General features: G+C 49.4%; 2 protein-coding genes and 1 pseudogene across 16 annotated transcripts in view; 1 reads left to right on the forward strand and 2 right to left on the reverse strand.

The window, feature by feature from the left end:
• The window catches only part of DLL1 (delta like canonical Notch ligand 1), a 9346-nt gene extending 3542 nt beyond the window's left edge, over positions 1 to 5804 (reverse strand). The window contains exons 1-8 of the mRNA XM_060617137.3: positions 4818 to 5804; positions 4308 to 4604; positions 3565 to 3625; positions 3067 to 3324; positions 1171 to 1231; positions 517 to 647; positions 224 to 393; positions 1 to 110 (exon numbers count right to left, since the gene is read on the reverse strand). The exon at positions 1 to 110 is cut by the window's left edge and continues 107 nt beyond it. Of these exons, the coding sequence (XP_060473120.1) occupies positions 1 to 110; positions 224 to 393; positions 517 to 647; positions 1171 to 1231; positions 3067 to 3324; positions 3565 to 3625; positions 4308 to 4604; positions 4818 to 4871 (1142 nt within the window). The 5' untranslated portion in view covers positions 4872 to 5804. The remainder of the gene's footprint in view (positions 111 to 223; positions 394 to 516; positions 648 to 1170; positions 1232 to 3066; positions 3325 to 3564; positions 3626 to 4307; positions 4605 to 4817) is intronic.
• A 12058-nt stretch (positions 5805 to 17862) lies between these two features.
• LOC132667877 (prefoldin subunit 1 pseudogene) lies at positions 17863 to 21997 on the reverse strand (annotated as a pseudogene).
• A 44-nt stretch (positions 21998 to 22041) lies between these two features.
• FAM120B (family with sequence similarity 120 member B) lies at positions 22042 to 117473 on the forward strand. Of its 15 annotated transcripts, none has more exons than XM_078447602.2 (12): positions 22042 to 22150; positions 33398 to 35155; positions 38143 to 38323; positions 50858 to 50959; positions 59281 to 59453; positions 63757 to 63849; positions 91689 to 91895; positions 93224 to 93332; positions 95428 to 95520; positions 100342 to 100390; positions 113669 to 113949; positions 116219 to 117473. In XM_078447602.2, the coding sequence occupies exons 2-11, from the start codon at positions 33419 to 33421 to the stop codon at positions 113940 to 113942; spliced, it is 3018 nt and encodes a 1005-aa protein (XP_078303728.2). In that variant the 5' UTR covers positions 22042 to 22150; positions 33398 to 33418; the 3' UTR covers positions 113943 to 113949; positions 116219 to 117473. The 15 variants fall into 15 exon arrangements, 9 of the variants coding, with proteins under 9 accessions (XP_078303728.2, XP_078303726.2, XP_078303730.2 ...); XM_078447598.2 differs by lacking the exon at positions 22042 to 22150 and adding an exon at positions 22505 to 23083; XR_013555860.2 differs by lacking the exons at positions 22042 to 22150; positions 113669 to 113949 and adding exons at positions 22509 to 23083; positions 100923 to 101111.
• Positions 117474 to 141915: the final 24442 nt, after the last annotated feature.

Raw genomic sequence — 141915 nt, forward strand, 5'->3', positions numbered from 1 at the left:
CACCGTCCCCCGTTGAAGCAGGGGCCGTCGGCACACGCCATGGCACTCAGCTCACAGATTCTGCCGTAGAAGCCGGGTGGGCACGTGCAAGAGTAGCCATTCTCAAGATCCTGCGTCGCAGAGAAGACAGAGCGCTGTCACAGGGTCGCTCCAAGAGACCCGCGTGATGCGTATCAAACCAGCGCCCCCGTTCAACAGGAAATCCTGCTGGGGCTGGACTCACCGTGCAGCTGCCTCCATTCCTGCAGGGGCTGGCGCCACACTCGTCGATCTCCGTCTCACAGTTGGCCCCTGAGTACCCCGGCCGGCAAGAGCAGGTGTAACTTCCCTGGCCCGTGTTAGTGCAGGTGGCCCCGTTCCTGCAGGGCTTGTGGTGTGTGCAGTAGTTCAGGTCTGCGAGGGGCAGAGGCGGGAGAAGGAGGAGAGAGAAGCCCAGGGTCAGACTCAGGGAGACCACACCTTCCCCGTGACGAAGCCAGGGAAGCCCAGGGCTGCTGGATGGGGCTGGGGGCTCACCCTGGTTGCAGAAGAGGCCACCCCAGCCCTCCTGGCAGTTGCACTGCCAGGGCTGCTGGCAGGTGCCGTGGAGGCAGCCTGGGTACCGGATGCACTGGTCACAGTACCGGCTCTGCCAGCCCACTCTGCACCTAGGAAGAGAGCACGTGTCAGGCGGGCGCCGGCACCACCGGGCTCATGGTCACACACACGCCCGACCCACGAGAAACCACCTTCCAGCGACACCAACACGTCTGGCTCTCAAACGAGGCAGAACACCAGAGTCTCCTCGGGAGGCTGCACACACGCCAGTGCCTCAGAGGGTCTGATGTCTGGGAGTGAGGCTCGCTGGGACAGCATTTTTAGGGGCTCCCTAGGTGGTCCTAGGATGCCAAAAAGTTTGGGAATCCCTGAACTAAACCCATCTTCGATGTCAATTCCTTGCAGACAGCTATCCATACGTTCCCATAACCACTGAGGGGCTTCCATGACTGACAACCCGTGACTCTACGTGTTTCTGTATGTTTACTAAGTAGAAACACGAGAATAACGGCTCCAACCCCGACAGCCAGCTACTCTTACCTGAAGTTTTCAAACGATCACCCAGAGCTACTTTACAAATACACCAGGTACAAGGAGAAGCAGAGAAGGGAAAAACCCCTTTTGCAAACTTACTTGCACTCCCCTGGCTTGTCACAAAACCCATGCAGCTCGTCGCATCCTGGCAAGCAGATTGCTACAAGCAAAGAGAAGACACGGGGTCAAGCCCCACCCCAAGATCCTCCCCAACACAACCGGGGGCTGCTGCCACAATGCGGTTGGGACAAAACTTGCTCAGCTCAGTTGGCAGACCCAGCGGAGTTAATCTCCATCTGTGGAGTATCCACGGTCCTGCCTGGTAACTGTGGACTTCACTCCGCCCTGGGATGAGCATTCTTCTTAACACAGCGGCTCCAGGACAAAAGAGCGCGGAAACCCCCACCCCCACCCCATCCCCTTTTCTTCTGAGAGGGTCAGAAGTCCTTCCCCCTCCTCCTCCCCCACTTCCCAATTCTATGCACAAAGCTCCACCTCTTAATACCCAGAAAGTGTGTGTGTCGATAAGGGTGGACAGCTGGTATGCAGAGTACCAGGGCAAGACAGCTGCTCTATTGTCTCTGCTCTCCCAGCAGCTGCCCCAGTGCGACAATACCGCCTCCCCCGCCCCCCGCCCCCACCCGCACACACACCCCCGGCGTGTGTGTACACACACATACACACACACACACACACACACACACAGACACGCGTGTGCGCGCGAGCCCTTTCCGCCAATGGGAGCTGGCGTGCGCTCCCGCCGCCTTTGCCCAGAGAGATCTAATCGATGGCACGCGCTAGCTGGGGGCGGGGAGAGGCTCCAGTGTTTGAATAAGAAGAAAAAAGTTTAAGTTTACGGCGGCTCCCCCGCAGCGAAGAAGAGGAGGGAGGGGAGCGGACGGAAGGCAGCAGGCAGGCCAGAGGTCCCCGCGGGGGTGGGGGCCGATGTGGAGCTGGCTTCCTTCACAGGGTTATGAAACTCATCGACGAGCTGCTCCAAGTTTGTAAGACAACAGAGCCTGCTCAGGCCCGGGCACAGCTCAAAACAATGACCTACCCTCACCCCCAGGCACGAATCAGAACGGAGAGACCTCCCTGGCAAGAGGTTCCGGGCCTAAGGACAAGGAGGGAGGTTCGCCTGCTCCAGGGCAGGAGAAGGAAAAGTCACCAGGGTTTCTGGGGAGTTCCGGGGCCCACCCAACTCCTAACTAGAGGGAAACCCAATCCCAGGGTGTGCAGACTGGCAGTGAGGCCTCCGCAAGCTGAAGAGAGGCCTGCCAACCTGAAGCAGGCCCAGGAGCCAGCGGAAGCCTCGCAGGCCTCCCGCTCTCCACCAGAATCGTGGGGCAGGCAGGGCCCGTCGCCTTTTGGTGAAGGTATTTCTTCCCCAGGCAAGGTGTTTTGTGAGCGCAGTGTGCGCTCTGGCAGGCGGGCCCCTTCCCCTGTGGCTCTTGCCTACCCAGGCCTCAGCTGACACACACGGTCTCCTGTCCACAGACCCCACGAGGGACTATGTCATTAACAACACACGTGCGTCACACAGAGGATTTGCAAATACGCTCAGTCTGCGAAAAGGCCAAGCACACCAACTCTAGAAAGAAAGCGAAGCACTTTTCCAACGAGACGCTGTCCTGGCCAAGAGAACTGGTTTGGAGCATGCGCCTCCACATACAAACTCTCCTCTCTGTTCCTCCCTTCCTTCCTCCTCTCCCTCCGGCTCACTTCCTGACCCCTGGCCCTGTCTCCAAAATCCTCCCTGATTAAGAAAGGCAGCTTCCCATAGCGGAAGTTAAAACTTCTGAGTTGACCCCAACCCCGCTGCTGGCTAGCTGTGAGGTCTCGGCGAGTTTCTCCAGCTCTCTGGCCTCAGTTTCCCCACCAGGGCATCACTCCAGTGCTGACATGTGAGGACCCCACTGGCTCACAGAATACTACCCCCCCACTCCCTGGGAGCTCCGGCCTGGAAGTGGACCAAGGAGGGAAGCAGGAACTCACGTTCAGTGCAGTACTGGCCTTTCCAGCCAGGATCGCAGACTTTTTCCCCCCTCTCCCCGCAGGTGAAGTGGCCGAAGGCGTCGTCTCGGGGGCGACAGAAGACGGAGCAGCCGTCCCCGTAGTAGTGCTCATCACACACAAAGCGGTAGGAATACTTGAGGTCTGTTCGGCCGCTGCTGTGCAGGTCCTGAGACCACTCCTCGCCCACAGTCAGGTGCCTCTGCGTGGCCAGGCGGCTGATGAGTCTTTCTGGGTTTTCTGTGGGAAGACGGTGCTCCCGTTGGTTCTGACCAAGAACCCAGAGGCTTGGGGCACTGGGGGAGGTAGAACTGACGTGTGATGCAGGGGAGGAGGCCACAGGCCCTCCACCCAGAGCCTCCTGCAGGAGTTTGCAGAATGTAAGCACAGAAGCTGATTTCTGGTGGAGACAAGAGGTCAAGTGCGTACTGACTGGGCAAGCTGTTGACTTGGTTTTGGAGTTTTTTTATTTGTTTTTACCTGTTGTGAGGTCATCAGGAGAATCTGTGTGAAGGGCTTCAATGATCAGCGAAAAGGTGCCCTGGGAGAAAGGGGGAGGAGACAGAAGATAAACTAGAAATGTTAAAAACCAAAACCCAAAGGGACGCTCTAGGGTCACCCAAGTCCGGAACGGCCTGGGGTGCGGTGCAGATCTGTGTGCCCAGAGCAGGGTCTCCGGACATCTCTTGCCTGTTTTCACTTTCCTCAAGGAAATGGAAGAACTTTTTAAAGACTGGTTTCCTGACGTGTTTTTTCAGCCTGTTAGTACAGGATATCACGTTAAAAAAAAAAAAAAAAAAAAAAAAAGGCTGCGAGCAGGCGGGGCTGCAGGGATTGTCATCAGTCACCGGGTGGGGCCAGGGGCTGTCATGCTGCGAAGGCACTTCAACCTGCCCAGGGACAGGGCAACGAGAGAACTGTCCCCCAGAAGGCGCTCGCTGGACCGGGGAGCTACCGGCAGAGGCCGGTTCCGAAACCTCCCAGACCCTCCGCCTCTCGGCCCCGCGGTAGCCCGGCTGTCACTCTGCCGCCTGAAGGGTCACTCGGGGCGTGGAGGCGATGCTCCGGGCCTGGCCCCTTCCACCGCCACCCTGAGGACCGCGCCTTCGCCCGCCTCCCCTCCCCGGCACCCCGCCGGTGCGCGCCCCCAGCGTGCCTGGCGCGGGGCTGACCCGTCGAGGCCCCCTCCCCGCCCCGCCCCGCCCCGCAGGTGCAGCGCTCACCGGCCAGGTAAAGCCGAAGGGGAAGCGGATGGGGTTGCTAAAGGCGGGGTCGGCGCCCGCGCCGTCGGGCAGGCTGAAGGAGTCCACGCCCAGCACCGGAGTGACGGCGCTGCCGTAGGTACAGGGTGGCTCAGGAGACACGCTGGCCTGATAGTGCTTGAGGCACACGCGGAAGAAGGTCCTGCAGGCGCACGGCGGCGGCCCCGCGCCCCCGCGGCAGCAGTTGCGGTTTCCCAGCAGCCCCTTCTTGTTGACGAACTCCTGAAGCTTCAGCTCGAACACCCCGGAGGTCCAGACCTGGGGGAGGGAGGGGGGGGGGGCGGGGGGCGGGGCTGAGGGCGCGGGGCCCTGCGCTCCGAGGCTAGCTTTCGGGTTCACCGCGGGCTCCGCCGGCCCGGCTCGCCACCCCCCTGCGCCCCCGGTGCCCTGCCTGACGCCTCGCGGCTCCCGGGTGCCCCATCGACACCCGCCCTGACAGCGGGGCCCTGGAGACCCCAGCCGACAACTTACCTGGCACAGCAGGGCCGACACCACGGCGAGGGCCAGGGCGCACCGGCGGCCCATGGTGCACCGCTGGACGCGCTGGAGCTCCCCTGCGCCCCCGCCTTCGGGCCCTAGAACTGCGGGGGGTGCCCGGGGGTGGCCGTGGCCCCCAGGAGCGTGGACAGAGAAGCGCCGCCGCTCCGCCGCGGGCCGGGGTGATCAGGGCTCCTTTCTTCCGGAGCCCGTGTCTCCTCTTTCGGGGGCTGCGGTCGTCCAGATCCGCCCTGCGCGGGTGACGGCGCTCTGGGGGTGCACGAGCAAAGGGCTGGCTCCGAGACTGCTGATGGAGCCGCAACTTTCGGTTTTCCTCCTTTCTTCCAGTCCACCAGTAGGTAGGGGTCGTTGGCTTCCTGGTTTTGTCTCAAGCTTCTTCCCAGGAAAAAAAAAGGGGGGGGGGGAGGGGAGGAAGCGTCCAGATTTTCAGCTTAATTCCCAAAGAGCTTCCTCCGAGTCCGATTAGAGAGCCGAGGTCTGGAAATCCCACCGGCGAGGCGATAATCCCGGGCCCCGCGGAGCGCGCGCAGGGACCCCGGCGGCGGCGAGTGTGCGCGGCGCGCCCTGCGGCTCGGGCCCGTGTCACTCGGCGGCGGCGTGCGTGCCGGGAGCGTCCCGGACTCGTGTGTCCCGCGCCCCCGCGCAGACACGCGTCTCCCCGAAGGACCCAGCCGGTGCCATCCACATAAACAGCACGGGGTCCCGGCACAGGGCGGCGGGTGGCGAGCGGAGACGCCGCGCCACGGCTGCGCGTCCGGTGCGCGCTCGGCCCGGCCGCTCTCCGCGGGTGCGCGCCGAGGTCTGCGCTCGCCGGCGCCGGCCGCCCTTATATCCCGCCGGCCGCCCGCATGGCTAATGAGATGCAAATGAGCAGCCCCCCAATCTGGCGAGAGCTGTCACAAAGGAGCCACTTTTCCAAACCCTCCTCTCAATGGATCGCCAAATGGTCAGTGAGCTGTAAAATGTGCAACCTCCTCCCCGCCCCCACACCTCCCCGCCCCCGGCCCTCCCCTGCCCCCGCCCCCGCCCCCCGCCTTCCTCCGCACCACACAAAACGCGCTCATTTACATTCCTGCAAAATGTTCGCCGCGAGAATCCCCTGCGCTCGCGAGGCGGGGGCCCTGGCCGCGGCCCCTCGGCTCTGCCGCCGGCCGCAGGCTCGCGGAGCCCCGCGGGGACACGCGGGGACGCGCGGGGGCGGTGCCGAGCCTCCGGCCCCGCCGAGGGCCGCCCGCCTGGGGCCGCCGGACGCGGCCTGGGACACTCGCCCGGCCGACGCGGCGTCTGCGTGCCGTCTCCCCGCGCGGGCCGGGCCTCGGGGTCTGGGGGCGCGGGGGCCGCGAGCGTGGTCGGAAAGGGGCGGGCGCGCGCAGCGGGCGGGCGGCCGTGAGTTTCGGGAAGTTTGGGAAGGTCTGACATCGACGAGCCACCCGGCCGAGGACGGCGACGCTGCGTCTGGGAGTCCTCCGAAAGCAGGGCTGAGGCGAGCGCGGCGCCCCCGGGGACCCCGGAGTCCCCGCGCCAGCGGGAGGCCGCTGGCGGGGGCGGGGTCTGGGTAGCGCTATGCGCCTCCCCCCTCCCCCCCCAAGCTGGGAGATCCTGACGCCTCAAACTAGTGCCCGCACCCCCGCCCCGCACACGCGCGCGCGCACATACACACGCGCGCGCGCACACGTCCTTCCCGGAGCGATTCTCGGCCACCGCCACCTTTCCTGGGTGTCCAGCCCCTCTCTCCTGGGTATTCCCCCCTCGGCCTCCCTCCGCTTGGTAAAAAGTGAGTTTGGTGTGTGTCGTTCGCGTGGCTGTCATTAAGGCAGTCTGTTATTGTGCGAGGCTGAATCAGTGGCTCTTTGTGCGCTCAGCTGTATGGTAATGCGGACCGCACCTGCTCCCCGCACAATGCCGAGAGAAAGAGCTCCCCTCCGCGCGCGCCGCGGCCTCTGCAACAATGTCCGGCACATGTTCTAAAGACCTTCCAGCCCGCCCCCCCCACCCGAAATCTTTACACAACCATCACCTTATTAGGTTTTTACACGTCCATCAGACACTAGAACTTTTGTTTTCATTTTTTTTAAGGGAAATGAGTTTATTGGGAGGGCTGAGAACACACGTATCACACAATGAATTATCTAAATTGCTCTCATGCTTGTGTGCTCAATGCAGAATTAAGGTGGCGCATGGATCCCTACTCTGGCATCCAGCTTCATTAAGCACACTTCGGGGTCTTTTTCCCAACCCTGTCTGCTCCCCCTCCCCCGGCACCTACGGCGCTGTCATCAGGGTGGAAGGTGTGAGTGTGGGAGTAAATGTCACTCGGTGTGTGACACAGCCCCAGGGTGCCTGGCCACAAGGGCCTCGCCGCAGGTGTGCTGTAGCCACCTTATTGGTGGGACCCGGCGCTGTCCTGGCAAAATGTGACCTTCCTTGCAGCGGGTGTGGAGATCACAGAGTACTGTTTAATGAGCGGGAAGAGGGGAAATACCAAGAAAAACCACTGTAAACAACAATCTAAAATCACTTGGGGACTCAACCATGGCCATCCTTCTGGACGTTAGGCAACCAGAACCTTGTTTCTTTGGCTCCCAAATACCCGTAAAGTTCCTGAATTGACAGATCTGTACACGTTAGGTTTTCCACTGCTGCCTGGTCAAAAAGCAAAGAATGAGTCGAAAGTAATGTGCATGTAAGGGTGAAGTGAGAAAGGCGGGCTTGGACCCCACCAGAACCCCCTACTGTTTGGTTCAGAACAAATGGAGACTTCAAAGATGCTACACCCCCAGGATGGTGGCAATCCCAGTGCGGCCACCCTTTGCAGACTTTGTAAGGACGTGCTACATCCCCACAGGGCCGGGTCAGCATGAATCCTAATTTAATCTTGCCACCTAGTGTCAGCATCCTTTTCTCACTACATCCGTGTTTCCTCTGAAAGCTAGTTTCTGAAAACTTTGCTCTCTCTACAGCATAGAAGTTGGTGTGTGTGTGTGTGTGTGTGTGTGTGTGTGTGTGTGTGTGGTGGGGGGGAGCTGGGTGGGTGGGAGGGAGGTGAGAGGGTTCCAGGAGCAAGGGAGACACAAAGGAAGAAAGGAATGTGAGCTCTAAATCCTCTGTGCCTCTGAGTCTGAGAGTAGATTTCAGTAAGAAATGAAATTTCAGGAACCTTTTAATTAGAAAATGGAAGTGGGAAACAGTCTCGTCTGAATGCCTGTTTAGAAAACTGGAAATAAAAAGTTCCACGCGCAAGGGCTTAAACCTTGGGGGGAAAAGACTTGCCCCAAATCTTTAACAAACCCCCCTCAGTATCAAGTATTTGTTAAATTGACGTGGCACAGATTTCTCGATTACAGCGGCAAAGCGGAACTGAAAGGCATCGTAAAATCCATCAGAATCCTGCCCAAAGCGTTCATTCTTTTCCAACTTAATTTATGCCACGCGATTCTGTATTGGGGAAATCAAGCAGAAAGCCCTTTTCTTCTCCTTCCTCCTCCTCCTGTTCTTTCCTCTTCTTTCTTCTTCCTCTCCTCTCCTCTCTCCTTCTTCCTCCTCCTCCCCTCCTTCTCCTCCTCCTCCCCCTTCTTCTTCTCCCCCTCTCCTCCTTCTCCTTCTCCTCCTCCTCCTCCTCCTCCTCCTCCTCCTCCTCCTCTTTCCCTCTCCCCCCACCTCACGCTGGTCCCTCTCCCCCTCTCCCTTTCAAAGCTGAGCTAACGGGAGACTGTTTAACTTCTGTGTTTCTGTAGGGGCCTGTTGTAGTTTAACTCCTGCACACCAGTAGCTGAGATGAACAAAGGAGAGACTCGAGGTCCAACTATTCATCCTTTCTTTGCACTTTAATTTTCATTGATTGGGAAGACAAGGGGAGCCCTTAGGGATTCAGGCTGAAGGGGGGGACACGCCTTTAGACGCCATCAGCCCCCTAGCCAGCCATCTGCTCCGAACCAAATGGCGTTTTTCCACTCCTGACTGCGTGTCTCTATACTCCCGCAACGCACTCTGAACCCCCTAAATGCAGGAGGAGGCTCCAGCTAGAGTATGTTAAATAGACTTGCCTCCACGCCTGCCCTAGTGGCCAGATCCCCTCCTCCCCGCACACCATAAATCCTCACCTTGCTTATTAGGAAAAAGCAGGAAACTTTCTTTTAAATACTTTTTGATTTCTCAGCAAATTTACTGTACAAAGTGAGACTCATTAGGGCTTAGAAGGCACCCAATCCATCAGACACAGGAGAGGACACAGAGATTTGCTGCCTGGTGGTGGGGTTTTAGTTTTGCCAGGCATGCATAGCTCATAGCCTGAATAACCTAGTGGCTAGGGTAGGCTCGGGTTGTATGACCAGAACCATGGCTACAACAACTACAGCTAAGTTCCCTGTTTACTGGAGACCCTGGTTATTTTCCCCATCATTTTATTAGGCCACTTGGGGGAAAAGGCTCCCAGTCATCATTTTATCAAATTAAATGTGGCCACCTCAGTACTGGTGTGACCAAATACTGTGGACACCCAAATCTGTTTCAGTCCCCTTTTGCCCAAAGAAAGGTTCTATTCTCAGGGTGTGTGTGTGTGTGTGTGTGTGTGTGTGTGTGTGTGTGTGGTGGTTGTGGGAAGAGGAAGGAGGGTCTGGGCAGATTGCAAAAAACAATGCCCAGAATAGGCTCCAGAGTCTAAGCCAGCCACAGGTTCAGTTTTCTGTATAAACAAGTCTGGAGACTGGAGTGATGTTTGTGTTTTCTTACACCAACTGAATACTGTATACCCAACAGAGAGGTTCTCTTATTCCTGAGAAGAATTAGAGTCCTTGTTCAGAACAACAAAATAAAAAAACTTCCAAGCAGCAAATCTGGTGTTGATCAAACATGCCAGGTTACTAGGAGAAGGAGGAGGAGGAGGGGACCTAAAGCATGTTTATTAATTAGTATCACATCCCCCAGCAATACATCCTACTGCCCCTTCTCATCAGTCACAGTTTGGGTATCTTTTTTTTTTTTTTTTTTTTTTTTTAACCACACAACGCTATTACAATCCCATTGACTATGTTCCCTATGCTGCACCTTCATCCCCATGACTTATTTATTCCACAAACAGAAGCCTATACCTCCCACAGCAGTTTTGGAATCACAAAGTGGTTAAAATAGCAAACAAATTGACCAACTTGCTGTGAAGGTGCAGATCTCTTCCGTAAGCCCTGGGTCTGTGTAGTGTAGTCACTACGGACACTTACTTCTTACTTCTTAAGGCTATCTTAAGGCTATCTCGAGTCTCCCAGAGACTCACACACACTGACCCCTATGGATATACGGATTTGTTTAGACTTGACTGAGCCCTGTGTGGATCTGTCGTTGAAGGTACATTCTGACCTAAGCCATCCATTCATACCCAGCAGGGAAAAAGAAGGGGAGGCGGGCAGAGCTAGCTTACATTTAGACACTGGAGGCCTCCCTGTTGCTGGAGAATAAACAGGTCACAGCAAACCCAGTGAGGCCCCATCCATAGCCTCTTCTGACCTCCTGGGGCAGCCCCCTCATAGCAGAGATGGCCCCACAGACAGCCAGGACAGTTACTTTGGGCCGGCAGGTTCATGTGGAGCGTGGGGGGGGGGGGGGGGGGGGGCTAGTGGTAGGAGGACAGACCCCAGCAGGAGAAGCAGAGGTCCTGACAGTTTCTCCTAAAGCTTTCCCTTCTCAGCGCAGGCTGGGCCGCTGGAGACTGTAAGTGGCACGGTGGCCCGGCCTTCCCGGTGGGGCAGGGTCATGGTGTGTCATCTAACCTTTCCTTTTCAGTGGGAGCGGCGGCCGTGGCGCGGAAGGGAAGGCAGGTCCCAGTCCCACGTGGTTTCGCGTGGCGGTCGCGGTGCCGCGCACGAGGGACACCCCACCTCCGCGGATGCAGGGGCGGCGGGTGGAGGCCGCAGGTCCGCAGCGAGTTGCAAAGGCATGTGCTGATTTGCATGAGAAAGGGCGAGTCGCGTGCTCAGCTGGCGGCCCCGGCGCAGATGACGGGTCCCCACCCCCCGCGCCGCTCCCCTCCCCCCCGTCCCGGGCCGCGGCCGCGGCTCCCCGAACCCGCGGATCATCTGCTCGGGCTGTCCCGCGCTCATCTCCATGACAAAGCGCGTGTTTACCTGGCCCGGCACCGGCGGGCACGCCTTTGTCCCGGATCGGATGACCGCACAGCTGCTCCCGCCGCCGCGCGCCCGCCCCGAGTGGCCCCTCAGAACTTTCCTGCGACTGAGCGCGCGGGGGCCCCGAGGGGGGCATGGGGCGGAGGCTGCTACGGCCCGGGAGGGGCTGTGCCGGACTGCGGCGCAGTGCCGGAGGGCTCCCCAGAGGTGGTGGCTCGGAGAGGTGCCCGCGATGGGTTGCAAGGGCCAGGGGGGCATGGGCGTGAGGCCGGTCACCCCCGCGAGCCACTGGCAGGTGCGGCGCTAGGGTGACGCAGGGCCACCCCGAGGGCCCAAGTCGACTTCGGGACGGGCCCATGCCAGCCGCGTGCGGCGACCCGGAGGGGTGGCAGGGTCGTGGCGCGCCCTTCGTGAGCCCCTGGAGGGGTGCGGCCTCTGGGAGGCCAGACCTGAACGCGGGGCAGTCCCCTGTCCGCGTCCGCGGCGGGAATCCTCGGTCCCGGACCCAAGCGGCGCACCTGGAAACCGCAGCCTCGGACTTGGCACACAATGAGGAAGGGAAGAAAGGGCGTCGAGGGGCGCCGTCCGGCCGGCCCTGTCCCCAGGCCCTACTCCCCCAGGGCGCGCCCCCGCCCGGGGGGGGGGGGGGTTGGGGTGGGGCGGCGGGTCTCGGGCACCTGTCGCCGGGGCCCTGGGGCGGCCCGTCAATCACCCGGCCGGCGCGGGCGGGGGGCGCCTGGGGGCTGCGACCCTGTGCCCCGAGGCTCTAAAACGGAGTCGCCCGGAAACGTGGCTTGGCCCGGGGCCCTCCCCACGGAGGGTCCCCGCCGAACCCGCGCAGCCCGGGGCCGCGGCCGAGGAGCCCTGGGCGAGGCGAAGCTTTCGAGCGCGCTGTCCTTCCCACCTCCCCACCTCCCCTTTTCTGTGAGCATCTGCCCGGGGGAGAACAGATGTGGGCACCTGCGGTGACAGGCCGCATATGTTCCATCCTATTCACAGGCATTCAGACGTGGCCACAATGAGCAGCCTTTGTGCGCACAGTCACTAAATATATTAATCTGCACTCCCCAGAGCACCGGGCTGTTTAATTTTTCACTAGCAATAACATCTGATCTAATCCTTAAATCGGCTCCCGAAAGCCTGCCCTCCCGCCCTCCTTTTTTCTCTCTCTCTTTCCCCACCCCCTCTCCCGAAAAACGTGTGAAGCTATTCAACCTTCCACCTGTTGCCCGCTGAACTGGGCGTGGTTCTTGCAACATCTGATGTCGGTTCGGGCAGCGGGTGGGGGTGCGGGCGGGCGCGACCGTGTGGGGGCCGCTGTTGGGCCACATGGGCGTAGCTCGGGCACGTTTATCAGAAGGAAAATAAACACAAAGTGCAGAGTGCGGCTCCCCAAATGTTGTGCAAACAAAGAACGACAATTATTAAACAGCTTCCGAAGCAGCCCAGCACACCCATCCTCCCTGTGTACCGCCCTTAAAAACGTACGTGCAGTTGGCATTTATCTTTTTTTGATTAAACTCCAGTGGTTACTATAAACACCGGGCAATAGGCCGCGCAGCCAGAAGGTAACATAAATCTCAGACGTAAGACTTAGGTTTTTTAAAGCAATTTTGTTGCACGGCTCTTTTTCTTAGCATCCCTTATTCTGTTTTGATTTGTTTTCGGCCACAATGGGTCCTTTAGTGCCATTGTGGGTGTCACAATGCAGACGGACATCAGGCTGTGAATGAAGACAGAGGCAGTTTAAACAAACCAGGCTCTTTCTTTCCTTCCCGTCCATTGTGATACGAATGGGCCTTCTGCACTGGCTGCTAGGAGACCGGCTTTGCAAGGCCCTACTCCAGTAAATGGGCTGGAGAGAAAGGGACCCCAATAAACAGCCTAAGTATTGGAGAAAAAAGAGGGGACAAATTTCGGCAAATGTCTTTCACCTTCAAATCAGCACATTTCTTAATCTCAAAAAGTAAGGCATGCTTTCTTGAGCTGCACTCCTTGCTTTTCGAGTTTCCTCCCTGCCCACTGTGAAATTCTTAGTCTCTCCCCTATGATACGTCCCTGTCCCCGGAAGCAGAATGGGGACAGCACTGGCACTCCATCAAGGTTTGCTTTTAAAAAGCTATGGGAACAGGGTGGTGGCTGTTTATCAATCATTATCACTAATAACTAATGATCGTAAACTGCTTTCAAACTGTAAGCTGCTCACTGCTGGTAGGTATGTAGGGGCATGGTTGTGAGTCTGGATTTTTTTAGGAACAGTCACAAACCTATGCTTTCTTTTATTTTTTTTTTAATTTTTTTATGTTTATTTATTTTTGAGAGAGAGAGAGACAGAGCATGAGCAGGGGAGGGGCAGAGAGAGGGAGGGAGACACAGAATCCGAAGTAGGCTCCAGGCTCCAGGCTCCGAGCTGTCAGCACAGAGCCCGATGCGGGGCTCGAACCCACAGACCTCGAGATCATGACCTGAGCCGAGGTCGGATGCTCAACCGACTGAGCCACCCAGGTGCCCCTGCTTTCTTTTAATGGTAGTTGGAACTGTTACTATTTACATTAGTAGGTTCATTAAGGCAAGAAATACAGTTGTTTTTAGGTTGTTAGGGGCCCAGTAGGAGTGAGTTAGGAATGAGCCACCACCACCACCTTCACTTCTCAGTGGTTGGAACTAAGTCACAGGACACCACTGAACTGACCATAGTCAAGGCAAATGGGAAAACCATGATGGGCTTATGGAAGTCACTATTCACAGCTGGGGCTACAGGCAGATTTACTTGCCCAAAGCACATGGCAGTGAGAAGGCCACTTCAGTCACTCACTCATGTGTTCATCCACTCACCTGTCTTGGAGGCTGGAGGTGCAAAGGAAAGTTAGGTCTTCTCTCTGCCACTACATGCATTATACAGTGAGTAGAGAAGGCTTTTATTTTCAGAAAGAGTTTGTATAGGATTACTTTGCCTTCCTTAAATGTTTGATGGAATTCACCAGTGAGGTTACGTGGGTCTGGAGTTTTCTTTGTTGGAAGGTTTTTACTTAGAAATTCAACTTAACAAATAAATGTATGGTTTAATGAATATAGGGTTACTCAGATTTTCTATTTCTTCTCAGGCTTGGTAGTTTTTATGGCTCAAGGAATTAAAAAACAATTTTTTTTAATGTTTATTTTTGAGACAGAGACAGAGCACGAGTGGGGAAGGAGCAGCGAGAGAGGGAGACATGGAATCTGAAGCAGGCTCCAGGCCCTGAGCTGTCAGCACAGAGCCCAACGCGGGGCTCGGACTCATAAACCGTGAAAGCATGACCTGAGCCGGAGCTGACTCTTAACCGCTTAACCGACAGAGCCACCTAGGCGCCCCAGGCTCAAGGGATTTTTTCCTCTTATCCGAAGCTGTTCAAATAGTCTTCTTTTAACCTTTCGGTGTAAGTAAACTCTGTGGTTCCATCTTCCATCATTAATATGGGTGATCTCTGTCTTCTTTTTTTTGTTGTGATCAATATAGCTACAGGTTTATCAGTTTCATTGCTCTCATCAAAGAACCAGTCTTGTTCCACTGAGCACCTTTGCTGATCAAGGCTAGATCTAGCCCAAGCCACTGGGCTTGCCTTCCTTCGGGAATCTCCACCCTCCACTTCCTGTTGTCTACTCCCTGAAAATAATCATTTCATATATTTTGTCTAGATTTCTAGTTGTTTAAAGTGGAAGGACAAGTTCTGTAGGAATTATTCCTTCATGGGCAGAAGCTGAAACAGGATACTTTCGGGGGCAAGTAACAGAAAATCCTAATTGAACACACTTAACTATAAGGAAGGGACACCATCAAATAGAATTAGGAGGTGGTCTTTGTGTGAGTTAATCTTTGGCTTAACCGCATCGTCCAGGCACAAGGCACTCTCCATGTTTCTGCTCCACTGGCTTTGGATTGACTTCAAATGTTGCTTAACTCCCTCCCACGACTGCATGATGGCTGCAGGGGCCCAGAAGTCACAAGCAGACATAACAATGACCAGAGGAAGAGGCTCATTTTCTTTCTGTATGACACTTTGTAACAGCCATAAAACACTTCAGTAATATTCAAGGTGGACTAACCATGTAGAAGTCAGTGTATTGTTATGATTATGGCTTTTTTTCTTTCCCAGTTTTTGGATGGTGAACTATTGCTCAAATGAAACCACATCAACCCATGTGGTTGTGTTCAAAGAAATTCAGTTCAGCATTCAAATAAAATTAAAACTAACTCCAAATAAATTTCAAAGGCTGTTTGTTACCAAGAGAAACCCGCCCTGATCCCACCCTTCCCAAGCTCATTTCATGCTCCATGTTTCTTCTGTTTCTCAGTGGATGTGAAGGCTTTCCCTTCACCCTTATACTCTCCCTTAACTCCCTTCTCCCTACTTTCAACCTAGTTTCTTTCTTTCTTCTTTTCTTTCCTTCCCTATTTTTCTCTTTTATGTAAATCTGCCATCCTGTTTTTAGGTTCTCCTTACAATTCATGTCTGATGTGCACAATAGGGCATAGGAAACACCTATGTGTGGTGCCAAGCAGGAGGCGGGGAAAGGACCTGAATAATCACATGTAACTTTTTTGCTTCTGTTATGCTGATTTCCATGTACAACTTTCTGCTAGTGTCCTGGGAAAGGGGCCTGCAAAAGAATCTTTGGCTTCTCCCTTCCTTCACTATTGTGCGCTGGAGTTGTAAAACAAAGTTTAAAGCCTATAGAATTTAGACAGATTTGAGTCTGAACAACAATTGTGCCACTTACTACCACTTGCACTGGTTATTTAACAACTCTTTAAAACTTAAAGTTTTTTCTTTTACCAAAGTAATACGGTTACAGATTTTAAAATTCAAGTAGGATTTCCAGATTCATAACAAAAAATAGCAATCACCTGCATCAAGCATTCCCACTTTCAATTCCTTCCTCTAACTTAACTCTTCGCTATTGTTTTTTAAAATTTACTCTATTTCTTTTTTAATGTTTCTTTTTGAGAGAGAGAAAGAGAGAGAGAGAAAGAGAGAACGAGCAGGGGAGGGGCAGAGAGAGAGAGAGAGGGAGATACAGAATCCGAAGCAGGCTCCAGGCTCTGAGTTGTCAGCACAGAACCCAACGCGGGGCACGAAGTGTGAGACCACGACCTGAGCTGAAGCCAGAGGCTTAATGGACTGAGCCAAGCAGGCGACCCCTCCCCCCGCCCCCGGGGCCTTTTTTTAATGTTTACTCTCCTATTTCTTATAAAAGAGTCTCTAATGCTATGTCTGTCTTATTCCCTTGCACGTATTGTCTATGGACTTACCAGCTCTAGCAGATGAAGATTTAACTCTTCCACCGGATTTCCCAGACACACGCATTTATGAACACGTATAAGATTGCCTCCCATTTTTTAAAAAAATTATAGCATCCTTTTGTATTAAATTACCATTCTGTATTTACTTTATTATTTTTTTTAATGTTTATTTTTGAAAGAGGGGGAGAGAGACAGAGTGTGAGTGGGGGAGGGGCAGAGAGAGAGACACACACAGAATCGGAAGCAGGCTCCAGGCTCCAAGCTGTCAGCACAGAGCCCGATGCAGGCATCGAACTCACAGACTAGATCATGACCTGAGCTGAAATCAAGAGTTGGATGCTTAACTGACTGAGCCACTCAGGCGCCCCTCAATTTTTTTTTTAACAGATGTCATTTAAGGAATGTTTTCCATTCAAATAGAATTTTCTTAAAAAAATTCTTTTTTAAGATTTGTTATTTTTGAGAGACAGAGACAGAGTGTGAGCAGGGGAAGGGCAAAGAGAGAGAGAGAGAGAGAGAGAGAGAGAGAGAGAGAATCTAAAATAGGCTCCAGGTTCTGAGCTGTCAGCACAGAGCCCGACATGGGGCTCGAACCCACAAACCATGAGAACGTGACCTGAGCTGAAGTCAGACACTTAACCAACTGAGCCACATAGATGCCCCATGTATTTGCCTTACTAAAGCTAGGTAATTATTCACAGCTGAGGCACATGCGGTGATTACATTTTATTTTTTGTGCACTTTTTTGTCTTTACTGGATTCAACAATTGCCTAATATATTTGCTTGACGTTTCTGTGTACCTCTTACTTATCATCACCAAACTCCAAAGATCTTCCTTTAAAGTATTCAGACACATCAGGTGTTCATGGGTGTCACTGTCCTGGATGAGGAAGGTATCTCTGGGAGGCACCTGCTCTAGTTTAAATGGTCTCTATCTAGGACTTACTTTCCTCCTCTGTCTTCACTTGGATTCCCTGCTACCCAGGTCCTAAATATCCCTCTTTCCTGACTACTTAATTTTGGAGAGTATCCCTCTGCAGGTTTCTGAATGGATTTGGTAGATCATATTTTTGAGCTGCATATCTCAATATATCTTTATTCTACCCTCACACTTAACTAATATTTTGAGTGAGAGTAGAATTTAGTGTTAGAATTATTTTCTTCAGAATTTTAAAGTTAAGTCTCCACGGAATTTCAGCTTCCTGGGATTCAATTGAGAATTTCCATGCCCTTCTGATTTCCAAACCTTTAAATGTGACCTTTTTCTTTTTTCCTATGGAAACTTTTTTTTTTTTTTTTTTTTTTTTTTTTTTTAGGAAGGGGCAAGTCTGAATATTTATTACCCTTCTTAAAAATATGATTATTTAGGGGCACCTGGGTGGCTCAGTCGGTTGGGCGGCCGACTTCGGCTCGGGTCATGATCTCGCGGTCCGTGAGTTCGAGTCCTGCGTCGGGCTCTGTGCTGACAGCTCAGAGCCCGGAGCCTGCTTCAGATTGTGTCTCCCTCTCTCTGACCCTCCCCCGTTCATGCTCTGTTTCTCTCTGTCTCAAAAATAAATAAATGTTAAAAAAAAATAAAATAAAAAAATAAAAATAAAAAAATATGATTATTTACATAACTTGGTTTTTAATAATTGGCTCTCCTGAGTCAGTACAAGCCAGCTTCAGCACACCACTGCCCCTAAGCCTCTAGGACGCCTTAGGATTGTACTGTCCACCAGGAGACAGCCTGACTGCATTTTCTTATGGAACATGTGGGAGTAAGCAGGGAAGGAATCTTTAGGCAGAATGCCACCAAGGTTCACTTAAATTCAGTTATCTCCTGGTCTCTCTTCTTCCTGATCTGCATGGAGGCTCAGAAGTAGAAGGATTTGCTCAAAGGAACAGAAAGGAACAAAAAGAACCAGGAAAGACTTCAATGCGAAAGGAACAGAGCCAAAGCTCTGGAGGGGGACAGGTCAGGGAAGAGCTGAGGTTGAAAGCCTCTGGCCCCCGGTTCTCAGGAAAGGCAGACTTGGGGGGGGGGGGGGGGCAGATGCCTTTTATTGGTCTAACCAGCGTAACTAGTAGTAGGTTTGGGCAGAGCTCCCCTATCTGTCCTGGCCCCCATCTTTCCTGGGTGTTCCTGACTCACCCCAGGGGAGGAGAGTGTTGGGCAGGGGTGGCAGGCAGAGCCAGGATCGAAAAGGGGATCAGGGTGAAGTAGAAAGCACGGGGTTACCAGATCACTCAAATAAAAAGCCCATCAGGGCAGAAGAGAGGATATTTCCCCAAACAGGCCCCTCTGCCCTTGCCAGGAGTGGAAGGGGGCAGGAAGCTTTCACTAGAGGTTTCCTACTGTGCCCTTTGTGCTACCAGCATCTCCCAGATGTGTTCCTCAGCTTCCTTCACACTCTGCTCCAGGTAGGATTTTTTCTGTTCCAATTCTTTAATTTTTTCTTCTGCTATTTCCTGTTTCTCTGAGTTGATTGTGAATTACCTCCTTGGACTGAAGAATAAACATTCTTCCTACACCTTCATACAGGTTAGTCTCATCTATCAAAGTCATAATCTCTGTAAGATGTGCATGCTTTTTTGTCTGTTTCGCTGTTCAATCTGTATGTCTGCAACTTCACCTTCTGTTGAATGTCAATAACTTTGGCTTGAAGCTCTGTGGAGGCCCTCTTCAATTCCAGATCCACGGGAGCGGCCATCTTGGTTCACTCAGGGTGCCTCTCCCTATGGAAACTTTTAAGGATCTTTTCTTTATCGCTGGTGTCCTGAAATTTCATGATGTACTTTAGTGTGGATCATTTTAGATTTGTCGTGCTGGGCATTTGGCAATCCTTTTCAATATAAGAACGTGTCTTTTACATCTGGGAAGTTTTCTTGAATTATTTCTTGAGTATTTCCTCCTCTTCATTTTCTCTTTCTTGTAATTCCTATTTTTCACATGTCAAACTTTAATCTTCTAATTTTCTTATGTTTTGTCTTTCTCCATATTTTTCTCTTTGTTCCAATATCTGTGAGATATCATCAGATTTATCTTCTAACTTTAAACACTTTTTAAATTTAGGGCGCCTGAGTGGCTCAGTCGGTTGAACGTCCGACTTCCGCTCAGGTCATGATCTCACGGCTCCTAGTTCGAACCCTGTGTCAGGCTCTGTGCTGACAGCTCAGAGCCTGGAGCCTGCTTCTGATTCTGTGTCTCCCTCTCTCTCTGCCCCTAACCCACTCGCATTGTCTCTGTCTCTCTCAAAAATAAATAAACATTAAAAAAATTTTTAAACACTTTTTAAATTTATCATGGCTTTTATAATTTTCAAGAGCTCTTATTTTTGGAATGTTCTTTTACATATTCCCTCTCTGTTTCTCTCATGGATAATCTTCAGAGATTGCAAAGAATTTTTTTTTTTTAATTTTTTTTTTTTTAACATTTATTTATTTTTGAGACCGAGAGAGACAGAGTATGAATGGGGGAGGGGCAGAAGAATAATGGGTTTTTTTACAATATTTTTCTTCTTTCTTCTAGTTTTTTGTTTTTTCCTTTTCTTCTGTCTTCCTCACATGTCTGTCAATCCTCGGTCACAGGTGTCTATTTCGGAGGGAGGCAGACATGCTTATCGGAAGCTCTGTGGGATAGATGAAGACCACCAAGTGGTGGGACTCACCTAAGGCAGTTTGAGGAGCTTTGGCTGGCCTGTCACCCTCCGCCTCCACTGTCTGGGTCCCCACAGGCTGCAGCTGGTGTCTCTGCTTGCCCCTCGCTCCTTCCGAACTCCTTTTGTTTCCTAGGTTTTCTCCTTCTGACCTTCCTCTTCTGAGATTCCACTTCCTTCCAGGCTCAAGTCACACTTTATCTTCTTGTTGCCTTCTTCATCCGCATGTTATAAACTTTACACTATGTTTCACTTGTTTCCCAATATTTAATGTATGTTCATTTGTCTTCCCAACTGCAACGTGTGTCCCTTAAGATGAGAGACCACTTCGCATCCTTCTTGGTGTGGCACCCAACCAGTAGTAGCTGCTAAGCACTGTTGATTTTACCGAAAGAAATTTTTAAAGTCAGCCAGAAAGGAAAGCCTTGTATGCCGGGTGGAGAGATTCCTTCTCAGATGTAATACATACATGTGGTGTCGCTGCAGTTTGGTAATGCTTTCTGAGTGCTTGATCTGTCAAGTGCTTTGCAAGAGACTCTGAAGAGAGCAGCATTTGATCATTTTACTTCAGCGGAAGCCTCTCGTTCCCTGGGGTTCACAGCAGCACTACCAGATATGTTGTGTGTACAGACAGGTTTTGAGATGCGGCCTAAATAATTAGGTATTACTAATAATTTAACTTCCTCCGTAATTTACCTAAAAATAAATTAGATTGGTTTAAAGGCTAATCTGCTATCACACTTGGCCAGTGAAACATTCTCTTGGTTGTAGAGAAAAGGGTGGCATTGCAGCTAGAGGAACGGACATTGGGTATAGTCTGGACTGCCTGATATCTGAGCCTTAAGGGAGCATGTCCTGACTGTGAACTTGACTGATCTTAAAGCGGTTTTCCAAATAAGGTGGATATGGTGGCTTACAAGCAGAGTCCAAACTCCTTAACATGAGATGGAGACGCTGCATGACCAGGTGATCCTGTTCACCAACCAGTTTTATGTGCCACCACTCTCTCATGTATAGGTTACAGTCCGTGAAATTCCTCTAACACGTCCTGCTTCTGCACCTGTCCTTGCTTCTCCCCAGAAATCTCACTCCATTCAGACCAGAAAACCTGCCCAGTAAATAAATTCGGCTTCAAGGGTAATTATGATCATCATCATCACAGACAGCAATGCCAACAAATGGCTAAAATGCACGTGCTTACCAAGGGCTGAGTGCTCTGACATATTCTTTGTTTTTTGGTTTGTTTTTGCTTTTTAAAGTTTATTTGTTTTGAGAGAGCGAGAGCAGCAGAGAGTCAGAGAGAGAGGGAGAGAGAATCTCAAGAACTGTGACACCAAGACCTGAGCAGAAACCAAGGTTTGGATGCTTAACCTCCTGAGCCGCCAGGCGCCCCTCTGCTATATTCCTCGTAAGCACTGCCTGGGAAGTACCATTACCGTCCCAACTAAAGAGTCGAGGAAGCTGTGCGTACAGAGGTTAAAAAACAACTTGCCCAGGATCACGCACCCGATTCCGTATGCCCCACTCCCACTCCCCATACCTCACGCGTAAATGGGCACATTCAGAGTTGGTTAACACAGGTTTGCCCCGGTTTCCCAAAGTTTGTCACCCCACTTCGTCAGCGCGTTTCCGCTAACTCAAAGAAATCCGAAGAGGACTTCCGCTTGCATGAAAAAAGCCACCGGGCCACCAGTGCAGGTCTTTCCTAAAAGCGAAGTGGTGTACTCTTCGCTTTGCACCGTTTGGACTTAGAAAAGGTTTCAGAGAGCGCTCTGCTTTCCGACGGAGCGGCAACCTCCCAAGAGCCTTTCGGGACAGCCGGGCTTCAGGCAAGCCTGACCTTCTCCCGAGCCGGCCGCGGCGGTCACCTGGGTCCCCGAAAAACTGGCGCCAGGGGCTCCGGGTAGCGTCGGCCCCCACAGGCCAGCAGGGCGAACGAGCCCAGGCGGCCAGCCTCAATCCACCCGCGGCCCGCAGCGCAGCACCGGCAGAAAGGAGAGGAAAGAGGCGGCGCCCCGCCGACGCCCACGGGAGGCGCAGGAACCGTGTGACCCCGACCTAGGAAGCAACGCGCGGTTTCCAAGGACACGGGCGTGGCGCCTGCGCAGCTCGCTTCCCCGGAGCCGGGGGAACGGGCCGGGCAGGCCCCGCCCCCCGTGCAGGGAGGTTCCCGCGAGCGGAAGCGCTTGGGGCGGAAGCGGAAGTGCGCAGACGGCTGCGGCTGGGCCGAGGGCGGTGCGGGCGCGTCTCTGGCTGTGCTGGCGTATCTCTAGGTAGGGCCGGGTCTGCGGGGCCAGCGCCGTCCCGACCGCTCCCCGCCTGCCGGGCTCGGCTCGCTGCGCTCGCGTTTCTGCGCCGTCGCGGCCGCCCCGGCCGTGAACCCCGTCGCGGGTCCCTTGGCCCGGGTCCGAGCCCTCCGCGGCCTTGCCCGCCCTCAGCCCCGCCGCCCCGCTCCGGGTACCTGGGAATCGCCGCCCACCGCCTTTCCCCTCCTGGGCCTCTCCGTCCCGGTCACCTCATTCCCTGACCTCCCGACCCCCCCCCCCACCCCCCCCTCCCCCGGCTGCGACCTTCGCTTCCTCCTCTTTGGTGTCGTCCTGACCCGACCCTCAAGAGACGTGTGCCAATTCCGGGTCCTGACCTGACGGTCCCCTCAAGAGATGTGTGCCAATGCCGGCTCCGCTCTTCTCGGCTACCCGGGCGCACAACTGTGTGATCGCCCCCAGAGAGGCGTCCTCTGATGTCTGCACTCGCGTCTCAAAACTTGTGTGCCTTTCCCCCCAGGCATGTCTGGGCTGTCCTCAGCCGGGGCTCCAGCCCCTAGCAAGTGCTAAGTCCTTGCAGAAAGGAAGATGAAAAGACGGCAGACCAGTGTACGGATAGCCGAGAGGACGACTTGTCTACGGTGGCCAAGCAGGGGCAGGAAAGTGTCTTTGCAGGAGCGGGGATTTGAGCTGAGGGTTAAAGAAGTAGGGTTAGGTAATAGAAGTAGAAGATAATAGCCTAGCGATGGGGAATGGCAGGAAGTTACAGAGAATTTGGGGCAAGGAAGTGAAGTGATCAGATGTCATTATTAAGAGTTAGCCTGGCAGGTGTAGGATGATGGCGTGGGGTGATGGTACATCATGACAAGAGGGCTTTTGCGGTTGTGCAGGAGAGAAGCTTTAAAACCTAAACCCGGAAATGGTAGTGGAGAGAACTTGGAGGTGAGTTGAATGTGAAAGGCATGAGGTGTTGGTATTTCTAATGACTTGTAGGTTTTTGGCTTGACGTTTGAGATGATTCAGAGAGTGAGAAATGGCTTGGGGAGCAAGTCTGGAGCATCAGGCTGCTGACTGCTCACCTCCCAAGCGTATTAAGTTGTTTGGCCTGGAGCTGTATTTCACGGTTCCTCTAGTCACCTCGCCCTTTATTTTTGTCCTTGGTCTCTGTCATTTGTGAGTCATGGCCTCACGTCTGCATGTGCTCAGTGACTACCTGCCCCTGTTTGGGCCTTGCTCGTAGGAGCTAGCCTCTCTGCACCGGCACAGCCTTCACACATTGTCTGTGTTTAGATTTCCTCGTCACCCTGTCTCCTGCCATCCCTAAGCTCTGCGAAGTGGTTCTCGCCCACCGTGTGGTAACGCTGGTCTCAGAGCTGCACTTGTCCTTCCTCACCAGCTGTGCTCAGGAACAGCGCTGACAGCATCCCAGCTGTGCCAAACCCCTCACTGCCCATGTCTGTACGCACACTGTCTCTGAACCACCTTCCCTCTTACCTACCTTGTATAATTTCTAAACCCCTAATCTCTCCGACACGTGGCGCCCTCTCCTCTGGTCACTTCTGGCCCGCTGTTTTCTCGCCTGCAAACTGAGAAGACAAGGAGGTGGCATCTGAGGTCCTACCCCATCCCTGAGCCTTAACCTGGGTGTCGTTTATGGGGTAGATTTACCGTGAAGCTAATGAAGACCAGGTTTCAGGGTCCCTCACTTTCATGAGCCCCTTCCAAGACCCTGGGAAAGACCTCAGTGGTCTTGTGTTTATAATTTTGTAGTTTTTAAAAAGAAGGACCCCAACCGTGTAGGCTTCAGGCCCTGCACAACTTGGATCCCTGTGAAACTGGCCATTTGTCACATCCTGCTGTCTTGCTGTTTGCATTCTTGTCCTTCAGACTTTCCCCTTCATGTGTGTGCTAATCATCGGGGCTTGGAGACAGAACAGGAGTGAATGGAGCCCAGTTCCTGCTGGAACCCTCAGCCGGGGAGGGGCATGCATTTGGCAGAACCTTTGCGGCGATGCCTGTATTGATTTCACTGCTGCGTTGCCACCTTTTTCAAGAAAAGGTTAATGGTGAGAAGGAAAGTCTGTTTGATTGAGGTCATAAAAGCAGTTCTTATCTCTGGAAGAAGCTACAGCAATACATGGAAAATCCTTCAGGGGCATTAATTGCATCCTTTCGGTAGTTTGAAAGTGAGGTAACCCCTATGCTGTAAGTTAGTTTCATAAGGCTTCGTAATAAGTATGAATAACTTTTTATTTTGATTTGCTTTTACATATGTTTCTTTGTAAAGTGCTGTTGGGAAGATCTTCACAGACTAAAAACGTGTTGTTTAAGCCTTAAATTACTTACATAAAATAACATATTTTTAAAGCATTTTGTAGCAGTAGTTTAAAACCTACCAAATTGAGAGGTAAATCATTATTTAATTTGTACAAAAAAGGGAATCGATGATCTACAGAGATTAAATGTTTTGTCTCCGGTCAGACATTGCCAACCAAAAACCCAGCTCCTGAGCATCCTTACAAGAAGGAACCCACTGCTTTTGCTGTAGAACGTTTGCTATAACGTGGACCAAACCAGTAGGTCCTTCAGTATGCCTGTCTAGCTGCAGAGTCCTGCCGGGACGCGTGAGGTTCCACGAGGCTGTGCAGCTGAACTGCTGTTCCCATTAGTGCTGTAGCCCAGAGTTGCGTTATTGTAAAGTCAGTTATATCCAAACCATCGCCACCCAGGACAAGAGGAAGGTAATTCTGTTTGAAACAGTGGAGTTTTCTGGATAGTTCAATTCTGGGTTTTTGCCCAGTAAACACTAAAATCTCCCATTTCAGGGTGGCAGTCTTTGTAAAATATAACATTTCCCTGCTTTGTTAATAGAATGCATTGGATGTAGTATAAACTTGCTTTAATGATCTCAAACACTTTAAACATAATTTGTTAGTTGTGATGTAAACACTGTTAGAACTTGTTGAGGCGCGGGAAGCTATTCCGCTGTTATTTGTAAGGAGTTTTTGTGTCTCTCGGGTTTTTTTAGAGTTCCTGTTCTTCTGCTTTCTCCTTGTCAGCCCTCAGCAGTTCCTGCTGCCATTGGTGTACATATGCCTGCTTCAGATGCCCTTTCCATATTTTTCTCTTCTGTGGACATAGAAGCTTCTTGTTAGAACTGAATAAAGAAATAGTCTGTAGATATAAATAAGAGCTTGAAGAAGTCTCTTACGAATAAATTGTTTTAGCCTTAACTCATGAGTTTATATTGATTCTTACCCTGAATTCTGAATAAATGAAGCATAAATTTGTGCATGCATACGTGTGTCTTCACCTGTGTTCAGTGACAGTGATTTTCACATTATGTGTCATTGTCCTTTAAGGGGTTTTGTAGAGCTGCAGTGGGTTAGGGAAAGGCCCAGTGCTCTGGTTGCTCCTTCAGTCCTGATTATTCTGTTAATGCCCTTATGACTGGGAGAACCTTCAGGAAGGAGAGCTCTCTGGCTGAGGACACCCACAGGGTAATTCCCAGCACTGGAGCCGGCAGCAACCAGACCACTCCGATGTGACGGTTAGGTGGGGGTGTGGCTTAGTAAAAGGTGCATAGGCTTTGGAGGCCGATGGGTTCAAATCTCGCCTCTCCTGTTGTCTGTGGCCTCCGGCAGGTGCCCTGACGTGGCACACACACTGCTGCCCAGCACCAGCTCTTTTTCCTTCTTGGCTGGTACAGCATGCCTGTCGCAAGTCTGAAAAACGGATCATGGGCCCGTGGGACTAGAGATGTCTGCTGCGGGACTTTTAGAGTAAGTGTGCAGTATGGTGCATTTTGACACACGTGTGCACACTGCCAGGCTTTCTTCTCTGATGGACCCTGTGCCTTTCACTCCCTCTCTCAGGGCTCATATCTTAGTGACTTTGCCTTGCCTGCTGCTGTGTCCACAGCCGCTAGCACAGGGCCTGGAGTACAGTAAACACTAGATGGACATTTATGGAGCAAATATGGGAACTTAGAACTCTTGCCTTTGGTACGTGTGTGGGGGCCAAAAGAGGGTCTCTTCCTCTGTTGTCTTGCAATGGGAGTTAGGACTCTGCACCCCACCAGTGTCAGGGTTCTTCCAGAGTAGGTGTCTGGATGTTGGGCAGCTAGAGCAACCAGTGCCTCCCAGAGCCCCGTCATTTATCTCCAGTCTTGCCTGTCTCCAGCCTTTCTCCACCACGTCAGGTGAGTGTTTCTAAAATGTTCTTGTTTAGGAGCCTTGATGACCAGTACCTGGTCTCCCTTGGGAAGAAGTGCAGGTGCCTATGTGTCCTTTGGGAGCCCTGTGCTATCTGGCCCTGTCTGCAGCATCATCGCCTCACTCTTCCTCCTTTAAATCAGAGTTCTGGCCACACAGAGGTTGTTTTTTGTTTTGTTTTTTTCCATTTTCCATGTTCGAGGAACACATAAGTAGTATTGCAGGTAAAACTGCTGAATAGAACACGTATCTTAAGCACCTTAGAAACACCCATTTACTGATTAAAAAAAAAGATATCTTACAAACTTTAAAACATTTTCACTCCTTATTTCTCCTGTGCCTCCCGCCTGCCTGCTGTCTCATCTCCGTCTGGCGCATCCGTCTTTCCTGCCTTTCGTCAAGGCTCACTTCTAGTGCCCTGGCTCAGGACAGCCATTGTGGATCCTTGATCTCGGATGGGTCCTCCTGCTGAGTAGCTCTGTGCCATTTCTCTGGCCTGTAGCTATGCTCAAGTGACTGTTGTTGGTTGAATGTTTTCCTGATGAAGCATAACCCTCTGGAGGGCAGGGCCCCTGTGTCTTGTTGGTAGAGAGGGTCTGCCGTAGTCAGTGACCTAAGGTGCTTGCTGAAGGAGTAAACCAGATGTATGTTCAGACAAGATCCCTTGGTATTGTTGAGGAGAACTGAGTGCTAATGAGTGGCAGCTACAAATGATATCTTGTCGAAAAAAGGACCAATATGTGCTTTTACTTGACTCAGCAGTTTCATATCCAAGATTTGTCCCAAGGAAGTGCTCAGAGATGGGCTCAAAGATTTACATACACAGATGGGATTCACTTTCTTCTCTCTGGCATTGTGCATCCATTAAAAGTGACACTGCAGGAGAAGTTTAACAGAATGATTTGGAAATCTATTCATGATCAATTAAGACAAAAAAGTAGATTACAGAAAAGTATCCCTATTTTTAAAAACAATGAGTAATAATAAAAAAAGGCTAGAAATATGTACTCTAAAATTGTTGTAGTCATTGTCTTTGGAAGATGAGATTATGAGTAGTCTTTTTTTTCCTCCCCCTTTGTGCTATCTCTGACTTTTCTGCAAAGGACATGACTACTTGTTAAATTAGGAACATTTTTGTGAATATATTTCCGATAGTGAAAAGTAAACCAACTTGTAAAAATCATAAATACAGTAAAACCTCAGTAAAACTTATAAAGCTTTGTTCTAAATTTTGAGATAACTTAAGAATTTTGACTGGTGCTGTGATGATTTTACTAACCCTAGGCGATGATGGTATGCTTTATGAATAAATTTGTAATACAAGTGAAATTGCGTCACAGTATATGAGGCAGGTCTTATACCCCTCATTTTGCAGATAAGAAAAATGAAGCTTACAGAATAAAGTAACTTGCTCAGTATTTTACTGCTGTTGAGTGGAAGTTAGAATCTGAATTCACTAGAGCCTTCCCTTTTATTGACAGTATTATACTGCCTAGTGGTCTGTCACTTCTCCCTAGGGCACTGCTTGGGGGGGGGGGGGGGAACTGACCTGTTGACCTAGCAGCTGCTGAGTGCCTACATCAGCCATGCGCCAGTTTTCTGGATCTTGGCACCAGTGGTCATGGCCCGACTGTGTCCTGGAGGGCCCTCTAGGACACCCTGCATGTATGATGTACGTACGGTGTACATCAGAATAGCTATAGGCTTTCCGTTTCTCATGTGAAGAGCTTCATAGAGATGTGGTGTGGGAGAAAAAATGTTCTGACGCTTGCTGAAACAGTACGGAAGGTTTTACTCAAGATTATTGCAATAGGGGTGTTCCACTAAGGGAGAGAGATGGGGCTCAGCTTTGAACACAGCAAAGATGCCTGGGGATTTGTAGCCTGCCAGCAGTAAGAACCAAGGGGATGACGCATTTGATCGGATCTTGAGGGTGATCATCTATTGAGGGCAGGGATCTTCTCCAGACAGACTCAGCAGGACTCTTGCTGAGACTGGACTCAGCCAGGATGCACGCAGATGCCCAAGGTTGAGGCCTTATTGAGAGGAGGGCCCGGAGGAGTCTGATGGAAATCTGCCTCGGTAGGGCATCTTTTCGGTAGTTAATGAGTCCTGGGCGGAGGGGCTCCAAAGCATGGCCACCAGCGCAGTGGCGGCCGCCTGCAGCTTGCTTGTTCACCTGGTTTGTGCATTCATGAATATTCAGTAAACACTGAGCTAACCCTGTCCCATGTGCTGCTGTGGCATAGGTATTCATGTCACGGAGTTTTCAGTCCTCTTTCTTGCCTTGCTGTGCTGAAGGGGGTCCCTGTCGGTTTCCCTCTGTAGGTGAGGTTGGTGGGGAGCCAGGGAAAGAAGCCCCACGTCCAGCGACAAGGTGACCTTCCTGAGGCGCGGGCCCAGCCAGCATGTGACCGGGGAAGGAAACACCTGACTTGGAAATGAAGCAAAGAAAAAGGAGGACCGTGTGTTTTGTCACCATCGTGCGGGCCGTTATTTAACAGATTCACCCAAGATTGTTTAGTTTTCTAACCCAACGTGCCTCTCCGACTTTGCCACTTACTCTTGATTGGAGCCCAGATGCTGATGCTCCATGTGTCAGTTTATAGGTTTTTGTCTTGTACAGATACAAATTATTTCTGTCTGATAAACGTAAACCCCAAAGTTTTGATTTCATTGCTTTGTAGGTCTTCAGCTGAATTTGTCTCCGGCTGAAAATAGCTCATTTCAGTGAACTCCAGCTCTTCGGTGCCCTCTGAACCTGCGTCCCCTGTACAGACTTCCTCGTTAACTTGCATGCCCATTGCAAAAGTATGCTCTGACATTGTTGCATGCTGGTGCTTTAGGGTGGCCAGAGCTGCTGCTACCGATTGTCCTTCTGCAAACACTGATCTCTGGGTAGGAGGTGTCCCTCCCGCCCCCCTGTCTGTGGGTTGTCCATGAGTCCATTTGTCCCTGTGTCCAGAGGGACTCGGCCCCTTCTGCCAGTGGCGGTGTAGAGATGTGTCTGTGCTGAGGCACTCACTGCACCTTTCATTCCTCTAAGTGTTCATCGTCGAAGGTTGTGAATAAAGAGACTTCGGGATTTCTCTTTCATCTTCTGCGTCCTCATTTCCCGGTAACCAGTATGTTGGGACTGGTCCAGCTGTATAGAGGGATGCCGTTCCTAGGAGGAGGCCCCTTCCCGTGTAACACGCTCTGTACTTGTGCGCCTGCTTCTCCTTCATCAACTTCCTGCCTTGAGGCTTTGTTTCCCAAATCAGTGTCAGCTCCTCGAGGGCAGGGTCTCTGCTTCCTACTCTTTATTTGCCTGCAGACGGAGTCCATAAACTTCAATGCCTTCTTTTCATTCATTTATTCGCAAGTACTTACTGGGCCCCTGGCATGTCGGACACAGTGCTGGGTGTTGGGGATGTGACACAGTGACATCATCTGCCCTGAGGAGGCCTGCATTAATGGAAGTGATTCCCAGATTGTACTTTGGGCAAGAAACTCCTCTAATGAGACATCTGTTTTCTTTCTGAACAATATCTAGATAATGAAAATTGTATATATGTAGGTATATGTACGTGTATATTTATAGTCACCTTTAAAACCACCTTTAAAGAATGAAAACCTCAGTACAGTTGGCCCCTTCGCACAGTCAAAAATCTGCAAATAAACTTCCGACCCCCACCCAAGAACTTACCTCCTAATAGCGTGTTGACGGAGCTGTACTGGTAACACTCAACTAATACAGTTTGTGTGCCATTGGTATTGTCTACCGCATTCTTAAAGTAAGCTAGAGAAAAGAAAACGTTATTAAGAAAATCCTAAGGAAAAGATAATACTGTACTATATATATGTATGTATGTATATATAAAATCATACTGTACTATATATATATATATATATATATATATGTATGTATGTATATATAAAATCCACGTCCAAGTGGACCCATGCACTTCAAACTTGTGTTCCAGGGTCAGCCGTACATGCTCTTAGCAGCAAAAGGCTTCACCAAAAAAAGGAAACCTACAATTATTTAAAACGGTAGTGTCCACAGAATTTATTTTCTTAGCCGTTTCATTTCATGTGAACTTAGGCGTCTCATTGAGGGGCGGGTGGCGTGAGCCTCAGAGCCGAAGGACCGGAAGATGTCGTCCAGAGTCACCAGTCCCAGGTCTTCGCCTGCCCGGGGTTTTCTTTGTAAATACTGTAGAAGAGCACGTCGTAGCGGAACGTTCCTGAGGTAATTTGCGATTCAGAATGTGAGAAATTGGCAGTGCGAAAGAGGAAAAACCCGTACGTGTTTAATTACAATGGTGAGCTTTTCACTGCTGGGTGGGAAAGGACGCAAACATTTGAATAAAATCAAAGCAGAGGCTGAGCCCGACTTCTCCCAAAATAAAGAGGAGAGTGTTTGGAGCAGCTCAGTGTTGTCACTCGCGGTTTTAGCAGAAAAATGCTTGAAACAAAAATCCCTTTTTCTCGGTGAGGGAAGGCAGCCAACCCGAATGTGGCGGAGCCGCCGCACAAACGGGAGCCCGCGTCTGTGTGGGAGCGGGCGCTGATCTCTTTCGCTCCAGCTTGACCTCCACGTGCGTCTCGCGCGAGCCAGTGGCCGACCGGGAGGTCCCACCGGTGCCGGTGGGCTGGATGGGGGGGGGGGGATCCTCCTGCGCCGGCGGTGGGCTCTGTCGGATGCTGGGCACCCCCCGGGAACCTGGTGGAAGCGGGGGAGTCTCAGGTCATCGTGCAGGCAGAGTCGGAATCCGGAAGAGCGCCTTCGGTACACCGCCCAAGTCTGCTGTTTGCAGAGCTGGGCACCGAATAATGGCCCGCAGTGTATGCGCTCTAAGCACCGTTTCTTTAATCCATCCTGACCACCCTTATGTGTGTTCTTTGGTTCTCTTTCCGAACCTGGGCCAGACTGCTGTGTTGGGACACCGGGAGGAAAACCGTCTGGCCTCAGAAACACAGCGGAACCTTCGTCACCAGAGGGTCCGCACGCAGAGGCCCAAACCGTAGAACTTCCTTGTAGCTGAAATAACCGTGAAGTCCAGCTTGGGCTTCAGACACTCGTACCTTGGTCATGTTCCCGAGGTAAATGCTGTGAGGGTTCTTTCCGCAGTGGATTGGGGGGTATATTCAATAACTTAATGGGCAAGACTTTCTAAGTTTCGACATAAATGTGTGAGATTTATATCCACTCCATGTTTATATATTTTCAATATTCGTGGCCATTAAACAGATACGCAACTTCGGATTCTACTAGGGGCCGGTGTCCATTAACAGGCAATAAATTCTTAAAAGACGGTCCTGTGTGAGGGTACCTTTTCTCAACATAGTGGTTTATTTGCAGTTTCTTCACTTGTAAAGTAGAGCTTATAGTGTTTTGCCTGTCAGAGATGTTCTAAAGACTGGAGATTTTGTGTGTTGAGTGCCCAGTGCCGTCTGGTAGGAGGCGAGCGCGCCGCGAGGCTGGACGTCACCGATGCGCATTGGCAGCTGATGGCTGCCGCCCTCGGTCCCGAGCCTGGAGAGGCGTTGTTTGTCCTCCCATAGCTATTTGTGTAATAAGGACTTTTTGTTTGTTCTGTCAGTGGACATGAAGCCATGATGAGTCTTAAAAGAAAACCAAAGTGAAAATTATACGCCGTTAAGATCAAAGGTGTCATCATGGAATTTTTTCTGACCAGTGACAGATGTTATTACCTACTTGAAGAATGTCATGGGTCGCCTGGGTGGCTTCAGCGTCCGACTTCAGCTCAGGTCACGATCTCACGGTTCATGAGTTCGAGCCCCACGTCAGACTCTGTGCTGATAGCTCCGAGCCTGGAGCCGGCTTTGGATTCTGTGTCTCCCTCTTTCTGGCCCACCCCTGCTTGCGCTCTGTCTCCATAAATGAATAAAGTTAAAAAAAAAAAAAAAAGAATGTCATATGTTACATCCTTTATTATACATAGGACACCTTACTTTTTATACAAAGTACTCTGCTTAGGATTTTGCCAGATTTTCAGTTTGAAGTCTTTTTACTACTTTGTCAGTGTTTGCATTTTTTTTTTAAGTTTATATATTTATTTTGAAAGAGAGCGAGTGAGTGACCGTGGGGGTGGGGCAGAGAGAGAGGGAAAGAGTGAATCCCAAGTAGGCTCCATGCTGTCGGTGCAGTGCCCAATGTGGGGCTCAATCCCACAAACTGTGAGATCATGACCTAAGCCAAAATCAAGAGTCACATGCTTAACTGACTTGAGGCACCCAGGTGCCCCTGTTTTTGCATTTTAGAGTAGGCAGTTTTCCACTGAAAGCCAGTCACCAACTCAGATATTACATTTGACAGGGTCAAGTTTTATGTGTTTTTCTTTTTGATGCCTTTATTCAGGTATACTTGATAAATAGTAAGCCACTTACAGTTTACAGTTTGACGAGGGTTAGCCCGTGTTTACCCGTGAAACTTTCACCACAATTAAGGTGGTGAGCATACCCATCACTCCAAGAGTTTCCATTATGTAAATCCCTCCCTCCCACCTGCCCTACCCCAGACCACCACCGCCTGCTCTCTGGTGCCACAGATCAGCCCCACTCTTGGTGAAGTAGAATTTCATACAAATGGGTCACATGGAGTGTATTCCCGTTTGGCCTACGTTCTTTCACTCAGCAAGATGGTTTTGAGAAGCATCCGTGTTACGTGCATCTGTCTGTGTTTGGGGCTTTCAAAATTAACTTCTGCTTGAGTTCCTAGATGGGAAATAATGACTTTTTGAGAACTGTTACCCTTCATTAATAGTTTTAATACAAATCTTAGAGGACTGCTGCGTTGTGTTGTCCTTACGAAGGCCAACTCTGGTGATTCATGCTTAGGTTAAGGTTCCTCTTTGTCTTCAGTGAAAACTCGTTAGGCTTCTAACCGGTATGCCATGTTACATACCTTGTTAGTGCCTAGAGTGTTTTGAAAATAGAGTGCGAATATTAAGTATTGTCTTCTGTTTATTTACTTTAAAAGGTATCCTATGTCTAGTGATAATGTCATAACAACTCATTTAATTTTCCTTTCCAGATCCTTTCCAGGAGGCCAGTTATGGGTGTGAGAGGTTTGCAGGGATTCGTGGGCAGTACCTGCCCACATATATGTACAGTAGTGAATTTCAAAGAACTGGCAGAACACCACCGAAGCAAGCATCCTGGATGTACTCCTACCATTGTGGTTGATGCCATGTGTTGTCTCAGATACTGGTACACTCCTGAATCTTGGATCTGCGGTGGCCAGTGGCGGGAATACTTCTCTGCTTTGCGGGATTTTGTTAAGAGTTTTACAGCTGTTGGCATCAGGTTGATATTCTTCTTTGATGGCACGGTGGAGCAGGATAAGAGAGATGAGTGGGTGAAACGAAGACTAAAGAACAATAGGGAGATCTCCAGGATTTTCCATTATATCAAGTCACATAAGGAGCAGCCTGGCAGAAACATGTTCTTCATCCCCTCAGGGCTGGCCATATTTACACGATTTGCTCTGAAGAGCCTGGGTCAGGAAACTCTTTGTTCGTTGCAAGAGGCCGACTATGAGGTGGCATCTTATGGCCTCCAGAATAACTGTCTTGGTATTCTTGGAGAAGACACCGACTACTTAATCTATGATACCTGTCCCTACTTTTCAATTAGTGAGCTCTGTCTGGACAGTCTCGATACTGTCATGCTCTGTAGAGAGAAGCTCTGTGAGAGTCTAGATATCAGCCTGGCAGACCTTCCTCTTCTGGCCTGCCTGCTTGGCAACGATATTATTCCAGAAGGCATGTTTGAAAGCTTTCGGTACAAGTGCTTGTCTTCCTATACCTCTGTAAAGGAGAACTTTGACAAAAAAGGGAACATCATCTTAGCTGTAGCAGACCATATATCTAAAGTTCTTCGCTTGCATCAAGGTGAAAAAAAGCTAGAAGAGATGTTACCTTTGGGACCAAACAAAGCTCTTTTTTATAAGGGTGTGGCATCATATCTTTTGCCAGGACAGAAATCTCCATGGTTTTTCCAAAAACCTAAGGGTTTAATAACTTTGGACAAGGAGGTGGGATCCATGAGTTCAGACCCTGAATCCAAGCAAGAAGTTCCCATGTGTACAGACCCCGAATCCAAGCATGGAGTTCCCATGTGTACTGACCCCGAATCCAAGCAAGGAGTTCCCCTGTGTACAGACCCTGATTCCAAGCAAGGAATTCCCATGTGTACCGACCCTGAATCCAAACAAGGAGTTCCCATGTGTACAGATCCTGAATCCAAGCAAGGAGTTCCCATGTGGACAAATCCTGAATCCAAGCAAGGAGTTCCTGTGTGTACAGATCCTGAGTCCAAACAAGGAGTTCCTGTGTCTACAGACCCTGATTCCAAGCAAGCTGTTCCCATGTGTATAGATCCTGGCTCCAAGGAAGGATTCCTCCTGTGTACACATCCTGAATCCAAGCAAGGAGTTCCCGTGTGTACACATCCTGAATTCAAGCAAGGAGATCCTGTGTGTACACACCCTGAATCCATGCAAGGAGATCCTGTGTGTACACACCCTGAATCCAAGCAAGGAGTTCCCATGTATGCATACTCTGAATCCAGGCAAGGAGTTCCCATGCGTACATACTCTGAATCCAAGCAAGGAGTTCCCATGTGTACACACACTGAATTCAAGCAAAAATCACCTCTGGGTGCAGACTCTGAATTTAAGCTAGAAACACCTATATGTACAAACCCTGGAATTAAACAAGAAGACCTTGTGAATATGGAGCCTGAAATCAAACAACAAGTAACCATGGTTTCAGACCCTGAAATCTTAAAGGTATGTAGATGTGCCCACCCAAATCTGACACGTCATGATTGAAAGTATATCCATTAATGGATTTGTCATGGATCTTTATTGACTACTTGCAGCGGTTAGGGCACTGTGGGGGACACAGAACAGGGCAATGTAGTTAGGAAGTATGACATAATGCATATGGAAACTCACATTATAAAGTATGCTGGATGTTGTTACATGCCTGTTCTAGAAGAGAGCTCTAGAAATTTGAAGGAGAGGTCACTGTGGGTTAAGTACAGAGAGAAGTTACTGAAGAGGTGGAGTGGAACCAGACCTTCATGAGAGCCGATATTTGTTCTGAATAAGCAGATCTTTGTTGCTTTGGGGCACGTGGTAGAACAGTAGGCTGGAGGACAGGGTCTGAGGGGAGCCATGGGGAGAGAGGTTGGAAAGGGTAGAATGTAACCAGATTGGGAAGATTATTACCTGCCCCACTAGGAGTTTGGACTTAATCCTGAAAGTGACAGAGCCCTTGGGAGGTTTTACGGAGGACTGCTATTGATGAGCCACGTGTTGTGTGAGGCTAGGGGGGTTACACGTGTTGTCTCTTACCCACAAACCATCCGTTGTTCGTAACAAAGTGTCACCATCTTCCATTCCCGGTGCACAAGTTACAAACCTAGCAATTACCACTCCTGGTAACTGTTCTCTCCCTGTCTTGTTACTTGTACCTAGTCAGTTAGTCTCACCACCCTAGCATATGTGGTCTCTGGTCTGAATTACTCAGGAATGGCTGACAACTCTTCCGTGTAGACTTTTGCCCCTTCTAGTCCGCTGGCCATGCTGCATGCAGAAATGAAGCCTTATTCTGTAACTCTTAGGGTAGAAACAGTAGCCTTAAGCAGGCCACGGCCTGCCATCACCTCACCACGGCCACTTCTCTAGCCTGGTCAGTCCCTTGTCTGTCATGGCCCGGCACGTGCTCCTCTGCCTCTTGGGAACCTCCCCCGCCCCTTTGCTGCTTCATGGCTACTAGTCTTCTGTCCCATCTGGGCGGTCACTCACTCGGAGAAGCCCTGACCAGCCACCCACCTGCTGTAGCGCATGCCTCACTGGAACGTCATGCTCGGGACGGTGCCGTGAGGGCAGGGTCTCGTTTGTTTCTCCCACTGCTGAGCCCCTTGTGCCCGTCACACTGTGTCTCACTGAACCTTGAAGGCAGTATTCCTTTTCTCTCGTACCTTTAGGGCCTTTCCCTTGGTGGCTCCTTCCCTCCGTCCTGTACAACTACATGGGTTCTCCTGTCTTGAGAAGTCCTTCACCTCTTCCTCCATTACATACATTGTAGCAGATAAGTTCCTTTAGTAACATAAAAAATTACGGTACAAAGTAGAATGCAATATGTACTTTAAGAGAATTACAGGTGAAAAAGTATTAAGGAGTTAAAATTATCCTACCTGGAAGCATCCTTAAAAGGTGCTTCGTGGAAGGAAAAGAATGTGGGTTAGAAATTGGAGGGAGGGCAGAATCTGAACCCCAGGTGGAAGCGTGCTTGGACAGTAGAGAAGGAGAGGTACGCATGGGGAAAGGCCTGCTCTCAACACAGACTTGGACACCATCCGAGCAGACTCCACTCGAAGTGAGGGAAGTGGACAGAGAAGACCTAAATCTAATTCTGCTCGTTTATTTGGTTTGGTTTTATCATGAGGCTGGATGTGAGAATGCTAGTTTAATACGGACCATGCAGAGATGATTCTCCACTGATGTATCTTTGTACGGCTGTTTGTAGTTACCGGAGGCTGTTCCTCACATCGCTGGCCTTACTTGTCACGCGGCTCTCGGGAGACACGCTTGCCTCCCTCCTCACATGAGAACGTGTTGTGAAAGGGCTAAATGACATTGCCGGCAGTCACACAGCCAGTACTTGGCAGACCCTAGCTTTGAACTCAAGCCTCTACCTGCAAGTTTGACCCTTTACAAGATCACATCTGTGCTCCCTCTCGCGTGGGGAGAGGCGGGCTGGTCGTGGTCAGTAGCCTAGAAGTGCGAGCTCAGAAGAATTGGTCAGCTCCTGCTCGGGCCTGGCTTCAGAGAGAGAACTTGGAGCCACCGGAACAGTTTGCCTGAAGGACAGGACAGGGAAAGGCACGCGGGCAAAGGACGGCAGTGCAGAAGTGGAGCCTGCAGGGTACCTCAGTGCCTAGAGGAGGGCAAGGTCTGCCTTTCAGCCAGCCCAGGACTCGTGTCGAGTACGAGGCGGCATCACCCTGGGCTCTCTGCCTTTCCCGTCTTGACCCGGCCCCTGCTGGTTCCCGACCCACGCTCCTTTCCCAGCTGTGTGTGGCCCGAAGCACCATGAGGCAAGGGAAGGTGGGTTCTAGTTGGGAGCAGAAGACAGGGTGCCACTTGAGGTGAACCGTCACGGGAGAGGGGCTTGTGAGGTGGGGGGTGGGGAGGCCCAGAAGGGGCGCATTTCCGGGAGCCCAAGTGAGGCTGTGGAAGGCTTGACTGTGCCTGAGGAACAATGGAGCTGTTCCACTGTGACCGCATGGCAGTGGTCTCTAGCGGGTGTGTTGGTGGACTGGAAAGAGGACGCCGGGGCCTTGAATGTTAGGGTGAAGGTTTGTGGTAGCCATTCCGACGCTCTGGGGAGGGCAGTGGCTGGACCTTCTTCTAAGAACACAGGCTGTGGGTGCTGTGGAGGGTGGACCGGAGAGGGGAGGAATGGGCCGAAGTCAGCCGGACGTTTTCAAAGTAATGCCTGTCAGCGGGCAGACAACACGCTGTGCGCTAAGTCTGCTGGTGATTGGGAGGCTGGAGGTGGAGGAGGAATAAGACAATTTCGAGCCCAGATGCCCCGAGGCAGGAAAACAGAGACGCCAGCTTGATGTCATGAGCTTGAGGGACAGTTGCTCCATTTCCGAGAGCCTAAAAACACTGGCATGTGACACAGGGGTGTTGATTTTTCCTCTTTAGAGGTTACTGTTTCGTTTTCAAGGAGAAACCAGTCCTATCTGAATTTTGAACAGATTGCTAGAGCACATCACGTCCAGGCAGAGAGCTACCTGGTGTACAACATCATGAGCAGCGGGGAGATCGAATGCAGCAACACCTTGGAGGACGCGCTGGACCAGGCTCTGCCCAGCCAGGCTTTCGTCTACCGCCCGGTGCGCCAGCGCGTTTACTCCCTCCTGCTGGGGGGCGGCGAAGGTGAGTGGGGCGGGCCGCTTAGCAGCGGTGCTCTCTGGAGTTGGAGTCTGAGAAACGGGCCAGATGAGGTGGAATGCATTCTTTCGGGACGCGGACACGATTGGAAAGGGGTTTGTCTGTCTTTAAAATCTGTCATTGAGAATCCCAGTCACATCTGTACGGCATTAAGGGAAAACGCCAGGGGGCATCTCTCTCTAATTAGTAAGCGGTTGATCAGTACTCATTAAAAGAAGAGCGCATTGTTGTTATAAAATCTTATGTTTTATCTATTTATATTTAATTTATTATAAATTCGTAATTTATAATAATAATTCATATAATAATAATTTATATTTAGTTTTATATTTTTCTTCCTTAGAAGGTTTGGTGGTTTTTAAAAATGTGAAAACCCTTTTCTCCTGCAGGAGTGTGGGGTGTGTTTATTATTAGAAGACAGTGCCTACTTACTCCCCCCTCAAAATGTGATTTTCATAAAATAATTTCATAAAATCTAGTACATCATATTTTAAAGTATAAACAAAATTTCCCTTTAGAGTAGTTGTTGTTTCCTGTCAATATTTTCATCGTGCAGTGGCAACAGTTGTGTAGGGGGAGGACTGTCAGTGACCAGAACAGAAAATCTGGGGGCCTTCAACGCCAGGTATAAAATTATTAGACCCTATCGCTGTCTTTTCGGAGCAGTTTGGGGGGGGCATCATGAGTGGAGAAGAGCACTTCATAGTAGAGACTAGGGACACTTGACATATGGGTTACCTCCTGCGTAAGGTCCTGCTCCCCCGAGACGGGCCTCCTGGGACGCTGCTGTCTGACTCGAGAGTGCTTTGATGAGAAACGGGGCCTCTCACACTGTGACCAGGACTGGAGAAAGAAGCAGCGGGGTCCCAATAAAAACATGTCTTTGGTCCTTCTGCCTAAACTCCATTATTTCCAAACATACCAATACAGTATTGGTGTTAGTATTATTCTGTTATTCCGGAAAGTAAACATTTACCTGACCTAAAGGTGGTGACAGAATTGTCAGATTAAAATGCTGTAATCATTCTTTTCTTTGGTGGGAGACGGAGTGGCAGAGTTCTTTGAATCCAGTTTTATTAGATTCCCGGCACTGCCCAGGACATACTGCCTTTTCCCATGTGTGCTGTCAGGCTTCAGAGGCTTATGGGTCCTGAGAAAGACACAAGAAAGATGCTTATGCTAATTCAAAAACAGAAACAAAAGAACCTACGGGATAAACTTAGGGACCAGGTATTGTTTAAGTAATTTTTTCTATTTCTTTTCTTATGTGATTCTCTCTCCATATTCGCTCTTCACATGAGTGATTTCACATTGATTCCCATGATAAAAAAAAAATCTTAACCATGAAAGAATTTTTACATTACAGAACATTTCAGTTCCAGTATATAAAGTTTACTAAAATTTCAGACTTTGTTAGTGTGATTTATTTGCAGCCATATTGATGACTTTATTACATAACCAGAATAACAGGAAAAATTTCTGTGAAGACAGGAACTCGTCCTCACAATTGATCTTTACTTTTTTCCTTTTCAACTTTGTGGCTTTCTACATGAAGTTAAGATCATTAGGACGTTATGTGGATGGAACTAAGAGGGTATTATGCTAAGCGAAATTAGAGAAAGACAAATATCCTGTGACTTCACTCATATGAGGACTTTAAGACACAGAACAGATGAACACAAGGGAAGGGAAGCAAAAATAATATAGAAACAGGGAGGGGACAAAACAGAAGAGACTGTTAAATATGGAGAACAAACTGAGGGTTGCTGGACGGGTGGTGGGGGGGATGGCCTAAATGGGTAAGGGTTTAAGGAATCTACTCCTGGAATCATTGTTGCACCATATGCGAACTAACCTGGATGTAAATTTTTAAAATAAATAAATTACTAAAAAAAAGACTATTAGGACGTGAACATACAGTGTTGCTACCGCCAGTTTACTTCCGGTGATGAGAATGGAGCGTGTTCTGTGTCGTTTGCTTAGCTGTTATCCCACGTGTGTTGGAAACCACGTATGTTCTGCAGCTGCTGCTCCAGGAGTATCAGTGGTGTTAACAGGGCTGTTCTCCCAGTTTTCTTTTGACTTGTGCTTAGTTCTTGAGAGAAGAGTGTGGGAATCTGCAGATGTTACTGTGGATGTTTTTATTTATTCCCTCAGTTCTGTTAGTTTTTGCTTCAGATATCTTTTTTAACTTTTTAAAAGTTTTATTTTTTATTTACTATTTGAGGGAGAGAGTGCACGTGTGCACACGAGCGGGGCACGGTGGGGGCAGAAAGAGAGAGAGAGAGAGAGAGAGAGAGAGAGAGAGAGGGAGAGAATCCCAAGCAGGCTCTGTGCTGTCAGTGTGGAGCCCAACCCGGGGCTCTGTCTCATGGCTGTGAGATCATGACCTGAGCCAAAATCAAGAGGCAGGTGTTTGACCAACTGGGCCACCCAGGCGCCCCTGCTCCAGATATTTTTGAACTTCTATTGTTAGGTGCGTATATGTCGAGGATTGTTATGTTTAGTGGTGAATTGACCCTTTTAACATTATGGGATTTCCCTTAAAAAAAATCTGGTAATACTCCTTGTCTTAAAGTTGGCTTTGCCTGATACTGCTGTATACACCTTTAAGTTACCACAGTTTGCCTTCAGATAGTACGATACTGCATTGTGTGTGATGTGGAAACCTCATAGCAGTGAACTTTAATTTTCCCCGTCATTTTTGCTGTTATTATTTTATGTCTTCTGTACATTTTTAAACTTTTTATAGTGCATAGACTTTCATGTACCCTTGCCCCAATTCCCCCCGCAAAGATGACTGTAGTAAAGTATATGTTAATTCATTAGTATGTTGTTTTTTGTTTTTTTTTTAGAGAGCATGAGTAGAGGAGGGGCAGAGGGGGAGAGAGAGCAAGAGCGAGCGCGAGAGCGAGCGAGAGAGGGTCTAAAGCAAACTCCACACTCAGCACAGAGCCTGCCGCAGGGCTCAATCCCATGACCCTGGCATCATGACCTGAGCTGAAACCAAGAGTTGGACGCTCAACCAACTGAGCCACCCAGGTGCCCCACATTAAAACAATTTTTATCACTTTTACCATTTTTTTACATTCACTCATTTGTTTGTATGTGTGTATAGTTTTATGCAGTTCTGTTCTGTCAAGATACAGAATTGGTCCATCACCACAGAGGAACTCTCTCATGCCATCACTTTGTACCCTGCCCTCTGGCTCTGTCCCCTGTTGGCCGCTTGTCTGTCCTCCATCTCTGCATTTTGGTTTTTTTGAGAGTGTCACAGAAATGGTTGGTCATGTCAAGAATATTACCTATAATGTATAATCTTTTGAGATTATGCATAGGTTTTAAATCTCATAATATGTGATTCTTATTTTTACTTTAAACCAGGGGTTGGCAAAGTTTTTTTGCGAAGGGCCTGATGACGGTAAATACTTTGGGCTTTGAGGGCCCTTGTAGTCTCTGTAACACAGCCCTGCTGCTGTCACGCACACGTGACAGGGTGGAGCTCCGAGAGTTAGCTGTGTTTCAATAACGTTTAATCTCCTTGTCTCATGCCACAGAATTTGAATTTTATATTATCTTCCTGTGCCACAGAATATACTTTGATAATTTTCTGGTCATTTGAAGTAATGCGAAAAGATTTTAAGCTTTCAAACTGTATAAAAACAAGCAAGCCAGATTTGGCCCATCAGCTGTAATTTTCCAACCATTATCTTCAATAGTAAGTTGCTTTTGAGAGGAGTTTTCAAATGAGAAGTCTTCTGTCTGCCATTTCTGGTGTAGATCCAAATTTCCTTTAGTGTCATCTTTCTTCCTTTAGAGAACTTGGCTTTTACATTTCTTATCATGCTCATTTCAATTTCCTGGTTTTTTTCCCTGAAAATATCTATATTTCAGGAGTGTAATTTTGCTGTACATAGAATTTTAGGTATTTTTGTTGTTCAGCACTGTAAAGACGTCATGTTGTCTCTGGCTTGTGTTGGCTGTCATGTGGTGACAGTGGCCCTTCTTACTGTGGTTCCCCATCTGTAATGAGTGTTTTTCTCTCTGGCTGTTTGTAAGATTTTCTCTTGAGCACTGGTTTCAGCAGTTTGTTTAACTGAGCTTTGGAGTGGTACCCTCAGTGTTTATTCTGCTTGGGGTTCTCATGCTTCTTGGATCAGTGAGTTTATATTTCCTATCAAATTTGAAACAAAATGAGCATTACATCAACATTGTTCTCTGTCTCCGTTGCTTTCATCTCTCACACTGGGCCTCCAGCTTATGTGCGTGATTTATGGCGCATGTGCTCCTTGCATACCAAGGAGCACTTGCTTTTTAAGCCTCTTATCTCTGCTTTGATTTGGGTATCTCCTGTTGGCTTGGTTTTCAAGTTCTGTGAGCCTTTCTTCTGCAACATCTAATCTGCTGTAACCCATCCAGTGAAATCTTTGTTTCAGATATTGTGTTTTTCAGCTGCTTTTAAAAAATCTTCCATTTCTTTTTTTTTTTCCCCTGTCTTCACGTTTGCCTTTAAAACCTTAAATTTATTCATAGGAGCTGTTTCCAAGTCCTTGTCCACTAACTCCCATCAGCCCCATCATTTCTGGGCCTGGGTCTGTTTACTGAGTTTCCTCCTTATAAGAGGGCCACAGGGTTCTGCTTATTCTCACGTATTTCTGCTTTTCTCATGTCCATTGTATTTAGATTGTAAGCTAGAAGATTTTGGATCACTGAAGGGTATTGTCTTGTGGTCCGTCAGGCAGTTAATTTACCTGATCCTTTAAATTTTACGCTTTATTAGGATGGGTCTGTGGGAACTTCACTCTAGAGCTGGAGTGGCCCGGCTCCTGACTGTTGGCCTTTCTGGGCTGTCACCTGAGTGCTAGGTGCCTGATGAAGTAAGTCTCTGCACATTGGCTGGTAGGACTCTGATGTCACGGAGCTCTGTGCGGGCTCTGGTGGTTGCTCAGTGGGGCTGGTCAGTAGTTGTCTTGTCCAGCCTCCCTGAGTTTTGCTCTAAACACAGAGCTCAGTTCTCAACGAGGACCTCCGTGCAGAGTTTAGGAGCCCCTTTCTGCATAGGGCCAAGTCTTTGCTGTTCTGTGTGGCGTTCCCAGCTGTCCTAGCAGTCTTGATCTACAGGCTCTGTCTCCTCATCTCAGAGACTTTCTTGCTCTGCTCGGGCTCTCCCTCCCGAGGCCACAGTCTGCACAGGCCTCTGTCCAACTCGAGAATGCAGTGGCTTCAGAAATTTGTCCAGGGGCGCCTGGGTGGTGCGGTCAGTTAAGCGTCCGACTCTTGATTTCGGCTCAGGTCATGATCTCGCAGCTTGTGGGTTCGAGCCCCACATGGGGCTGTACTCTGATGGTGCGGAGCCTACTTGGGACTCTCTCTCCCCTTCTCTCTGCCCCTCCCCTGCTTTCGTGAGCACACAAAATAAATGAATATTTTTCTCTCTCAAAATAAATAAATAAACTAAAAAAAAAAGAAATTTGTCCAGATATAGAGGTGTCGGTGGGAACACTGGCCAAGCAGCTCTGCCCCCACCTTGGCCACCTCCCTCCCTGCTGTAGTATCAGGGGCGCTGATGAAGTCAGCGCCAGTGTGATGCCAGTGTGATTCTAGTTCCTTTTTTGGTGCCTCTCTTTTCTCTGCAAAGTTTTAATGATAGCTTCTTTACCCTTTATGTTTACAAATTTTTCTCCTCTCTGTTATCTCTGTTTCTGTTATTAGAACTGCTAAGAAATGGATGTTTTACTTCCTAGGATGATACTCTGTGTTTCTTAATCTTCTAATTCCTGGTTTGTTTTTCCTACACTGTGGGAACATTTCACCACTTCATTGTCAACATATGGAAAAGTTTCCATCTCTACTTCCTTTCTCCATCAAGGCCTGGTGCCCCAGTGAGTCCTCCACCTGTCTGCTCTCTGCAGACACTGTCTGTCCGCCAGCTCCTCCCTGGCGGTCAGCTTTCTGCTTGGGACCCCATGTCGATGGCCCACGTCCCTCCCGGCCTTCCTCCCCCAGCCCCTGCTCTCTGCCGACCCCCATATGTGGGAGGTCCTCACACTGCATTTGACCCCTTTACACCCAAGTGGTCCCATCTACTTGCAATGCTCTAGAAACTATATCCATGTTGACAGATACAACTTTTACTTTTTTCTAGCTCAGGCCATTCTGATCAATTCTGTTTGTTCCTTATGCCCTTAAAAACTACCTCCCCCAAATTCCTCCCTTACTCCTTTATCAAAAAAGGACCGTGTATGTTTGTTCTGATCTCGTCACAGTTTGTTTATGGGCTTGTTTGTCTGATGTCCCTTGTCCCCGTTTGCTGTCAGCTGAGCTAGCAGAGACTGTTCAGGTGGCATTTTACTGTGCCCTGCAGATTCTTAGTATAAATTAGGTGATTCGCGATCTGATTTTTGAGTATATGTTTAAAATATGACCATTTCAGGAGTATTTCCACTTAGCAAAGCTTTCCTTAGAAGAGGACTGTAACAGTGGAATTTCAGACACAGGAGAAAGAGTGATGGGCTTTCAGGTCCCACAGGCAAGCAGCCTTCTCTGAGCCCAGTCTGACCGGCAGGTGGGAGCCACTTGACTAAAGTGAGATTTAGAACCAAAGGCGCCTCTCACCCCACAGGTGTAGACCCTGAGTCTTAAACTCGCGCAGCCGCCAACACCGGAGGCCTGAGCCAAAAAGCACGGGCACTGGATTGATAGGCAGGCGCTTCAGAGTCCCCAGTTTTGGGTATAGCTCGGATGGCTGGTCTGTTGGGTACTCCACCTCCTCTGATTATATTGAGGTGCTTGGCTGGCAGCTCTCCTCCGTGTATTCTGTCTGGCCAACTGTGTGCTGTTTAGACGGCCAGGTGGTGTCATGGCCCCAGACCGGCTGCCGTCATTCCCGCCTCCTCCCATCCTGCCTTCATGCCTGTTCTCACTTTACTTCAGGTTCTGACTGTCTCCTAATGAAAAGCTTAGCTTACATCACTGTGAAGCCTTATACATTTTAGGAAATGGAAAAAACTCAGGAAGGTGCCGAAGCAAAGGCAAAGTGTGTCCTCCTTTACCGCTCTGCCGACGGAGAGGCCGGCCAGAGCCGTGCACGCAGGCAGCCGTCTGCGGTTGGGGGGGGGGGGGTCACACTCTTCCCTTGCCATTCTGCCCTCCTTCTCCCCCAGCGCCCTTCTAGGGACCCCCACACAGCTGGAGGAGGCTGGTGCTCTCCTGATGGGGCGGCCAGCCCCGTGGGTAAATGGTCACTGTCCAGGCCACTGGCTCATTAAAATCCTAGATACGTGTACACAAGAGAGTATGTTTGGGGAACTTTTTTAACTTTTTCAGGACTAAGGCCACATATAAGCATAGATTAAACTAGGAGTATAAAAATATTACAGAACCCTAAGGACAGATCTCTTTCTTTAAAAGCCTGAGGGATGTTATCAAACTTGGAAGTCCCAGTAATTGAGAGGTTGTGATCAACATTGCTTCTCCTCACTGTCTCGCCCCTTGCCCGCCGCTGCCCCAGCACACGCCTGGGGAGGAGCGGTGGGCATAAGCGAGGCAGAGTTTTCCTGGGGAGGGACTGCCAGTGTGGACACTTCCACAACTTTGCTCCGAGAAGAGGTGTCTTCGTTACATACAGAAGATCGTACGCAGTGGAGCCGTGTGTCCGTCCTTTGGGAGTAGCAGAAGACCAAGTTTGATTATGTCTTTTTTTTCCTTTTTCCGTATAAAATGTTACAGCTTGAAGGGAGGTAAACTAGCAGAGAACTTTTCTCAAGTTCTTCACTCCTTTGCACGCGCAGCCTGGCAAGTCGAAAGTCTGAGAAATCAGCCTTTTCTTTTAGGAATTACCAAACTTCATTTCCTCTTCTCTTTTTCTTGATTTTTAGGCATTTAAGAAGATTATTTCATTTCAATTCAGACACACCGAATTGTTGCCCATGTTTCTGCTGTAGTTTCAAAGTGCATGCCAGATTAAAACCTCTGAAATTTTGTTTTTCCTGTTAAACAGAGTTTTATTTTTTTAATTTTTAACATTTTTAATTGAAGTGTAGTTGACATACGATATTCATTTTAGGTGTACAACACAGTGATTCGACATTTATATAAATTAAAAAAAGCTCAGCACGATAAGTATGGTTACCATCTGTCACCATACAAGCTTATTCCCAAATTATTGACTGCATTACCTACTCTCTACTTTCGTCTTCGTGCCTTATTTATCTTGTAACTGGAAGTCGTCTTCTTAATCCCTTCCGCTATTTCATCCACCCTTCCCACCCCCCACCTCGTCTCTGGCAACCTCCGCTTTCTCGGTATTTATGAGTCTCTTTCTGTTTGTACATCTGTTTTGGTTTTTTTTAGATTCCACGTACCAGTGGAAATTATATGGTACTTGTCTTTCTCCATCTGGCTTGTTTCACTTAGCATAAGACCCTCTACATCCATCTTTGTTGTTGCAGCATTTCATTCCTTTTTATGGCTGGCTGATAATTCCTCTGTGTTTGTGTGTGTACCTTTATCCATTCGTCTGTCGGTGGACAGCTTGGGCTGCTTCCATATCTTGGCTATTGTAAATAACGCTGCCACAAACATAGAGTTGCACATATCTTTTCAAATTAGTGTTTTCATTTTATCAGGGTAAATACCCAGAAATGAAATTACCGTATCACGTGGTATTTCTATTTTAGGTTTGTGACGAGCCTCCATACTGTTTTCCGTAGCGGTGGCAGCAGTTTCCACTTCCACCAACAGTGAATAAGGGTTCCCTTTTCTCCACGTCCTCCCCCACACTCGTTGTTTTTGTCTTTTTGATTCTAGCCATTCTGACAAGTGTGAGGTGGCATCTCATTGTGGTCTTGATTTGTGTTTCCCTGATGATGAGTGACACTGAGCATCTTTTCGTGTGTCTGTTGGCCATCTTTGGAAAGATGTCTGTTGGATGTCTTTGGAAAATGTCTGTTCTGGACCTCTCTCCCATTTCTTAATCAGATTGTTTGATTCTTTAGTGTTGAGTTGTAGGAGTTCTTTATATATTCTGTATACTAACCGCATATTGGATATGCTGTTCGTAAATATCTTCTTCCATTCAGTAGGTTGCCTTTTGGTTTTGTTGATGGTTTCCTTCACTGTGCAGAAGTTTTTTTAATTTGATGAAGTCCCAATAGTTTATTTTTGCCTTTGTTGCCCTTGCCTCAAGAGACAGATCCAAAAAAGTATCGCTCGCACCAATGTCCAAGAGTTTATTGCCTCTGTTTTCTTTAAGGAGTTTTATAGAAAAATCTCTGAAATTATGTGGCACCCCAGATAACAGGCTGAACTCTAGGATTTTTCAGCAGTATCTGTTTCTTTTAAGAGGATCTCAGGTAACACTTTACATCTAGCTCTGGGTTTTGGAAGGATTGCGGAGTTTAACCGCGTCTGTGAGAGGGATAATTTGAATAAAAGTGAAAATGCTGCCATCTGAATATTTAGGTTTGGAAAAGTCATTAACCAGACTATAAAACTTAATTCTTGTAAATGTTGACATTTTCTAGCTACCGTGCACTGCCCTTGTGGCCTCTCATGATAGAGGAAGGAAGTGAGGACGCACCTTGGGTGTCCCTGTTGCCCAGCAGCTCACACGGGGAGGGGCAGAACCCACAAAGTGATTTAATGCTCCTTTACTTGCCCTGCACCTCAGAAAAATACTCATGTATTAATATCTCTGTCACTTCCTGTATCCTGGCCCACAGCTTCAGATAAAAGTTCATTTAGGGAGTGAAAGTTCAGATCAGCAGGGCGGCTTTAACTTTAATCCTCTGGCTAGCTAATTTGTTATGTGATAGAAATTGCGGGTTTTCATATTCAAGCCTCTGTGTGGTCAGTAGCTGACAGGTACTGCGTTTTCAGCAGCGTGGTTCACTCTTGTTCCGTGACTGTATTGTGTGGTCAATGAAACTCATTGGGTTTAAGTCAGTCACCTTAAAAGCAAAAGCTTTTGTTCTTTTGTTAATTAAGAGAAACTTTGTTAAGGGTTAATGTGGACTTAACCCTACTGGCCTAAATCGTGGAGAAAAGAAGGAATTTGCTGTCTGTGCTGATGAGAATTCTGGAGAAGAGGGGGAAGCCGGGGTCTCTGCTGGTCTTCGGCCCAGTGCGTGCCTTGCACAGCAGCAGGGTGTATGGATCCTGTTGAGCTGGTCTCACTGGGCTGGGCAGCTCTTCCTGGATGGTAGCCGAGTAAGTGACTGCTGTGTGGCATTTCTCTTGGAATATGTGTCCAAAAACTGACTTCTCTAGGTCTTAACAGGGGAGGAAATAAAAGACAATGTACCTGGTGTTGTTTAATAAAGGATACCAGTGCCTATCATGAAACTGCTTTCTTCTCATGTTATTTGGAATTAAAACTCTGAGAAGTCAACCCCAAACCCTTATATTTAGAGATTTGGAGCAGTTGTAGATGAAAGATGACATAAAATGTGGTTTTGTAAATGTTTCAGTCTTGCTAAGGAGACAGTCGGCAGACTAGGCGCGTGCCGGTGGTTGAGTGTCCTCATCCAGCGAGACGCCGAAAGCCGGTGACGTTTGTCTTGGGTGTGAGAGAATGCTCTCCTTTTGGAAATAGTGGCTTAGAACACCATTCGCTCAGCTGACTATTTTTTAGGGTGGTGAACACCTTGGCCAAGAGAATTACGTAGAAAGTGGGTTGGGTGTTTTTGTTTGGTTTTTTAGCAGCCGTAAGAATACTATTCAGATTTTCTTTTTTTCTTTTTCTTTTTGTATGTGTGGGATTTAGGCTAAGTTGAATGTGTTCATTAAAGTTAGTAAGCATCTGCCCTGGGACCATGACGATGACTCTCTCCTGGTCCCAGGAGCTCGGTCGGGTGGGCAGTGATGAGGGGAGTAAGCAGGCACGTGCAGTGTCGGCCAGAGAACCGTGGTGGGGAAGCACGCAGGTCTTGAGTGGAGGAAGGGGAGAGGGGAGGGGTGTGGACCACATCCACATGTGGAGATGAGAAAGGGCATGGTGGGGTGGAGGATGGGAGGTGCTCTAGCCGGGGAGCAGGATGTGAGCCAGAGCTGGGGTCCTCGGGGGCCCAGCCGAGCAGCACACAACCCCAGGCACTGGTGAGCCAGAGACCTAGGGGTGCTGCAGGCCCGCCGTGTGCAGATCTAGGTGAGGACGCCAGGGCACACGGCGTGCGGTGGGGTGGGGGCTGCGGGGCTCTACGTGCTCCCAGGTCTACACTCTTATGCTGGCACCTTGGGCTTTATTGTGCGATTTCCATTTAGGGTGTCAGCCTGGTCTAACTTTCATCGTAAAAAAGCAAAAACCAAAAAGCCTGCATTTACATGGACAATGGCTTGGGTGGGGTGAGTCTGAAGACAGTCTAAGCAGGGCTGGGCCGTGTGGGGAAGGAAACCAGACCTCAAAGGGTCAGGGGGTGGTCAAGAGGGCCCTGGGGAAGGGGAGGCAGGCGTGGAGGCAGGAGGTTTGGGTGCTGAAGAGACAGCAGCCCGGAGACCCCAAGCTAGGCGAGTGTGTGCAGTAGGAGAGCCACCTTCCACCTTTGCTTACGGAGTAAGGTAGAACAGAAGACAAACTGAATTTTTTTCTAATTTCTTTTTCAAACGTTTATTTATTTTTGAGAGAGGTAGATGTGAGCAGGGGAAGGGGCAGAGAGAGAGGGAGACACAGAATCTGAAGCAGGCTCCAGGCTCCGAGCTGTCAGCACAGAGTCTGAGTGTGGTTCGAACTTGCGAAGGACGAGATCATGACCTGAGCCAAAATCGGACGCTTAACTGACTGAGCCCCCCACGTGCCCCATAAACTGAATTTTTAATAGCAGTTAATGATCCAGCATACAGAAATGCCTGTTTTATTTTTTACTTTATTTATTTATTGACAGAGAGAGAGTGAGCAAGCGAGCACACACATGAACAGGGGAGGGGGGAGAGATAGAGAGAATCTTAAGCAGGCTCCACTGTCAGCGCAGAGCCCCACAGGGGTCTGGATCCCATGACCCTGGGATCGTGACCTGAGCCGAAATCAAGAGTCGAATTCTAAACCAACTGAGCCACCCAGGCGTCCCAGAAATGCCTTCATTCTATATTATTCCTACCAGCTTTTTGAATTGTCTAATGTCATAGTAGTCTTGATAGTTGCATTAAATAGTAGATTGAAGACCAGAAAGGACTGTCCTCCCAGTTTTCACTAAATGCTATGTGGAGCAGTGTGAGGGCCCAAAAGGAAGGACATTATAGGAACCATCTAGGTGGTTACCTCTGCCCTCCATCATTGCTTACTTACCCAAGTTATCCTGCCGGCTCTCCCACCCCAGAGGTTCTTGTTCTTGTTGAAATGGGATCGGAGGGTACGGAACTAATTGTTGGATGCCTGAGGTCCCTCTCAGTGACCTTGGATGTAAGGACTCCCTGTACTCACCAGCTTGAAATTGGTGCCCGGGGGAGCTGGGTCTGTCTCACTGTTAGCCTGGTGACGAGTGTCGGTACTCATGCGTATCTATTGATCCGGCTGTCTCTACTCAGATGGCGCCAGCACCTGCCCCACTGTCAAGGAGTGGTTTGTGTACTCTGGGAACCCACTGAGGCACCCGGACCTCGTCAGGCCTCTGCGGATGAACGTTCCAGGTACAGACAGCTTTGGTTTCAATAAATCAAATCTGTTCACCATTTGATACAAATCCAGTAATGGATCCATTGTGGAAACATATTTTTCTAGAACTGCGCTTAAGCCAATTTTCATTTTAACCCTGGGCCCAAGAGGAGTGTATCTGTCTAACAACATTCAAACATAGCAGAGGAAAGGGCGTTCGACAGCTGGGAACAGTCTGGGCCAGTCTGCTGCCTGACTGCCTCACCCCACCTGTGCTCTGTTCAAGGGCCGCACTAGGGGAGAGCGAGCCACTCCGAGAGGAGCATGGCTGCGGGTCTGAGCCCATTGCTGCCAGATCCCCAGGCCTCGTGCCTGGTCATCACTCAGTAAATGTCCACCAAATTCACAGGGTTGGGTTCTTGATATTCTGATTAAATTAACTCTTGTCTCCTCCCTACCCCTGGAAGTGTGTTTTGATGAACTGAAAAGGGAAGAGAAAGGGAAGTTATTTCAGCTGGAAAAGTAGATTTTCCTTCCACGAGTGTTATCTTAAAACCCTTAATGGGAGGGAAGGAAAAACAAAGTCCCCTAGAAATTAGCTGAAGTCCTTTCTTCCTGTGAGTTCTTGGTACCTACACAAGAGCACGGATTTATGACTCAGGTGGTGTTCTACACAGAGGCAGGTCCAAGGGGCGGGGGGGGGGGGGGGGGTGAGGGCTTATTTTTAGTGTCCCTTGTCATTGTTTCAGAGAACAGATATTTTCTAAAATTTTGATAATCCGTTTTTGTATGCATTAAATTCTCTCATGCCACTATTATTTTTAATCACATGGGCCTGTAGTTTACCAAATAAGGATGTGAGCACTGCAAAGTATTTTTCTCCTAAATAGAATTGTACTGGGGGAGAAGGTGAGGAAAGTTATTATAGAGAATATTTCCTTATTCTCTCAGTCAGTGATAGACGCACACCTAAAAAGGTACTTATCAAAAAAACAAATGAAGATGAATTGACATTTGTGTTTACAGCAAGAAATATTTTGAAAGGATAACCAAAATGATTTTTCAAAAATGTTTTATTATTTCCATCTTATTGTGTCTTTCCAAAAATAATATGAAAAGGGATTATTATAGTTTTCTAAATGGTTTGAATTAAAGAGAATATTTGGCTATTCGTCATTATATTATGAGTTAGTTTTAAAGGCCACTCCCTAAAATGTTTTAATAAACTCTGGAAGTCATAAAATTATCACAGAGACTCCTTCTGGGGCTTATGCAAAAAGTCTCCTTGGCACGACTGGCCCCACAAGGTTCTGCCTGTGATGCAGACCCACGCGGGGCAGCGTGCCGGGCTCTGCTCTAGGAAGAACTCGTGCAGAGGGCCGGGTCTGAAAGGCTCCTTTGTCCCCCATTGCCAGTGACCTGGATGTGGTCCTGAGCTTCCATTGCTGATAATGTACATGAGTCGCTCTGCTTGTCTATGCTTGTGTTAATGATACAAAAATGACAAAACTTTAAATTTATTTTTTGAGTGAGAGAGCATGTGCAAGTGGGGGGGGGGGGGGGAGAGAGAGAGAGAGAGAACAAACGGGGGAGGGGCAGAGGAGGGGAGAGGGGGGAGAGGATCCCAAGCAGGCTCCACTGTCGGCCCAGAACCCGCTGCTGGGCTCCATCCCATGACCCTGGGATCGTGATCTGAGCTGAAATCGAGTTGGACACTTAACCGACTGAGCCACCCAGGCGTTCCCCCCTCCCCCCCCCGCCACTTTTTTAACAAGATTTTTTTTTTAATATTAAATACTTTTCTGTATCCATGAGGAAACATGCCAAATGGTTTTTAAACTAAAATGGAGGAACAGACTGTCCATGCTTCTGTGACAGGCGTTTTCCGAGGCTGAGACTACATGTGGTTAAAAACCATGGAATCCTCTGACCGGGGCTTTCCTTACACCTACATCAGAAGACTTGACACCTGTAGGTGCCTCTCATGTGGGTGTGAAATGCCCCTGAGGTCTGATCAGAGTCCTTGTTCCCAAGTGAGGCCAGTAGTGCTGTCGGTGGAAGGAGTGTCACCTCAGGACACACGTCTGATTTTTCTTGTTCTCCTGAGAGAGCTTCAATCAGGTTGATTCCATAAATGTTATATTTTCAGTGAATCTCCTGGTAGAGAGACCAGAGTGTTTTTCTCTTAAAGGCTTTCTTCTAACAGCACATTTGATACAGCTTGCTTTCTTAAATAGTGGAAATAAAACAGAAATCATAAGATATTTTTCAACAAAATGGAAAGGAAACAGGGGAGCAGAAAAATTGCAGAGGTTACCTAAAAAGGAGAAAGAATTAAAACTGACCAGTCAGGGAGCAGAAAAGTAAATGTCATCACTGGCATATTTTATTCAGGTTGCTCACTGATCTTCCTGTGTTCCCCTGTGTGTGCAGGTTGTAGACAGTCAAATGTCCCCTGTGTGTGTGTGTGTACAGGTTGTAGACAGATGTCCCGTGTGTGTATGTAGGTTTTAGACAGTCAGATGTCCCGTGTGTGTGTGTGTGTGTGTGTGTGTGTGTGTGTGTGTATTTGTGTGTGTGTGCAGGTTGTAGACAGTCAGATGTATGTGCGAATGCCTAATCTGTGTTACAGGGATCACGTGTTGCTACGTGTTACAGCTCTCATTTATCTCACCACATATCGTGAGACATGCTGTTTCCAATGATGCAAGAAGGGTGTACCTTGAAATCTAGCTTCCTTTCCCCAGACATAGCTCTTGAAGAGTCTGTGGACATGCAACCCGCTTTCTTTCTTCTTCCTCACTTACCAGTGTTCTGCATTTCGTGGAATGAGTCTTGGAGCAAACAACGGGCAGGCATTAGAAATAGCATTTTTATCTCCAGAATTGGAGATTTTTTTCCCTTGGACAAAGTAGTAGTGATTTTCTCCCCCCCCCCCCATTGTCATTTTTCAGTCCCCATAAGCATACCCTTATTTTAGAAACCTGGGACAGCTGATTATAGACTTCTAATTGGCAACTTGTCTACCTGCAGTTTTTGTCAAGTGTTGTTCAAGAATCAGTAAATAAACTTAGTATTTCTGGCTATATAAGGACATTTTACTCACCAAAATCTTTCAGGTCCTCTTAGGAGACTTTTACAGAGTGAAATGACATGAAATGGTACATTTCCTGAAAGAAGGGCTGTGTTTAACTCATGTCTCATTTGCTGGGAAGTGGTAGTGAAGCTTTCTGATTTCAGCCTCTCTTCTGTATACTGTTGACACTTTTCATCTTGACACCTGATGGGTGCAGATCAAGAAAGTTGTCAAATGTTGTCAGCTTCTATGGGTGGTGAGTAGAAATCCCCAGCTGCCATCGGATGCACACCAGGTGAGGAGGTGATGACAGGATGGCCCACTTCTGGAACTGCCTACCTGAGATCTTGGATCAAGAGAAATGGGTTTGGGGGGCCGTGGTGGTTCAAGTCAGTGAGGTGTCTTGATACAAGCGTGGGTCATGATCTCGCCTTTGTGGGATGGAGCCTCGTGCTGGGCTCCTTGGGATTCTCTCTCTCCCTCGCTCTGCTCCTCCCCCGCTGTGTGCACATGCTTTTCTCTCCCTAAGTAAGTAAGTAAGTAAATAAATAAATAAATAAATAAACATTTTTAAAAAAGAGAGAAATGGGTTTAAAACCTCAGTTGTGGTTTTCTTTCCATTTGTAAAAATAGTTTGAAGATTTGTCGGATAATGTGTTACAAATACACATTTGAGTCATAAGCCAACAGTTGAATTTCACACTGCTTTTTATAGCCACATTCACTGTATTTTGAGTGCATTAGGTAGATGTGGTATAACAGTGTCGTTTCGCAAGCGTGAAATTAGACATTTCATCCGTGTACGTTTAGAGCTGAATATGTTATTAATGCATTCTACTCTGTTTATAGCTGAATGATTTTTTTTTTCCTCATTATAAATAGGCTGTTGAAGTTTACCCAGCCATAGTGAAGATTCAGTTCACATATAAGTCCTCAGGGATTTTAATTTTGTTTTATTTTGGCCAGGAATGCTCTATTAAACAAATATTCATGTAAATCAAACTCATGAACTAATAAAGTCTTCCCAGGTAAACATGAGACATAAGATGTATTTAACTTTGAGAACCCTCATCAGTCACATCCTGACAGTGGGCACAAACCAGACAGGTGTGTGGTTTTTATCACCCTAGTGATGTGCAAGGGAGATAGCCATAAGATAAGTCTTAAGACACAGCTATTGAAATACATATTTCCATATAAAAAGTGTACACAATGGCCATGGCTTAGAGTCTCAAGAGTGTCTTTACTCAGTCGTGTTCACTGCTGTAAAAACACAAACAGAACCATTGCTCTATTGCTTTGTTACTCAAGAGGTGCAGCCAGCAGCCCTTTGCCAGCAGTGGGTCGTCCAGGTATCTCTCGAGAAGGTCTTCACCCTTGCCATTCACAGAAGTGACTTCCTTCCCTAGCCCTCTGCCCCACCTCTGTGGGCTCGGGTCCCCCGGAGGGCTCCTAGGCTTTCCTGACCATCTGTTCACACAAAATCTTTTACCAAGTCACATAAGCAGGTTTTTGAAGCTGATGTGTTTTAGATGCGATGCTAGTTGATGACCTAAAGGTGAGATTGATTTTTTAGGTCTGTGGCTCTTTGAAACATCTCAGCTGCCCATGGAGCTCTGGGGGAAGTCTAGGGGCCACCCTTGATCTTTTCTGGCCCAGTCTTGTCTGTCCCCAGGAGTGAGGGGTGTGTGTGGGTGTGGGTGTGGGTGTGGGTGGGTGTGGTGGAAAGAGAGGAGCTCTGAGCTGATCTGCCTTTCAATTCTGATCAAAATAGGTTTCGTGGGTTTTTTTTTTTAATAATTTTTTTAAGTTTATTTACTTTGAGAGAGAGCATGTGTACATGAGTGGGGGGAAGGGCAAAGAAAGAGGGAGAGAGAGAATCCCAACCAGGCTCTAAGCCATCAGCATGGTACCTGACATGAGGCTCGATCCCATGAACCAGGAGATCATGACCTGAGCTGAAAGCAAGAATTGGACACTTAACCAACTGAGCCACCCAAGTGCCCCCAGATTAGGTTTCTTTTAATTTTGGTTTTCATTTTATTTATTTCAGAGAGGGAGCACACAAGTTGGGGGGAGGGAGAGAGAGAATCCCAAACATGCCCCATGCTCCGCACAGAGCCCAATGCAGGGCTCGATCCTACAACCCTGGGATCATGACCTGAGCCGAAATCAAGAGTCAGATGCTCAACCAGCTGAGCCACTTGGGCGCACCTTAAATTGAAATTACTAACAGTATCTTTTGTGTTAGGTAGGCCCAACCTCTTGGGTTATCATACCAAGGTTAAACACCACTTTGACTAGAGTCAGTTTACGAGTAGAAGAGAACTAATGTAAATGATCCTTCAAAGAAATTCACCCTTTGTGGCTTAAGATGATGAAATGTATCAACTGAGGAGTATATCTGTGGATAGTACTTAGGAAGAGAACCAACCTTATAATTACAGCTGTTACATGGGGTCATCAGAGGGTCCCCTTTACAGCCCAGCGAGTACTGCTTGTGGCATGAAATGATGACAGCTCCAGAATATGTGGTCTTGTATTAAAGACAAAGACCCTCACGTTCTGGAGAAGGCTGTGGTGGTGTCTTACCTCCTACATTAACATGCAAATGAGTGTTCAGTGCCTATTTCTGACTGAATAATTGATTGAATTTAGGATTAAAATTCTCTAATTTCTGAGGACATGATTTTTCAAACTGGTGGTTTTCTATAATCTATTTTATCATTAGACCTCAAGAACCAATTTAATTATTGGTAAGTTATTCTTGTTTATGTAATTGATTTTTTAGCTTTTTTTTTTTTAAGTTATTTTTGTCTGCGTAAATTATTTCTTAGCTGTTTCGTGGTATTCAAACTTTGCCTGCACCAGAATCACGTGGAGAGCATGTTACAACAGATTGCTGCCCCCTGCCCCCTGGAATTAGATTTAGGAGGCCTGGGGCAGGGCCCCAAGAATTGGTAATTTAAAAAATATACATATTTATTTATTTTTTGAGAGAGAGAGAGAGAGAGAGAGAGAGGCAGGCAGGCGGGAGGGGCAGAGAGAGGAGGAGACCCAGAATCCGAAGCAGGCTCCAGGCTCCGAGCTGCCAGCACAGAGCCCAGCGTGGGGCTCGAGCTCACGAACCGTGAGATCATGACCTGAGCCGAAGTCGGACATTTAACCAACTGAGCCCCCCAGGCACCCCAAGAATTGGCAGTTTTAACAGATTCCCAGATGACGCTAAGGGTGGGAGTAACTGCCATCAGCATGTCACACTGTTTGTTCAGAACATCTCATGTTCATTACTGCCACAATACTTGGCTCTAAATATATCTCATGAAGCTCATTCTTCCTGTATTAAACTCTTATGTGTAAGCAAATGAAACACAAGTAAAATCTTTCATTGTCCATCCCCTTGCATTGTAATGGGGACTTGGCCTCTTAGCTGGGTGGGTAAATGCTTTACATGCACTGAAAAAAGGACCAGAAGCTATGTTTTAAAATATGGCTATATCTGAGTGACAGGGTTGTCGATGATTTTTATTTTTATTTTATTTATGCTATTTTTTTCCTAAGTTTTTTACAATGCATGACTTGGGGAGGGTAGAGTCAGAAAAAATGTTTTTCAACTACTTTAGTATATTTGAAATAACTGTGATAATGGGATATTCATCCCTTACCTTAGATCAGGGCTTGGCAAACTTTTTCTGCAAAGAGTTAGATGTAAATATTTTAGACCTTGGGGGCAATGTGGTCTCTGTGCTGCTACCCAGCTCTGCATTCAGACTGCGCAGGGAGCCACAGGCAGCACAAGAATGAATGAGTGTGGTGCTGTTTCGATAAAATTTTATTTAGGGACATTGAAATTGGCACTTCATGTAATTTTCTCACATTGAGAAATATTTTTCTTTTGATTTTTTTCGGTCATTTAAACCTCCAAGAACCATTCTTAGTTTATGGGCCTACAGAAACAGGATGAAGTGCATTTGGCCCATGGGCTACGGTTTGCTGTCGCTGCAAGATGATTATTTCCCTGAAAAGCGTGTTTCTGGGAAGTCATGACTGACCATTGTGATCACCTTGGAGTAGTATCTCTGTCTTATTAACTAGCGCGGGAGATTGGGTCTGGGTTTTTTTTTTTGCCAGTTATCTTTAGTATTTTCAGTCTTTAAAGAGAAAAATGATTTTTTTTTTCTCCCCAGAATAATGATAAATGTTTTTTGATAGAGGAAACACTTCAGCCATTTCAGAAATGCAGGTGACTTTGCTCGGTTGTTTCACTTTTGATGGTGGGAGATACACAACTGAGAATGTTAAATCATACTGTGAGCGATATAAGGAAAAAAGAGCTTCCTTTTTGAGTCATTTAATTCTGATGCCATTTGGTTACTGGGTTTTAGACCCCAGCTGTCCTGGCTTTTCAGGCATGACCCTACAGAAATGCCCAGCAGCTGCCCGTACAGGGACCTGGCTCGGCCCGGAATCTGTAGCTCTGTCTGCCAGCACCAGCGAGGCCTCTGTCCTTCCTGCAGACCCACACTGTCATTTGTTGTGGTTTAAGGAAATGAGTAACGGCTGTCTCTTTGTTTTATTTTACCCTAATAATTTAAACGTATATGTAAAACATAGAAATGAAACACTAAAAATTATGTTAGGAATTTCTGCTTACTAGTTTTAGGGACATGCTTTGGAAAGCATGGGGTCCCCAGATGCCCTGCACCCACACCTGCAGGCTGTTCAGTGCACACTCCAGGTACTCTCAAGCTGGTGGAGCGGGCTTTCTGCATGTAGGACCCAGGAAAACGTGGTTTTTACATTTATATCTGTCTTTGCAGCGGGTTCTTTTTACGTTCAAGTTTGGAAACTGCTGGTTAGGGGAACAAGAGAACACGCTAACAGGGTCAATTGGTGGCCTTTCCAGCAGCGTTTCATGTGGCTGTGTTGTTTCTCACACCCTGAGACAGGGCCTTTGACACATACTCTGAAAAGCACTCCTCACAACGCAGGACGCAGCGCAGGTAGGAAAAAAGCCCTCATTTCCCTCAAAGCACCGCCTTTAAGAAAAGAAGAATGTTCTCAATGAAGTACATACGTGCTGGCCTTTTAGGGTTTGTTTCTTTTAACCAGGTAGGTCTGTCCATGTTTACTTTCTAGCTCTTTAAGCCCTAAAGCCCAAGGATGTCAGAAAGAGAAGAGGTTAGTGTCTTTTATTCTTTTATTGTATTTCTACAAGAAGCATGTGATAACTTGGTGGTGCAAAGGATAATGATAAATGGGGTTTGTGCTTTTACCTAGGGGGAACCCCTAACTTGAAATTACTGTGGCTGAACCAAGACGCAGGGATACAAGCCCGGCGCTTGGACGCGCTGCTAGGCTGCTTCGACCTCTCCTCCTCAAGAGAAGAGCTGCAGGCGGTGGAGAATCCCTTTAAAGCACTGTGCTGCCTCCTGACCTACCTCTTCGTGCAGGTGACCTGAGCTCCTCACTCTGGGTGCTGCAGTGGCTCCTCACTCCTGCCCTTGCCTGTGGGAGGGTGGTGGCCTGGGGTGTGGCTGCGGACTCTTTCCCGTGCCATCTTTCCAGCATCTACCCCACGAGCGCTAGCCCCCCGCGGTTCTCTAACTAAAACACGGGTTCCATGTTGGCACACATGTCAGAGGCCTGTCTGCTGTCGGACCTGGAGACTTGCAGTGCACGTAAGTTTAGTGAAGGCTGGGGAGACCTTGCAGGTGAGGGAACCTGCTTTCACTTTGCTTATGCTTTCCAAGCATTTTGACTCATGTGGTGCCTCCCCTGTGGCTGTCACTGTCTGGGAGGTGGCTCCCGTCCTGGGGTCCAGTGTTGTGGTGAGAAGGCCCAGGGTTCCTGGCAGCTTACTTCCACTGTCCAAGGTGCAGTCGCTCGCTCCTCTCCAGATGTTTACTAAGCACTTCCCTACCCCAGTCTGGGACGAGGTACGGTTACTCCCTGGGGTTACTGGGGCATTGCATTGTGGGACACATGAAACGTGTTTTGTAGAAGGGCCCAATAAAGTGTCCACTAGGATCACTGTCGTCACAGTGTGTGTTCTCCTTGCCCAGATAAACCCGGGGTTGGAGGCCTCGAGTTAGGGTGCAGTGCTAGGTCTTGATTGGTGTTCCTCAACAAGTTGGACAGTTTGTTTCTTTAGTTTTACACTTAATGTGTGAGAATTATAAAGGCGCATGAAGGTATTTGCCTTTTTAAAAAAATATTTTTTAAGGTTTATTTTTGAGACAAAGAGACGTACGGCACAAGCGGAAGAGGAGCGGAGAGCAAGGGAGAGACAGAATCCGAAGCAGCTCCAGGCTCCTGAGCTGTCAGCACAGAGCCCAACACGGGGTTGATCTCACAGACTGCGAGATCATGACCTGAACCGAAGTTGGGTGCTTCTCGACTGAGCCACCCATGTGCCCTAGTGTTTGCCTTTTTAATAGTTGCCCAAGTGCAGGGTAAGGAAGGACTGGATCACTCCCTCTCCCACTTCCCTTCCTTGGCTGTATTATTTTTAAATGACTTTTGTCTCACTTTTGTCACAGCAACAATAAAAAAAGACCTTTGCAATCACTTCTCTATTTCTTTAGCCCACTTAGAGCTCCCGTATTCTCAACCCCTTTGAGCCATCTTGCCTTCTACTCTGGGCTCCGATGTGACAGATCTTGGGTCTCTTTCTTTGGCATAACCATCAGATTTTCCCTTGGCTGGAGTAGAAAGTTACATGACTATTTCTCAAACCTGAATTCACTTTATGAATTATTGATTATCATTAAGAAACTTATTCTTGGGGCGCCTAGGTGGCTCAGTCGGTTGAGCGTCCAACTTCGGCTCAGGTCATGATCTCACAGTTCATGAGTTCGAGCCCCGTGTCAGGCTCTGTGCTGACGGCTCGGAGCCTGGAGCCTGCTTCGCATTCTGTGTCTCCCTCTCTCTCTCTGCTCCTTCCCTGCCTCACACGTTGTCTCTCTCTCAAAAATAAATAAAGATTAAAAAAATTAAAAAAAAACTTATTCTTATCGTGGAATTACATTTCAAGGGCACGTTACACTGATTTTTCTTTTTCTTTTCTAAATTTTTCTTTTGTCTCTGCCAGTCTATAGCTAGTTCTGCATTTTGCATTTTGTAAAAATGTGGTATGGCTAAATAACTCACAGAGATTTTACTGCTTCATTACTGGGTTCACATGCACCAGTGTAAACTTTAGTTTTTGCATTACTGGTTTTTTTAAAGCTTTTTTTTTTTTTAATGTGTATTTATTTATTTTGAGAGAAAGAGTGTGGGGATGAGAAGCAGAGACAGAAGAAGAGAGGGAATCCCAAGCAGGCTCTGCAGTGTCAGTGCAGAACCCAACGTGGGACTTGATCTCACGAACTGTGAGATCATGACCTGAGCCAAAATCAAAGAGTCGGACCCTCAACCGACTGAGCCACCCAGGGACCCTGCATTACTGTTTTGAGTAGAAAGTTCCGTTATTTGTACCAGACTTAGAAATATAGATGGACAGAAGATAGATTTTTAAGTATAAAACTGCTTTTCTTTTGATAGTGTTTATTACATACACATGCATTATCAGCTCACATTTTCGGCTGCGAGGGGGCCATAGTGGGGACTGGGAATGGTGGATAACCAAGAGCTATAGCTTCGCATCCAGAAACATTCGTGTGTTTTCTTCCTAATAACCGTGTGCATATGGACAGTAACTTGTGGGACACACAGTTTGAATTACTTTTTCAGCACAAGAGACGGGCTGTTGGACCCAGTGTCGGTCACTCATACAGCTCTGTGCTTGTCACTTGTGCAGGTGACTGTCAGTTATGAAAATCCCATTTCCAGCAGAAAAAAGTCCAAACCACACAACAGTAGCTCTACATCTCATGTATTTATGTAAACCTGAAGCAGATAAGTATCAGGAGGAAAATTTCCACTTTTATCTTTCTGGTGATACTAATTACCTTTAAATAAGAGTACTTCTAGTGGGAGTCAGCGCGAGGTAGACATGTTGGCCTGACTTAAAGGGCACATTTAAATGGGGACTTTTTAAAACTGAAAAACAATGAATCAATACATCAGTGGCATCTCTGAGATGAAGGTACTAAAATGTATTCACAGGTTCATTATCTTCTTAGGTTTCATAAGGCTAAAAATATAAATTTATAAAAATACTATATTTTTATACGGTCAAGCTTAAGTTAAATGTTTTGATGTACGGTGGGTAGTAGAGAACCTATGGAGAAGCTCAGTGGTCTCATAACCTCCAAGTTAGCAACAACACTTCCTATTAAAAGTTTATCTGAGAAAATTCCCTGGAAGAGTAAGTTTACATTAGAGCAAGTGTACGTTTTTTTTATAATTTATAGTAGAGCAAATGTTTTATAATAATAATGTCTGTTATGTGAAATTCTAAAAAAAACTTTGGTGTTATTAAGAATTTGGCACTGTCTGCTGTGGTTTAAGATTGGTTAACTACGAAGATGGTGGCAGAATATGAAATTAGCTAAGTGTGAAAACCATGACATGAGATAGTTATTCTTTTCTCATAAGTCGGCATTTTACTCAAAACTTGCTAATGGCAAGAAGTAGAATTACATGCGAACAAACCCAGTCTAAACAGAAGAGAGGTGGGCGCTTATGGAATAGAAAAATAGTGTGTTCTTTGCTTGGTCTGGCTTCTGTAGATTGGAGCCTTTCTTCTTGGTCATGAGTACCACACATCTGTAGACTTTTGTGTTTTTCCTGAAATCATTATAGCTGTCATTTATACAAAGGCAACAACTTCTTCAGAATAAAAATGGAACAGGGCAGGGTAGTGACAGGGTTGCTGCCTTGTGTGGGGCAGAGGTGACGGATGCCAGAAGTATTTGCTTCTCCAGGAGAGCAGGGGGGAGCAGGAGTCCCCAGGGAACAGTCGTTCTGGTTTATGATGGGGTCATTTTTATTGGGATTAAACATATTAGCCATTTTTATCATTGAGAAAGAATCGAAATTCTTATCCATGAGTTTGTAGTTGTTTCCCTGATTTTTTCCCCTTCAAGCGTTTACTTGCCACAGAATGCATTCCCTTCCAGAAAGAAGGTCTTGTGTTCCTACGATGGCAGTGAGAACGCTTAGCAAGGCTTCGTGTAGTGCTTTCGTCTGGCTGGCAGAATTTGGTGGCTGAGCTGGCAAAGTCACTGCCCGTAACCCTGAGAGGAGATGGTGTCCGAGAGTAGCCTGCTGTCGTCATTCCCATCATTCACTTGAGATCCAGAATTTCCACATCCGTTCTTCAAACCCCTGCCCCCCTGTTTTCACTCACAGTTTGGTTAGCCCCGATTCCACGCAAGACTGGAGGGGCTCAGATGTGGAGGTTGTGGTTTCCGTCAGACTGGGATCTGAGTACACAGGTTTCACCGGGGCTAGCAGGGGCGGAAGTTTATCCAGCCTTGATCTTGCCAGCTCACACTACAGACCCCTGAACTGCCAGCCCTGGGAATTGGTGCCCAAAACAATCACCTGTGTTGCTGTAAGAGTCCAGCTTGGTTGTGGCTCATGCCCCTCCCAGGCATCCCAGAGATTTCTGCCTTGCTAGAGAGTGACCAGGCCTGGTCCATCTTGGCCCTGGACGTCATGGAGAGCTTTACACCAGGACTGTGGACTCCTGCTCACCTCTGCCTCTTCTGCTGCCCTGTGCAAGTGCCTGCATTTAGCCATTGAGCCCATGGCAGGGTCAGGTTTTTCCCAGAGCTGATGCTGGTTCTCTTTCTCCGTCCCTTTCAGGTGGACACGCTTTGCCTGGAGGATCTGCATGCTTTCATTGCTCAGGCCTTGTGCCTCCAAGGAAAACCAACTGTGCAGCTCGTAGACTTACAGGTACTGCATGACTGACTGACTGTCACAGTTCTGAAGACACCCTGCCTCACCGCCCCTTTGTTCTGTTTAGTTTTGGTTGGTGTTTCACAGAAAAGATAAAAAGGCATATTTAGCCAAGATGTTTTCCTGGTGCAGTGGTGTGGTTTGTCTGTCCACAGCGGAGCCTTGAGTCCTGCTGAGTTAGTGAACTTCAAGCAGATCTCTGTACAAATGGCGTCCCACATTTCTTGGAAGTGGCCATCCAGACCTGTGTCACAGCTGGGTCATGTGCTCACAAGTGCTGCCTCTTTCCAGTGCTGAGAAATTGACAGTTCTTAATCCTGTCTCAGTGTTGTAGTAATATGAAGACAGCAGTCTGTTTGATCCCTTATAAGTCTTGCTAACTTTAGGAGAACAGGATGCCTTTTTCTGGTATTAGTGACTTTGGTGCATACACACCTTGTCTCCCAGACTTGGTGTCTGCTCTCTGGGGCTGGGCTACATCCCACCTGCCTTGTGTCCTTTCCCAGTGCCTTGCTTGTGAAGTGTTTAGTAAACAGTGTTGGTCACTGGAGGTTATTCAGACGCTGCCATTCACGAGTGTTTACTCCTTTAATTTCATGAACTAGTCCATTTGCAGCTAACCCCGGCTCCTCTCCTTTGTGGCCACACCCTCTTACGTCTGATGGTTATTTCTTAGAAGCCCCAAGGTCAGGCCAGTTGTTTGTGGAAACTTAAGACTGTGCTTTGTAAATGCCATTGGATGATGATAATGAGTTTTATCCATAGTTTCTAGTTAATTGAATTAGTTTTCACTTGTCTTTCTAGTGAAAAAGAAGCCTGATAAATTTCATTTATAAACAATTTTTAATCTCATCTCAGAACTCTTATGTACTAGGTTTACTTCATAAACTAATTCTCATGGTGGTCCAATTAAATGAACAGGGCCGGGTTTTTTCTTTTGTATTTTCACTTTTACATCCATCATATTCAAGAAAGTTCATTTTAAAAATGGACTTTTTTTCCTCCTTTGGCAAGACCCCATTTTAAATAATGGGTTTGGGGTTATTAGTAGGTTAGTGCTAATTCTTTTTTTATTGAGGTATCATTGACATTATAGAAGTTTCAGGTGCTCAACATGATTCAATATTTGTGTATATTGTGGAATGATCGCCACAGTAAGTTTGGCTAGTATCTGTCACCACACATAGTCACAGAACATTTTTCTAGTGCTGAGAACTTTTACGGTTTCCTCTCTTAGCAGCTCTCAGATCTACAGCGCAGCAGTATTAACTATGTACATCCCATGGCTTATTTATGTTACCACTGGAAGTCTTACCTTTTGGCCCCCTTCACCTATTTTGGTCACCCCAGGGTCACGGATATGAGTGAAATCATATGGTATTTGTCTTTCTCTGACTTACTGCACTTGGCATGGTGCCCTCAGGGTCCATCCATGTTACCACAAATGGCAAGATTTCTTTTTTTTTTTCTTTATGGTTGAATAATACAGTATTGCATTGTGTATATATACCATGTCTCTTTTTTTTTTAATCTGTTCATCAGTTGACAGACACTTAGGTCGTTTTCATATCTTGGCTGTTGTGAGTAAGAATGCTGTAGTGAACGTGGGGTGCACATATCTCTTCAAGATAGTGACTTGACTTCCTTCAGATATTTCCACAGAAGTTGGATCGCTGGGTTGTACGGTAGCTCTATTTTTAACTTTTGGAGGAACCTCCACACTGTTTTTGACAGTGGCTGCACCAGTTTGTGTTCCCACCAGCAGTGCACAAGGGCTCCCCTTTCTCTACATGCTCGCCAACACTCATCTTTTGTCTTTTTGATGATGGCACTTCCAAACCAGTGTGGCAAATTAATTGACCATACATGCTTGGATTTGTTGTTTCTCAAGATTGCTTTGGCTATTTGGGTCTTCTGTGGTTCCATACACATTTTAGGATTGTTTGCCATATTTCTGTGAAAAATGCCACTGGAATGTTTTTGAGGTTGCACTGAATCTGTAGATTGCTTTGGATAATATGGGCATTTTAACAACACTTGTTTTCCCGTCCACAAGCATGGGTGGTCTTTCCTATTCTTTGTGCCGTCTTCAGTTTCTTTTGTCAGTGTGTGACAGCTCTCAGAGTACAGGTCTTTCACCTTCCTGGTTAAATTTATACCCGAGTATTTAATTCTTTTTGGCGCAGTTATAAATGGGACTATTCTCTTAATTTCTCTTGCTGCTATTTCATTCTTAGTATATAGAAATGCAACATGTTTTGTGTATTGATATCGTGTCCTGCAGCCTTATTAATTCATGTATTAGTTCCAACCATTTGTTGGTAGAGTTTTAAGGGTTTTCTCCATGTAGTATCATGTCATCTGAAAATAGTGACAGTTTTACTTCTTCCTGCTAGTTTGGATGTCTTATTTCTTTTCCTTGCTCGATTGCTCTGGCTGGGACTTCCAGTACTGTGTTGAATAAAGGTGGTGAGAGTGCACATCTTTTTGTTGTTCCTGATCTTAGGGGAAAAGCTCTCAGCTTTTCACCATTAAGCATGATGTTAGCTCTTCGCGTTGAGTATGAACACTTGATCGCTGTTCCTCCTTTTGGCAAAACACAATTTTAAAAAGTGGATTTTCAGTTATTAGTAGGTTCATACAGTTCTTAATACCAAATTGGGCCTTCCTCCCAGACTGCTGTCCTGCTACCACTGGCCTGTCTGTTCCTTGACCCTCATCTGCTTTCCTCTCCCCTCCCAGTGAAACTAAACAGGCAGGCAGAAAGAGAAAGGAACTTGGAGGTCATGCTCTCTCCTGCCTTGTTACGTGGATGGGGAAACTGAGGCAGTGTGGGCAGCAGAGTGAGCTGGAGTTTGGGTTCATGCTGATAAGGGTAGGTTTGGGTTCTGTCACTAACCAGCTGCGGGAACTCTACTGAGTTCTTAGGAACATACCACAGAATACAACTCCTCTCTCGTGAACTGGAGGGGATGTCTTAACGCCGGCACCATGTGGGACGTTCTTTGACTTTGTCCACATCAAGTGCATCATCCTACGCTTACCTTGTCATTGGCAGAGCCAAAGTGGAATCGGCTCTTGACAACCAACCAGTGGTCTTTTCCGAAAGAAAGGCACTATCACCGGGAGGGAGGGACCGGAGGGAACCTGCGCCTTCGAGTTAGAGTGACTCCAGCGGGAGCTCACCTTGCTGTGCCCTGTCTCTCTGGCTCAGCACTTACTCTGCACTCAAGATTTGTGGCCTGTCCAGTCAGACCAGGTACCTTCCCCGTTGTCAGAGCTTCTCCAGCAAGAATGGGATCTGTGCCAGCTGTTATTGGCGTCGGTTCCCTGTTAGGACCGTAACCGGGTGGTGTGTATTCTCCTCACGCGAAGGGCCGCTCCCAGGGGCCACTAGAGCCCCTGTGGGAAGTGTCCCAAGGAGGAGGGAGGTTTTTAACCAGCGGTGGGGACTGAAAATAGATGCAGTTTCAGTGGCCTACCTTCTCATCAGCCCAGGGTCGTTCCCTCTTGGCTGTCCTGGTTGATTGGGTTGGTTGTGAGGGTGGGCAGGGCAGGGCCCCCCCAGGGCCTCACTCCGCTCCCACTGCCGAGGAGCGCCTTATCTGGGTGGTCCAAACGTCTGTCTTCACCATGAACAGTGGAGCCACGTGGCTGCAGGGCTGGGCATCCCTGCCCGCTGGTACTCATGGGCAATTTAAAAAGTGCCCTGTTAGGTTTGCACCCAGCAATATTTCTCTTGTCCCAACAGCTTGACTCTAGCTTTAAGGTGGTGTATGGATTTACATATTTATTAAAAATCCAGGGAGGTAGATTATATATGTGAAGGTTATATCCCATATTACACATACATGCATTCATTTACAGACGCAGAAGTCTGCGATCTATGACAAGGAGTCATCTGCAACAGTTACATAAAAAAAAAGAAAAAGAAAGGGCTGCAGTGTCACTTCTAGTGAAGAAAAATGCAAAGACAGCTTGCCTTCCTCACACACAAAGGGCAGTCACACAGCTAACAGGAGACGCTGTCCTCGGTGCTGAGAACACACGTGAGGAGCCGGGCTTCCCAGCTGTAGCTGCGTCCTCTCTGAGAGCTGGCTGTGTGCTTGCTGCTCTTCCTGTCCGTGTTGACGACTGTGCATGCGTGTGTTCACCTTACCGTTCTAGAGGACGTGGTCGTCGTCGTACTTTGAATAGCTCAGGGGGGCCTTTGGCGCTTGGCTCGTACAGCCCATGTGAGAGCACACACAAAGGTGGGGTATGTATGGGATTAAGTTGGGATCTCTGCATACTTAGGAGGGAAAGTCAGCGAAGCAATGGACTGAATTACACGGTGATCAGATAACTTGTGAGGCCCCACTTTAAGGAGCTGTAGGTGGGGGGGCGGACTGTTGGGGTTTGGCATCTGTGCAACTGAAGACGAGGTTGCCAAGGTAGAGGAGATAGTCGCGTGTCTTGAGGTGTCCCGCAGACACTTCTGTCGATGCCTCGCCACCCTTGCCTGGCTCTAATAGCTGGGCCCCTGGCGTGTGACGGGGAGTTCCGGGCCTCCGGGAGCCCTGGTTCCTGATCCATTCTGTGCACACTGGCTTCTGATGTGGGCATGCATGTACTTGTCCAGAAATGTAGAAGGGCTAGGAGTAGCTATCTCGCTCACCCTGTGGTATTTTGTCAGACACGGGTACCTGCCCAGAGCATTTCGTGAAGTCCTCTAGAGAAGGTGGGGTTGTCCCCCTGCCACTGCTGAGCCAGGTAGAATGCAGCAGGCAGACGTGGTGCCTGCTCTCAGAAGCCTCCTGCTCTCCCCTTCCCAGAGCACGGTGGTGCTTTTCAGTTACCTCTTGCTGCTCTGTTTGGGAAGAGCCAACGGGATGCTTAGGACATTCCAGATGCCTCTCTGGTGTACCAGGGATCCGGGGAGCACTGTCTGAGTGCCCCAGCGGCTTCTTCAGAGCTTACAGGAGGCGGCAGCCACCTTTTCTGGTCATCACCACTCATCAGAAAGTGCCCAGTCATCTTTGATTGGGGAATAAAAGGAAAGAAATACGAATAAATGGAGGGAAAGTCCTGTTATAAAATTCAAGCCATACCACATCAGAAGGTGATGAGTTGTAAGCAGTGCACTTCAGTGCCACTGTAAGACTTTTCGAGACTTACTGGATGCACAGCTCTTGGGGCACACGCACCTTGGTGGTGTCACCGTGAGCCGTACCAACACCAGCAGCACCATGTACGTGCAGGGAGCATGGTTTGGCCCACAGTGGACAGGGAGTCTCGTACGGGTGAGCTGTGTGCACAGCCCTGCAGTGAAGGTCAGCTAACGTCCATGCAGCATTAGCTTCTGGTTGGACTGGCCTCCACGTGCCTCGGGCAAAGCCTGACTGTATTACGGTCCTCTTTACCCTGGCACTCGGCAACCCGGCCCTGTTCGTTCCGGGCACTCGGCGGGCAACTTGAGTGACAGCGTTACTGAACGTGCCACTCTCGGTGAGGTTCCATCATCGTGTTTATCACACATAACACTCTTCACGCCTTTCCTGCGGGCATCTCTGTTATGTGAGGCAAAACAGCCTCCTTTGAACTCTAAGACTCTAATAGTCTTTGAGTCTTCACGAACTCCTCGTGTAGTATGTAGGTTTTAAACTTCCATACTTTAATAATTTATGTTGTAACTTGCAGAAATAATCTGGAAGAGTACTTAAAATGGGTCAGCCTTACTGTTCACTGCAAGTGTGGGCACTGCCCTTCGCCCTGAGGCTTCTCCACCTGGGCCTGGAGCCCGCCCCTTGCCCTCCCTGGGGGCTGCTGTGCGGATGGGCCCCGCTCCCGGTCTTTGCTTCCGCTTCATCCTCCGTCTTTAACTTGGTCTCTCTGTCTGGCTCTGTCCTTTGGTGGATAAAGCAAAAAGCTTCTGCAGTAAACATTCCCCGCCAGTCACTTGCCTGCCTCATTCTTCAGAGGACGCCGCAGGATGGGGCTGCATGTTTGCTGGTCTTCTCTGCCCCCTGTCCTCCAGCCCTGCAGGAGCGTCATGCCTCCGTTGCACAAGGTCACTGAAGCAAAGGTTAGGAAGCGCTCCGCTGACACCGGGTCTTGTGCTGCCTTCTCTCTGCTTTTGAGCCTGTGGCGCGCCTTTTATTTATTTTTGTTAGGTAGTACCTTTCACGTTCTAGACATCTTCCATCAGATACGTTCGCTGAGCCTCGCTCTGGAGCACCAGTGTTGGTAGCTCGGGAGTAGAGCGAGGGCAGGCTGTTGTGGTGGGGACCTCGGTGAGGAGGCTGCGTGTCCCGAGTGGGATCTTCATAATGTCCTTCCTCTGCTAGACAAAGGCCTCCTTGGAGGGAGGGTCAGTGCTTTCTCTCCCATTCGCTTTCCAGTGCCCGGTACCCTGCTGCTATGGCTAGAGCCAGTTTGACTCCACAGACTGCTCGTGCAGGTGCAGCCCTTGTGAGGAAGCCCCCTTTGCAAAGCCCCTCTGCTTCTGACGTGTCTTCACGAGGTTCCCAGCAGAACTGAAGAGACGGCTGTGGCTGGGTTCTGCCCTGGGGTCCGGGGGGCCGGCAGGGCAGAGCAGGAGGTGCAGGAGGCCCTTCCTCCTCCCAGCTATTCTCCTCAGGTAACTGCCGACACAGAATTTTACCACTGTGTTTGCTGTGGCTCGTGGTGGGAGGACCAGAGCCCTGGAAGCCACGCGTGGGCATGGGCGGTTGTGCAGTGGTTTCAGTCAATTGGCTCCTGGCTTGAAAAGCAGAGTGAGGACCCTACAGCTCACAGCATGAAAGCGGGGAAGGAGGAGAGGGTGGGGCAAAAGTGGCAGAGAAGGAGGGTGCAGGAGAGAGGGCTCTGTGCCCATCCCATTTCTGCCTCATCCCCTGGGAAGGCAAACCCCACATGGTTTCCTATCCCACAGCTCCCACCTGGTGCCCTGCTCATGTGGAATTGAATGCGTATATTCCTTTTTGTGAAACTGTTCACACTTTTCAGACATTTGGATTTTCTGAGACCAAAATGTGATAACGCCAAAGCTTATGGGAGATTTCCATCGTGGTTACATCTGAACATAGAGATAGGGATTCACATCGAACTTCAGAACTTGCCAAGAGTTACAGGCAGAAGAGATGTCTGCACTCAGCTCCTGGACTTCTAGACTATGTTCTTGCGGTATCAGGTCTATGTCATTCATTCTTGGCTTTTTAAAACTATTGTATTTGGTACTTTCCTTTGACAGTATCTTATAATTACCTTGCATCTGAGAGATGTGTTTCTGCAGCTAAATTGTATGGTCCCAAGGGCAGGGACTGTATCTCATTCTTGTTTATAATCCTCCGGCATCTAGCATAAAACAGTGCCCAGTGAATGCTTGGTGAAGTGCCTCATAGCAGCGATGAATGATTTTTATGGAGCGGATCTACAACATGCAGTTTTATCTGTTTCCTGTGTTTTAACATGGGGTCCGTATCATCTTGCTAGAGCACTGTTGGACGTTTAGCTGCTAGAGTAGAAATAAAGAAACAAGGCATTTTGATGTTTCTGTGGGCAATTTTCTGATTCTGCATTGGATCTGGGACTTCACCCTTTGATCATGTTCCTCGTTCTCAGATAATCTCCATCTGAAAAGAGGTTGCCAGCAGTGTTATAAATGATAGCAAGTGCTAGACCACGAACCCGCAGAGGAAAGAATCACCAATCAAGACCAATCAGATCATCAAGACAAGGGCCTTGATGTCTCCATTCAGGAAACGTAGGCCTCCTGGGAGAACCTAGGTCAGAGCTCTTAGCACAGCTGGGAGCAAGAGCAGGGCGGGCCAGGGCTTGGGGGAAACACGCGCACTCACCCACCCACCCATCGGGGCCGCAGAGGGTCTCACCATGGAGTTCCCGAAGATGTTCTATTGCCACTGTTGGATGGAGCGACTTGTAACAGGCTTGGCATTTTTTGCTAAAAAGACTGCATGCCTAGAAGTGGAATGTTTGATGAATCAAAGGATCTGTTTCTATCAAAGGACCAGGAAATTCCTTGCTTTGGTGATGGGGATGATACATCTCTGGGAGGAATATTTGTAACGTAAATCAGTTAAGGAAAAATAAGTAAAATATAGGTTCAGTGAGGTGCCACCATTTGGTGAGATGTCAAATGCCCAGATTTTTAAGCTAAAATGAAGCCTCTCTGCAACTAACTGTTAGGAAGTGGCACTAAATTGCTTTTACTGGGGAAGAGTGTCTGACCGGCTGAAGGTAAAACAGACTTACGGGATGAGACCCGCGGTCTGATGGGTGCGGTGTGGGTGGTGGGAACTGGTTGTGTTCTCACAGGAAGGGGCCGCCGTCCTTGGGGGGGGGGGGCTGAGGAGCCGCCACTCGCCAGGTTTCTTGCCAGAGTCTCCACTTGCCTTACAGTAGAGGGTGTTTGCGGACTTGGAAAGGGAAGGTTAGGTGATGTCTGCCTGGTCATGACCTGTGCGCCGAGTGACAGGTGATACAGGGTGTGGGGGACAGAGGTGCACACACCTGCCCGCCTGTGCCCCTGACGGCCCGCACCTGTCAGGAAGCCCATTGTTCTCCCGACGGGAGTGCAGGTGCCGGGGTGAAGCGCTGAGAGCCGAGGTGCTCGGGGCCTCCACACAGAGCGCCTCGGCCTGGGGCCACAGCCATAGAGCTTGCTGAAAAGTAAACGACCAGGGTAAGGAGCATCCTTGAATTGCAGGCTTTGGAAAAAAACATTTTGCACACATGGGCAACTCACTGACAACTCATTGAACCGAGTCTGTAAAATGGACAGTATTCATGGGCCTCTCCTCTTGGGACGTGGTTTCCGTGGACACGTGTCAGAGCACAGAGCTCACGGGGTCGCTCGGCGTCCTCCGACCACGGGTGGGTGCACAGCTCTGACGGAAGAGCACACTGCCTCAGCTGTCCTCTCACCTCAGAAGAGTATCCAAAAACTGCTCTATAAGCCACTTTGAAGTTTGGGAGAAGACTCAAAGAAGGGTCATGTCTCATGACGTGTGGAAATTATGTGAAATTCAGGTCTCAGCGTCTAAGGTTAAGTTCACACCGCGACAGCAGAGTTGAGAGCTATGACAGAGACCGTAAGGCCCACAACACCAGAAATACTGATCTCTGGCCCTTGGCAGACTTACCTGCTGGCCCCTGGCTTAAACCAGCAGGTAAGTCCGCAGGCTCTTCAGTGAGCAGAAAGGTCACTGGATAGTGTGTTTCCTAAGGACAGAGTCCGTCCCACTGGTCATTGTGCTGGACCTGGCATACATTCCTCAGGAACAGGAAAAATTAGAGCATTTTTGGGGGAAATTAGGAGGGCTTCGTAAACATTACACAGTTAATTTTGTATCATTCCTTTGAGGGAACTAAAATCCTTGTTATGTTGGTAGGGAAATGAAGACAAAGATTGGTGTCTTGGCTGAGGTCCCTTGAAGGGTCTGTGAGGGTGCACGTTCTGTGCTCCGGAGTCCAGCCTGCCCACGATGAAGCCTGGATTCGGGGTCTAGGGGGTGGGTCCGGGACGGTGGCTGGCTCTTGTTGGATCCTCTGTGTTGCTCGATGCTGTACAATGTCTGGTGCTCAGTGAGTTTCAATAGTGAAGATGATGTTGCCTGCTGGAGCCAGATGAACGGGACCTTGGTGGCGGTGCAGGCAGGCTCTCCTGTCAGGCTCTCGTCACAGAGTGATTTGCCCAAGGTCAGGGCACCAGTGTGTGTCACAGCCACGTTAAGAAGTCAGGGCTGCGAGGTGCACCAGACATCATCATGGCTTCCCACCGTCTCCCCGAACAGCCTCTAAAGTGAAGAGCAAACATGGCGTGTGTAACAGCAGGCGTAGAAATCTTCATTACAAGATCTCGAGTCAGTATTGCCCCTGCTGGTGAACCGTCACTTTCCAAATCAAACACTTCAAATTCTAGTGATAAAATCAAAATGCTTCAAGGAGATCACATTTTTAAAGCACATCAGAATAAAATCTATGAAATGGTGCTTTACTGATTAAACTGCCAAAACAGCCAGAGAAATACAGGATTGTGTAAATGTGTATTAAAAGAGATATTTAGAAAAAATACTTTTACTGTTAGGCGCTCAAAAAGTTGATGAATGAATGAATAGTAGAAATAGAACCTATTGGGAGCGCCTAGGTGTCTCAGTGGGTTAGGTGTCCGACTCTTGATTTCAGCTAAGGTCATGATCTCATGGTTTGTGGGGTCAAGTCCCGTGTCAGGCTCAGCGCTGACAGCACAGAGCTTTCTTGGGAGTTCTCTCTCCCTCCTGTCCCCTGCTTGCACTTGCTCTCTCAGAATGGGGGGAAAAAAAAAGAAAGAGAATCCATTGAAACTTTTAGTAGGCTTTTTAAGTTGATATGTAAGCACAGAAGGTGACTCCCCAGATGGGTTAAATTAAATATGTCAAAGGAAACAGGTGGGAAACCTTCAGGGGACAGGCCCTCAGTCTGATGCTCATGTGCACGTAGGACTTGCAAATGCTTTTCCGGAGCATCCGCAGGCAGAAGGTCATTGTGCGACTGACCAGGAGGGCACTCTCAGGGGCCCAGCCACCCCTCCTGGATCTGGCAGCAGATGACAGTGTGCCTTCTTGTGCCTGTGGCCCTGTGATGAGGGTTACACACGTCACCTGGCGTGTCCCCGGTGTGTGGTTCAGAGGATATTAGCTCTGGTAAGCAGGCACGTTTGTGGAGGAACATCATCAAAGGTGGAAAAGGGGAGCGTATGGAGGAGCAGGAGCGTCTCCTGCTCTCATGACGCTGGCTAGCTACAAGCATGGGGGCTGCAGGCCGCTGCCTGGCCCTGGTGCTACCCTGGTGCCTTTCCTGTGCCTCCGTCCCTAGTACTAAGGGGAGCTGTTTCTGTCTGGAGAGCCCTGAGGAAAGCAGATGTCCTCAGTGCCCACAGCCACCCTTCCAGGTTGTTCCGGAGGAGAGCTGGTGGCCGCCCATAGTTTAGTGAGGACAGGTTGGGCTGGCTCGGGACAGCAGGTGGGACACCTCATGGAAGTTCTCAGGGGAGATCTCTGGTGCCTGGATCTCCAGCACATAAGGGTCCAGAACGATCCAGATGCCCCACGGCTGACTTGCCTTTGCGGAAGAGAGACACAAGTCAGAATAGAGGTGTAGAGCAAGGCAGGCCACACCCGGGCCACCGCCTCCGAGCTCAGTGAAGCTGCTTGCTACACAGCCTCGCCTGTCCTCCCATGTGGCATCTATGGATGCTGGCAGGCCACAACAGCAAAATTGAGCAGCCTCAGCATGGAGCCTGGGAGCCGGCCATACGTCCGCACAGACACTCAGGCTGGCGGTACCCGGAAGAGGCTCCTGTCTGTTCTGGGTGCCATTCACACCTGCAGAGAAGCTGTTTGCTGACTGGGGCCTCAGTCCCTCTCGATTTGTCCTCTGCTGTCCCTGCACTTCTCACTGTGAACCCTCCCTGGGGCTTTGAATCTGGCCTCTGGCCTCCCCTCTGTTCGCTGCTTGCATCTGGGCAGAGATGAAGGACTGGTGCTTAGAGCTTTCCCACTGGGCCCTGGCCTGGCCTTTCAGGCATCCACAGTCTGATTCCGTGTCCCCAGTCCCATCCAAAGCCCCCCACCACTCCCCTGCCCTGGAGGCAGGCCCTGCCCAGACCCCGGCCTCACTGCCGCCTCCATACACCTGCTGCAAAGGGGCTCCTTCCTCTGCTGGGTACCCACACATGGTAGTTGCTGATGTGCCCCGTGACACCTCGCCAGTGATGCCACATCTGCTTCAGGGCCTGTCCCCTTCCTCTCTCAGCGAGTAACCCTCTCTCCTGCTCAAGGATACCTGTCCCCTCTCCTGGGGTTTCCCTGGGCCACGGCTCTTCAGGACTGGACACTCGGCCTCATTCACCCCTGTGTCTTCCCTTGTACCCGCACTTTCTGACAATTTAGCAGGTACTCAGCTAGTTTTGTTTAAATGGATTGAAATACGTCCTCAGTTACTTGGGGTGGAAACTGAGTCCTCTGTGACTTTTATGGGACCTTTGTGCCTTGTCAGCACTCTGATGTTGATTCGCTTAATACTGTCATCAGTATTGATGTGGGCTTATGTTCGTGCCGGATGCTAGCAGACGCATTCTGTCCTTGTGAGTAAGAATATTCACGGGCGCCCGGGGGGCCCGGTTGGTTGAGTGTCCCGACTCTTGGCTTCAGCTCAGGTCATGATCTCAGAGTTGTGCAGTCAGGTCCCACATGGGGCTCCGCCCTCACCTGGAGCCTTTAAGACTCTCCCTCTGTGCCAACTCTGCTTCCACGTGGGCGCTTTCCCTCTCTCTAATTAAAAAAAAAAAAAAATTAAAAATAAGGAATCTTCAAATAAAGTTTTTTTTCTATAGAAGAAACAAATCTCAGGATGGAATTTTCATTTTAGCTTTCTGTTTCAAACCCCATTCCACGGATTGGCAGAAATGTACCCTGGCTTGAGGGGGGTAGGTGTCCCTGAGATGTCCTTGTCCCTCTCTCTATGCCTGTGGTCCCCGTGCTGCTCCCACACTGCCAGCCCACAGAACGTGGGTACCCCATGTAGCGTGTCTCCCCTGGGCTTCAGCGGGCCCACAGGTGGTGGCAGGGCCTGTGCCCTCTTCTTCCTGTCTCTGTGCCATTGCTCCAACATTTCACGCCTGTGGCAGATCAGAGCCTCTAAAGTTCTCCCAGGAGCTGGACATTGGAAAGTAAGAAGCCAGAACTTAATGACTTGTAGCCTCATTGCTCCTGTGTATTGGTTGTAGGATGTCTTTGGTGACCAAGATCCAGGCAGCAAGGGGGAGATGGTGGAATCACGGCTAACAGTTTAAATATTATCTCACTCCGTTTCTTGTAAAGGTTAGCCTTTTATCATTCTCTTAAACTTTTCTGTGATTGTACATTTGTGAGTAGAGCTGTAGACCTCGTGGCGGTCGTGGGTCTGACGGCGGAGGTGGGCGTGTTGCCATGATGTGCGAGGATGTAGGGGGGCAGAGAGGTGGAGGTTTCACTGAGCCCGTCTTTGGTGCCATAGGATGGTGTGGGATGTCCTGCGTGCTCAGCGACTCGGCCTAGAGAGGGTCCCGGGTAGGGGGATGGCTGTGGAGTGGCCGGTGGTATGCTGGCCCACAGCAGCAGGGGGCTATACCCTGCGGGACGCACACATACTGTGCTGCTCCCTCCGTGGTGTCCTCAGGCACCCCGAGGTCTTCAGGTCGACACGCCTTACACCCAGCTCTGCTTTCTCTTCTTTGCCCTGTTCTTTCGTCTTTCTTCTTTCCTGTAAGCCATCCACAAAATACATAGAAATTGTTTTGTTTGTTTGTTGTGCGTGGTCATCCATTCTGGACCTTAAGAGCGTGTCAGGAGGGCTGCAGAGGAGAATGGTTGGTGCCCTGCCAGCTGGCACCTCGAGGCTCCCATCCTGCTGACACTCGCTCCTGGGACGGCGTGCCGACCCGGCCAGGCAGAGTGTTTTCTCCACATGCTGCTCCCAGGGTGCTGCCACCAGCCAGTCCCTGGGGCTCTGGGCTCCTGTGTCCTGCTCTTCTGGGCAAGTGTCCACCCATGCTCCAAGGGCATCTCTTGCACAGCACGCTCCTGCCTGGATTAAAGATGTGACACGAAGTGGCATTGGGTGAGAAGGGCGTGGGAGAAATGGCTCTCTTGTGTGGCTTCTCAAGACGGGCCGTGGAAGGGCCAGCCCTGCTGTTGTCACTGGCCCAGCACTGCCCCTCCCCTGCCCCTGTGCCTTAGGAGAAAGGGGAGCCCATTTGTATTTCCCTGCAAGGCGGCCTTAATGGATCTTCATGTATTTTCATGTAAACTTTTGAATAAAAATAACTGTTTTTTTTTATTTTCTTATTGAAATATAACTGATATACAATGTTATATTAGTTTCAAGTATATAGTGAACAGCTATTTCTAAATGTTTATTTATTTTTGAGAGAGAGAGAGAGAGCATGAGCAGGGGAGGAGCAGAGAAAGGGGGAGACAGAGGATTTGAAGCAGGCTCCAAGCTAAGAGCAGACAGCCGGACACGGGGCTCAAACTCACAAACCATGAGATCATTACCTGAGCCGAAGTTGGACGCTTAACCAACCGAGCCACCCAGGCACCCCAGTCAACAGCTATTTTTTTTTTTAATGTTTATTTATTTTTGAGAGAGAGGATGAGAGAGAGAGACCCAGAGTGTGAGCAGGAGAGGGGCAAAGAGAGAGGGAGACAGAGAATCTGAAGCAGGCTCCAGGCTCTGAACTGTCAGCACAGAGCCTGACACGGGGCTCAAACCCACGAACCTTGAGATCATGACCTGAGCTGAAGTGGGACACTTCACCAACTGAGCCACCCAGGTACCCCTCCAATTTTTCTTTTTAAACATGTTTATATGAAAGGAGGCTCGTGAGTTATCTGGCTGGCTCAGTTGGTAGAGCATCCGACTCTTGATCTCAGGGCTGTGAGTTCAAGCCCTATGTTAGGTGTAGAGGTTATTTATAAAAAAAAAATTTTTTAACGCTTTATTTTAGTTTTTGAGAGACAGAGTGCAAGCAGGGGAGGGGCAGAGAGAAAGGGAGACACAGAATCGGAAGCAGGCTCCAGGCTCTGAGCTGTCTGCACAGAGCCTGATGTGGGGCTCGAACCCGTGAACTGCAAGATCATGACCTGAGCCGAAGTCGGACACCCAGCCGACTGAGCCACCCAGGCGCCCCTCGACAGCTATTTTTAAATTACCTGCTATGTGCACGGTGAGGGGCCTTGCTGATAGGACGGCCCCACACACTCGCCTAATGCGTTTAACCTGAGAATGGTGTTCTCAGAGGCTCACGTGTTTATCAGGCACATCTGGCCATGTCGTTCCTGCACTTACAAATAAATGGCTTTTCCAGGGCCTACCAACTATCCTGACTCCGGAGGGTGGAGTAACAGCGGGATGTGAACAAAGGCCAGACCAGCATCCTCCGCTGGTCCTGCCCCTGCCTGTCGAAGCTCAGGCAGTACCCTTGGGGGTTACTTTGTACCGTTGTGCCTCACTGCAGGCAGGGGACCCTAAAGGTGAGCGGGAACTTCAGGCAGAACCTCTAAAATCTAATCAGCCTTTCAGACCAGAGGAGCTCCCAGGTTTGTTTTTGGTGTTTGGTTTGTTAGTGTTCTCACCCCGCGTGGGTTTCCAGTTGCTCACGGGACAATCCGCTGGTGAAGCACTGTCTGAAACTGAGTTTAGGTTGGCTCGGGGGCTGCAGCTGGCCAAGAATGGTAGTTTTGTTCCATAGGATCATCGTTTTACATAACTGCCAACAAGCCCTCGTTAATGAGCCTTCCTTGGCATGTGAACCCACGCCACACCGTTGACTGTTTACTGTTAAATATTTCCTGTGAAGCTTTGGGACATCAGAACTGGTTTTTCCAGTTTCTGGGTCCCCACCAAATGCCCCATCACCTGGGCAGGAAACGTGCAGGGCTTAGCTTTTCCTCGTGTTTATTCCAAAGCACCTTAAATCCCATTTCTAAAACACGGGCTGCTCGTCTTTATTGATTTTATTTATTTGTAAGGCCATACCTTTTAGCCACATGGAGCTGGTCCGTGCTTACTGGTGACTGAGCCTGGGCCAGGCCCAGCCTCCTGCCCTGACTTGGGCTCCCAGGGTGACCCTCAGCGCCAGTTGTTGGGGGAAGAAGAACGATGGCTCTGGGGTCCCTCTGGTGGGAAGGTGGCCTCAGAGTTTCAGGTGTCAATCCTGCAGCCTGTGAACACGGTCTGCTCTCCTCTTAGCCCAGTTTCTCTGGCTTTCTCTGCTCACCGAGCGACCGGGGAGTTGTTGGTGGTCAGCAGGCTCCCCCCGTCTCTTCACTCTGTTTCCCATGTAACTTCAGCCAGTTTGGGACAGTCCTCTCCCTGAATAGACTTGTGGAGGAGAGGGGGCGGGTTCAGATTGTCTTCCAGCCCTCACGTTATAATCAGAAAAGGAAAATCACAAGGCAAACGTGGCTGAGAAATACTTTTTATTTTTAAGTTTGTTTTATTTATCTTGAGACAGCACATGAGCTGAGGCGGAGGAGAGAGTGAGAAGCCAGGCAGCTCCACACTGTCAGTGCAGAGCCCGGCGAGGGGCTCAGTCCCTCGGACCGTGAGACCATGCATGACCTGAGCCGAACACCAAGCGTTGGCCGCTCAACCGACTGAGCCCCAGGCGCCCCTGGCTGAGAAATACCTTAACATGTCCTGGGAAGTAGAACTTTCACAACCTGACGCTTACAACGGTACCTTCTGCTTCCCAGATGTGGAGGCACAGGAGAGCCCCGCCAGTGTGCCAGCTGATCCCGACACTAACGCAGTGCTAGCAAGCAGTTGTACGTGGCAGTGGCTCAACCTGGGTGAGCCAGCTGCGGGTCTGAGGCCCCGGCACCAGCCCTGCCTGTGCTGTCTGTCCCCTGGTCTCCCTGGGTTTTCCACGCTTGCTTGCTTCGAGCAGGAGGAAGAAAGCCATGTTTAGGAAACTGAATTAATGGCCGTGCAGCTTCTTGAATTAAAAGTGTCCCTAAAGTGCCGGTGATGTCACCGCCCATCCTGTGACCCCAGGGCAGCGTAACGGCTTGAGACCAAAGTCCCTCATTAGTTGTTTCACCTGCTTTGACGTGGTTGCGGGCTCACTTCTCTTACAGAAGTCATTTGTAAGCTGTGAGATGGGGCACAGCATGTCCAGTGCAGCTCAGTGAGCCTAGAGGAAGTGCAGTGAACAGTGGGCCCTCGGGGGCTCTGTTTCAGCTGCCCACTCCGCCCACACGAAGAACATGTCCTTGGTGCTGCCCTGTGCTCACTGGTGCCACCAGGACCTGGCAAGTCCCGACTGTACCCGACAGGGTCGCTGGGGATGGTGTTTGATGCTGAGGCTTTGTTTTCACTTAAAAAAGTGACTGAGCATGAACATTGTCTTTTACGGTTAGTTATTTTCCAAGAGCAGACTTTACAGTTTCCGTCACTCAGTCCTGAGTGACGCACACGGTTGGTTGGGTGTTTACAAGATAAACTCTGCAGATCGCATCACTTGACCTTCCATCACTCGCGCCTTGCTGTGGCACGTGACGACTTTGTACTTCTGGCAGTGGGGGAAAACTGCATTTGAAGGGCTTTTGGAGGACCTCAGTAGGTCGGGTTTGGGTGTAAATCTGTCTTCATTCCGTTGCACTTTGGTTCTTCAAGGACCTACACGTTTGCAGCGCACGTGGCACTCATCAGTACCGATGATTCACTGGGACCAGGTGAGACCACGGAAACCCACACAAGGTATGTGACTCGCTCGCAGTTGCTCAGCTGGGACAGGGACGCCCAGCCTGGCTCTTCTTGTGGCAGCCTTGGCACTTGGGCCGCTCCTGAGCTGCGGTTAAAGTGAGCATGTGGAGCCTGTCCACTGTGCGACCATGGCTGTGACCCGTGTTCCGGCCTGGAGTTTGCTAGTTCAGCACCCCGCTGAACGAGGACTCACAGAGGAGTGCTCACGGTGTGCACGCGTGTGGACAGCAGGGCCTCCTAGAGCGGAAGCTGGCACAGCACAGCTCTTAGGGCCGTGTGCTGTCCTCAGCGGCACACGGCCGGGCACACCGTGCCTGCCTGTGCTGCAGAGAGAGGCCCCCGGCTTGTGCGGAGTCACGACCTGCCCCGTGTCACGTGGCACATGTACAGGAAGGCAGCGGTTGTGTCCTTGTACACAAGCATCATGTTATGAACTGGAGCCGATGTACTTCCTAACAGAGACCCTCTGCCTGTCCATTTGTAGGGTCTTAATAGAGAAGTAAATCTCATATGTCATGTTGATACTTAAGCAGCAACTTCACTCTTTCAGTAGAAACTGAATGCTGGCCCAGTGCCAGACCTGTACTGGGGGCGCAGGGGCAGGAAGGTGGTCGTCCCGGGAGGGTGGCTCAGCGGGAGTGCCACCATGGTGACCTCCTCCTGGGGCGCGGGGGCAGGGAGGGCATTCCTGTCCCCCCAGCTCCTCCAGGCATCTACCCCTGCACTGGGATTTGATGAGTCAGAGGTGAGAATAGAGTAAGGACAGGAGGGCCTCAGAAGGGAACAAAGAAATTCGTTGGGTTCATTGAGCAGCTTAGAGCCTCTAGAGGTGGCTCTGGTCACAGCTGGGACTCCCCTGGGTGTTGAGGAATCCAGGGGGCTTCGGACAGCAGAGTGACATGAAGCCCAGCCCTTCATGGGGGGGGGGCCACGTGTGCCAGTGCAAGCGGGGCCTAGAGTGGGGACAGAGTGGGTTCAGCGAGGGGCCTGGCGTGGTGGAACTGAAGGTCGAGGTGAAGAGAAAAGTGGTGCAAAGTGTGCAGGAGGCAGGAGGAGCCTGGCGTGGGATCCCGTTTTCCTGGATCAGCTGTCCGAGGCGGGAGGTGAAGAGCTCCGTTTGGGGAGGGTCACATGTGTGATGTATGTCCGCACAGCGGGACTTGCAAGTCTGGAGCTTGGGGAGAGTTGGTGTTGGAGGTGGACTTGGGAAGCATGAGCACATGCGGGTTTATCAACACAGGGAGAAGAAAGAGGTGTGGCCTGAGGACGTCCGCTGGGGGTCTTGAGAGCACCCTCATTAGGGATGGCAGAAAGAGCGTGGGCAGAAGACGGGCGCCCAGTAGGCTGGGCGCCCGTGGGTGGGTGCGGTCAGGAGAAAGGATGAGGAAATGAACGTTGGACTTAGACCTGGAACAGCTTCTGGACAGCAGTGGGGTGGAGGCCGGTGGGGGGTGGGGGTGCTGAGACAGGTGAGGGTGAGACCCCCTCCCCTCCATGGGGCCTGGAGAGGGAGAGGATCGGGGGCCAGGTCAAGGGTGACTGAGTGCAGGCACAGGGGCATGGGCACCCTAAAAAGGAGAAGGAAGTTTCCTGCTTCAGTACAGCCTGCTGTCGTGAGTGGCTCATACAGTGTTTCCTGACCCCGCGTGTCCAAGAGAGAGCGTGGCCCATTCTTGGTAGCCTGGAAGCCCTGAGAAAGCTGGGATCAAAAGGGAAATGATTATGTTTGAGAAACAAAACTATCAACACATCCAGCCCTTTAACACTGTGACCTTATTCCCAGTTTAATGTGCTTTGCTTGGTTTAGACTTTATTTTTAGTGTTTGATAGTTAAACGGGTAATAGAGGCTCCAAAACTGCCCGTGTCTTTTGGTGGAATTTCCTCTGTTAACACACTTTGCAAACCCTCCAGCAAAGATTACATCAATGTAAGGAAAGCAATTGCTGGTCCCAGGGATATGGCCGTCGATTTAAAGTACTCACCTGCCACAGTGTGTGTTTATTTTTGTCAGACCCTGAATTGTTGTTGTACGTGTGGTATAATTTTGAGGATTCTTTAAATGGGAGTCTACGAACTGGAACAGGAAAAAAATACATCTTTATTTTCACCAACTTGTAACTGAAATTCATCATTTCCCTTATGTAGTCAACAAATCCGAATAATAATGGCAGCACCTGTGGCTTTGTCACCAGGAGAAATCACAGAGGATCCCACGTTACGTTACAGTTGGAGAAATTCATACATGTTATCTCCTGTCCTCATTTTCTCAAAATTATGGTTATTACAGCCACCGTTTTATCTTTTAAGGTACATATGGAGAAGTTACTGTAAATTACTGCATTGTAAATTTATGTTATTTTGAAAACTATACTGTAATTCTTTTATAAACCTATGTATTTTATTGTATGTATTTAATGTTGTTCTGAGAAAGAACCCATAGGTTTCACCAGGTTGCCAACAGTATTTTTGGTACGAAAACATTGAGAACCCAGCTGTGGAGACCAAGTGTGTGGGAGATACATCCTGAGGGTGTCTGGGTGGGTTTTCCTGTTGAAGACAAATAGAAAAGCTAACAAAATATTTTTTAAAAATAATAAATCAAAGTATCAGATGGCTAAAAGGGCCATAAAGAATTACTGAGTTGCGACTGTAGGAAACAGAAGTCCAGGAAGGTCAGCCCAGCATTTGGGAACCACTTTTGCTCCAGAGTATTTGCCTGGTGAGAAAGGAGAAAATATAATTTGCCACCGTCAGGAGTAGACGAGGTATCGCCACAGACCTGCCGAGAGCGGAAGGGTTAAGGGAATGCTTCGGGCAGCTTTACACATACACAAATGCAGCAGCTTAGATGTAACAGACCAGATACCCCTAAAACACACATGACTGCAGTCTACTCATTACTAACATAGTTTAGACGGCCATATAACTGTTAAGGAAACTGCATTCATAGTTTTCAAAACTCTCTCCAAAATACATCTATAACCTAGTTGGTTTCACCGGGTCATTTATCAGTGTTCAAAGAATTAATGCCACTTCTACCCATTACCTTCCAGAAAATACAAGGAGATGGAATACTTCCCAACAAGACCAATATTACCCTGATACCAAACCCAGATAAATGAATTACAAAAAGGGAATACGTCAGACCAATGTCCCTTGTGAACATAGACACAGAAATCCTTAACAAAATGTTAGCAGATCAAATCAAGCAATGTGTAAAAAGAAGCACGCGGACCAAGTGGGATTGTTTATTGCAGGGACGCATGGCTGATTCAGAATTCAAAAATCTGTCTCTGCAATTCTCTAAAATGCAATGAAGAAAAATCACATGATCACGTCAGGTATTCAGAAGAATAGGCATAGAGGGGACCTTCTTCACCTCAATAGAGAATATCTACAAAATCCCCTGCAGCTGGTATCGTGCGTACCATGGAAGGACTGCATGTGTCCCCCTGTGGTGGGGAATAAGGCCAGGAGGTCTGCTCACATCGCCCCTCTGGAGCTCAGGGCTGGCACTTGTGGCCTGTGCACTGAGGCTGGGAAAGGAAGTAAATGACATGCAGATCACTGAGTGAGAAAAAACTATCCCACTTTGCACATGACAAGATTCTCTACATAGAGAATCCCAAGGAATCTACCAGAAAACTCCTAGAGCTAGTGAGAGTTCAGCAAGACCTCAGGCTGAAGATCAACATAAAAAAGCCTGTGTGCTGAGAATTATAAAATGCTGGTGGAAGAAGTCAAAGGAAACCCAGGTTCGTGGAGAGAGACATACCATGCTCATGGACTACAAAGCTCTGCACAGTGGAGAGCTCAGTTCTCCAAATTGATGGACTGTTTCTAGCAAAATCCCAGCAAAGGTGTTTTTGTTATTATTGATATGACAAGATTATTTTCAAATTTGTATGGAAGAGCAAAGGAACTAAAATATAGCCAAAACCGTTTTGAAAAAGAACAAAGCAGGAGGAATATAGCTTGTTAACATAGCTTGTTATGTAACCACACTGATCAAGACAGCGTGGATGGGCTGAAGAATGGACACATGGGTCAGTGGAACCGAGCAGAGAACCAAGAAGCAGAACCACAAAGGTACTGCCGGCAGATTTTGGCAAAGTGCAAAGGTCTTGTCAACAACACGTGGTGCTGGAGTATTTGGACAACCACGGACAGTGGAGTCGTGACCTTAACCTTACTGTTCATTCGTGGAAAGTTGAACTCAAGTGGAGCACTGAGCTAAGTGCGAAGTATAGCGTTATAAAACTTTCAGGGAAACAGGAAACCTTCGGGATGTAGAGAGTAGAGAGTTCTCAGTAGAGAGTTCTCAGTAGAGAGAGTCTCTCAGTAGAGAGTTCTTAGGTTTCACATCAAAAGCATGATCCATGAAAGAAAATTAATAAATTGCACATCATCAGAATTAAAAACTTTTATTCTGTAAAAATGAGGAGACACCAAGCTACTGACTGGGAGAAAAATATTTGCCAACATGTCTGACAAAGGTCTTGTAAGTAGGAAATAAAAGGAGTTTCAAAACTTAGCAGTCAAAAACAAACAGCCCACTTGGAAAGTAGACAAAAGACACAAATAAGACATTTCACTAAAAAAGATATTTGGGTGTGAAATATCAAGCAGTTAAAAGTCTTTCAACATCTTTGAAGCCACAGTGAGGGGCCACTGCGTATATATCAGAGCAGCCAAAACTACGCACGGTGAAGGTGGCAAAGGCTGGCAAGCATGGGGGTGCTTGGAGGCCAGCTGCGCAGTGATGGGAGCACTGGGAAAAGTTCGTCAGTTCTCTAAAAAGCTAAGCGTGCACTTACCGCGTGCCTCAGCGGTTCCCCTCCTGGGCACTGGTCCCACAGAAAGGAAGACTTCTGCTCACACGGAACCTGGATGTGAGCATTCACAGCAGCTGCGTGTGTGGCAGCAAGAGCTGGAAACGAGAAATGTCTTTAAATAGGCGAGCGCTCAAACCCCTGGCCCATCCACACTGTGGGGTGGGACCAGCCATAAAAGGGAGGGCCTCACACACACAACAGTGTGAGCGGAACTCAGTGCGTCGTGCTGAGCGAGGAAGCCAGCCCCGCACAGCCACACTCTCGGAACGAGACAGGGAAACGGAGAGTGGGGCAGGACCCCCCCGAGGCTGTGCGCAAAGGGGGTCTTTGTGGTGATGGAGCAGCTGTGTCATGGCAGTGGTGGTGGCACAGGTTGCTCCTGTGACGGAAACTGCGTAGCACACGCGCGCCCACATGTACACGCGTGTGGAGGGGCCCATCTCCTGGTCTTGATGCTGCACCGTGGAGTGTAGAACGTTAGCACTACGGGGAACGGGGTGCGTCCACGGGACTCGCCATGCAACCCTTGCAGCTTCCTGTGAATCTGTCAGCACGGCCAAATAAAAGTCCCAAAGTAGCCACGCGCTGCCTACAGACACGCACCTGGGGTGGAGGAACACCAAGAGTCTGGGAAATAAGGACAGAGGTGAGCCACGTTCTCGCCCTGAGAAACTGGTGTGGCCATGTTGCGGGAAGTGGACTTCAAGCGGGGATCGCCGGAGACGAGGGCTGTGTCCTGATGACGTCACAACTGGCTGACAGCGTAAATTAGCGTGAGCAGCTTCAACGGTATTTCCAACGAAGGGTGGCAGACTTGAGAACAGAGCTCAGCAAACCATGGCCCTGTGGGCTGGATCCAGCCCATAGCCTGTTTTTGTACCATCCTGCGAGCTAAGAATGGTTTTTATGTTTTTTTTTTTTTAATGTTTATTATTTGAGAAAGAAACAGAGAGCAAGCAGGGAAGGGGCAGAGAGAGAGGGAGGGAGACAGAATCCGAAGCAGGCTCCAGGCTCTGAGCTGCCAGCACAGAGCCCGATGCAGGGCTCGAGCCCACAAGCCGTGAGATCACGACCTGAGCCGAAGTCGGACGCTTAACCGACTGAGCCCACCAGGCACCCCGGTTTTTACATTTTTAAAGTGTTGTGTCTAAAAAAGAATGTTCAACAGAGACTGCACAGGGCCAGCAAAGCCTGGCATCTTTACTGTCTTGACTTTCCACAGAAAAAGTTGATTGATTGAGTCCTGCTGTAACGCATCCCTCTCCAGAGCTGATGGAGCGAGCAGAGGGAGAGTCACTAAGGGTCAGAGCACGAGAACACAGTGCACACACTTGACCTCCTCAGCATATAGATGGGCACCCCAGCGTTGCAGGACAGAGTGTACATGGGGACCGCTGGCATCGACCGTGTGGTGGTCCTAGTGCCAGCCAGTCTCAGACCGTGGAGGCTGTCAGTCTGCTTTCTGACCACAGCAGAAGTGAGCTGGAAACCAACAGTAACACAAAAATTGAAACTCCCAATTATTTGCAAATTAAATAGCATAGCTCTGACTAATTCATGGGTGGGAGTAGAACTCACAGTAGATATGAAATAATCTGAATGACAGTGAAAATGGTAATATTGAAGTTTGCAGATGAAGCTAAAAGCTGTTCTTAGCAGGAAATGTACAGCATCGAATGAATATGTTGGGAAAGAAGGAAGGCTGAGAGCCCGTGGTGTGAGTTGACGTCTCTGTAAATTAGAAATGAGCAGGGGTGCCTGGCGGGCTCAGTTGGTTGAGCGTCTGGCTCTTGATTTCAGTTCAGGTCATGATCTCCCGGTTTGTGGGATCAGGCCTCGCATTGGGCTCTGCGCTGACTGCTTGGGATTCTCTCTCTCCCTCTCTCTCTCTCAGAATAAATAAACATTAAAAAAAGAGAAATGAGCAGATCAAACCCAAAGAGTGTGACAGGAAGATCATAAGAGCAACTGTCAATAGGAAATCATAGGAAAGGAGAAAGCATAAACGGCCCATTGGAGCGGCATTTACAGGTCATGTGGGCACTAAGGAGACAATGAGAGGGTATTATGAACAGCATTACACCAATGAATTTGGAAGGTTAGGTAAAATGACGTACTCCTCGAAAAATACAGTCTATTTAGTAAGACTGAAACAGGAAGAAATAGAGAATCCAAATGGTTCTAAATCGGTTGAAGACATTGACCCTGAATCAGGCAACCACAAATCCCGATGGCTCCTAGCGAACGTCCCTAACACCTAAGGAGGAAGCAGCATCACTAATCCAACTTCTCTTAATGAATCCAGCAAAACCTTGGTACCAGAGACAAAAACAAATGAAAATTATAGGCCATTCTCTTTCATGAAATTGAATTCAAGACTTCCAGATAAAATACTAGCAAATTAAATCTGGCAATATGTAAAACTGATACAGAGTTGATTTAACATTTGAAACCAGTATGATTCACTGTAGCACAATAAATAAGAAAAAGCATATGGTTTTGTTAATGGATGCAGTAACAGTATGTGATTCAATTCAGTACCTGTTCATGATAAAACCCTCAGTCCACTAGGGTTAGAAGGGCACTTCCTTAATCGAGTCAAGATTAAAATCCACGGCAGAAATCACACTTAATGGTTAAATATTGAAAGATTTTCCTCTCTAGTGGGCGTGAGTGTGGGATACCTTCCTTCACCATGTCTGTTGAATTGGAAGCCATGGCCAGAAAAGTCAGAAGAAAGAAATACAAGGTGTAGGGTTTGGAAGAAATAAATAAAACTTGTCATCGTTGACAGATGACATGATTATGTGAATGGAAAATCACATCTACAGAACCATCGTTAGAAGTAATAAGCAGATTTTACAGGTGCTAGATTCAAAGCATACACAACCCAACTGTATTCTGTAAAACAATACCAGGTAAAAATAACACCCCAATTTTATGTGTATACTAACCTCAAAGAAAAAACAAGGATAGGAAAAAACAAAAGTTGTATAAAATCTCTACATGGACAGGCACAAAACATTTCTGAAAAAACCTAGCTTGAAGAAGACTCACCATTTAAAGGTGTCTGTGGTCCCCAAAGTCATGTTAGAATCTGTGCGTTTCCTGCACAAAGTGCGTGCAGTGGCACACGGGAGGGCAGTGAGGACAGCCTTCACGCTCACAGCATGAGACAGCTTCACAAGCAGTGTCACCATAAGCCAGAACCTATGCTGCCTGATTCATTTCTGTAAATTCACAAGCAAGTAAAACCAGTGACAATTTGAGAGGCTGGTGGGTGCTTACTGTTTGGGGGCAGTAGGGGTGACAGGGAGGCCACCAGGGCTTCCTTATGCTGGCAGCATGTGCTTTGTCTCCCAGGTGTTGGTTACACGGTTTGTGAAAATCCAAGTGGTACATGTAGGATCTGTGCTTTGGGGCTGGCATAGCTCATGTATAATTGGGATGTATGATCAAGTACACAAGGGATGAGCACAAGACATGAACAAGAATTGATTCCATTACAGAAAAATCTGCCCAGTTAGAGAATTTCTCCCGGCGCCTGGAGAAAATACATAACATCTGTGTTAGGCACATTGCCCATTGGTCTGCCATTGAGTAGGCGCTGTGGTCTGAGCGTTGGGGTGAGGCCCACGGTGCCGGGGCCAGGGTGAGGAAGCTGAGGACTGCTCACAGTCTGCAAGGTCGAGGCAGAGAAGAGGGGGCGTTTTAGACCGAAGTGGTCCCGTGGCACACTGTCCAGTTGGGAGGGCTTAGCTGCATGTGGCCCTGAGCACTCGAAGTGGGGACAGTGCATCTGAGAAGCTGACTGAGTTTGGTTTGTGGTTCATTTAAATTCAAATATCACACATGGCTCCTGGCGGCCAGCTCTGGTGGTGCAGTTCTAGATGGACAGCTACAGCGTGTGCGTAGATGAGGGAGTGCAAGGGCTCGATGCACTGAACACGCAGTGATGATGGAGGGTTCCTGAAGGGCAGTGAGGTAGGTCGCGTGTCGGGGAACGGCCGGCCAGCACAGGCCTCGGCTGGAGAAGCCTGTAGAGCAGGGAGTGAGGACCCCCACCTTGAATTAATCAGCGTCACCGCAGCCCCACAAACCTCTGCTGTGGTGGCTCATTTTAGGACAACTTCAAAAGCAGTGCTATACAACAAATACATTTTCTTTTTTTAAAACGTTTATTTATTTTGAGAGAGCGTATGTGTGCACACGTAAGCCAGGGGGAGGAAGAGGAGGGGAGAGAGAATTCGACTCCACGCTCAGCAGTGAGCCCAACGCAAAGCTCCATATTACAACTGTGAGATCATGACCTGAGCCGAGATCAAGAGTTGGATGCTTAACTGACTGAGCCACCCAGGCGCCCCAACAAATACACTTTCATTAAACCTTAGATTAACTCGAGGGTAATCACAGTTGGTGATGACTTTCTTAAAATGATCTTAAAATGATCAATAAGTGAAGTGAACCCTTAAAAAGGAGTTAAAATGTCTTTGATTTATTTCGTGGTTGATTTTGGTTTTATGAACTCTATTAGAGATGCAGTGACATTTAAAATAGCCACCATTGGGGGCGCCTCGGTGGCTCAGTCAGTTGAGTGGCCGACTTCAGCTCAGGTCATGATCTCGCAGTTTGTGGTTTTGAGCCCCGCGTCGGGCACTGTGCGGACAGCTCGGAGCCTGCAGCTTGCTTCGGATTTTGTGCCTCCTTCTCTGTCTCTGCCCCTTCCCCACTCATGCTCTGTCTCTCTCTCTCTCTCTCTCTTTAAATTTAAATAAACTTGGGGCACCTGCATGGCTTAGTCTGTTAAGCATCCGACTTCGGCTCAGGTCATGATCTCGCAGTTCGTGGGTTCAAGCCCCGCGTCAGGCTCTGTGCTGACAGCTCAGAGCCTGGAGCCTGCTGCCGATTCTGTGTCTCCCTCTCTCTCTGCCCCTCCCCCACTCACGCTTTCTCGGTCTCTCTCAAAAATAAATAAAACATTAAAAAAAATTTTAAATAGCTGCTGTCGAATTGGAGCAGCCTAGGTCAACCAGACACCTACAGATTTAGTGGAGCTGACCTTGACCAAACCACGTGGACATGTGCTTAGGTGTAAGCTCAGCTGTGTGCGTTCAGCACAAGCCAAGAATGCCAGAACCGTGAGCGGCGGCAGGCTCGCACCGAACGCAAGAGCCCGCCTGTAGCACAGCCACAGCCAAGCACGGTGAGTGTGTGTGATGTCAGGGTAGATCTGGCAACGAAAAGAGAAATTTAGATTCGTATGACCTTAGTTTGTGAAAAGTTACTCACCAGCCCTGTGCGGTAATACCTATAATTGGAACAACTGAGTGTGATTTTTTAAGAATGCAGTGAACTCATCAGTGTCTCAAACGATACTCTCTTGGCCTCTCTTCCTTTGCCTTCGCTTTTAAAGAAACTCAGAGGCGAGTGAGTACCCCTGAAGGAGACGACCTTGCAGGGTCTCCTGGTGAACCGCAGCTCTGACACGTGAAGGAGCCGTTCCGAGTCGTAGCCCGGTGGGCGACGTACGCACAGGCCCGGGCAGATGCCTGAGGTGTGCACAGCGGGTGTGCGAGTGAGCACGCACACTCACGGGTGCCGCTGCCTGTCACGTCCCCCTGAGCAGCAGAGTGAGCGCACGGCGCTGAGGGGCAGCGTCCGCTTCCCCACACGCGTGACCCCTTCTTTACGTTCTCCGTGTGCCCCCACAGCTTGACTACATCGACGCCCGAGCCGTGCAGCTTGGCTCCCTGCTGGTCCGCGGCCTTACCACTTTGGTCTTGGTCAACAGCGCGTGCGGCTTTCCCTGGAGGATGAGCGACTTCATGCCCTGGAACGTGTTTGACGGGAAGCTCTTCCATCAGAAGTACCTGCAGTCGGAGAAGGGGTGCACCGTGGAGGCTCTGGTGGAACAAAACGTGAGTCCGTGGTGCTTTCCCATTCAGAAATAACGAACAGGCTTGGTCAGGTCTCAGAGGCGTCATCGGGCTCAGAGTCCTCGGCCAGACGTCCGTTCTGTCTGTCCCAGCGGCCACCTCAGTGAGGAAGGCACACACGCGTCCCAGAAACGTCCCACTGGAGGGGGCCCGCATTCCCACCCGGGATCTTACACCGGTAGCACAGATGCCGCTTACCTTGTGCAAAGCACTGCTCCTCCAACCCAGAAAGCCAGAAGCGCGGGATGGGAGGCCTGAGGCCTCGGGGCCAGCGTACATCCTCGCCTCCCCTGAAGTACCACCGTGGGGCTCGAGTCCCCCAGACTCCCGCTGAGGGAGAGCGCGGAGCACCCGGTCCAGCACAGCCCGTTTTCAAGTGCTTTCTCTCCTTTACCCTTTTTGAGTGAAGAAGAAAGGTTTGTCCAGAGGCGACCAACCCGATGTGTATTACCTGCAAGTGTTCCCCGAAGGCTGTGGTTTAGTCAGGGACGCGGGCTGCTGTCCTGCTCCATGAGTGCAAGTGCTCCGTGGTTCCCGGGGGGTCTCCACACGAGGCCCCTGCCAGGCTCACGTGCAGTGTGCATGGGTAGCCGCAAGGGTGCGTGAGAGTGCGGGGTCCCAGGAGGGCTCCCCAGCTGTGAGGACGACGAACGCTGAGCTTCGCATCAGATAGGAGACGTTTGGAGAGGTGCTGCCACCTCCGTCCCTCACGCGAACAAAACCAGGGCACCCTAGGGGTTCAGGGGTTCAGGACTGAGAAGCAGTCTGGAAATGTTATGTGCAGCAGCGGTGGGGGAGCAGGGAAGGGCACTGCTCAGATCTGACTTGTCACCGTGTGCGGAACCGATGTAGGAGCAGAGCAGAGCCGACTGCAGCCACCACCCGTGAGCCCCCAGTCGTGGCCCCCTGTCTGATGTGGTCGCACACCAGGTGATCGCACTTGCGGTTTAAAACAAGTCGGGGCAGATGGGGCCGCGTGTCAGCAGTAAATGAGGCAGCACGGAGGGGCGAGTCTGCCCGAGAGCGGTCACCGGTCAGATGACGGGCCCAGGTTTGTTAGGGAGGACCCCCCTGTGGCGGCCCAGATTCACCACAGAGCTCGGAGACCTTTTGGCAGTGACTATCGAACCCGTGAGACCAGAGGGTGTAGTGCTCCCTCAGGAGAGTGTCGGTTTTCTGAGAAGCTCTCGTTAAGTTCCAGCCTTGAAGGGAGTGCTCGCCCAGTGTTCTCGGACACCGTGGTCACTGTTGTTGTTTCCAGAGGGCGCGCACGGGCCTGACGCTGCTCACGCTGTCTGCTCTGTCCGCAGAGGTCCCGGCTGACCAAGTTCCACGCGCTGAAGTCGGTCGTGTGCAAGGCCTGCGTGAGGGAGAACCGGCGCATCGTCAGCAGGCAGCACTGGCACTCCCCCCAGCCAGGTGGGCACCGGGCCAGGCCGCGCCGTGCAGCCTGCCACCCGCTGGCTGCTGAGATCGGGAGAAAGCGCACGCTTAACGCCGCAGGGTGCCACCCAGCCTTTTAAATCCTGGTCCCTTGAGGAAAGGCATCTCAGATGCGTTCTGCGTATCCCGTGACCGAGAGCTCCACTGTGGGCCCGTACTCTCCCCTCTCCTCTCCACGGCTCCCTGCAGCCAGACGCTGCTTGCGTGGCATTTGCCTGACCAAAGTTGTTTCTCCTCCCAGTAAAAGTACGTTAGGAACATTTAGCATATAAAGAAAACAGATTTTAAAAAGGAAGCGTCAATAATGTGTGTTCCGTCCCCTAAAGATAGCAGATGTTGGCAGATGATTTTTTGCAGTATTTTTCTGTGCTTCTACCTCACTGTGATGATCTTCTGTGTGGCTGTGTGTCCTCTGTGTGTCCAGACCCCTCGCACCCGGCTCGCCGCTGTGCCTGGTGGGACAGCTCTGAAGTGGCTTCCGTCTTATGTACGTGATTTTCTTCAAACTAAGCAGCAGAGCGTACAAATTATGGAACGAAATGCAATCGAATTTTAGATAAATCTTGCCAGCTTGTCTTCTAAAAGCCTTTTATCACTTTATACCTTCACCAGCAGTGATGAAGAGTTTGTTTCGTGGCCCCTTGTCAGCATTGGCCAGGTGTTGGTTTTTTTTAACTAACTTCATAGATTAAACAGTGTATCTCACTGACTAGATGATTTTTTTTTTTTTTAATTTTTTTTTCAACGTTTTTTATTTATTTTTGGGACAGAGAGAGACAGAGCATGAATAGGGGAGGGGCAGAGAGAGAGGGAGACACAGAATCGGAAACAGGCTCCAGGCTCCGAGCCATCAGCCCAGAGCCCGACGCGGGGCTCGAACTCACGGACCGCGAGATCGTGACCTGGCTGAAGTCGGACGCTTAACCGACTGCGCCACCCAGGCGCCCCTGGATGATTCTTTATCACTGAAGTTGATGTCTTCTAGATTAACTGCTCGATGAGTTTTTATTACTTCACGTCCTCCGTCGGTGAGGGTCTGTGCTGTACCTCTAGCAGCCCCATTGCTTTCTTTGGTGGAATCTGAGAACTCACCCCTGTTCCGACCCAGCAGACTGTCTTCAGGGCCTCTGCTTGGTGTCTGCCTTGCTGGTCTCACTCTGAGAGGCTTTATGTTGTGAGGTCCGTAAGCCCCTGTTGGGCGCTGTGTGTGGGACCCGCGGCCCACAGGAGAGCCTGGGGGGTCGGAGCGGGGCCTCCAGCAAGTGAGGAGGGCACTTCCTCCCCCGAGTCCCAAGAGCGACAGACTCCTGCCTTGTCCTGTCCTTTTGTCTCCGTTTGGCCTCCTCCTGCCAACTGTGGATAGGCAGGATTTGACCCCAAAGCAAGAGCTTGTTCCTTGCAAGATACACGTGTGGCATTCTGCCTCTGTCGCCTGTGCCCGAACCGGTCTGCGTCCTGTCCTGCACGCACGGTGCATGGGTTCTCAAGCGGTGGCCGGAGGCTGCAGATGGCAGAATGCAGGCCGCTTGAAGTTGGCAGGAGACTCTGAGTCAGACTTTCTCACGAAGAAGGTGTCAGAGCTTAGGAATTTATGAGAGGAAACTCCAGGGCAGTTGAGCGTGTGGAGGACTGGGAGGGGCACGCACACCTTGGTCTGGTTCTCGGGGTCCCGGGCCCCCTGCTTACCCAGAACCCAAGTGCTGGGGGTCCAGAAGCTGTGCTGGCAGCCTGCAGAGCTCAGCCCCCAGGCCTGGGAGGCAGGGGCCCTGCTTGGTTGGAGCCCTGACAAAGCGTCCCTGCTCTGCCTCGGCACCCGCCGGTCTGCTCGTCTGTCCCCTGCACGGGGTCTCCCGGGGAACGTGTTTAAATGTGGACGTCCAACTCCCACCCCCCTCGGCCCAGCTGTGGCCCCTCAGTCTGCATTTCTCACGGGTTCTCCCTGTGATTTAAGGGTACCAGAAGTTTGGGAACTACAGACCTGGTGCCACCCTGCTGCCCTCGTAGACAAAATGTGTCATTTGGGGTTAGGCATGTGGTGGCCTCCTAACGTGCTGATCACGTGTCCCTACAGGCAGGTGGGGGAGGCAGGGATCCGGCTCCCACAGGACGAGCTCCGGGTACAGCCGGGCAGGCCAAGGACAGCACTGGAGGGATCAGGGTCCAGGTAAGAGGCCGGCGGCCGTGGGCTGCTCGCGATGGTGCTGTTTCAGCATCGTGCTTCTGCTGAAGGCTGGCCGCCCGACGTCTGTTTGGGCGTCGGTTGGTGTTTCCAGGTAAACAGGTCATTATACTGATGATGTCTGATTTCATTGCTGAGTGAAGTAGAGACAGGTAATTTCCAAGCTCGGCACTAGTCAGTCTCTGCTCCTTGCCACTTTGTTTCTTCTCTGTGAATTCGTTCATCTGTTTGAGACCCAATTTTTTTATAAGTTAGTCAAAGAAAGGTTCTTATAAAGGTTTCATGCACAGGGATCCTTCTGATGAAAAAATAGCACAGAAAGTAGCATTTTACCAGTAGCAGCATTTTGATATTTTCTGTGATCTGGCTTGTATACAGAAGAGCCTTTTGGGTGATCTAGGAAATAAAATGAATCCTTTACTTCTTGGGTGTGTAATACAGATGTCTGATTTTGTGCGTAAAACTGAATTTAATATGTAGTAGTTTACGTTTTAAATACAAAGAAAACCTCATCAGTATTTAAACTCAAAATTCCTTACAGTTTTGAAAACCTCACTGTACAGACTCTTATATTAGCTAAGGTTTACAATTTTATCCTTGCAAATACAAACATGCCTTTAATTTAATTTAGTTTTTTGTAAAATCAAAAATGTGTAGAGATTTCACAGATTACTCACATTGTCCCCCTAGAGCACAGCCAGTCCGTGTCATTAAGCAAAGCCGCCTTTCTCGGTTTGTCTATGTGGGCGTCCACGGTGTCTGCTCACTTGGGATGTTGCTAAGGGGAATGCGAGCCTCTCGTTCTGGCAGAAACATCAAGGGTCTGCTGTACAGTTCAGCGCTGACCGGAGTTCATGGCGACTGGGTTTGAAATGCCCACCCCTGGGGACAGAGGGCAGCTCTGTCAGATTCGTAGCTGTTTCACGTGGCCCTTTTAGCTGGCGAGCCTGCAGAGTCCACCTGGCCAGTCCTGCTGCCCACCGTCGCCTGCAGCTTCTGGACGGTCGGCCAAATGCGTGTAGCAGTGTCCCGCCCTGCCCCCGCCTCGTCCAGCGTAGGCACACGGTGCCTCCACCTAAACCACCTGAGGGTTGGTGCCGGTGCAGCATGACTGGGATTAAGGCAAATTCCTTCTTTCCGTTGTTTCAAGTATATTTGAGATCGCTTTTAATTTAGAAGGTAGTGCAGTTGATTGAGCTGAACCACAAAGAGAGAACCCAGAAGACGAAGGAGGGTTTGTAAACTTACCTAAAGTCAGACTCTGACACCCGGAGCTGTGGGCTCGCGTCTGCGAAGGTGGCACTCCAGGTGTCCTCTGGTTGGACCCGTTGTGTGTGCACGACGTCAGCGCTTACTCAGCCTGTCGAGCTGAGCTGCCCTAAGGGTGCATACATGCAGCAGGTGGCCCCCCCAGCCTGGAGGCTCCACAGTGTGTGGCCTTGCCCCGTCGGGCTGTCTGCCTCTGCTTGGGGCTCCTAACTCGTTAAGAACGACACGTCTTCCAGCAGCCAGGCAGAGCCGGACAAATGCACATGGAGTGTGCATCTCCCCCGTCTTCACCGGGGTCCGAGAAAACCCCTCTGAGAGGTGGTGTTTAAGCAGAGACCCCGTGAGAGGGAGCAGCCACCAGACGCCTACGGGAGGGGTGTGCGCAGAAGGCGGGGCCCTCGGGACCCTGTGTGGCTGGAAGGGGAGCAGGAGGCAGGCAGCAGAGGAGCTGACCTTTCAGAGCCTCACGACACTGGTCAGAGCCCTGCAAGTTCACTTCAGATGAGAGGCTCCATGTGTCCGTTCTGGAGAGATGTTCCCTTAGTCACCAGACCACCACCCACAGATCTCAGAGCCTGTGGACCATCAGTGCAAAGCTGGTGACGAACCTCTTCTGTAATCCTAGCAGCGCGTGACCTGTAGGCCCCCATACTGTGTTTGAAATACGTGTGTGATGGGCTTGGAGCGGAGAGCGGGTCCAGCCCTGTCCGTCTGCGTATCCCATCCCACGTATGTTTAAGTAGCAGGACCCTGGGTCCCTGTCACCCTTAAAGCTACGGTGCTGTCAAGCTCGCAAGGCCCTGGCCCCTCCAGGTGAGGATCAGAGCGCACCCACCGAGCTCAGGCAAGCAGAATGAGGGCAGGCATGCTGCACGCCTTCTAGGCAGCCCGGCGTGACGGGGTGTACGTGGTCCTCCCCGCGTTCCTCTGAGCAGATGACAGAGGCTCCCCGGCAGCCCCTCTCCCCGACATCACTGCTCCCCACGTATGGCCTGGTATGGGAAATGGAAACCTTCCTCTTAATCCCCTTTGGCTTAGGCTTGTCTCCTTTTCTTCCTGCTGGTGTCGCAAGTCAGGAAAGATGAGATAGTACGAAGTCAGGGAGAGGAGGGCTGCAAGGGAAGCCCGGGCACGGTAGAGGGGAGGAGGTGACGAGTTCTGCGGGGAGGTGAGCACAGTCGCCTGGGCTGGGACAGACGACCACCACGGACGCATTTCCGCTTCCAGGCCGCCCGCTCACGTGCTACATGCCCTCAGTCACGGCCTGGCAGCCTTGGCATCCTCCTGGCCCCGAGCCCTGCGGTTCTGCCGGGGAGTAGCGACACTCGAGTGACGATGGTGGCGCCACTCTCGGACGTGCCATCGAGGACGTGCCTCACCTTGCCCCAAGCCTGGTGCCCTTGAATTCGAGCTTTTCGGAAAAAGAGAAAGCTCTGCAAGATTTCTCAGTAATTCATCTCTTCGTTCCCCGAGGAGGCCTGCTGCAGCGGGTTCTCACAGGCAAGCGCAGCCTCAGATCCTGGACTCAGCACCCGCCCGTGGACTCGGCCCTAGCAGGTCACAGGGCCTCTAGGTCTGCCTGCCGTGAAGGCCACGCAGAGAGGGCTTCTCGCTTCGGGTGTGATTCCCCCACCCACGGGACCAGCCTGGATTTCCGGGAACATTGGGAACTCTCGGGGATGTTTGTCAGGCTGCGTGCTAGACCACGGAGAATCAAGGAAACCCTGATGGCCTCAACGGCCCAAGCCTGCAGCTGCTTCAGAAGCGCCCTGGTTTGAACCCAGTCCCTCCTCAGGGGACGCGACCGCGGTGGTAACATAAGAGTCCGGGAGTGGCGGTGCCTGAGGGATTGGGGCTGAAAAACGTGCCCGGGAGACCTCGGTCAAAGGCAAACGAGGTGGCTTGCGTTAGGGTCAGATGTCAGGATTTGGGGACGGGGATGCGGGCCTCCAGAGCACAGTCCCTGGCCGTGGACGCAGCAGCACGTGCAGATTTGCCGAGCGAGACATCGTGTGTCAGCTGCACTCAAATTAAAAGCAAAAAGAATTTGTGCGTGGGGGCGTGAGGAATTGAAAGGCTCCTGCAGGACAGTGGTTAAGCACGGACACCGTTTCATTTGCATTTTGCCTCACGTGGAAAAATGTTCACAAAAATTTTGTTGGTGGTACCAGTAGGTTTTCTAATTTCAGATGTGTCTACATAAAATACACGTTCACACGCGTATGTCACGCCTTTTATTTGTTCGGACCGGAGCATTGTTTGAGGTCACGTCATCCCCTTGTTCAGCTTTAGTTGCTGTAAAAGAATTACATCGTCTTTACTTGGCCCCCACACATTTTACTGGGTTTTATCTACCCTTGAACTCCTATTTTAGCGTTTTTTAGAGGTATCTAAGTAGTCTAAGTAGAAAGTTGTCAGTACTGCCTGGACAGAGTTAATGGGAAAAATTCTTTGTTTTAGTGAAAAACTAAAAACGCCTCGGAATGAACATATTGAGTTACTGAGACAGTTGGGAAGTTTCCGAGGCCGGTGCCTGCCTGGCCCGATGGAGGAGCGGGGAGCCTGCCCACTCTGCCGGGCAGGGAGACTCAGACACAGAGCTGCAGGGCCCTTCAGCGGCACCGGCCTCCCTGTGAAGCATTTGCTTCCAGACCTGTGAAGTGCAGTGGGGAACATCAAAGCCGCTAAAGTGAGAACATTTGAACATCTTCCTTTCTGTTGGTGAGAAATGTGTTAAATTCCACAGTCAGTAGCAAAGCACATTTGCCTGTGATTTCTTGAGCTTCTCACTTATCGGTGGTAAGGTGGTAATTCTGTAGGAGGCCTGGACTGTTGTAAAACCACCTCTGGTCATCTGTGATAACAAGGTGGGGCCTGGAAACCTCATTCTGGCCTTGCTGTGACCTTCTCCTGCCACCCAGCCCTCTGCCAGAGCCCCTGCCAGCCTCACACTCGTGGGAGGGACAAAGGCCGCCCTCAGTGGGAGAGGCATGGGCGTCGTCAGTCAAGCAGAAGCATGGAAAGCTTTGTAGGAAAAGTGTCATTTTCTGAATGTGAAAACAACCACCTTTTTTGATGGCAGGCTGGCTGTCTTCTGGTTCTCGCCTGCCACTCCCTGTATAGCGGGGGACAAAAAGTGGCCGGCTGCACTGGGAAGGGAACCTCCGCACTCAGCTGTAGGGCCACACGTTGCTTTTTCCGTCCTTGGCAAAGTGTCCTCCGTGAGCCATCTGCTTACGAAGTTCCTTTCCCAATATCATTGGCAGCAGAGACCGTCTAGATTCAGCGCAGGTGGTTGGACACTGCTCCGTCTAACAGCAGAACCGCCTCTTAATTAATTGCTTCCTACTCTAATGGAAAGTGTGTGCAACAAACTTTTGATCACAGTGGCAACATCAGAGAAGAGAGTAGTAAGTTATGTCCTCCAAGTACAACTCAGCATGTTTTTATGCATACTTAGAAATGTGCGGTTTTCGCGGTTTGAATTTAGAGAAACGTAATTAACTTCGTTTTGGTTTGCATGTCTGTTTGGTGCAGGAAATAGACAGTATGAGCCTGACCATTGGAGAAGATACTCCTCTTCCGGGTAAGTGCACCTCTTACAGCCTCAGATAAATCCATCTTATGAAAGATGGAAGTCAAGCATCTGCCTTTGTAACCTAAATCTTTCATATCAGTTGCTAAACTTTAAAATAATTTAGACGTTAAGTTCTGACGTGGGGCTAAGTGAACACGGTTTTCAGATAGATGAGTTTGCTTCTAGAAAGAGTGTGGACAGAAAGAGACCCTGAGTCTGGACTTAGAGTCCTGGGGATACGCCCTTCTTGAAAGTGAGGCGCTCAGAACAGCATAACAGTTGTGTCCTTGGGGAGAAACAGTCTGTGAGGTCTAGACCTAGCTTTTCATGAAAAGGAAAAACATCCTTTTCAGTGACTTCTCCCTGGTATCATACAAAAAAGCTCTCTGTTGACTTATTTTCAGAGGTTGTGCCTGAGTCCGTGGCCCCAAACAGCTGTTAACAACCATAAGTTCTTCATCTGTGTCTGTGGGGAATGGTTGTTTTTTTTTTCTTTAATGAGTTGGAATCTTACTGTGTCTTGCTTTTTTTAACTTAACAGCAGATTGTAACGATTGGAGACATGGTGCCCTGTGGTTGTAGAATATTCCAAGAATTGCTTTCTAATTATAAATACAGAGAAAGAAGTCACAACCTCCTTCTCGCCTTCCTGGCGGGAGACCCTGCTCTGCATGGAGGGCCCAGCCCTGCCTGGGAAGCATAACAGTGTGTGGCCCGCGGGTCTGTTCCGGTAGTGTCGTCCTTTCCATTTGACTTTTGCCGGGCCCCAGCTCAGAGTTCTGACAGCAGTTGTGTGGGGCAGGCCTGGGTCCATCAGACAGGAGGCCTCGGGGGGTGTGGGAGGAGGCAGTGGTTGAGTATCAGCAGCCTACTTTATGACGCCATTAATGAATGGTTCACTTGTTGCTCTGGTCTGAACATTGAAGGGGTTTTGTTTTTAAAAAACCATCCTAGGGGCACCTGGGTGGCGCAGTCGGTTAAAGCATCCGACTTCAGCCAGGTCACGATCTCACGGTCCGTGAGTTCGAGCCCCGCGTCGGGCTCTGGGCTGATGGCTCGGAGCCTGGAGCCTGTTTCCGATTCTGTGTCTCCCTCTCTCTCTGTCCCTCCCCCGTTCATGCTCTGTCTCTCTCTGTCCCAAAAATAAAATAAAAATAAACGTTGAAAAAAAAAATTAAAAAAAAAAAAAATAAATAAAATAAAATAAAATAAAATAAAATAAAAAACCATCCTAGAGGGGCGCCTGGGTGGCTCAGTCGGTTAAGCATCCGACTTCGGCTCAGGTCGTGATCTCACGGTCCGTGAGTTCGAGCCCCGCATCGGGCTCTGTGCTGACCGCTCAGAGCCTGGAGCCTGTTTCAGATTCTTTGTCAGCCTCTCTCTCTGCCCCTCCCCTGTTCATGCTCTGTCTCTCTCTGTCTCAAAAATAAATAAACGTTAAAAAAAATTAAAAAAAAAAACCATCCTAGACACATCCAAGTTTCATGGGAGAATTTTCAGGTAATTCAAGAATTGAAATTGTAAGGCTAAAATTGTACTGAGCTCAACCCCTGGGGTATTGACGATGGAAAGAAATCTAGATTAGAGGTTAGGAGACAAAGGCCGTCCTGCACCACACGCAGTGGCTCTGGAGGTTCCCAGAAACTCTCAGAAATGTGTGTGCGTGTTGCCCAGAGGACACGTCCAGCGCTGCTGTCTGGAAAAACCAAAGAAGCCCTGAGCATAGTCACAGTCTGGTCTGTATATTGCGCTGAATGAATTCCCCCAACAGCTCAAGTATGCAGAGCTCCTGGCTTTGTCTTGCCTGAAAATCCCAGCTAGCGTTTACCAAAACAGGAATACAGTCTCCAGATATTTTTATGTTTGAAGCGTCCTCACCACTTCCTGCAATTCCTTATGAAGGACATTTCCATATCTAATTACTTTTCATGCAAGGCTTGTAGGACGTACAACCTAATTTCCCATCTTTACAAATAAATTTTTTTCATTCTACTTCTGGTGTTTCCTATCTAAGTATTAATATTCTTTCATTTCTGCTCATTGGAGACCACTGCTGCTTCTAGAAGTTTCACTTCTTTGCTGCTATTTTTATAACTTTGAGATAAATTCTCATCCCTTAGACTAAAAGAGTAGACTTCCATGGAAATCATTTCCCCCTTTTATAATATCTGAATTCTAACTTGACAATAAAATATTTGAGGTCAGTTAGCAAGCTTAAGTAAGCCATTAAGTTTGTATAATCTTTCTTGGGTTTGAAAAGCCAGTACAGTAAGTTTCTGTGATCTTGTTATTGTTCCGTAGGTTAATTACCTCTGCAGCCTAGTCTTTTGACGAAATGTCCATATATCAATTTAAAAGTGAAAATAAAACAATATATCACTCATAAGTAAATATAGTTTCAGGGATGCCTGGCCGGCTCGGTTGGGCGTCCGACTTCAGCTCAGATCATGATCTCACGGTCAGTGAGATCAAGCCCCACATCGGGCTCTGTGCTGATGGCTCATAGCCTAGGGCCTGCTTCCGATTCTGTGTCTCCCTCTCTCTCTGTTCCTCCCCCACTTGTTCCTCCCCCACTCTGTCTCTCAAAAATGAATAAACGTTAAAAAAGTTTTTTTAATAATACAATAAATATATTTCACATTTCTTTCATTATTTGGGCATTTCACCATCCAATATGTTGGGATCTTGGTGAAGGAAAGGATGTTGAATTTTGTCAAATGCTATTTCTATATCAATTGAGATGATCATATAATTTTTTTATTCTTCATTTCTCAATGTGGTGTATCATGTTGATTGTTCTGCATATGTTGAACATTTCTTGCGTCCAAGGGATAAATATCACTGATCAAGGTATATGATCCTTTAAATATGCTGTTGAATTTGGTTTGCTGGTATTTTGTTGAGGATTTCTGCATCCTTGTTTATCAGGGCTGTTGGCCTATAGTTTTCTTATAGTGTCCTTGTCTGGTTTTGATATCAGGGTATCATGGCTTTGTAAAATGAGTTTGGAAGTTTTCCTTCTCTTTCAGTTTTTTGGAAGAGTTTGAGAAAAATTGGCGTTAATTCTTCTTTCAGTGTTTGGTAGAATTCACCAGGAAAGCCTGGCCCTGGACTTTCCTTTGTTGGGAGCTTTTTAATTACTGATTCAGTCTCCTTTCTCATTGATTCGTCTGTTCAGATTATCTGTCTGATCATGATTCAGTCTTCATAGGTTGTATGTTTCTAGGAATTCATTTGTTTCTTCCAGGTTGTCTAGCTGTTGGCATATAATTGTTCATAGTAGTCACATCTGTAGTATCGGTTGTCATTTCTCCTTGAGTGATCTTTTTCTCTTGTCAGTCTAGCTAAAGGTTTGTCACTTTTGTTTATCTGTTCAAAAAACCAATTTAGTTTTATTTATCTTTTTCATTGTCTTTCTTGTCCCATTTATTATTTTTCTTTTAATCTTTGTTCTTTCTGCTGTCTTTGGGCTTAGTATTTTTTTTTTTTTCCTAGTTTCTTGAGGTCTAAAGTTAGGTTGTTGAATTGAGGTGTTTCTTTTTCTAATGTAGTAGGCATTTATTACTATAAATATCCCTCTCAGAACTGCTTTTGTTGCATCCTATTAGTTTTGTTTCCCATTAGTTTTTGTATGTTGGATTTCTGTTTTTGTTTGTCTCAAGATACCTTTTGATTTCTTCTTGACCTACCTGTTGGTTGTTCAAGAATGTGTTGTTGGGGCGCCTGGGTGGCGCAGTCGGTTAAGCGTCCGACTTCAGCCAGGTCACGATCTCACGGTCCGTGAGTTCGAGCCCCGCGTCAGGCTCTGGGCTGATGGCTCGGAGCCTGGAGCCTGTTTCCGATTCTGTGTCTCCCTCTCTCTCTGCCCCTCCCCCGTTCATGCTCTGTCTCTCTCTGTCCCAAAAATAAATTAAAAAAAAAAAAAAAAAAAAAAGAATGTGTTGTTTAATTTCCACAGATCTGTGAATTTTCCAGTTTCCTCCTCTTATTGGTTTCTAGTTTCACACCATTGTGATCAGAAAATATACTTAATATAATTTCGATCTTGTTAAGTTTTTAAGACTTGTTTCATGGCCTAATCTATGATCTGTCCCGAGGAATATTCTGTGTGTGCTTGAGAATAGTGTGTATTCTTCTGTTTTGTAGATGTCTGTCAGGGTCATCTGGTCTAAAGTGTCGTTCAAGTCCAGTGTTTCTTTATTGATTTGCTGTTTAGGTGACATACTCACTGTTGAAAGTGGGATATTAGAGTCCCCTCCTGTTATTATATTGCTATCTATTTTTCCCTTCAGTTGTGTTAATATTTTCTTCATATGTTTGCAAAATGTATCATCCTTTCATGGTAAAAGCTCTCAACAAAGTAGGTATAGAAGGAATGTACCTCAGCTTAGTAAAGGCCAACCAACCCATAGCTAGCATCATATTCAATGTGACATCTTTCTCTAAGATCAGGAATAAGAACAGGATGTCCACTCTCACCACTTCTCTGCAGCATAGCACTAAAAATTCTAACCAGAGCAATTAGGCAAGAAAAAGAAATAAAGGAAGTAAGATCTGTTTGATGATCGCATATGTAGAACACCCTAAAGACTTCATCCAAAAACTGTTAGAACTTTGAATGAATCCAGTAAAGTTGCAGGACACAAGGTCAATACAACATTTCTATATGCTAACAATAGATTATTCAAAAGGGAAATTAAGAAAATCTAATTACGGTGACATCAAAAAGAATGAAATACTTAGAAATACATTTAACCAAGGAGGTGAAAGAGCTGTATAATATGAAGTACAAAACACTGATGAAAAAAATTGAAGACACAAATAAATGCAAAGATATCTTGGGTTCATGGATCAGAAGAATTAATATTGTTAAAATGTCTACACTACCCAAAACAATCCACAGGTTCAGTGTAATCCCTATTAAAATTTCAATGGCAGTTTCCCAAAAATAAAACAAATAATCCTAAAATTTGTATGGAACCACAAAATACCCCAAATACCTAAAGCAATCTTGAGAAAGAATAACCAAGCTAGAGGTGTCACATTTCTTGATGTCAAACTATATTACAAAGCCAAACTAATAAAAATAGTGTGGTATTTACATAAAAATAGGCTCAGAGCTCAATGGAACAGAATAGAGAGCCTCATATGTATGGTCAACTAATCTTCAAAGTGGCTCTGAGAACACACAATGGAAAAAGGACAGTGTCTTTAATAACTTATATTAGGAAAACTGAATATCCACATGTGTAAGAATGAAATTAGAGCCTTAACTTACATAAAAATGGGTTAAAGACTTAAACATAAGATCTAAAATTGGAAAACTCCCGGAAGAAAATATAGGGAATAACCTCCTTGACATTGGTCTTGTAAATATTTTGGATATGACACCAAAGCACAGACAACAAAAGCAAAAATAAACAAGTGGTACTGCATCAAACTAAAAAGCTCCTGCACAGCAAAGGAAACATTGTGATCAAAGTGAAGAGGCGACCTATAGAATGGGAGAAAATATTTGTGAACCATATATCTGATAAGAGGTTAACATCTAAATATATAAAGAACTATTATAATTCAATAGTAAAAACAAAACAAAAAACAACCCCCCCCCCAAAAAAACCCCAGATAACCCAATTGAAAAAGGGGCAAAGGAAATGAATAGACATTTCTCCAAAGAAGACATACAGGTGGCCAACAGGTACATGAAAAGATGCTCAACATTTCTAATCATCAGGGAAATGAAAATCAAAACCACAGTGAGCTATTACCTCATACCTGTTAGAATGGCCATCATCAAAAAGACAAGAGACAAGTGTTGGTGAGGATGTGGAGAAAAAGAAACACTTGTGCACCATTGATGGAATGTCAAAAATTGATGCAGCCACTGTGGAACACAGTATGGCAGTTGCTCAAAAATTAAAAATGGAGGGGCACCTGGTGGCTCAGCCGATTAAGTGTCCAACTCGATTTCAGCTCAAGTCATGATCTCACAGTTTGTGAGTTCGAGCCCTGCGTTGGGCTCCATGCTGACAGCACAGAGCTTTCTTGGGATTCTCTATCTTGCACTCTGTTTCTGCCCTGATCACACTCGCGCGCGCGCTCTCTCTCTCTCTGTCTCTCTCTCTCTCAAAATAAAGAAACAAATAAATAACTGACACCATGGGGGACGCCTGGGTGACTCAATGGGTTAAGCATCTGACTTCAGCTTAGGTCATGATCTCATGGTTTGTGAGTTTGAGCCCCACATCAGGCTCTGTGCTGACAGCTCAGAGCCTGGAGCCTGTTTCAGATTCTGTCTCCTTCTCTGTCTGCTGCTCTCCACTCAGGCTCTGTCTTTCTCTCTCAAATAAATAAAGATTAAATTAAAAAAAATAACCAACACCATGGAAATACAAAGAATTATAAGAGAATCCTACGAAAAATCACATCCCAACAAATTGGACAACCTAGAAGAAATGGATAAATTCCCAGAAACATAGAGTCTTCCACACTGAATCAGGAAGAAATAGAAAATCTGAACAGACCAATTACTAGTAATGAGATTGAACTGGTAATCAAATAACTTCCATTAAGCAATAGTCCAGGACCAGATGAATTCTACCAGTCACTTTTTTAAAGTATATTTACTTATTTTGGGAGAGAGAGAGTATGTGTGTGAGGGAGAGGAGCATAGAGAGAGGAGGAGAGAGAGAATCCCAAGCAGGCTCCACACTGTCAGTTCAGAGCCCAACACAGGACTTGAACTCACAAACTGTGAGATTATGACCTAAGCCGAAATCAAGAGTCAGACACTTAACTGACCAAGCCACCTAGGTATCCCTCTATCAGTCATTTAAAGAGGAGTTAATACATATTCTTCTCAAACTATTCAAAATAGAAGAGAGAGAAAAGCTTCCAAATACATTCTGTGAGTCCAGCATTGCCCTTATATAGAAACCAAAAATATTATAATAAGAGAAAATCATAGTCCAGTATGAACTGGATGAACATAGATGATGTTCTATCCATATGTTCTATCCCTGATGAACATAGATGCAAAAATTCTCGACAAGATAGTAGCAAACTGAATTCAACAATATATTAAAGGAGCATTCACTCCAATCTAGTGAGATTTATCCTGGGGATGGAAGGATGGTTCAATATCTGCAAATCAGTAAACACAATGCACAACATTAACAATAAAAAACAAAAATTACATGATCTTCTCACTAGATGCAGAAAAAGCATTTGACAAAATTCAGCATCTGTTCATGATAAAAACTCAACAAAGTGGGTTTAGAGGGAACATCAACATAATAAAGGTCATATGTGACAAACCCATTGCTAACATCATACTCAGTGGTGAAAGAGCTTTTCTGCTAAGATCAAGAACAAGACAAGGATGTACACACTTGCAACTTTTATTCAACAAAGTACTGAAAGTCCTAGCCACAGCAATCAGACAACAAAAAGAAATAAAAGGTATCCACTTTGATAAGGAAGAAGTAAAACTGCCATTATTTGCAAATCACGTATTATACACACAGAACCCCAAAGACTCCACCAAAAAACTATTAGAACTAACAAACGCAGTAAGTTGCAGGATACAAAATTAATACACAAAATTCTGTTGCATTTCTATACACTAATAATGAAATAGAAGAAAGAGAAATTTAAAAAAATTCCATTTACAATTGCACCAAAAAGAATAAAATATCTAGGAATAAATGGTTTTAATGAAGGGGATGAAAGACCTATACTCTGAAAACTATAAAACATTGATGAAAGAAATTGGAAGAAGATACAAACAAATGGAACAATGCATCATGCTCAGGGATTGGAAGAATTAATATTGTTAAAATGTCCATACTATCCAAAGCAATCCACAGATTCAGTGCAATCCCTATCAAAATACCAATAGCATTTTTTACGTATTTAGCATGAATAGTACTAAAATTTATATGGAACCACAAAAGACCCTGGATAGCCAAAGCAATCCTGAGAAAGAACAGTGTTGGGTTTCACAATCCTAGATTTCCAGATATACTACAAAGCTATAATCAGAACAGTATGGTACTGACACATATGTGTCAAATATGTGTATGTGACAAACAGACATGGATCAGTGGATCAAAATAGACCAAACGCACACTTACATGGTCAGTTAAGCTATGACAAAAGAGGCAAAAATGTACAATGGGAATAAGACAGTCTCTTCCATAAATGGTGTTGGGAAAACTGGACAGCCACTTGCAAGAGAATGAAACTGGACTGCTGTCTTACACCACACACAAAAATAAACTGAAAATAGATTAAAGACACCAGTGTGAGACCTGAAACCATAAAACTTGTAGAAGAAAACCAAGACAGTAATCTCCTTGACACCAGCTGTAGAAACATTTTTCTAGATAGGTCTCCTCAGGCAAGGGAAATAAAAGCAAAAATAAACAATTGGGACTACACCAAAATAAAAAGTTTTTTATACAGTGAAGGAAGCCATCAACAAGACAAAAAGACAACCCACCGAGTAGAAGATATTTGCAAATGATATATCTGATAAAGTGTTAATATCCAAAATATATAAAGAACTTCTATAACTCAACACCAAAAAAACAAATAATAAAATTTAGAAATGGGCAGAGGACTTGAACAGACATTTTCCCAAAGACATGCAGATGGCCAGCAGACACATGAAAAGATGCTCAGCATCACTAATCATCTGGAAAATGCAGTCAGAACCATAATGAGGTATCACCTTACCTCTGTTAGAATGGGTAAAATGAAAGGAAATAATGTGTTGGCAAAGATGGATTCAAAGGAACCCTTGTGCGCCATTGATGGGAATGTAAATTGGTGCGACCACTGTGGAAAATACTATAGAGGTTCCTCAAAAAAATTAGAAATATCATATGATCCAGTAATTCTATTACTGGCTATTTACCCAAAGCAAACAGAACACTGTTTGAAAAAGATATATGCATCCCCTTGTTCATTGCAGTATTTACAATAGCTAAATTATGGAAGCAAGCCAAGCGTCCCTCTATAGATGATTGGATAAAGAAGATATAGTACATATACACAATGGAATATTACTCAGACATAAAAAATGAGTTCTTTCCATTTGCAACAACATGGATGGACCTATAGGGTATTATGGTAACTGAAATTAAGTCAGACAGAAAAAGACAAATACCGTAAGATTTCACTCATAAGTGAAATCTAAAAAACAAACGAACAACAAAAAAAACCAGAAACAGACCCATAAGCAAAGAACAAACTGGTGGTTGCCAGAAGGGCAAGGGATAGGGGGGATGAGCAAAGTGGTTGAAGGGGAGTGGACGTTACAGACTGCCAGTTATGGCATGAATAAGTCACGGGATGAAAGGCACAGTAATGGGAATATAGTCAATGGTATTGTAATAGTGTATATGGTGACAGATGGAAGCAACATTTGTAGTGTGATATATAAACTTGTCAAATTACTATGTTGTACACCTGAAACTAATGTGTTGTTGTGTGTCAACTATAGTTCAAAAAAAGTTTCAACACACCAGGAAGATAAAACAATTACAAATGTTTGCTTACCAAATTACAGACACTCGAAATGTATGAAACAAAAATTGACAGAATTGAAAGAAATAATTCAATAATAATAGAGACTTTAATACTCCACTTTTAATAATAGAACAGCAGACAGAAAGTAAGGGAGGAAATAAAGGAATTAGACGACATGATAAACCAACTGGACCTAACTGACATCTGGAACACTCTTCAGGTAAGGCCTTGTATTAGCCACAAAGCAAGTCCCTTTGATACACAGTGAGAGGAAGTTAGAAATCAACAACAGAAGGAAAACTGGAAAATTCATAAAATTGAAAATTAAACAGCATACTACTAAACAACCAATGGGTCATAGAAGAAATCACAAGGACAAGCAGAAAATACTTAGACGCAAATGAAAATGAAAACGCAAAATACTAAACTCATGGGGTTCACCAAGAGCAGTGCTTGGAGAGAAATATGTAGCTATGAACACCTACATTTAAAAAAAAAATTTTTTTTTAATGTTTTTATTTATTTTTGCGACAGAGAGAGACAGAACATGAGCAGGGGAGGGCCAGAGAGAGAGGGAGACACAGAATCGGAAGCAGGCTCCAGGCTCTGAGCTGTCAGCACAGAGCCCGATGTGGGGCTCGAACCCACAGACTGTGAGATCATGACCTGAGCCGAAGTCGGACGCTTAACCGACGAGCCACCCAGGCGCCCCTGAACACCTACATTTTAAAAGGAAAAAAGGATCTCAAATCAGTAGACTGTATTTCATCTTGAGGAACTATAAAAAGAAAAAGCAAACTAAACCCAAAGCTACCAAAAGGAAAGAAATAATAAAGATTAGAGTGGAGATATACAAAATGCAGAATAGAAAAACAATAGAGAAAAATCAGTGAAATCTAGAATTGGTTCTTTAAAAAGGTAGGGAAATTGAGAAATCTTTAGATGAAAACAGAAGATAGAAATAAAATCAGAAATGGAAGTGAGGACACTGCAACTGACATGACAAAGATAAAAATGATTTTAAGAGCATGGTATGAAAAATTATATGCCAGTCTAGAAGACGTGGGCAAATTCCTTAAAACTTAATAAATCACCTAAACGGACTGAAGAAAAAATAGAAAATCTCAATAGACTTTAATAAGTAACACGATTGAATTAGTAATTAGAAATCTCCAACAAAGAAAAGTCCTGGACCGGATTGCTTCTCTGTGAGTTCTGCCAAGCATTTAAAAAAGAATTGACACCAATCCTTCTCAAACTGTCCAAAAGAAATTTTTTTAAAGACCAAATATTTACTCAATGAGACCAAAATTTCCCTGATACCTAAGCCAGATAAGAACTTTACAAGAAAAGAAAATTATAAACCAATATAGTTTGTGAATATAAATGCAAAAATCTTCAACAAAATATTAATAAGTTGAATCTGATAGAATATTAAAAAGATTATTCACAGTGACCAAGTGGGATTTATTCTGGGAATGAAAGGGTTATTCAATATAAAATAGGTGTAATATACCACATTGTTAGAATGAAGACGGCAGTCACATTCGATGCATTAAAAAAGACATTTGACAAAATCCAACATCTTTTCATAATAAAAACTCTCATAGGTGCCTGGATGGCTCAGTTGGTTGAGCATCTGACTTCAGTTCAGCTCATGATCTCATGGTTCATGAGTTCAAGCCCCACATCAGGCTTTGCACTGACAGCACAGGTCCTGCTTCGGATTCTCTGCCCCTCTCCCTGTCTCTCTACCCCTCCCCCATGTGCACACTCTCTCTTTCTCAAAAATAAACATTTAAAAATTTTTTAATTAAAGTTGATAAATATTAAAAACTCTCAGAAGACTAGGAATAGAGGTAAAATACCTCAACATGATAAAAGATATTTATGAAAAACCCATAGTTAATATCATATTCAATGGTGGAAGGTGAGAAGCTTCCCCCTTAAGGTCAGGAACAAGGCGGCCACTTTCACCACTACTGTTCAGCCTTGTACTGGCATTCTAGCTAGAGCAGTTAGATAATAAAAAAATAAAAGGCATCCAAAATGAAAAGGAAGATGTAAAGCTGTCTCTAGCCATACATGTCATGAACTTATGTATAGAAAATCCAAACATTCCACAGGAAAGCTACCAAAGCTAATAAATTCACCAAAGCTGCAGAATTTAATAAGTCAACGGACAAAAATCCATTGTGTTTCTACACACCAGCAGTGAGTAATCAGGAAAGGAAATTAAGAAAGCAGTTTATTTATTCATTCATTCAAAGTATTTAATAGTGTGGGAAAATTGGATATCTTATGCAGAAGAGTGAAATTAGACCCCTTACCTCACACCATATACCAAAATTAACTCAAACTGGGTCGAAGACCTAGACTCAAGGGCTGTAATATAAAACTCTCTATTTTTTTAAATGTTTATTAATTTGGAGAGAGAGAGCACCAGGGAGGGGCAGAGAGAGGGAGAGAGAAAACCCCCCAAGCAGTCTCCGTACTGTCAGGAGCAGAGCCCAATGTGGGGCTGATCCTATAAACCGTGAGATCATGACCTGAGCCGAAATCAAGAGTCAGATGTTTAACCAACTAAGCCACCCAGGTGCCCCTAAAACTCTTTAAATAAAGCATTGAGAAAATTTTCATGGAATTGGCTTTGGCAAAGACTTCACGGGTATGACACCAAAAGCATAGGCAACAAAAGAAAAAATAGATAAATTAGATTTTATCAGAATTTAAAAATTCGGTACAATAAAAAATAATATTAAAAAAGTGAGGGGCGCCTGGGTGGTTCAGTCGGGCATCCAACTTCTGCTCAGGTTATGATCTCACAGTCCGTGAGTTCGAGCCCCATGTCGGGCTCTGCTGACAGGCTCAGAGCCTGGAGCCTGCTTCAGATTCTGTGTCTCCCCCTCTTTCTGCCCCTCCCCCACTCACACTCGGTCTCTATCAAAAAATGAATAAAAGTTAAAAAAAAAAAAGTGAAGGGGCACCCGGGTGGCTCAGTTGGTTGAGCGACCAACTTCGGCTCAGGTCATGACCTCATAGTTCATGGGTTCAGGCCTTGCGTTGGGCTCTGTGCTGGCAGCTTGGAGCCTGGAACCTGCTTCAGATTCTGTGTCTCCCTCTTTCTCTCTCTCTCTCTCTCTCTCTCTCTCTCTCTCAAAAACAAATATTAAAGAAGTGGAAAGACAATGTACTGAAAGAGAAAATGCTATGTTTCTGATAAGGGATTAATATCCAAAATATGTATATGTATAAAACCTCCATAACTTGACAACAAAAAGGTAACAGGGCTTGAATAGATTTTTCTTTTTTAAAAAGAAAATTTATTTTTTGAGAGAGAGCGCACGTGAGCAGGGGAACGGCAGAGAGCAAGGGACAGAGGATCCCAAGCAGGCTGTGTACTGACAGCAGCAAGCCACTGTGGGGCTTGAACCCCCAAACCGTGACACCGTGACCTGAGCTGAAGTTACATGCTTAACCAACTGAGCCACCCAGGTGTGAATAGACTTTTCTGTGAAGAAGATGTGTAAATGGCCAGGAAGCTTATCAAAGGATGCTCTGCATCATTTGTCATAGGAAATACAGGTCAAAACTGCAAGGTACCGCTTCACACCTACTAGGATGATACTACTACTACGAAACAGAAAATACTAAGTATTGACAAGCATGTGGAGAAACCTGACCCCCATGCACTGCCGGAGGGAATGTGAAATGGTGCAGCCATGATGTTCATAACATCATTATCCACATCAGTCAACAGATGGGAACAACCCCAGTGTCCATCGGCAGAGAAATGGCTCCTTACTTGGCAGCTCTGCGGACAGGCTGCACCCCCGAGAAGTCGGTGGGGCAAGTCCTAGGAGCAGCCTCAGGCTTGGCTCCTGTCCCCACGGCCCAGGCTCTGGACACCTGGACTCCAGGAGAGCCCCCGCGTGGAGTGCGATGGGGAATGCCACGGAAGGCAGCCCAAGCCAGAGGCCTTCCTGTGTCCAACACACCCGGCCAGCCGCCTCGCAGATGGCAGTGAGAAGCTGGTCAGCGTCTTTCAGATCTGGAACCTTCTTCCAATGATTTCTCTCGTGATGTACTTCCTTCCATTCTCTCTGCTCTCTGTTACTTGTCTCAGAGGTTAGACACTATATTCCAGCCCTGTAACTGTCCTGTATTTTCTCTCCTCGTATCTTTGTCTTTTGCTCTGCTTTGTGGGAGATTACATTACATTTGTCTCCCATTCTTTCTGATCTTTAATTGTGCTGTTTGTAAATTCTGAGAGCTCGGAATGTCTCTTTTTCATAGCATACTCTTCTGTTTCGTGGCTGCAACATTTCTTTTGCATCTGAGTAAATTACACCGATAGTTTTGTTTTATTTTGTTTTTTCCTTCTTCCTTCATAGAATCTTCTTCTGTTTCTCTTTCTATATGTTTCTTTTGGTCTTTGTTTTTATTTTAGATTAAAAAAAATTTTTTTAATGTTTATTTATTTTTGAGAGAGACAGAGACAGAGTGCAAGCTGGGGAGGGGCAAGAGAAAGGGAGACAGAGAATCTGAAGCAGGCTCCAGGCTCCAGGCTCTGAGCTGTCAGCACAGGGCCCGATATGGGGCTGGAACCAATGGACCAGGATATCGTGACCTGAGCCGAAGCTGGACGCCCAACCGACTGAGCCACCCAGGCGCTCCTACTTTAGATTTTTGTTCTCACATGGCTGGTAATTCTTCAGGGCAGATTGTGTTGCAGAGTCAGGCATTGAAAAAGTGATGGGAAGCCAGTACCCCAGGTGAGGCTTTCAGCCATGGGATCCTTGGGGAGGTCCTGATGCTGAAATCCTTGACTCTTACCTCAGGTCATAGGAAGAGCCTTCCTGCTCTTCCTGGAGACACCAAGGGAATGACGTAATTACAAAAATCTGAGGAAGTCCTGGGGGACCATTTGTAACTGGGGTGAGGGGAAACAGTAGAGAAGGGCCCTAGAATGATCCTCAGGTCCCTGACTTGCATTGAGTTCAGATTTCAGTGCTATTAACTTGGGTAGGAAATACAAGGGAAGGAGAGTGAGTGTAGACAAGTTTTAACTTTTGGGTCCATTGTGATTGAGGTGCCCCTGCTGGCTGTGGTTGACTTTGGAGCAGAGAAGACCGGTTCAGCTTCTGCTCTGTGGCCTGCTGTGTGTATGGCCTTGGACGGCACACCTGGCCTCTCCACTCCTCGCTTCCTGTTGAGGGCGATGTCACCCCCGCCCCCAGGATTCAGTGGGAGGGTGCATATGCTCACATGCATCTTGCAATGTGCAAACCCACAGTGAGCATGTCCTCTGTTGCATCCATAGCAGTGAGCTCCTGTCAGAGGAGGCATCCGGGGGGTGACCGGAGAGGGATCTGGCAGGGCCAGCATCACTCAGCACATCATAGAGACCTAGGCGTTACATTTGTCTCCCAAGTCCTGGGTACCAAGCACCTGCAGACCTGTGGGAAAGTGAGGGAGGCCTATGCAAGTGCCTCTCTAGGGGTCTGGAAAGACCAAGTAACACGGTGCCCTGGGACCTGGGGGGGACGGCATTTCAGAAGAGTGGTGGGCAGTTTCCAGTGTTGTAGAGGTAGGAATGATCTCCAGAATACGGAGGGTGCCAGCACTGAGGGCCACATGGGTCAGCACTCAGTAAGCACTTAATAGGTGACATCAGGACTAAGTATCTGGTTGAAACGGTGACCTTTGGTATTAACAATTAGGAAGTCAACAGTGATGGCCACCATTCTCCAGTAAGGGTGTGCCCTCAACTCATTCTGGAATCGGGCAGGACATGCTTACGTGAAACATTGTCTCCTCTCCCAGACCCAGGGATACACCACACACACGCGCAGACACGCACACCCCGGTGGATATGCCACCCACACGTGTGGACATGCGCACCCCAGTGGGTATCCCGTGCATACGTGCAGACGCGCAACCCCAGTGCATGTGCCGCGCACACCCCGGTGCGTACTCCCCACACACACGCAGACACACCCCAGTGGATATGCCGTGCACACGCGCAGACGCACACACCCCGGTGCATATGTTGTGCACACACGCAGACACGCACACCCCGGTGCATGTGCCCCACACACGTGCGGACACACACCCCAGTGGATATGCCGTGCACACGCGCAGATGCACACACCCCGGTGCATATGTTGTGCACACACGCAGACACTCACACCCGCTGGCTCCGGCCAGGCCTGCCAGCTGTGGGCCCTGGGCACCTCCTCCCTGCGGCCAGCTTGCAGGACGCGCTCATCAGGGAGGCTCATGCAGTCACTTGTGTTGCAGGTGGTCCAACTGACGCCCACCAGCTGGAAGAGGACAGACCCGCTCGCGGGTGAAGAAGGAATCACTGTAAACGTAGACACCGAGCCTAAGGCCAGTACGGTACATCTTGCTTACCTACAGCCAAGACCTAGAACGAGATTGCTGTATTTCACCCATTACAGGCACACAGTACAGACATGTCGAGTGAGGTGACCTGAACGTGGTATGTGTTTTTAACTCCACTCTACTGTGCCGTTTACGTGGCACCAGGCAGCCAGGCGGAGCTGAGGGCGTGTGAAGAACTGCCTGCTGCCTCCCAGAAGCTTTGCTGTGGCTCCACCCCAAGTGCGGAGATTCCCTGTAGTCTGACAGCTTGTAAATGTACGACCTTCGTGGGGAGAACGGAGAAACGATGAACGCCTGTGTCATCGAGGCCCTGCTCTGCGTGAATCTGCACAGCATGGGCCACAGCATCTCCCGAGACAGGGAAGCCAACCCGGAAAGGACCGCGTAGCTTCGGGCAGCCGCCCTTGAGTCCCTTGTGCTTGAGTTACACGTGCGACTTCCAGCAAGTTTCTTCCTGAGTGGTTGGCCCGGGCCTGGGATGTGCAGGCCCTTGTGAAAGTTCACTGTGGTCCTCACGGCACAGCTGAGGTCTCTGTGGTCACTTCAAGAGTGCTCAGTTGGTGGGTGGGAAAGACTGTTTTGTGGCTCCCATTGTGTTCCAGGGAATATGGCCGGACCACCCTCGTGTGAAGGACACATCTGAGAACAGGCAGCACAGGGAGCCCAGCGGCTCCCGCGGGACTGGGACGTGGGGCCCCGTCTCACATGCTTGGTTCAGCGGCGGTAGGGATGGTGTGGTTGGTTGGCCTCATCCGCTCTCCTTTGTGTTGTGACACCGATCTGTAATACGCATTTCGCTCTACCAGTTACCAGTGGTTAGTCTGCTGTTACAGCAAGTGAAGACCCACTTCTTTGTCCCGGTTCTCATTGGGCCCTGTTGTCGAAGTTCTACAGCTGGAAAGGCCTTGGGCACCGGCCGAAGTCTGGCCAGGTCTCCTATGGGCTCTGTACCGCCCCCTTCTCAAATGTAAGTCTGTACACCCGTGAGAGGAAAAAGAAAGTGGTGATTCCTGAGTCAATGTATTAATTGTTATTCTCATGTTGTTTAAATATGTGCAAACGTGCATTAGGGTCCTTAATGCTCAGAGCTCTTTCTTAATGCAGCTTTCATTCCAACACGTCATATAAATAAACTGAAACTAGATTCTGAGTCAAGCCGCGTTGTTACCACAGTCCCCCAGCCGCTCCCCGGGGGGGCCGGCCAGAGCCCTCACCTCTCGAGCTGCCGTGCTAGTGTCCACGGGAGGCATGGACACCAGCGGAAGGCAGAGGCAGGGGACTGAGGGTGCCCGTGACGGGAACCCTGTGAGTGCGCCCCTTCGTTGAACTGGCAGGGGTGCCTGGTGTGGCTGAGCCCACAGTGGCGTCTGGTGCGCTCGCCTGCACACGGGACTAGGTTTCAAGAGGGACGTCTGCCATATCCGTGAATTTTTGCCACAAGAATGACTTGTGTGTCGTGCAGTTGAAGATAAAGGGAAAGAAATAACGATGGCCAGTGACCACTTTGGTATCTCAGGTAAAGTGGGTTTTTATTTCTAAAGTACTGACCAGTTGGATTTAATGAGTTCAGCACCCAGAGGATTGGACATGTTCACTTTTTTCCCATCCTTTGAACTTTGTGTTTAAAATTTCGAGCTGTTTCAGGCGTTGCCACAACTTAGGATGAAAAATAAGTTGGTAGCGGCAGCATCTTCTGACTGTCACAAAAAGGAAAAAAAAATCCCTGGGGCTCCTGGGTGGCTCAGTGGATGGAGCGTCCGACTTCAGCTCAGGTCACCATCTCACAGTCTGTAAGTTCGAGCCCCGCATCAAGCTCTGTTGACAGCTCAGAGCCTGGAGCCTGCTTCCGATTCCGTGTCTCCCTCTCTCTCTGCCTCTCCCCTGCTCATGCTCTGTCTCTGTCAAAAATAAATAAACATTAAAAAAGTTTTTTTTAATAAAAAGTTTTTTTAAAAATGCAAAAAAACCCCTATGCTTGGAGAGCTGCAGCTCCGTGTGGGGAGAGGGGACCCTGGCTTGTTCCCCTCCTGGAGGCCAGGGACCCTGGTGTTTCTAATCCCTTCTCGTTGGATGCCAAGTGGACCATCCTGGGGCCTGAAGCCCATCCACACCAGCAGCCTCTGTTACTCTAGTGAAAGCTGACACATGCCTCTTCCTCGTCGGCTTCCGTCCCCCAGTTGTCCAGGGGCTCTCGGTAGAGCTTCAGGAAGGGCCCCAGCACTGGGGGCCAGCTTCCCCAATTTGACCCTGGGGTGCGGTGGTGCAGTGATGAGAGCCGCCAACGACTGACAGACATCGCAGTTTGAGCCAAGTGCGCAGGGAGGTCCTACATCGTTAGAGAACTGCGCCTACACATCCCTTTCCGTCTCTGGCCATGGCTGAGGCCTTGTGGCCTGTGCCCCTGTTGTCCCCGCTCGAGGCCAGGGGTCTAGGCACATCGCATCCCCCACCTGCAGACAGCCCTTACTCGCAAGCTCTTTGTGGTTCTGAGAGAGAAGATTGCATGGGGAAAGCCAGTGCAGGCATCCGATTTCTCTCATTATGGCCAGCTCTGCCAAGTGTTAGATGAAAAGTAGAAAGTTAACTGTAACCTTCTGTATTTGGCCAGCCACCTGAACTAAAAAAGCCAAGAAGCAGCCGTTCAAAAACAGACCAACTTCACTTGTTTGTGGTTTCCCCAGAAGCCTCTTTCAAAGGCCTGGGGAGGCCGAGGTCAGGAGACCCCATGGGACACCTAATGAGTCATGGCGATCCCTCATGGTGCCAGCAGCCAGGCTGGGTGGGCCTGGTATTTCCCCAGGAGACTGAAGCTGAGGGCAAGTGTGACCCAGCCCCGCGGGCCCTCCAAGGGCACGTTGGCCCATTAAGGCACGTACATCCATATATCCTTAATCTTCAAATGGCGTGTCCCTCTTAGGGGCCATTGAATTGATAGTTTTCAGTCAAACTGAACAGTCATCCAGGGAAGGAACGTCTTCCAGGAAGGTTTGGTCGACAACAGGTTTTCTCACTGGCTGCCTGTGCACTTTGTCTTTTCATCCCATTTTGTAGGAGACACGTTTTACCAGGTGCAGAACTGGCTGAGCTCTGTTCTTTTTTTTTTTTTTTTTTTTTTTTTTTAATTTTTATCTTTATTTTTGAGACAGAGCATGAGCAGGGGAGGGGCAGAGAGAGAGGGAGACACAGAATCCGAAGCAGCTCCAGGCTCCGAGCTGTCAGCACAGAGCCCAACGCGGGGCCCAAACTCCCAAACCGCGAGATCATGACCTGAGCCGAACTCGGACGCTCAACCGACTGAGCCACCCAGGCACCCCATGCCGAGCTCTGTTCTTGATGGTCTCTCAGCCTCTGGGCATGTCGGCCCACCGTGCTCCGTTTAGCCTTCAACCTGTGAGTTCCTGTAAGATGGTGCGAGACACATGCTCCCTTGTCGTGGGTCCTGTGGCTTTCAACTACGGGAAAGTCTGTTAAAGGAAGCCACCGATCTGTTTACTGAATGCTTCAAGCCACAGCCTTTAACGTACGATCCAAACAAAATGAAAGCCTGTCACATGTGAGGGGACAGTAGGAGAGTAGGAGCCGCAGAAATAAGCTTGGAGCCCCCTTGAGCTGGTTCCGTGCTCGTGTCCTGGACAGCAGAGCAGGGGACCGGCCACTGTGTGATTGGGGACACGCAAGTCCGCTGGGAAGGGGGAAGCGGCCCCAAAGAAGCTGTTCCCAGGAGACAGACTTGTGGCAGCCGAGTGGTGACCAGAAGGAGTGGGTGCCAGTTCGGGTTACAGTTTTATTTTGTTCTGAAAAGGTTTTCCAAAGAGTCAAGACTCTGTTATCCTCAGAAACCTTTTTCCTTTGCTCTTTTTTTGCACATTTCCTTCCAACAGTTTGACCGTTCTGAGTCTGGACGCTGACTTGAGAGAGCTTACCTCGGCTCCAGAGGTTCAGCCAGCCGACTGTGAGGCCCGGCAGCAGGTGGGGGTGAGCTTGGGCCCGGATCCCGAGCTCGTGGGTGTGGACGTCACAGCAGTGACTCCTGAAGGGTTTCCCCTCTCAGAGAAACACGGATCATTATACCACAAACCTCCTCAGTCATGTGGATGGTGACAGGTGTGTAGGGCAGAAGTTAGATGGTTGTGGAAACTGGCTTTCTATCCAGAATCCACATTATTCAGCTGTGCACTCTTTCTGACTTTAGTACCGAGGACGCCCTTTTTACTGTATTGAAAATTTTAAATGACAGAAGTTTTAAATATGTGTTTATTTAAAAATAACAGTGCACCGATTATATGCCAACATTTTGATATCTCCTCCCCGCCCCAGGAAAAAGCTGGAGGAATGCCTTGTTTTACACTTTGGCAAATGGGTTTAATGTCTGGTTTTATTACAGGCAGAGCCTCAGGCCTCTGCAGTCATCTGTGGTCACGTATCGTTTTGGCTAAAGTACAGTTGAAGACCCCTCCTCACAGGCCTTCAGGTGAAAGGGGAGGAGGCCCTTCGGCCCTTTCCAGAGGTTTCTAGATGCCCTCCTTGCACGCACTTCTCGATTCAGCAGGCACAGGAAGGGTCTCAAAGCACATCGGATGTGGGCGGCTGCCTGCTTGCTGCTTGCCATCCGTCCGTCGGTCTGTCTTGCTCTCTGAATGGATTTTTCTCTGCACGGTTTTGTGACATGCTTCGGTCACTGGGACAGTACTGGTCATACAGATGAGCCATGCAGGTCTTGTAAATGCTCCTCATGGGAGATCAGAGATGTTTTTGCTAAACCACTCCAGTTTCATCAGCGAACCCTTCAGTATTGAGAAGCCCCGGACCTTCCGTGGCTCATACAAGTATGCCAAGTTCTAATTCTTGCTTGAAATCTTGGATCTCCTCACTGGCAACAAAGCTGTCCAGTGTTTTCCTTGAAGTGACAACTTCAGACCCCCTGGAAAGGGGACGAGGGGCAGAGACTTGGGCAGGGTGGTTAGCTATGGTTCATGCTTTTAAAAAAGGCATCAGAAAAACACAGCAGAAAGCTAGTGCCTGTTGAGTCTAGACAACCAGTACAGAGACGTCCCAGGCATTTTGTGTATGTTTGTAATATTTTGTAATAAAAATTTACAAAGTGGTGAATAGGCCTGGAAATCCTGCAGCCCTAAGGCCTGTCCTACACCCAGGGGAAGGGGACACAGGCACCTTTTACACTCTGCGGTGGAGGCCGAAATGCCTGATCTCAGGAACACCTTAGGGAACCAGAAGGAAGGAGGGGAGTGGGCAGAGGTGACCAGGAGCTTCAGGACAGAGCAGAGGAGGGCGGGGTCCCCACGTTTGCCGACAACTCTATGGCTGCGTTCCTGATGTGGCGTTTGCGCTGGGGACTGCAGTGGCCGGGCCCAGGGTGACTGTACCCGATCCTGCCACCCAGAGCGTGCTGGGAGGCACCCCACACCCACCTCAATGGCAGGGCGGGATGTGTTCAGCCGTAACTAAACAGAGAAGGTGGCCTGTGCTGTGACCTGGCAGGTGGGCAGCGCTCATGGGAGCCTGTCTGTGTGGAGTGCAGCACTCCAGGAAGAACCCAAGTGGGGGGCAGTGTCTGCAGAGGCTCCTGGGACCTGCTCCCAGAGCCCCCGATGCCCAGAGAGACTGGGTTTGACTGTGCGTTACTGGAGTTTGGAAGAGGCTGTCATGGCGACAGGAGGGGCCAAGTTGGAAGTGAAGAGGCTAGTGGTCGTCACGAACATGGTCCCGTGGGTTCCTGACCTTGCTCAGAAACCTGGAGCATGTGCTGGAAAGACAGGGCCCTTTGGAGACACCTGCCTATGAGAGCCTGGGGTAGGGGAGACAGGTGTCTGCACGCACCCATGCATGGCCCCGCGTCTGCTAGGTCATTCCAGATCTTGTCTACTTAGAACACAATGTTTGGAGTTGTGACATCAACTAGCAATTTGGATTTGAGTCTGCAAGGCGTCTGGGAGTCTCCTCTCCGTGCAGACTGCCTCTGGCAGGTGAGCCCCCTTCTGCAGGATGTGGTTGGAGTGGCCCAGAGCCCCAGCTTCTGAGTGAGTGAGAAAGCACCAGAATAGAGCACAAGGAGGGGAGAGAGCAGACACCAAGTAGCAACAGGAAGGGGCCTTTGCGGTAAAAGAGAAATGAAAAATAAAATGAACTTTAATTTTTTCCAAAAAGATAGCCATCCGGTGATGTTTCCTTTACTTCTTTTTTTCTCTTCGTCCACTGCACAAACTCAGACCTTTGATGCACTTTGAAAAGGGTCAAGTTAAATACCTAAAATATGAGGGATTCGGGGGCAGGTGATTCAAAACCGCAGCCAGCTTCAGGCATTTATGCAGATAAAAAAAGTTCATCGTGAAAGCGGCAGATCAGCTCTGATGCCCTCTCCCTGGTCCAGCGGTTTCTGCCCTGTTCACCGCACATTCTGACCCATCCCCTTGGGAGCACTCACCCCCGGGCAGGGTTGTTTGGCAGCTGTGCGGCTGGAAGGTGGTTAGAGAGTGAAGGTGGGTACCGAGAGCTTGGAGCCCAGACGGGTGATGGAGCCGCGGCCGCCCCCTGGGGTTCAGGTGCCGCCAGCACAGGGCCCAGCACCCAGGACCAGCCTGTGTGACGACTACAGGTCACTGAGGGATGCTTGCAGCCGTCTGGACAAGGGGCCCCCGTTGTGCCCCTGCCGTGCACTCAGCCTCAGCCTGGGACCACGTGTGCACACGCGTGTGCGGGCCAGACCCGCAGTAGGTGTGTGGGCTTAGGCTTTCAGAGTTCAGGGACACACTGCAGCACCTGGTGCAGTGAGCCGGGCACCCTCCTGGCTCACGGAGACGTCTTCTCACCCCGTGAACTGCTGCCCTTGAGCATTCTTTGTAAGTCACTTTTACTAGGAATTGATATCAGTAAACTGGCCATTTTTCCCCAAAGTCTAATAACTGTTGGAAAGAAACCAGTAAAAAAAGAACAAGAATATGCTTTTAAATTCAGGTGTTACTAAATGTCATGTAGCTTAACGAAATCGATGGGGCTTTGAGATCTGGAAGTCTGCTTGAGCCCCCTGATGGCCTAACCCCGTTTTGAGTTCACTTGCACTCCTTTTGTCTCTGTCTCTGTCTCTGTCTCCCCAGGGACCATAGATTGCCTTGTCTTTACCTAAAATAAACTTTTGTTTCCTAGCCAGTTGCCCTTCAGGCCCTCCAGCGGCTGCCATTTCTCTTACCTCTGGTCTAAGCAGAGTTTACGTCTGGCAGGTGCCCAGGGGTGGCCTGGAGGAGCTGGGGTGCAGGCTGGCCCTTGCTGTCCAAGTGAACCCCTCACATATGTAGCCCAGCATTGAGCAGGGGCAGGCGTCCTCAGGTGCCTGCCCTGTCACTGTGGAGCACCAGGCCCCCACACGCCAGTGTTGGTGTGAGTGGGCCTGTCCGGGCCCAGAGGCCTGTGCAGACCCCGTCATGGTGCAGGTCCTGGCCCTGAGGCCTGTGCAGACCCCTTCTGCAGTGCAGGCCACGGGCCCACCACAGGCAGTTGACAGAGCAACGTGGATCTGCCTCCTGCCACTTGGCCAGCCAGACCTAAGAGGTCATCCCCTTCCTCTGTGGCCCACCTAATAGCCTTGATGCTCTTGGGGCCCACAGAAATATGTCCAGGATCCATTATTGGCTTTGAAATCCTCTTGGGCCCTGAAGCTTAACCCTTCCTATGACCACTTGTGCATCTCGGTTCGGTTCAGGCAGAGGTGGACAGGAGGCCAAGGCCATGGCACTTTGTGTCCCCAGGGTCCCTCCCCTTCAGCCTGTGAGTGGAGGATATAGGGTGGGGTGCTCTGGTGCCCGGGGATCCTGTGCAACTCACCCTACAGCCGCACCCCCGGACTGCTTGGCGTGCTCGGCTTTGCCTGTGCCCGCTGGCATTTGCTCAGGAAAAGGGAGCTAACTTTAAAGCTAGCTGAGAAAACACACAATTGCGGAATTAATCGTGTGCCAAGTACCCATGAGACGTTCCAAAGCCTGATACGGGTTACGGATGGAAAGGCAGCCTCCTGGGACTGCTCGCCGTAGAGCATGAAGGGAGTCGGTCGGACACAGACCCCGCTGCTGTGCAGGTGATCCCCCCCCCCCCACCCCGTCCCACGGCACCTGAGGATGGCACCACCCCACAGTTCAGGCTCTCCCCCTGCCTGGCACATCCCTGCACATCCTGTTCATTTGGAAAGAGCACGAATGACAGTCCACTGAAACTGTAGTGTGACTTTGGGAGGACAGTGAGCTGCAGGCCACACAACAGCCCATCAGGAGCAGGCTTCGCCAGGAGCCCTCCACCCAACCCCCACCCCCACCCCACCCCGAAACGGGGCCGGGAGGCGTGCGTCCCAACTGCCAGAATGGCCTGTCTTCATTTAGTCTCCCAATGGAAAACATGTTCGTGAAAACCGTCGGCAAAAGGCATCCAGGAAGAACGTTTCACAGGAAAGAGATAAATGCACCAACCCGCGTACCTGTGTCTCAGGCGCCAGCCGTCACATGAATGCGTCTGAACGAAGTGAAGCCCACTGGGAGTCACATCTGCTTTCCGTAAACTTCCCGAAGCCGCGAAACCTCTCTAGATGCCAGCCGTCTTCCCGTCAGTGTCATTATTCATTCATTTGTCTGCAGAAAACTGTCTCTTTTAACTCAACCTGAAGCTTGGTTTTTAGAACAGAACAGTCCTCAGCAGATGCAGGGTGATATCTTCTCTGGGGCTCCTGGGGCCCCATTCAGTCACCTGTTCCTTCACATGTATTGAGCAACGACTGTGGGCCTGGTGCCAGGGCTGCAGGGCAGGAGACGGTGCCCCTTCCTGGGGTCCCCAGCCAGCCAGAGAAAGCCAGGGGCACGCTGCAGCATGTGGCCGGGTCAGGAGGGCGTCACACAGGTAGGAGTCTGGGGACTTGTGGCTCATCACGGGGATGCGGCCGTACTCTCGGGCTGGGCATTTGTTACGAAACCAAAGAAAAGCTATGTTGTTGCGCTGAAACGAAACAGAGGCTCACTATGTTCTTTTTGGGTCTTATGTGAATTATGTCGAGGACGTTTATTCAGTCAGTATTTATTGAGCACGGAATGCATGCCAGGCACTCGATTCACCACACATCTATGGTGGTGTTTGATTTTGTTGTTACTGAAGATTCTAAAGTCCGAGCGACAGATGAAGGATCGTGAGAGAAAAGTGTTCTGAGTCTTAAACAGCAGAAAGACTGTTAAATAATATCCTGACATTTCCCACCTTCAGGAAGTTGTTCCGTGGCCGGCCGTGAGGATGCCTGAAACCTGCGCCCTCTGCGCCTCAGGGAAGAGCAGCAGCTTGGCTCCACAGCCCCACTGGAGGCTCTGGTCCCCCGGACAGGCCAGCCCACATCCGTCCACACTGTCACCCAGGTGACCTGGATGTCCAGTCCCCAGGCAGCCTCTGAGACGAGCCGGTTCTGGTCCTCACCGCTGCGTCCGGCTTCCCTAAGGCCTCCCAGGGGGTGGTGCCGCAGGGGGAGGGTGCTGGCATTTGGGACACTCGGCTGTTAAATGACAGAGAGGCTCTCCGAAGGCCACCTCCACGTCCCTCCGCGCCACGAGCCCACCCTGTCAGGCCCTGAAGACAGGGACCAGTAGAGAAGAGTAAACAGATAAGGTGCTGTCCACACGTACCTTGGAACCCTTGCTCTTCCTGTAGAATCTTAGAAGACCCATCAGCCCGGGACATAGTTGACTGCAAACGGAACACTTGGGTGTGACAATCCAGTTCTGTGGGCTTGGTTCTCAGAGTGTATGTGGACAAAAGCTGTGTTCTATGTCTCCCTGTCCTGCCCCGGTGGCCCCAGAGTGCAGTCCACGCTGTGTCACTCTGCAGGGTCAAGCTAAGTAATGAAGTGACCGTTGGTACCCAAGGAGATGGGCAGGGTACAAGGTGTCCCCGAGGGCTCAGGCCAGAGGGGATGGGCTTCCTGGGCCCGCCGTCTTCCACGCAGTGCTACACCTTCCAGGTTCCCTGCAGACCACAGAGCGCCAAGGCCTCCAGGCGCAGTAGAGAGCTGGTCCCTGCCAACACCACCCCAGAGGGCAGAAGCCACCCCCAGAGAGCCCCTGCCTGCTGTCCTGCCCACCGACGGTGGGAATGTCTGTGGCGTGGCAAGGCCCCAGGGACACAGGGTGTCCCAGCCCACTTGCCGCCGTGGAACTGGATGCCACAGTCTTTGGCTTATCCATAAAATTTACTCAGCCACACGCATTTCCTCAGACCCTTGCCAATCAGCGGAGACACGAGGCCTGTCCCTTTGAACGTTCCTCTGTGGTCCGGCTTAGCCGGGAGTGATGTGAACTTGGACATCTTAACCCAAGTGACCTCAGAGAAGACACCCAGAGGTACCCAACCCAGATGCCCTCCACTGCTCCATGCTGGGCGATCCGGAAGAGCAAAGAGGAGGCCCTCTGCTCTCTCGGCACATCGCAGGCACCTGGCAGGTGTCGGGGGTGCCACCAAAGGAAGCCAGGCTTTGTTTTTAAACAAATTGAGTCCGTCTCTCCTGATTTGTTATGGAAAGGACACCTATTGAGATCGCTTCCTGGTCACTTTCCAGCTGGCACGGACTTCCACAGTGTCTCACCCAGAGGCAATTTGGGAGGCGTCTCCGGGGGGGGGGGGGGGGCTCCCAGCAGGGCCACTTAGGACTGGGGCACCGCAGCCCAAGCAGAATCTCCTGAGGACATTCCTCGGGAGGAACAGGCCCTGGAGAGCCGCGTCCATGCTGGTACTGAGCACCAGTGAGCAGTGAGTTTTGAGACCTGCGGAATTGGACCCCGGCAGCACAGACAGGCCAGGAAGAGAGCTGTGATGGGGGCAGGTGGACGCTGACCCATGCATACTCACTCCGGGTGGAGACCTGCTCCCAGCCTGCAGACCCTCGTTCAGCAGACCGTCTGCAGGAGAAAGTGTGCCCGGCTCTCCTGGAGGTGGCACAGCCCCAGGGCGGGGCTCTCCTCCCGGGCCTGGCCACACACAGCCAGCCCAGCCCGTGCCCAGTGACCGTGAGGACCCAGCCCACGCACCTACTCTGCCCAGGCTGCTTGGCCCACCTCGGGAAGCCCAGGACGTCTCCAGGATCTGCAGTCGCGCTGCTGGTGACTGGACGAGCACAGCCTGGTCTGTCGGCCATGGTGGAGCCTGACATTTAAACCTCACTTCAAGGGGGCAGACGAGGTGCGGAGACGGTTAAATGAGGAGCCTACAGGAAACAGATCACTGGCCAACACCAGCCGGCCGTGGCCTTGAGTCCGAGAGTCCCATTTCACCCCTCACCCCACTCTCTGCCCGTCCCCCGCCCCCGAGAATGCTCCCGACATCTCTTTTCCTGTGTAAAAGCCACAGAAGCTGAGGCAGGACAGCAACGGGCTGTTAGGGTCCTCAAGGAGCGTCTGTGTCCCTGGCAGCCCCACCTGGTTGGGTGGAGCCTGCTCTGCGCGGGGTGTCGCTAAGGCCCCGCAACCCCGCCACCTCCGGAGGACAGTGCAGCGCCAGCGAGAGGCAGAGGGGACACGGCTCCCAAGCGCCCTGCCCACCCTCCATCTGTGCCCGTGTCAGGGCTTACGGAGCATATGCTGCCTGTTGCTCACTGACCATCTGCTCTCGAGCTGATGAAGTGTCCCCGTTACTGTGGCAACAGAGTCCTTGACTGGCGGTGGCACCACAAACATTCCCTGCTCAGGTTTCTCTTTTATCTGTGCTCCGGAATGGGGCTGGGGGAGGGGGCAGGCCTGGGGCTGGGGGAGGGGGAGGGGAGGGGCGGAGCTGGGGGGGGGGCAGGTTCCTCCACAGCTTCTTTTCTCCCTGCTTTCCTGCCCCACCCCCCACCCCCACCCCCACCCCCGGCACTCCCCCGTCCCCCACCACGGGCCTGGCCTCTCCCACCCTGTGAGCAGGTGCGTCGGGAGTTCCACTGACAACTCTGGGGGCTGGGGGACAGAGCTGCCAGTAGAGCCCTGTGAGGACCCTGACCCTGGGCCCAGCCCCTCCCTGGGGGGTACTTCTGGCTTGGGTCCCCAAAGCGTGACGGAAGCATCAGACACCTGCCGAGGGTGTCGTCTAGGGCAAGACAGAACCTCTGCTGAGTCCTGGGAATTGAGTGCCACAAAGTCAGATTCCATTTCTCCCTTTAGTTCTCAGTCTGGTAGCCAGTGTCCGTAGGGAGAGCCACCTCCCCGGTCAGGGCTGTGACTCTGGGGCTGCCTTCTCTTCGGGTCAAGATTGGCGTGTATGTCTGGGGGTGCCGCCTGCCAGACACAGACAGATGCCATTGCGAGTGGAGGCTGTGCCGGGCTCTGGAGCCCTTGCAGGCAAAGGACTGCCTCATGTTTTATTGTGAGAGAGAGTGTCAGTCTCCTCTCAGAAGAAAGAGCACCAGGCCGTCCTGCGATGTTCCAAGATGGCGACACCATCTGGGCAGCCTGTAGAACTGGAACCAGGCAGGAGGGTCTGCTCTGGGGCTTTTCTGGGGCCTCCTTAGCACTTCATGAGGCCAGACCCTATGTGGCAGCAGGGGGGTGACATACGATACCTGTGATGTCAAGTGCATTTCCACGGATGTGATTTCCAGTGTTCTGCAGGATCGTGTGAGATAAGGAGAAGCCACCTCTTAGAACACAGTGAGCCCATCTCAGAGAAAACTCGCCGTGCCCAACCCAAGCCTTTCCCAAAACGCACTGGCCAGGCTGCCGTTGCTCTCTCTGCTGGTGGATGGCGTGAACCCCCAGGATTTCAAGAAACTATCTTTAAGGGTTCATTTGTGCTAATACAGAAAGTGACCTCCCCTCAGTCACAGGGGTTGGTGTCACTGCTATGGTCTTGGTGCCCCAGGGTGGTCATTTTTTCAGCATGGCGTCTCTCGAGTTCTGCAGTGGCCCTCATCCCTCCGCACAGCCACAGGCCCAGCCAGGGTTAACTGTCTTCAACCTTAACTGGAGTCCCTCCTCCCAACCCCCCTTCAAAACTCCAATCACATCAACTTCTCCAAGACCCCATTGATGTGCACGTCTGTTTCCGTGTGTGTGTGTGTGTGCATGTGTGTGCACGTGTATCCGTGTGTGCATGTGTGTCAGCGTGCGGGAGTGTGTGCACGTGTGTGTATCCACGGGGATGTCCGTGTGCAGGTGTGTATCCGTGTGCACGTTTGTGTCAGCGTGCAGGTGCGTGTGCGGTGCCCTCCTGGTGCTTGTCCAGCAGGCAGCCCCTCCTTGTCCTGTAGGATTCTAAGCTCCATAAAGCAGGCACTTTGTTGCTTCTTAAATTACATTTTCCTGTCATTCATTATTGCAGTTTATGAGCATGATGTTTTTAAAATAGAATTAAAGTCTGGCCTCCAAACAACTTCCAAATTAACCAACAGACATGTGCTAGGCACCAAACGGGTGCAAGACAAGAGCAAATCAAACTTGGAATTTTACCAAAAGTAAAACCCCTACTATTACACTGTATTATCTCAGATTAAAATATAAATTTCTCCCTAAGTATCATTTATCTCCTGGTTTCCAACAGATGTACATAAAAGACCCATTTCCAGGTTCCTTGTGTAGAGTAGAAAACGCCAAATTCTGGCTGTGTCACTTCCGTGTCTGTTCCAACAGTATTTAGGCTGTTCCAAACATAGAAATCTTCCATTGTTTTATTATTGAAGTATGACTGGCATTCATGTCATATTTGTTTCAGGTCTACAACATACTGACTCAGCTTCCAGGGTTTTTTTTAGTGAAACAAGCACAACTTTGACACCAAAGAAATCAGTACATAGAAAACCATCGACTAATCGAATGTACAAATAGCAATGTGAAAATCCTAAATAATTAGCCAACATAATCTAGCAGTGTGTTAAAAGGATTATACACTGTGACCAAGTATTTTTTTCAGTGTAGCAGGAACAGCTCAATATCCGATCCATTGATACAAATCACCATTTAATAGAACAATAGGGACAAATAATACGATTATCTCCATAGATGCTGCTGAAACATTGGATGGCTTCAATATTCATTCCCTTTTTAAAATCTCCTGATGAAATAGGAATCAATGACTACTTCTCTAATATCATCAGTGATGTGTCCCTGGGGACGTTCCCACCCACTTCAGTGTGTTGAAGCCTCGAACACCGACAACCCACGTGCACTTTGACGTGGTGTTGGCAACACAGGCCCACACGACGTAGTCATGAGTAAGAAAGCAGAAGTACAAAGGTAGACAGTTACTTACAGGTTATTTTATTATACATCTGGAACCCCTAGAGAAGCACCTGGAAAAAAAATGCACAGAAATAGAATTTGGCACGTTGTTTAAAAGCAGAAACGAGAACCCCTAGGAAATATCCTCGAAGGAAAGACTGCATTTATCAAGAAACGACCCAATACCGACAAGTGTGGGGAGGAAATACGGATGCTTCATCGCAAGAAAATTGGGCAGTGCCCCTGGGGGGGCCGGACAGACGGGCGGCAGGCACACACTTGACCAACACTGGGTCATGAGGGTGCCTGTCTTTGCAAAGCTAATCTGCACGAAGCATGCAATCCCAACTAAAAGTTAGCTCTTAAGCATCCAGACAAGCTCGGGGCGCCTGAGGGGCTCATCGTTATGCCTGACTTCGGCTCAGCTCATGATCTCACAGTTTGTGAGCTCGAGTCCCACATCGGGTGAGCTCCACTTCTCTGTCTCACTCTCTCCCCCTTTCTCTCTCTGCCCCTCTTGGGATTCTCTCTCTCTCTCTCTCTCTCTCTCTCTCTGCCCCTCACTCTTGCACCCTTTTTTTCTCTCTCAAAAAAAAAAATATCTAGACAAGCTAAATATAAATTGGTATGAAAGTAGAAACAAGAGGGGCGCCTGGGGAGCTCAACTGGTTGAGCATCTAGACTCTTGATTTCGGCTCAAGTCATGATCTCACGGTTTGCGAGTTCGAGCCCTGGAGTGGGCTCTGCACTAGCAGCATGGAGCCTGCTTGGGATTCTCTCTCTCTCTCTCTCTCTCTCTCTCTCTCTCTGCTCCCCCCCTGCTCTCTCTCTCTCTCTCTCTCTCTCCTCTCTCTCCCTCTCTCTGCTGCCCCCCCCCGCTCTCTCTCTCTCTCTCTCTCAAAATAAATAAACTTTTCTAAAAAGCACGTTGTTTGAATCAAACATTGGTTTAAGAAAAAAAAGAATAGGTAAGACAACCCTAAAAGAAACAAATGTCATCTCAGATGTTAAAACATATCATGAAATTATATTTTAAAGTCTACCCTACTGGCAAATGAATAAGTACAAAGTGTAGACACAGACCCAAAATACATGCAAATTATATGATAAAAGCATTTAAGTCATTGGGGAAACAATTTTCCTATAATGATGTTAAGATAAATGGGCAGACATTTAGGAAACAGGCTGCTTTTTTATCATGCGATTGATTCTAGACAGGTCAAAGATTTAAACACAATTGAGAAGAAACAAAAGAAACATGGGAGAATCCGTTTAACGTACCGAAACATGGGAGGCCTAAAGATAACACAAAACCCAGAAGCTGTGGTAATATGTTAATAATATTAATAAATGTGACTACATGAGAACAAAAAAATTCTTCATGGAATAAAACACTACCATTAGCCAATCAAAAGAACAATAGGCTGGAAAAAATATTTGAACTTGTATCAGAAACAAAGAGTAATTTCCCTAATATTCAAATCGATGAGAAAAGACTAATGGTAAGGAAAGAGAGGTACAGGATATGATCAGAGAGCTCACATGGGGTGATGCCCGATGCTACTCAACGCTGGCCGGCAGCCATGTCACCTGTCGGCTCAGGCGGGTGGGTTCCACTGTGCTTTTGGTGGCAGCGTAAAATCCATCCCTTCTCAAGGGAAGAAGACTTGGACACACCCACCAAAATTACAAATGCACGTGATGTGTGGACTAGTAACTCCATTCCGTGGATTTATGCCACAGACAGCAGCCACACACATGTAGAATGGCACATGTGTCCTTGTTCATGATCATGTTTCCATAAGCGTTGGCAAGTAGCAGTTCCACCAACAGAAGGCTAGTTCTAGAACCTCCCTGCACGCACACATGCTACCATGCACACGGCCCTCGGCCGGGATTCATGTCCTGATGTTCACTGTTCTTCATTAATTCCTTTGTCTGCAGAGGCTATTGCTCATTAAGTAACAGGCATGTGCCAACCCCGCTGAACAGAAAAACACCATACACTCCCTCTGGACCTTAGAGCTCGGCACAGTGGCCATCAAGCACCCTCACTCTAAGCTTCTGACCCCCATGCACATTGTTGTTCCTATTAGGACCCAGGTATGAAGGTTGCATCTGGGCTGGCCAGGGGCAATCAAAGGACAGGCTTGGGGCAAGTGTGACCTCCAGAATCCCCTGTGGCTTTCTGAGCTCTGAGCTGTGGGGAGTATGTCCTGTCCTGGTCACAGACCATCCTACAGGGACACCTGGCCTTTTGCTGTAATGCCCTCAGGGTACTTACCACCTGGGTGACTACCACCACCAAGAGAGAGCAACTTCCTGAACGTGGCTGCCACTAGGTTCCACACCAGCTCCACGCAGCAGTGGGAGGAGGGTGCCTCTGTGCCTGCCTGGCGTGAGCGGGCAAATGTGGAAGGGCTGTCCTGTTGTCAGGAGTGGAGTGGAGCCCACACCGGCTTCCCTGCCCACAAGGGCCACGGAGCCCACCAGCTAGGGCCCCCCCGGACAATGACCACGCTCTGCACGAGCTTGCAAGCACGTGGCCCATCCTGAGCGGCTCCTGCAGAACCTTCTTGCCTCCACTCAGAACATGAGTGTTTTACATCCCTTTGTCATATTTACAGAGTACAAGGGACAGAAACACCCTTAGTACGTTTGCTGGTAATTTGTTCAAAGCTGTTATGCTCTCCATGCATGGCAGTGGGGTTCAGACTCCACTAAGGGCCGGGGCAGGGTAGCATGTGCGCGTGTGTGCGTGAGCGTGTGCTTGAGCATGTGTGCGTGCGTGAGCTTGTGCGTGTGTGTGAGCGTGAGCATGTTCATGCGTGTGTGCATTGCGTGTATGTGAGCATGTGTGTGTGTGCATGTGTGTGAGCATGTGCGTGAGCATGCATGTGTGCACGCACCTGTTTGTGTGTGAGGCGCTGTGTGAAGCCAAGGCATTCGACCCCACGCGGAGCGTGGTGCTGGGCCTTTGAACCGGAGCAGCGGCAGCCCATCTGCCCCTTTCTGGAAATGCAGTCCAGTCACGCAGAGAGCATCAGTGGGTCGTGTGGGTGAATTCCCTTGGGGAAGACGCAGACGTTAGATCTGCACGGTCTCCACCGTAGGCGAACTCAGCGTGGACACAGTTGGAGGGCGGCACAACTAGGACGCGGTTTACAGTCGGGCTCTCTGGTTCCGAGAGCCGGCCTGATGTGGTGTTGGCTGTGCCGCTGCCACGTCCCCGCCGGGATTCGGTCACACCCCCATCATATGCAAGCCCCAGCGAGCATGCACACAGCAGGGCAGATATTCCCATGCTTTGCCTCGGGCACAGAACCAGAGCCTGCCTCTGGGGACCGGGTTGGCGGGTGGCCCTCTCTTCCCCCTCTCCCAGCCTGCCCCTCCCCCCCTCCCCCCCAGTGCTGGCACACAATTCTCACTGTGTCCTTCCCCCGGATCTGAGAACTCCTGGCTTCACAAGGTGGTGGGTGAACGAAAGTATCAGAGCCTTGGTAATTTCAGAATTCCACAACGTGCAGAAAACCACAATCTCCAAAATGAGCCACGTTTACTTGTTTATCCCAAGTGCCTTGTCTCATTGGGGATCGCACAGTGTCCTGATTTAAAGACAAACCCTGGTTCTGGAAGCCTCCACACACGGTTAGGAGTTCCATCCTGGTGTCAGGCAGGTGGGTGGGCACAGACGTCCCTCCCTGGCAACACCCAACTGCCCGGCCCGACTGTACGTTTGCCCCCAGGGGTAGATGTTCTGTTTGGGCCACGTGATCACGATTACAACCATTTTTTAATTTCTGGGCTCAGTGAAGCAGGTGCTTCTCAATAAGTGTGTTTGGTAAACATTGAGGACCCGCCCTGTGACGAGAGCGTTGAGTGTTCTCGTGGGGACGAGGAATGTGACGGGCGTCCCGGCTGGCTGTGGGTGGAGAGCAGCCCAGGCCTCTGGCCCCAGACTTTGCAGCCCCAAGGCCGACTCCATGTGCTTCATGGGATAACCTGGGATCCCATGACCTGACCTGGCCATCCTTCATCTCCCTCCCAGCACACACACGCGCACACACACGTGTGCGTCACACACCCTGCGTGAACGCACACACTCGCAGGCACTCGCCCGTGTGCCCACAGCTGGAAACAGCTTCCTGGGAGCATGGCTTCCCACTGCTCTCAACCCGCTTCCCTCACGTGGCTCCTCCTCTGAGCCCGTGGCTGAGGGGTGACGCCTGCATGTCCTCCCCACTTTGCTGCCAGAACCCTTCCTCACCCGTTGGCCCCCACACCTAGAGGCTCCGTCTGTCACCTTCTGTCACCGTCCGAGCACAGACCGGGTAGCCCGGGCCATCCAGCCACTGATGCCCTTGTGTTCTATGTGCCCCCAAGTGCGCACGCCCATGTCGCTCACCCCAAAAAGCCCTAGGCTCCCAGCCTGTATCGTATCTGGTTGCCAGGAGGGGACTTGCTTGTGGAGAGTCACAGGCCACCAGCGAGGGAAGGCCTGGTTGCCTCTGCTGGATGCCCCTGGCTGTGCCCCTGTCCGGGTAGGAGCCTGGATAGCGGCCTGTGGGTAGGCAGCAGCTTTTCACACACGGACGTGGAAGTAGGTCCAGTCCCTGCACAAGACTGGAGACCCACAGGGCAGGGCCTTGACCCCAGCTCGCCTGCCCAGAGCATGCCGCTGGCCAATGCACTATGACCTTATGCCGTGTGGCGGAGACCAGCACCTGCTTCTTTCTTCTGACCCTGTTCCCTGCCCAGCCCTTCACACGGGCGAGACAGGTCCCCATAAAGTGGGGATTTTGAATGAGTGGCGTGTGTGGATGGCAGAGGGTGATGAAGAGCGTGTGAGTAAATGCAGTACGTGTCACACGCTGAGTGCAGAGAAGCTGGGAGCGAGGACCGTGAAGGAAGAGACTTCTGGAAGAGGGAAGGACAGAAGCAATCGGGAGTGTCGGCAAGCAGACCCCCCGGCTCCTGCCGTGGGGTCGAGGCCGGTGCACAGTGGCCCTAGCATGCCTCCTGAAGGGGGCTGTGTGATACGGCCTGGCTGCACAGGGACAGGTGGCCTCTCCACCTCGGGGACACCAGGCGAGGTGGCTGGCCCTGAGCACAGGAGTCGCAGCCCAGTGGCACCGCCATCGCTGATGTGGTTTTGAAACGCGGCGGCCCCCTGAGCCTCGTCTGCCTGCCCTGTAGCTCAGAAGACCGGAAGAGTGGGTCCCGACAGCCAGGGGCCGAGTCCTCCCCGGTGGAGCACCCACCCGCCACGTCCTCTCGCCCCCGGCCTGTGTCTGTTCTTGGTGCCGGGCCGGTGAGCCACCTGGGGACACCTCTCAGGGAGGCTGGGTCCCCGTCACTGCGCTTCCTTGTGGCTCGCTCGGGCCCCTGGGGCTGAGCCCCCACTTCTGGGCTGTAGTCTCATTTCCATCCCCCTGCCGCTTCTCTGAGCTGTTGTTTCCCGCCAGGGCCCTGGCAAGGGAGGAGGCTGACGCGGCTCCATCGGAATAAGCACAGGCGTCACAATGCGGAAGGCGGGAGGACCGTGCCGCTTGGTGAGGGTGGTGTGCAGACTGGCTGTGACCTTCAGCAGTTAGCTTCCCCTCTCTGGGCCTCAGTTTCTTCAGTTTCTCGAAGAGCGAACCAACCCACTGGCGGATCATGTAAGAACCTCCAGGCCCCACCTGGCGCGGCCGGCAATGCAGCTCAAAGCCCTGAGGCTTAGGAAGGCTTGGTGTGCCTGGGAATCACATGCCAGCAGCTATTCCTGCTTTTCTCGGCGAAGCTGCCACCGCCCGCATGTGGCTGATCTGCACTGAAGACAGGTGCAGAGCCCCTCTGAGGACAGCGTCCACTCCAGGGGTGCAGAACCAGCTGGGGGCCCAGGGAGCCAACATGTGTCTGCCTCAGACGCTGCTCGCAAAGGCGGCCGGAGATCGCAGCTACCGTATTCATGTTAGAAGCACCGTATTTCACGAAAGGGTCTTTGATGAGCTACTGTGCCCTTGGGATGACTTCCTGATGTGCCCCATTGACAGGAGACATTCGGTGGCGTTCCAGACCCGGGAATTGTGGCAATCTCCTTCATTATGCTGAGAACATGTAATTCGTCAGTTGAACGAATTTAGCACTATTTTGGGAAACTGTTGCCACAACAATTGAAAGGCTGCCATGTCTAGGCCACAAACCTGTGTGTGTGTGTGTGTGTGTGTGTGCGCGCCTATGTGTCTGTGTGTATGTGTGCATGCCTGTGTGTGCTTGTGTGTGTGTACGTGTGTGTGCCTCTGTGTGTGTGCCTGTGAGTGTGCCTGTGGGACGTGTGCCTATGTGTGCCTGTGTGTGCCTCTGTGTGTGTGCACATCTGTGTGTGCCCCTGTGTGTGTGCATGTGCCTATGTGTGTGTGTGCCTGTGTGTGCGCCTGTGTGTGTGTGTGTGTTCATGTGCCTGTGTGTGACCGTGTGTGCCTCTACATGTGTACTAGTTCTCTGTCTCAACAACCGTTGCCTGTGCAAAGTGTCCATTTAGAGCTCCCACAAGCAGGCACAGGGGAGCTGCCCAGCCGGCCGCTGCCCCCACCACCTCCCCTCCTCTCCTCTCCCCTCAGCCCAGGCAGAGCCGAAACTTTTGGGGTCACTATAATAGTCCCTGTGACTTTGAGGGACACGAGGTCCCTGCCCTCTTCCGAGAGGGGGAGGGAGGACTGTGGGTCTGGGAGGAAGCAAAGAAGGTATGGAGCCCTGCATGTGGCTGGTGCCCCTGTGTGGCCACCACCGCCCAGCTCTGCTTGTCCTGAGCAGAAGACAGAGCAGGGCAGGGCCAGGCACCCCTCCTCGCCTCCAGCCAGGGGCTCTGGTGTCTTTCACGGGATGGTGTCGTCACTGCCCTCCTACGGGTCCTCCGGGCGCCAGGGATATCTCCTTCCCTGTCTTCTAAACGAGGACCCAACAAGGCTCTGGAAAGCAGATTCGCCTAAACCTGGGGGAGGAGCAGGTGTCTGGCCTTGGGCAGTTCGCTCAGGCTCAGCCACAGCCATGCTGGCTGGAGGCAGAGACGCAGAGCTGAAGGTGAAAGCCACCAGCCCGAGACCCCGTCTGCCCCAGCCGCTTGCTCTCTTCCCACAAGACTCGGTTGGTGTCTTTTCCTTGGAATGGAGATATTATTTGTCATCCAGACTTGGGGTCAGGTGCTTCACGGATGACTTAATTCAGCCCCCCTTTGGCCACATTTCCTTGAGCGCTTTTAAAAGGGGTAAATAAAACACTCAGGATCCTGTGGGTGGATATCAGACTTCCTGCACAGAACCACAGATGCTGGGCCCTGCCCCGGGTTCAGGACCAGGTGGGCCTGGGAACTTGCATTGCTAACAAGTTCTGAAAAGCTGCTGTTGCTGTGTCCCAGGAACCCACTTCAGAGCCCCAGACTACATTAAAGGCACCTGGGGCACCTCAGCCCAGTTTAAGCCCGAGGGGCAGGGGGCACTGGTTACCATGTAGACCAATACTGCCCAGCCTGCATTTGTGAAGGTGCGACCTGGAGGCCCGGTGCAGGAGGCTGGGCTCCTGCTGACGCCAGCCCCCTGAGCCACAGACGTGTGGGCGGCACGGCTGAACATCTCAGGGGCCCTGCCCTTCCTACTGTCCGCCCCCTGGTCCCCGTACCACCCCTCCCTCGGGAACTCTGGGCTCCGAGGATGGGAGTCGGGACCCCTGACCACCCTGCTGGGCCTCTGGGAGAAACAAGCTGTCCTCATGGCTCTCAGCTGCTGGTGGGGAACTGGAGGAGACAGGACCGGCCGGGCAATTTCCAGATTACCACCGGAAGCACAGTCATGGACTTTCATCCAGTCTCCCCAGCCTCTCCTGGGCACCAGGACCTAAATACCTCACAGACTCAGAGCCCAAGACCAGCCTTGAAGTTGACAGAGGGCAGGGCCCCGGCCAAAGAGGACCTTACACTCACTTCCGTGGGCCTCGGGCACAAGGACGTTTCCTTTGTCCCCAGCCCTTTAGGCCGGGGGTGTCTCTAGAGCTTATGCCCACTCCTCCCCGAGGCTTCCCCTGCAGGAAGCTTCTCTCGCTGGGCAGGCAGCCGCAGCTGCGGACTCCGGCTTGGGCGCCCATCAGCTGGAGGCATTTTAGCGCTAGGGGACTCGTATGACCCTCGCAGGCAGGTGGGGACGTGTGATAAAGAAAAGCAAGCCCCCTCGCTGGCTCTTGTGTTTGGACATCGCGTATCCCTCCTGCCCCGCTGGCGGCTCTAACTCTGATTCTGGGAGTCCTCGACAGGCCCCACATCGACATCACAGATCAGCGTCCAGACTGAGACTCCAGCATGAGCTGGCTGAGCCGCCCACCCTGGGTGCAGCCGGCAGTCAGAGCCCACAGCCCAGTGGCCGCTAGGAGCAGGGAGAGAGGGAGCCCCTGCCTCTCGGTCTGAATAAAGTGATTCGAAGTCAGTCGAGGGCTGCAAGCTACAGACGCAGCTGCCGCAGGAGACGTGGCTCACATTCTCTCGGCTTCATTTGGCCTCATGGGTTCGGGCAGCAGAGGTGTGTGCGGCTGCTAATGGCTTCACACTTGGACTTCCCACCTTGGAGAGCAGCGCTAGGGGCTATGCAAGCAGAGGTGTCAGGGCACTGCCCCCAGCTTTGGGTCCCTCCTGGGGCTTTGAAGTGGCCAGGCCTGCACCTCTGTCAGCAGGATGTCAGCCACACGTGGGGCCTCTTCAAAGGGAAAGAAGCTTTGTTGTTTCGGGAGTCATAGGACTGCATAAACTCAGAGGAAGGGGGAAGGGTTGGCAGCTGGTCCTGGGGCCTGGCCAGCCCGACCCCCAGTTCTGTGTGAGTGTGTGGGAAGGGGGACACTTCCTGCAGAGTCCCTGTGAGTCCGGGTGTCCACCAGGCCCGGCCCTCAGTGTCCCTCACACCCCATAAGGGGCCAGCCCACCTGTGAGCCCACCACAGAAATGTCTGCACGGTTCTAGTACTTCGTTTCACCTCCTCCCAGACCTGGGACAGGTGGACAGTGGCTGCACCGTGGGCAGCATGCTGCCTAGGTTTCGAACCTTCTGCTTGGCCATCCTTCCTGCTGGTCTCTGTCTCCCTCTCTCTCTGCCCCTCCCCAACTCATGCTCTGTCTCTCTGTCTCTCAAAAACCAATAAATGTAAAGATTGCGGAAGGAGCTGACAGAGGTGTTGGCTCAGAGGAGGCTTGTGTACAACCCTGGGACTCAAGGCTAGGGGTCCACGAGCTCTGTGAGGGCTCCCCAAAATATGTGACACTTGGAAAAAAGATCATATGCTCCAAAGTATGAAGTTACAAAGTCAAATTAATATTCAAATATTTATAAACATATCATACTTAGGAGCTCAAATCAACTCCATTCTCACATCATATTAATTATATTTAACACAGGTTACTGGTTCGGTTCAGTTCAGCCACATTTGCTAGGTTGTGGGCAGAGGTCCGGAGGTGAGAGGGCCGGGAGCTGGTCCTGCCACTGGGCCGCCCCACACGGCCCAGGTGGCCCGAACAGCGGACTCAGGTGGGGCTGCAGGTACCTGCATGCCTCCCCTCGGGGGCCCTCCCCTCCACGTGCTGAACCTCTGCTCAGACACCACTCTCTCGGGCAAGCCTGCGGCCCCACGCCTGGGACCATCCCTCTCCCCAGAGCGCTGGTCTCAGGCATTACGTGTACACCCATATGTGGGTTGTTTCATCAGCAATTAAGTAATTGCCCCTCACAGTAAGCCACATGTGGGCCAGTACATGGCTTTGTTCAGTGTTATACCCCAGTACCCAATATGCTACCTGGCCTATAGTAGGTGCTCAGTACATGTCGATTACATTACATTAATGACGTTAATTGTGTCCCCTGCTCTCTCTGTCCAGCTTTTCTTTCTCTGACCAACGTACACCTATTGGTCTTTTCACCATCCCATGAACGTAAAATGTTGTCTAGCTTTTGATTCCTTTCTTTTGCCTGGAATGATCTCCTTCCCCTCCTTGGTCAATCTAAGTCCTACCTGTGCCACAAGGAATGCTTTAAGCTGTTAAGTAAAGACTCCTAGAATAATGGTGGCTTCAGCAAACAGACTTTCTCATGGAACCAGAAGTCTTGAGGTGGGAAGACTCAGGGCCGGGTCTGTATTCACTGATACCAGGGCACTGGGTGAGCATCTCTGGGATTCTCCTCCTCTCCTCACAGTGACAACATGGCTGCAGCAGCCCCAAGTATCAAATGCTCAAAGCACCCAAAGTCAGAAAAAAGGGAGTGGGTATGAAAATGTCCAGCTAGTAGGAGTTAGCAAAGAAGAATCGTGTCAGGGGAGTAGCTGCTCTGTCCAGCCTCCAGAGACCCCAGAGTCTCTGTTCATGACCAACAGAGTTGCAGGGTCTGTGTGGACCCATCCAAGGAGAAGGAAACAGTGGGGATGGGAAGCAGCAAGCCAGTTTTGTGGGTAGCAAAGCTGAGACAGAAGAAGTGAACCGAAGACCACTTTCACTACTTGGCTAAAGCAAGCCAAGTGGGACGTGGAAACTGAACCACATGTGAGCAGCTGAACCTCAAACAGATGGGGAAAGTGGCCTCACTCCCTGTTCCTGAACAGTCCAGAGGCTCCACCAGAGCAACAGACTAGACTGAGCAACCTCCTGTGTCAGAGGCCCCCGTGCTTGCCTGCTCCCTCTCCCCTTTCAGGAAAGTCACCAGTCGGGCCAACGCCAGCGGAGGCCACAATTGCTCCCAGACTCACAACGGCTGCAGGAACGTAGAGGGCTCTGGGCTCCTCTGAGCAAGGCAGGAAGGCAGACGGTACATTCAGAGGGAGGTACCGTGCCGTGCTCCCACGGATGGAGGTCTGCAGGAAGTTTGTATCAGAGGTCTCCCTTGGGCATCAAGGGGCTTCCCGACCAGGACTTGAAGAGGTTCTCACCGTGCAGGCCCCTTTGTGTGGAGATTATTGGCAATACTCGGTCAGTACACAGTGCCATGAGGACAGATGCGTCCTCCTGACGGCAGAAAAGGAGGAGGCTCCCTCCGAGTTTTTGCCTTTGGGCCTCACACTTAAGCAGCCTCCGGCTGGCTAGAACAGGTGCGGTGAGCAGGGCTCCAGAGAGGAAGGACGCCAGTGCCGCAGAAGTTTGGGAAATCGGGTAAACAAAGGTGCCCAGTGCGCCTCCTGTGAGATCGCTCACGGACACCACAGGGCTCCTGTCATACATCAGGGGCTGTGAGAGCGCTGGGCACGGTCCCATCAGCCCCCAAGGGCCTCTTCCTGGAGGCTCATTGCCTGGTGGCATTTCTCAGTGAGGAGTGCCATTGTCGGCGGGGTCCTGCTCATCTGTGTCACTCCCCAGGGTTCTGGGCTCTCCTTC

The sequence above is a fragment of the Panthera onca genome, chromosome B2, assembly GCF_046562875.1.
Source record: "Panthera onca isolate mPanOnc1 chromosome B2, mPanOnc1 haplotype 2, whole genome shotgun sequence".
Lineage (NCBI taxonomy): Eukaryota > Metazoa > Chordata > Mammalia > Carnivora > Felidae > Panthera > Panthera onca.

Bases quoted from the DNA above. Each gene is read 5' to 3' on its own strand.
- FAM120B (XM_078447598.2), top strand. From the start codon at position 23,003: ATGACAAGAGGGCTTTTGCGGTTGTGCAGGAGAGAAGCTTTAAAACCT. The intron at 38,324-50,857 runs GTGAGTGGGGCG...GTCTCTACTCAG, and splicing joins CCTGCTGGGGGGCGGCGAAG to ATGGCGCCAGCACCTGCCCC. The intron at 63,850-91,688 runs GTACTGCATGAC...GTGCCCCCACAG, and splicing joins TGCAGCTCGTAGACTTACAG to CTTGACTACATCGACGCCCG.